A 134859-nucleotide genomic window follows, 5' to 3' on the forward strand; every position below is an offset into this window, starting at 1 on the left:
CGGAGCCCACTTTCTATTAAAAAATTAATTAAACATTAAAAACTAAAAAAATAAAATCATTTAATAATTTTTTTTTGCATGGGGACCCACCCTTTATCACCCTCACCCTTTCTTCCCCATCTACCTATGTCCCCCCTAACCTTCCTTCAAAGCCTAAACTAGAACCCCCCGCCGCCCTCTCTTCCTCCGTCTCCACCTACACACCCCTCCCCCTCCTCCTACACACCCATCACCCTCCCCAAATTAATCCATGTAACCAATTTCAAACAAAATACCTCAATTTCACCCAAACCCTAACCCTAAATTTTGAATTCGTTTGTTTCGGAGAAAGCTTCAAGCTTTGCTTAAGGGTTTGTGGGTTTTGGCTTAGGGGACGAAAGGCAGCTGTGCTTGGGTTCTGGGGTCAAAAGAGAGCGGGTTCGATTGGGTTTTGGTTTGGGTTTTTCAAAGAGATAAAGTAGAGGAAGAGAAAGAGAGAGAGTTCTGAAACTTGACGAAAAGAACAAAGTGAATAAACATATTGAAAAGGGTGATACGAAGTGAATAAAAATACTGAAAATGGTGATGGATGGAGGGGACGCTGGAGAGAACCCGTGGGTTCTAGAGGGTTAGAGTGGCTTTTGTTGAATTTTGGCCAAATTTGTGGCCCTTATGTTTTGGTTCCATGCATTCGGCTGAAGGAAGAGAAAAGGGAGAGAAGAGAAGAGTGGGGGAGTGGGATGAGTGGCTGGAAGATGTTAGCGAAGGTGAGATCTGGGTTTGGGGTGGTTTTGGTTTTGGGTTGAGGGAAGATGAGAGTGTGGAAGAAAGGTGAGGGGGATAAGGGGTGGGTCCCCCATGCAAAAAAAATATTAAATGATTTTATTTTTTTAGTTTTTTATATTTAATTTTTTTTAATTTTTTAATAAAGAGTGGGTCCCGTCTCATGCCACGTCACTATATAACGGAAGAATTGACAGACAAACTAATGGAATGTATGAAATTGTTACAAATTCATAAGATGATGTATGACATTGATATTTTTTAAAGATGGGGTATGAAACTGTAACTTACCAAATAGTTGAGGTAGTTTATGTAATTTACCCTATAATTTTTTAAGACCAACCAACTCCGTCTCATGGTTGTTATCAAACTTGCTTTCAAAAATAATATTTAGACAATCTGACATTCATTTTTCAAAAAGAAAAACTCCTTGCAAAAACATTCGTTGAAAACCGTTGATTAAAATTGCAGCGCACTAAAATGTAACGGAAGCGGCGTTATTCTTTTTAGGGTAAATTTTAAAAAATTACCTCAACTAAGGGTCGAACTATAATCTCATATCTTATGTTTGAAAAATTACAATGTCATACCTCATCTTACGAATTTGTTGCAATGTCAGACCTCTGTCAGTTTTTCTATTAATTCTTTTGTTAAATGCTGACGTAGCTTAAGGTGGGCTTCACTTCCTAGTCCAGCTGGATTAAAAATTAATAAAATATTAAATAATTAAATAATAAATTTATTTAATATTTTTATAAAATAAGTGGGACCCACCCCCTACAAATTCATCACCCATACCAAATTTATCTGTAACCAAACAGCCACAATCTCCATGCCAATTTCAAACAAAAAACCCTAATTCCCCCTAAACCCTAACACTAAATTTCAAATTGTTAGCCCTAATCATCCCTACAACAATGTCTACACCACCACTGCCGTTGCCTACAACCTCCGTTAAGAAACCCCAGCCATTGCCGTGGACCCAACAAGAGACGGTGTAGCTAAAGAAGGGCTAGCAGAACTCGAGTCAGTGGGAAGAGTTAGTGGTGACTGTGGCAACCAAGTGCAGCTACGAGTACGGCGAGCCATCGAAATCCACACGCAGTGCCGCCATAAGATGGAGAAGCTGACACACCCCAACCCAGTATGTCTATTAGGACTCTGAATCGAGCTGTGCTGGCTGACACCTGGAAGGTGACGAAGCCATAAAGTGTAGTGATGTGGAAAATATGAATAAATTTAATCCTAAATGTGCCTAAATATAAGAGTGCGCTGTGAGCGGAAATGAACCCATTTCACACGTGATTACAAACCATAAGTAAAGTACAGTAAGGTAAGATAAGGATTATACCATCATCGGTAGCCACCTATACCGAGGTATGCCAATAATCCTCGTCGATACGGAAGCTTAGCTACTAAAACCTAGAGGGGCAAAAAACAGAAGGGTAAGTGGGCAAAACAAAGCTTTAGAAAACACATTTATCTTTTCTGAAAATAATAACCCCTCACTGTAAAACCCGTATAGTTTCCAGAAAATAATACTACATATGTACGAAAACAAATGCATGAGTGTAGTGAAAATAGAAGCATGCCATGCCATAATATCTCAGCAATAATAAGTGTAAGCTAGGTGTTAAACCAATATAAAATAGTATGCTAGTCGGAGTCACCTAACGTGACTTGTACGATTGGATCTGTAGCTCATCAATCTAGGCTAGCACATGAGTTGGAGTCACTTAGTGTGACCTGTACGACAGACTGGGTATAAATATGTACGCTCAAGTGCTACGATCACGTGAAGGCTGTGCAATAAATCGTGGGTTACCTACGAGTCAGAGCCACCTATTATCGTGAGTGTGCGGTGCAAGATGTGAACAATCACATGAAGGCTAGCCCTAGCCCCGGGCGGGAGCACTAATATCGGGATGCAGTGATTCCTCTTTTATGCCTCCAAACTCAAACTTTCTTTCTCCTTCAGTACAATGCCAAAATAAAATACTTTTATTAAAACATAGTGTAAAAAATAGACGTATAAAAACATAACGCCAAAATATGTATATAGTGAAGTAAAGTTAAAATAGTTGTACTAAAATCAAAACCGAACATAGAAAGATTTCACCTACACTTTCGCAGCATAACATACTCCGAAAATAAGCATGTATTATCTTTGCGTTGAACCCAAGCAATAAATAACTAATTAAATAAGTAAATACAAATGCTAATGTAGAATGACCTACTTGTTTACTTGCTTTACGAACCCAACGAATAAATTATTGATATTACGGTCTGCAGCCCGCAATACCGATAACTCACCTTTGTCTCATAAATTATTGATATTGGGAAATATGCATACATTGTCAATATCATAAAATGTTCTATACACAATCTTGATCATTCAAATACCTATTAGCAATACTATTCTGTAAATCACATACTACATATAAAATATTTATACCACATCTCAAATGATGCCATGCTCATAACTAGAAATGTAACCGCAGTTACACATAACGTAGAATGACCTACTTGTTTACTTGCTTTACGAACCCAATGAATAAGTTATTGATATTATGGTCTGCAGCCTGTAATACCAACAACTCACCGTTGTCTCGATAAGCAAGTAACAATTCCCGAGGGTGTAATATTACCATTATGCCCCCCATTGGGAAATACGCATACATCGTCAATATCATGAAAGTTTCTATACACAATCTCAATTATTCAAATACATGTTCGCAATACTCTTCTGTAAATCACATACTACGCATAAAACACTTATACCACATCTTAAATGATGCCATGCTCATAACTAGGAATGTAACCGCAGTTACACATAACTCTGACAAGGGTAAGTGTCTATCAAAATCATGTACTAAGCGTCAATCTCTATATGTCGGCTCTAATGGTACCATAACTAAACCAAAATTGTAACCGTAGTTACAAGCAACTAAAATAAAGATAATGGTATGTTGCAACCATGCTAATTGTAGGACAAACAAATGCAATACATCCACCAAGGTTTGAGTAACTTGTTTAAGACTAATCATTAGTCTGAGGGTAAATTGTGATACTGAACAAAATCTAGTACTCACAACCTTTAAAAAGACTTCCCAAAACTTGGAAGTGAACCGTGTAGCACGGTGAAATATAAATACGTTAAGATGATAATTTGCTTAGGTTTTTGTTTGCCTGAACTTGAATAGAAGTCCAGAAGTAGCTCTCTCATAATGCCATCATCCTCTGAAAGCAAACAAAGAAGAAATTGTGGTTGTCCAGGAAATTGGAACTGTATATCAACAAATCTCTTCTCAACTCTAACCAAAGGCGGTGCGCGCCAAGAATAAGGATTCTCTTCAAACACATCAAATTGAGCCTCGATTTTAATTCCTTTCATATGTCCACATTTGATCAGATATCGGATGAAGGCTTTTAAATCACAGCATGTGGAAAAGTTAACAACAACCTACTTTTCTATCTTAGTTGGCTTCACAAATGTCTTCTTGTTGAAATTCTAGCGCCCACTTTGAGGAAGAAAGTCATCACCATTACTGACTTTAAGCTTTGGGGTTGGAAGAACACAACCTTCCATTTGAATAAAGCTACCACCAATTGAAACACCACATAAGCGTAGCATTGATTCAACATCATAATTATTGATTTTTATATTTTCTACGTTTACCAAATAGCTCGTACAGGACGTATAACGATATTTCCCCATCTCTATTTGGATATAAGAAGTGATTATAATTACTCGAACAATTCCTTGATGTGTCAGAAATAACGTCAAATCGATGCTCGTGATCTCCAACTGGAATATGATAGGACAAGCTAAGGATGTTCAAGGGTAATTGATGTCTTTTTGCACAACTGGGATGATACATGATAGTGTAATCGTAGATGTTGATTTAATTCTTCCACTGCCGCTGTAAAAAATTTAACCTATTTCAAATAAGGACATATTCGAAAAGTCTAAGATTGGTAAGGATTATGAATACGCTTCTCATATGAGAAATGTCATTTGGCTTTCAAATAAAAGTGATAATTGTTGACTCTAAGTCATGAATAAGACGATTTATTCTGAATGGTTTTATCCATTGGAAAATATAAGCGATTCTCCAACATGCTGCCTCAACACAATCGAAACATCCAAGGAAAACTTCATTGAGGATTTCGAAATGATTAATGTCATCGAAATGTGTAAATCAAAGGTAAGATGAGATAAGATAGACAACAGCTCAGTTGTCAGAACTTTATTCATAATCAACATCACAACTAAATTAACTTTCCTCGATTGTAGGTGAGGAAAACACTATAGTTGAAAGATCTCTTAACAAATTGTTGATAAATCGACAAGATCAAAGATATCTCGAAATTCACAACACTTTGTAAGAATTTTAACCTTCTTCCGCTACAACCTTTTGGGAAAATAAAAGAATATCGTCTACTGAGATCACATCTCCTAAGAGAAATACCAATTTAATTAATATCTTATCTCCTAAGATAAGATAGACAACAGTTCAATTGTCAGAACTTTATTCATAATCAACATCACAACTAAATTAACTTTCCTCGATTGTAAGTGAGGAAAACACTATAGTCGAAAGATCTCTTAACAAATTGTTGATAAATCGACAAGATCAAAGATATCTTAAATTTCACAACACTTTGTAAGAATTTTAACCTTCTTCCGCTATAACCTTTTGGGAAAATAAAAGAATATCGTCTCCTGAGATCATGTCTCCTAAGAGAAATACCAATTTAATTAAGGTTAATAGTTGAGGAATTTGGTATGCAGCTAATTATCGGGGTTTAGAGAATTTGGTCTCGCTACCGAGGTGGATGAGAAGGTCGTCGATAAGACCAATGTGAATGCGTCATGCTATGAAAGAAAACGCAGGTTAAAAAGGTTGGTCGGCTAGACCATCAACTCGAAATGGGGTTTAAACGGTTTTTAATCGTCGCCCAATGAAGTTGCTAAAATCTAGTTACGACCCTAAAGTTCGGCCCTTCACCTTCGCGAATATGTTTGAGGTTTCCTAGATAAGGTGTTTGGTTGGATAAATTACTAATCGGCAAGCTTAGTAACTAAATTTCTCAATGACGTCAGAAACGTTCAATATGAAGCAAGGAAAATTGGTGTAATACTAGGAACTGGGTCAATGATGTACTTCATTTTTGGTGATATCCCAGGTAAAATTTTGGGAAATGCCGCCAAAGGTATTCGTACGCACCATACTACTTCTTTTCTCTACTACCCCTACTAATAGGTCTTCATGACTTTCTCGATACTTAACTTGCTCTTACAGTTGGACATTAACTTGTGCTTCAAATCTAACGCTTGTGGATGGAAATGACCACAAGGATTGATGGTTGAGAATGTTCTGGTTACCTAGATAGGTAAAACAGTTAACATAACTACGAGTTTATTGTCATTCAAAAAGGCTTGCTCTTAAGTTTCCGAGATTTAGTTTCTTCGGCTTAAGTAGTCACTGCTAACCAATCTATCAGTTGTGCCACTAACCATGCATTTTAAATATGTTGATATTGTTCGTTACCCTGAAACTGTGAACCAGCGCTCTGGTATAAAGGCATCACTCCCATATACTAGTACATATGTCTGGTATTAGAAGTCATATCGCCTGCGTACTGGTTGACAGTTCCTAGGTATTGGATAATATCGTCAATTAGTAGTGCCACATTAGGCTGATTACATTTTAGAGCCCACTCAGGTGGATAGTTTCGGACGATTAGTAAGAAATAGGTCCAGTGAGGTGGTTCAATTATTTCTAAAGAGAAATACTTACTACTTCAGGAATTTCTACTGACTGTAGATATAACAACTCGTACACCTGTGCCTAAGCTCGTCGATATGACCAGTACATTACCAAAAGAAAATCTGGAAACTAGTATTGATTGAAATGTCCTAAGACCAGGAAAACATAATTTGCTAACAATCCACCTTAGAATGGACTTAAATGAAAGTCGATCTTCCTCCAGAAGAATTGGAATGATCACTAGTACGTTTGAAAAGATTAAAGCTATCAGGGACCAAAAGTGATTGTCCCAAGATGTTCTTCCGTCAAGTGCTACCACTTTAGCACTACATCATCACATGAGACATTTCTAGAGTCAGGACAAAAGTAGGCTTCGCAGGAATTCTAATAGGTGGTATTCTAACGAATATTGCCAAGGAATCAAAACTATTTCTAATTTCCAGTCTTGAAAGGTTTAATATTGATGGCTGGAGAATAGTAATGGAGTTGATTGATAAAGTCTCCGGTGATACATAATTATTGATACATTAGCCCTGCTTTAGGCTATCAACTTGCCTCAAATCTACATATTTCCTTGGCAAGAAATTTCTTCGCTATAAGTCTAAGGGCATTCGCCAAAGTGATCTTCTAAAATATCGACAAGTCGACAAAACTGCCCAAAACTTAGGAAAAGCTAACACATTTTTTGTATTCGACAAGGTGGCAAGATTCAGAAATTAGGTTCAAGAATCAATAATGCTTACATCACGCATGTGATGAACGCAATACTACCCAACTTGTTACACCCGCCCCTGCTTATAAGGATAATTCTGTAATTCTCCCTAAAAATTTATAGAATTATCACTTTAGTCCTCATTTTGTCACACAATCAAGATCTGAAAATTTAGTCTACTACCCTATCCCTAGGCTGCCACGTGGCAGCACCCCAACCCACTTCCTTTTTTCTCTTTTGTCCCCCCTGCCGTGACCTTCCTTTCTTTCTTCCTTCTTTTTCTTTTTCTTCTTTTTCTTTCTTTTGTCTTGTTTTGTCTGCACCTTTTCCTCTCTCTCTTTCGAAAACTCTCTCATTTCTCTCCCTCTTCTTCCCCGTGAAAGACACACACACACCCACAGCTACACTTACTCGAGCAAATCATCACCATCATCGCCATTCAACTGCATCTCTCTCTCTCCCCTGCTCGCGGCGCCGGGAGGACGCGAGCACCTCCGGCGAATTTAGTTGTTTTCCAGTTGGGTAAGCATGGTTTCTTCCTTTTTAGTCTTGTTAGATGTTGGTTAAATGTGGTTACTGAGTTGGGTTCATGAATTTCCAAGGTTTTGGAGTGTTTTTGGCACGGGTGAAGGCTCACCCAAATTTCCGGCGAGTTGTGTTTTCCGAGGGAATTTCCGGCCACCACAGGTCGTTTCACAGCGAACCCAAGGTATAAAACTACTCCTCTCGGCTAGTGCTTCATTTTGGTACCTAGATCGGGGGCTCGTTTGAGTGTTTGAAGTTGGCCGGAGCTATGGAAGCTCCGGCGTCCCTCTCCGGCGCACCCAGGCCTTCAGGCCATCACCTATACCCACGGGCCTTAGGCCTGTTTGGTCTCTGGCCCAAAACCCTAAACCTTTTCCTTTTTTATTTTATTTTGTTTCATTTTGAAAACCCAAAGGCCTTAGGGCCTTGGTTGCAGCCCAAACCCATTTCCCCTTTTTAATTAGGCCTTGGGCCGTGAGGTTCTAAAACCCAAACCCATTTTCCTTTTTACCCAAACCCAACCCACTGAAAACCTAAACCCAAAACCCTAAAGCCCAAACCCGTGACCCGTTGACCCTGACCCGTTGACTTTGACCCGTTGACCGTTGACTGGGTCAACGGTCAGCGTTGGCTTTTGACTTTGACCAGTCAACGGTCAACGTTGACTTTGACCGTTGACCTTTTTGGGTTTTCGTGCGGGGACCCTCCTAGGCTAATTTCGACGTTCTAAACCCGTTTCCGATGTCCGTTTTCTCAAATTCAATCGTTTAAGTAGAGTTTGACTGAAAGTATCAATTATGTGTTTAGGTGCGATTCTTAGCGGTGATTCCGTTATTCCTGTTTGGTACGGCTTGCACCATCGGTGTACGGTGAGTGGACCCCTTCTGAAAATGCATGTTTTGATAGTAGAAATGCATACATGAAAGCATGACTTTACGATTATGTTTTATGAAACGTTTTGAGATAACATGCTTACTAAGGCTAGTTTGAATTATTACTATTTTTCCTATAACCCATGTTCTTATAGAATATCTGATGGATGACGATATGATATTTAGAACATGTTTAGAACACTTCTTTATAGTATAGATGATGGATGACTTTATACTATGAAGTTGATTTTCAATATATGTATGTTCATTGGTTTTATACTTACCTAGTAGTCATTTCCGCTACGGGACGTAGGGATAGATTCGGTCCGTCCCGGGCGACGGTTTGGTGTTGGCATAGGGCCTGGAGTGTGTTTTCCTCTGAATGTCTGCTTAGAGACGGGGAGCCTGCAAGGGGCCTGAAGTGTATTTTCCTCTGACTGTCTGCTCAGAGACGGGGAGCCGGCATGGGGCCTGAAGTGTTATATCGGACATTTACTAGAGATTATTATTTTATGCGAATTATGATTTGAGACATTGCACGACATGCTAGATTTCGGAAAACCTATGTTTCTCATTATATTTGTGTTTTCATAAAACCTGGGGGTTAGTACGTTGATAACTGTTTTATTATTATTGTATATATAAACTTGGTCCACTCATCTTTGTTTTGCGCCCCCTTCAGGACCTAGGAACGAGGAATACGACTTGAGCTACGAGGCGTTCCCCTACCAGTGATTTGTGTCATATTCGCTCCGCTTCGCCATATATTGTAATAACACTTCTTGATCTTAGTTCTGCTTATACTCTGTATTAGACTTATGCTCTAGACGTGTTGTGTGTTTACCTAATTTCAATATTTAGAAGTTGAACTTTTATTCGTGTTTTTAGCCTTTATTGCGTACTTTAGTTTATTTCTCAGTTTTTGTTTAAATTAAATGGCTTTCGTCACCCTTCGGGTGTCGGCTAGCACGTGACCATCTCGATGTCCCTAGGACCTCGGGGTTGGGGCGTGTCACAACTTATGTTCTGATACCAAATTGACACACCTCAACCCGGTATGTCCATTAGAACTCCGAATCGAGCTGTGCTAGTCGACACCTACAAGGTGACGATGTCAAGCCCCGATCTTGACATACGACCCGAATCGACATGCGACGTCACCAAATACTCGTATGTGTAACATACCCATCTCCGGGATATGGCAAATCACAACTCGAGAATCAAATCTCATAGTAAATTTTTTTTTTGTATACTTTATGACTGCATCTAACCTCCTCATTAGACTGCCTACGTACCCTCATTAGGGATCAAGCCATACGTAGTTCACCTTTGCTATAACTCAACATATAACACAGTTTGTTCAAGCCAAAATGTATAACATTCCTCAATCAAACATTTGGACTTGACAAGCATGAATTATTTGATTCAAACTATATAACAACCCACTAGATAGTCAAGGTTTCTATTTCATCTATCATATAAATCATTATGTTTCAACATAAAATCGCTATTCATATCATGTAATATATCAAAGAATCAATAAAGAACAATAGTATCCTCTAGTCGCATTGATCACTGATCTAATCATTTTAATAACAATCATATTCAACATCCTTCCACAATCATCTCAAGTAACCCATTCCATGATATCAAGGAGGCACGATATTAACATTTAATTATGTTAATCAATCAATCAGATCACATCTCAATGCTCAAAATTAGTAAAGGACTTCTATATAATTCCCTGCCTGGATTTCAAGTAATAACTTGATAATTCTAATTTATATTCACAAGATTTATTGTGGGTAATTCCCATTCACTCGAATCTAGGGTACAAGTCTAACTTATGGAAATGAGCAAGAGTAGGGATTCCGGACCACTCAACTGAATCCAACACTATCAATCGGTTTCTCGCATGTAAAATTAGTGTCATCAATCACAATCTATAAACATCAAATATAGAATCATGCTTTATGAAATCATAATCAAGTCACTGACAACTTCGAAGGAGTCACCCAAACATCCAACGACTTTTCTAATTCAAGGCACAAGATTCTCAAAATCCATCGTTCATATGTACATTAAAAACTAAGGCTAGAGGGACGCAGTTCGCCAAAGCCTACATTTTTGAAGCAATCTCAATCCAAACTCAATGAAACCCAAGGTGGATACGATCCCGGACCATCACTCAACGGAATCACGGAGTATGAGGGATTCCGGACCATCTCTCAACGGAGTCCGAGTGGATACGATTCTGGACCATCACTCAACGGAATCACGAAAGGCCAACAACCATATATATAACGCCTCAAAGAAATGAGACAAGCACAAGTTACTTAATTTACAAAAGTTCAACCAAGGGAAATAAGGCACAAATACTAAATTTATAACGAATCAACGAAACAAGAGGTGAAACCATATCAAAGTAACAAATCCCCATCCCCACGGGTTAACGATCTACCACTAGTCCTCACATTTCATCACAACATGCTAAGCAAACCAATCAAACCATAATCCAATATATACATGTCAAATCTCATTTCATAAACTTAAATCAATGTCTCAGTATTGGAAATAACAATTTAATAGAAACATATTCATAAAACCAATTCATATCCACACCGGATCATAATTATGAAAACATGGGTAATTACCAATATCACATATATTAAAGTCACCCACATTTTATCATATCATACCATCTATGCACATCAACCACCTTTCAAATATGCAAGTCAATTCACATATCACAATCCTCGTCAGTATATAAGCCAAATCATGTTTAATAAACATAGGTCTATGGCTAAATATATAAAATCACATTTCAATAGAAATCATATTCATAAGACCTATTCTTATTCACAATTGGTACCAATAAAAGAAATTAAGATAATAAACATATCTCATATATTCAAGTCGCTAACAAACCAATATAGGCCCACTAGATTTTCACTAGTAATACCCTAAGGTCCGTAAACCATATCTACAATAGCATACTAAAATTTGGTGTCAATTCAAGGTAAGATCATCAATTGTTAGAATATTCAAGTGGCGGACCATAACGAAAATATACTCATCCAATAGCATTTCATAAATCGAATGTATATCGGAAAATTCGACTTTTTCCAAAAATTCTCAAATTTTACAAGAATGAAGATCTCAACAAGTAGAGTAAACTTTGTACCTGCGGCCAAGGCCAATTTGGCCAGAAAAAACCGCAAACTAGCCACAAACCGCTGGAAACCCTAAGGTGGGTGTTCTTCAATTCGACTTCCTCGGTGTTCCAACGCCCCTACAACCTATTGGGTCATGGTCCTGGGTCTAAGGGAAGTTGATTAAGGGTGATGATGCATGGTGATACTCACCGGAATGGCGAATTGCCGTCAAGAACCTCCGAGTTCTTTGGTACGGTTCTACTCGAAATTGGCCTTAAAAACCCTTGAATTTGAGCAAATATGGTAGATGAGAGGTTGTGGAATAAGTTGCAAGTGGAGGAGGGTTAAGAATGGCCTGAAAAAATGGTGGAGATTGGCCGAAATTCGGCCAAGTTGAAGTCGGGTTGTGGTTGCACGGGTTGACCAAATGGAAGGGGGAAAAATCCCTCTTTTCATTTCTTCCTTTAATTTTTTTTTTAACCCCATACCCGGTTCCCTTAACCGCATACCCGGTTCCCTTAACCCCATAATATATTTTGGGCCTTTTACCCTCTAGTGGAAAATAAGCAATTTTCATAACCTAAAGTTTCACAACTTCAAACGTCTGTAACTATACCGTTATAATCCGGACTCACAAACGGCTTTCACCTATGCGCTCGTGACTTCGAGACCTATTCGAAAACGTTACTTGTGACCTCGAAAAGTCAACGAGTAAATAATAATTTTTCAAACTTCACTCTTCGTAACTAGTGTAATTGAAATCTAATTTCAAATAAATTAATTTAAATTCTCGAAAAAAAAAATCTCAATAATACAAATACGTAGATTGTAACAGTGAAATCCGGGAACGGGATTTCACAGACAAAGTCATAAAGTGTAGTGATGTGGAAAATGTGAATAAATTTAATCCTAAAAGTGCCTAAATATAAGAGTGCGCTGTGAGCAGGAATGAACCCATGTCACACGTGATTATAGAGCATAAGTAAAGTATAGTAAGGTAAGATAAGGATTATACCATCGTAGGTAGCCACCTATACCGAGGTATGCCAAAAATCCTCGTTGATACGGAAGCTCAGCTACTAAAACTTGGAGAGGCGAAAAATAGAAGGGTGAGTAGGCAAAACCAAAGCTTTAGAAAACACATTTATCTTTTCTAAAAGTAATAACCCCTCACTGTAAAACGCGTATAGTTTCCAGAAAATAATACTACATAAGTACGAAAGCGCATGCATGAGTGCAGTGAAAATAGAAGCATGCCATGCCATAATATCTCAGCAATAATAAGTGTAAGCTAGGTGTGAATCTAATATAAAATAGTATGCCAGTCAGAGTCACCTAACGTGACCTGTATGACTGGACCTGTAGCTTATCAATCTAGGCTAGCACACGAGTCGGAGTCACCTAGTGTTACCTGTACGACATGCTGGGTATAACTATTTACGCTCAAGTGCTACGATCATGTAAAGGCTGTGCGATAAATCACGAGTCACCTACGAGTCAGAACCACCTATTGTGGTCTATACAACAGGCTGGCACCTGACTTGGATCCAAGATGAGCGTGCGGTGCGGGAGGTCAACAATCACGTGAAGGCTGGCCCTAGCCTCGGGCGAGAGCATTAATACCAGGGTGCAGCCATGATGGCTGCACGAACAGCCACACACCTTCCTCACGAAATCTACAGAATTTGCAGATTTTAGGGCTGATTTCCAGAGCTCATTTCGAGCTCGATCTTCAACCAAATTCAATGATTCAAAAGCCATTTTGAAGTTAGAAATGTCGGTAACAAAACCATACCAAAGTAAGGCCGAATTAAGGTCGGTATAGTGAAGGTGCTCTTAGGAAAGAGAGAAAGTTGCATAAATGAAAGGGTTTGAGAGGAAAAGTCTAAAAGTGAAAGAGAGAGTCTGGAGAAGAGAGAGCTGAGAGACTAGATGAGAAGGTGATGTGGCAGTCACTAGTGGAGAAGGGAGATGGGGAGATTTGAAAAATGAGATAGAAGTTTCCCGAATGAGAGGGAGACAAGGGATTGGGGAAAGGAATGGGCAGTCTCACAGGGATGGGTCCCACCAGACATAAAACTCCCAAAAGAAAATGTTAAAATAACAGAAAGTCAATTACCTAGAATAGAAAAATTACTAAAATTCCTTCAACTTTGTACTCTGGTAAAATCCTCGTCATAACTCCAAATTCAATTCTGCTCTCGCCTACACATTCGTATTGTCGAGCACTATAAGGATACGCTAAAAAAAGGCTCTACATCCCTCTACATCTTTGCCTTTAAGGGCATTTTCGTAAAATCACGCTTTTAAAATTTATAAAAACGTAAAATTAGGAACGGGTTGTCACAGAAGCTCTTGTAAAGACAACACACCGTGAAGAAACGCCTCAGACAGAGAACCAGAACTAGAGAATCAATTCCGGCCAGAGAATCAGAGCGCCTCGGGCCATGCCCATCTCTGCTATGCCCATGGAGGAGATGCCACATCAGCAAGAAGAAGAAGAGATGGAGAGCTTTTTCGAAAATGCCTCGCTTTTGCAGGGATTAGCGGCGACATCAAAATTAAAGAGAGGGAAAGGCAGTGGGGGATGGCAATGGTGTAGAGTGGAGATGAGAAAGGAAACATTGAAGTGTAGAATGGAGATGGAGAAGAAGAGGATTGTAGGGGTGTTTGGTTACAAAGATTAATTTGGTGAGGATGATGAGTTTGTAGGGGTAGGTACCACTTTTTAAATAAAAATATTTAAATAAATTTATGATTTAATTTTTTAATATTTAATTAATTTTTTAATGCGTTTGGACCAGAGAGTGGGGTTCATCTCAAGCCACGTTAGCATTTAATAGAAAAACTAACGGAGGTCTGACATTGAAACGAATTTGTAGGATGAAGTATGACATTGTAATTTTTCAGACATGAGGTATGTGATTGTGGTTGGACCTAAAATTGAGGTAGTTTTTTATATTTTACCCTTTTTTTTTATTTCAAAAACAATGGTAGCAGCCACAGCCTTTTTCCTTTCTTCTTTAAAGGACAAACCATATTCTAATGCATAATTTATATATAAAGTTTGGGTTTTTATCACAAATTATCTCTGAAATTGACTCTCACCATCAAGATGGTCCCTAAAATCAAAAATCAACCGATGTAGTGCTTGAAAATAGGTGTCGTAAATCAATATGGTCATTCCGTCACAATTCTATTAAAAATTTATGGGTTTTTTTTTTATCGCAAATGGTCCCTGAAATTGACTTATACCATCAAGATGGTCCTTGAAATTGGCCCACACCACCAAGATGGTCCCTAAAATTGAAAATCGATGAATGTAGTCCTTGAAAATAAGTGTTGCAAATCAATATGATCATTCCACCACAATTCTGTAAATTTTTTGTTATGTGCTGATGTAGATATAATAATTAATTAAAAAAGTTGTCTAAATACCTTTTTGCACAATATATTTTTTTCTTCTTCTTAAAGTAGGACCTACTCCGAAGAGAGATCCATTCCATAACTTCTCAAAGGCACAAGGCTTATCCAAGGCCTAAGAAGGGGTTTGGAAATAGTTTTTAATCAACAATAGATGCACCTCAGTTATAACCTCATTATCTCCAGGCAGACCTCGCCGTTCTTTGAGTCACCAGACCACCAGGAAAGCACCGAACAAGCTTTCCAAGATTAAAGTTGTGAGGATGTTGATCGCCTAAATGTTAACGATGATGTCCCAGAAGTTGTTGCTAATCAGCCAAGCCGTCACCAAAGGTGATCTCGATCCAGGTTCAATTCGGTAAAGGTGTCGAAGTGTGTAAAGTTGGATGTATTGATTTTTTTTAGAGAATAGACAGGAAATAAGGTATAATGTGGACTGGGATTAGAGGTCATTGTGGGACCGGATTTTTAGGTTCACAATTTTTTATTAACAATTAAATTATTAAACCTATTTGTAAATTTTTTTTAATTTAGTTAGGCTTGTGTGATCCATTTATGTGTCACATCAGCACATAACATAATTTTTGACATAATTGTGACGGAAGGACTATATTGATTTAGGACCCTTATTTGCGGGACTACATTAATCGATTTTCAATTTTAGGGGTCACTTTGATGTCACAGGTCAATTTCAGGGACCATTTTGATGTTGCGGGTCAATTTCAATGACCATTTGTGAGAAAATAGGACTTATGGGACCTATTTATGTGTCACATTAGCACTTAACGAAATTTTTAACAGAATTTTGACGTAATGACTACATTGATTTGCGACACCTATTTTCAAAGACTACATTTATTGATTTTCAATTTCAAGTACCATCTTGATGGTGAAGGTCAATTTCAAAAACCATTTGTGATAAAAACCCAAGTTTATATAAAGTTACAGTTAGATAAGCATGCAAAAACAAAGGCAATAAAAAAGGTGGGTTAATTTAAGATAAATCCTAATCACGAAAACAAATGAGTTATGATATAACCATGTTTATTGATGAGGGTGAAAACCCACTAGATATTATCAATCATGCGGCGAGGACCGATACCGTATATGCTAGGGTTTTTATGCCAACTTAGATCATGGCTTTTTAAATATTAATAAACTAATCCAAATTAGTCCATTAAACACAAACTTAGACTATGTGAATGTATATGCGTGCCAAACTTACCTGAGTGAGTTTTTTTGAAACGCTTACTACTTTTGTGATGGAAAGCGCGAGAGACAAGTTTAGACTAAAATAATTATAATTGAAACAAGCGCTAGTATAAGATGTTATAAACTCGAATCGTTCTATTTAGGAATGGCCAATTTTACTCTAACTTTGAGTCTGTTGACTTGAACAAGAGGGGAGCCAAGGAATCTAATCTCCTTCTGGAAGCCTTTACTTTCCTTTTTCCATTCTTTGGTGATATAATGTAGTGAGCCAACAAAGTCAAAAATGTGTGCTTAATTTGTAATGGCTTCCCCACTTCCACTTCCATCTCCACTTCACTGCTTGTCATATAAACAACCACCTCACAAAATCTATCTTCATCTATGCTTTGAAGTGAGTCAAAATATGAAGATTATGAACTTTTCATACCACATTCTTCTCTGTTTGCTAGTTTTATGCAATTGCAGTGCAGAAGCTCAAGATCCTTTGGGAGATTTCTGCAACAAAGATAGCACTAAAATAAGTAATGGCACTCAAATATCACAAAATATTGATAGCTTGTTGGCTGAATTGGTTCCGAAAACTGCCTCAACCGGCTTTTTGGCTACCACCTATGGGGAAAACCAAGACCAAGTCTATGGCCTGGCTCAGTGCAGAGGTGACGTTGTGGGCACCAAAGACTGCTCAAGTTGCATCCAAGACGCCACGAAGCAAATCCGCCAGCGCTGTCCGAACCAAGCAGACGCGCGAATTTGGTATGACTATTGCTTCTTGAGGTACAGTTACAAGAGCTTCATTGGGGAAGTTGACACATCATATGGTATATTTTACTATAATGTTGACAATGTGACCGACCCCGAGAAGTTTAATGAGGAACTAGGAGCTGTGACAGATAAGATTAGGGCACAAGCTGTTGTGCCGGAGAGTGGAGGGCTCGGGAAAGGTGAGACAAAGCTATCACCATTTGTGACACTATATGCTTTGGTGCAGTGCACAAGGGACTTGTCTAAGCTAGGCTGCTCTCAGTGCCTAGCTATTGCAGTGGGAAATTTCCCAACTTTTTGTAACAACAGAAAGGGATGTAGAGTTTTGTATAGTAGCTGCTACGTTAGATATGAGCTCTATCCATTTTTCTTCCCTCTTGATTCAAACAATACGCTGCATGCCGTGGATGATAATAATGTAATGGCTATAGCTTATCCATAAAATTTGTACGTCTAGTATACAATATTCCGAAAAGAAGATGCACAAAGTGCAGTAAAGAGGGGCACTGAACCATGTTTTATTATCTGTTTGTTAAGTTGTCCTTAAAGCTAATGGAATTCCATATTTTGGTGCCAAATGATTCAAATTTCAAAGAAAGAACGGACAGATTTTTACAAGGCTTGCATCCCAATTACAAACAAATTTACAAGGTTTGCACCCCAATTCCAAATCTCCTTATTCGTTTACATGTATGAAATCATATGTTTTCCATCAATGTATGTATACAATTTTTCACCCATTAGGCCCTTTACATGTTAATTTGTACCCAAAGTAGACTAGTAGTTGGCTTTGCCATGGCTTCTGGGAAAGGGGATGACATCCCTTACATCATTCAGGCCAGTAGCAAACAGAACCATATGATCAAACTCAAGATTGAATCCCGAGTGCTTAACCGTTCCATGCCGGCGAAGATCCAAGTACCATTCATACTGCTGTGCTGCCAATCCCAATTCCTTAATCCTGCAAACAAGAAACACCAAAATTTGAGTTTTATTTATTAGTTTCTATGTTCACAAGAAAGAAATAACAACCTTCTGAGTTTTTGGCTATTATATAAGACTATTAATGCAAGTGAGTACCTTGCAGTTAGAATGTTGATGCGCTCCTCATTTTGGCTACCAGAAAATAATCTCCCAGCCTGAGAAAAATAAGCATTTTTCAGTATCGAAACCAGTTTTCAATTAATTTGCACTTTTGTAGGGATGCGGAAGCTTTGATAAAATGTTTCTCATGGTTTCTTAAAGTGCAAGTATGAGCTTACCTTTGGAACAACCATATCAAATGCTGCAACCGTTTTTCCATCATCGTTCAGCCGGACATAAAATGGCTTGGTTTCTTTTGGATAATTGTATATAATTACAGGCTTCTTGTATATCTCATCAGCCAAATAACTGTAATGCATGAAAAAAAAAATGTTAAGAACCTCAACTGAGATAATGGTTAATTTAGATTATTACCACAATGTTCATTTGCATACCTTAGATCTGCTTCAGTTAGTGCAGCACCCCACTCAATTTTTGTCTCAATTTTCTTGTCTGTAACCTGGCAAGTTAAAATCGATATATTTTCGTAAATAATATAGCTGGAGAAAGAAATGATTGTCAGAATTATACTCAAGGACTATGTTATATAGTCAAACCTTCTTTAATGCATCTAATGCTCCACTGTAGGAAACTCTTTCAAATGAACTTGAAATCATTGACTGAAGGCGATCAATTCCGGTTTTGTAGATTCGTTGAGAAACAAATTTCATATCTTCGGAACAATTTTCCACTACCCATTTGCAGAGGAACTTGAAAAGGTCATCTGCACAATTGATTGCTTCCTGCAAGCTCGAGAAGGTGATTGTTAGATCTGACAAAGAAAGAGATAACAAACTTACTCATGCCAAAAACATAAACTTATACCTCTAATTCTGAAAAGGCCAATTCAACTTCAAGCATCCACATTTCGGCAGCATGTTTTGGGAACTCTCCTTTCTCTGCTCGAAATCTTGGCCCAAATGAGTACACATTTCCAAGGGCGCAAGCGTAGCTCTCCAGATGCATCCGACCAGAAGTGGTTAGATAAGTTGGGCTAGAGAAGTAACCCTCAGAAGATTTAACATTGTCAACCTTCTGAGAAGTTTTCGGTTTTGATTTCTCTCTTGCTTCCAGTTGTGATGCTAACTCATTTGTTTTGTTTAAGTCCTGCATTGCAGCAGCTACTGCTTCCTTATTGCTGTCTGTCCTCTTGAGTTCCTCTAGTAAGTTACTTTTCTCTTTTACTGCAGCCTTGATAGCATCTAGACTAACACCGTCAATTTCAGCAACAGCTTTCTTAGGCTCCTCCTTTTCACCTGCTTCGGTGAAAAGGCTAGTGACATGGAACTTTTCGCTGGATCCCTTGCCGTCTGTAGTTGTTATAATGGGTACTTGCACCGAAAGAAAACCATTGTTTTGACAAAATGTGTGAGCTGCAAACTCCAAGGCATTGCGGATTCGCATAACAGATTGCACCTAAATAATTAAGTAGAATATGTCATATCGTATTAAGGAATCACTGGACATAAAAAACGTAAGCTGTTAGGAAATAAACCAGAGTGTATATCAATCATATGCGCCCTTTGTCATGATCAAAATTTAATTGCATTATGTCAAACACTTACTTTCAGAACAGATATAAAAAAGTCGAAGAAACACAATCAAATAACAATGGGAGATGCAAATTACCGTAGTTGTCCGCGGCCTAATGTGGCAAAATTCCCTTAGTTTATCTAGAGGCACACGTTTTTTGGATAATGGATACGTGCTATATTCTACTATTCCGATGTGATGAACTTGATCCACTTTCAGCTCGATAACATGTTTCCCCTGTAGTACCGAAGGTTTCTGCAGCAAGCCTTCCACTATGACGCAAGTTCCAGTATGCAAGAGCTGGCCTGGGGGAGCCAGGGAGGATTCAACAACAACCTGACAAACATCAAATATAACTTTCATCATTGCCTATAAAAATTCATTTAAAAAGTTGGATAATTACTCCAAGCAACATAATTATTTGTACCATCTCTAAATTTGTGTCGCCAACCAGTCTGGAGAGATGGTACAAAATATCTTCAGTTGAGATGGTACAAATAGTAGTGCTCATATTTACCTGAAGGCTTGCAACGCAAGAACCATCCCCGACTTTCAAGAAGACAGTGGAAGGTGGCGGGGGCTTATGAAGCGCCGCCTCCAACTTGTCCTTAAGAGGATAATTGCCGCCACTTCCTCCTCCCAAAACTTTGACAATTGTTCGTAAAAAAGGTATCCGAGACTGAAGAATTTCGACACAGCTGACCTCTGACCTTGGTTCGGGTTCACCCGGCACATGATCACCATCTATACGTGGCACAGGCCCTTTCCTGACCTCCTTGGAGGACTTCACCCACCCTCCAATCACAACCCTCTCACCAATTAACTCCAAACTACCATCCCTTCTCTCCAAGATGCTTTTCAAGAGCACCCGTTTCGAGTACTTGAAAGGGCTCAATCGGGTGGTACTAGCTGCTGCCGCGGTTTGTTTGGATTCCATTTCGAGATGGAGAAACGAGAGTTGAAAAAGGAAATAAGATTAGATTAATGGTGAAGATGTGATTGGGACATTGTTTGGTGGGTTGATATAAGAGGGTTAAATGCCTTGCTTGGGATAGGAGAGAGTCTGAGATTTTGGGTTTTGGGAGATGTTGGGATGAAGGAAAGGGATTGTTTCTGGGAAGTTTTTGTTCACAAGACATTGGAGAGGCGTGGGAGGCAAGGTTTGGTATTCTTCAAAGCTGGGCATTCGCGGGAATTTTCAAGCCTGATACAACCGACTTTAACCGTTTTTCCAAATTTTTGGTCACTTGTTGGAAAAGGAAACCTATGTTGAAAGGTGTTAAGGATTTTTACCATAGGATAAAAACACCCAAAAATACTTGTAAGAGTACAAAGTTATCGTAGTATAGCAGCTCAAGCAAGGTCGTTTCCATAGGAATTGATTAAATAATTTGTATTTGAACTAATTCTTAATTAACTATTTAAAACAAAGTTTCAAAATTGTTGATTTTATGACCTAGAATATTAAAAACCAATTTTAAATTAAAATAATTAAAGAAACCAATTTGAAAGGGAACAATCTTAGAAAATAATGATAAAAGGACACTAGGTTCCGCCGTCCCCTTAACAGTCTTATGTAGTTTTACCAATTACTTATGAATTACACATGCAACTTTGAAGATTAGGTTTTCCTTATGCATATTCTACTTGTGGCATTTAAGCTAGATCGTATATCAAACATGCAACCGTCTGTGGCATTCAGATCAAACATAAACATGCATGACTCATTACACTTTTGTGAAAACCCTTTGAAAAAACCATGCAACCCCTAAGACGTGGCATTCGCCCAAAGTGAAATTACAACTATCAATCACAAGAAGCAATACTCAATCCTCCAATGGCATTCCGACCGAATTGCATCCGATTACTTATTTAAACATCCTAATGGTAGCTAAACATTAAGATATAGAGACAATTTAAACACAATGATTAATAATCCAAAATATGCATGTATAATATCATAAGTAATTAATGAAGAATACATATTCATACTAAGGCTCAAGGCATTGCCCTAGCAAACGAAAATTAGTTACGAACAACCATAAAACAAAAGGAATTTTATTGAAATAGAAAAATGATAGAAAACACCTTGAAATACAAATCGTCAAAGCCTAGCTAAGTTCTCCAAATTGATGCCCCGAATCTCTCTCTAATGGCTAAAAAGCCTTATTTATACTACTACAAGCTAAAATCCTATCTAGAAAGGTCTTCTAAAAACTAGGAAACATAATAGAATAAGATAACTAGGAAATAAAAGGTTTCCTATTAGAACTGAAATTCAGACTTCTCAGGAAATCAGACTTTTGACTGATCAAATCAACTCCGATTTAATCCCAAAAAGATCTATTTTTTAAAGCTTGAGGCGTCCCCTACAAATCCTCAGAAGGAATTTTCTTCAAAATATGCCACTTTGACCTTCAAAATATCCAAAATGTCCAAAAACGTCAATCTGGGAAAGCTGTGCGCTGGGTCTTTATTTCATCGCCACGGTTAAACGGCTTGATAGAAAAATCTGGAATTTTGCTATAATCATCTTGAAAGACTCAAAAACATCATTCAATTGGAATCACTCCAAAATTCATCTGTTTGATCATTTTTTGCTCTAGAGGAATTCAAATGTCCTACATTAAAATTACATAACAAAGTATCAAAAGTCTACTAAAATAACCAATAAATTATAACTAAGATTAGGGTGAAATATATAGTATAATATCGTCTCATCAAAAGGCACATCTGTTTATTTGATTCCTAATGCCACAAGATTTAACCTAATATCTAAGCTATATGATATTCTCATTATTAATAGTTTCTATTAAGAATTGTCATTCAAGATATTTGAACCCAAGATTTACTTTAATTAAATGAAGACTGAGTGTTGCTAGACCAAATAATCATGTCCTTATTATTGTCATTATTTGAAATTTTCGAAAGTTACATGATATACACCCGAAATAATGAAAGGTCTCATCTTCCAAACGCTATGTAGATATCTACCTCCCATGCATGATGATGCAAAGTGTCTTACATCGTAGCAGAAGCTACCTTACTATCAATTGACCTGCTACATGCATACATGTACTTTGTGGTGTCAATTATACTGTTTTGCAATCTTTTCACGTCAGTAAATTTCCATTTGTCGGGTGCTCAGTTTACAGTGAATAACACACTTTGGTTCGATTCTTCATTGTACTTTGTTTTGACAAGAGAGAGTATTCATACTATTCTCATTTCATTTTTTTTTCCAGACAAGATTCTCTCCTATGCAAAACAGTATACCTATATATTACAGATAATAGATACCACGCTACTTGGTGAATGAACCAACAAACTAGCAAAAATGTGGCTTCTAAAATGGGACAACAAAAAAATAGGGATGTTGTTTTTGATACACAAAATTAATATTAAGGTTGGGTTAAACCACACAATTTATTCAATGATAATTTAGTATCAAACTCATCATTTATATGAGAGTAAACCAAAGAGTTTTCACTTACAAATGACTATTTTTTATTTATGAGAAAAAAAGTTTATGCAAGAAGCAAAATACACAAGCATCATTTGCCAAGTCTGAACCTTTTTATTTATTTATTTATATTTGTGTGGAGGATTTCTAAGGCTGCTGGGACCTGGAAACCCTGATGCTGGTATTGTAGGGCAAATTCTTTTTGTGTAAACCACACAATTTGTGTACACTGCAGAATTGCTCTCTAGGGTGAAGATTTGTCACCACGCTTCTGATTTGCCAACTCAAAATCTCATTCCTGCCCTTTCAAAATATAAAACTGGACCAATGTCTGACAGATAGGATGGCAAAAAGTCCCACGAGTTTGGTTCTTCGCAGATACCTGATAACCACAAGACAGCACCTAATCAACCACGATTGATTTATCACGAGCGTAAAACCCGTTGTAGAAGGTTCAGTTTCACCAGAGACATTCGAAGTCCGTTATAAATAAACTGTTTAATAAAGGGCACAAACTGGCCTGTGGTAGAACAAGTCAAATTAACCACGCGCACGTCAAGTCCGTTGTAGTTGGCCAATACTACCACGAGCCAAGCATGTTATTGCAAGAATTTTAATTGCAGCACGTTTCTAAATCTATTACAGGCTGTAAGTGTTATAGTTGCAATTTAATTTTTAGTTCAACCAGTCGGATCTATATATATAAAACGAGAAGGCGAAAAATAAACTTTCATGATACTCAAATTGCACTTTTCCCATTAAAATTAAAAAAAAAAAAAAAAAAGTTATAAACATATGTAAGGTGATTAGTAAGTTTATTATTTTTCAAAATTTACTTTAATAAAAAAACAATAATATCGAAAATAAATACAATTAAACAATAAAAGAAAAGTCAATTGCTACACACGTAAGCATGTGACAAAAGGTTAGTTTATTCCATAAATATAAAGGGAGAAGGGCAAAAATTAACTGCTCTAGGTTAAAAATTTTGAATTCCCTAAAATGTCCTGCTTATTGAAGATTCACTGAACAATTGATCAAATAATTTGGGACAAATTAATTAAATACCATACCTAATCTAAATTACATGTTAATAGAGCCTTGATTGTCAACCAAAATTTCAAAAAATTAACATTTTAACTCTCTAATCAAAACTGAACAAAAATAAAAATAATGAGCATTTAGTAATTACATAAACCCAAATTTTACTGATTTTTAGGTTAATCTCACTTCTCTTCTCTTCCTCTCTCTGTATCTCTCGTAAAAAAAAAAAAAAAAATCCTCTTTTTTCTTTCTTTATAAATTGTGTTGTAGTTCTGTGGATGTGACGATACTTTTAAAATTAAAAGGTAAATTTGATTGCACATGCATCGCATATGTTCTAGTTACTAGTTAAAATTAAAAATTCTAAATCACAATACCCTTTTCTCCGACTGCAACCCGCGTCAGTGTCATATTGCTAGGGGAAGCTGTGGAGGACGCTATTCTCTATTCAGTTCCAAAAAAGCTGTCAACTCCCGTCATTTACAGTTTCTTAATTTGTAGTGCACAAAGGAGGAGGGCGAGGGAGAAACATGGAGAGCTCTATAAAGAGCCTTAATATGGATCAATCGAAACGTAAAAGCACGTTCTCAGAACTGTTGAACATATCACTACCAACTCATCACTACCAGCTCATTAAAACAGTTGTAAAGGATTAGATGATGTAATAGTTAGTTGAAAGAGTTTGTTACTCAAAGTTTATGAGCTAGTCCTCTAGTAAGCTATATATAGCTATTGTAAACAGATTGTAAAGTTTAGTTCATTGAGTTCAATGCAAAATCTTCATTCATTCTTTCTCACATTTCTCTTCTCTTTGTAAAACTTCATTTCTTGGTTTTATAATTGTTCATCTTTGCTACTTCTCCAATGTAGTTAACATGGTATCAGAGCCAGGTTAAAAGTTTCATTTGAAGGTTATGTTTTCAATCCCTTTTCTCTAATTACTTGAACAATTAGAATGGATCTTTTCTTGGGTTTTCAAGTTTTTTGTTGCTGGTTAAAAATTACGGTTCTACTACTTGATTGTGGCTTGTGTTTCTTTTGGAAGTATATATGTTCAAGATTTGGGTATTCGTATTTCTGTGTGCTCCCAATTTCAAGAATATTGTTGGATAATGGAAAATGGCACTACCAGTTTGAGTTTTCTTTGGGTATTCAACAAGGTGAATTGTGGTGAAATGTGAATGAAAGGTGCGATGGGTTTTGATGGTTTTGAAGATGGGTTTTGATTCTTGTCTCTCTGCTTCACTGAAATTATGCTCTGTTTCTTTTGTTGGGTTTGATTTTTTTCAACTCTTGATATGTTTGGAGAAATGGGTGTGAATTCTTGCATTCTGGCATATACAAGTTTATGGTTTGTACCAAAATGAGAAGTGTAATGTCTGAGAAGATTGTTCAGGAGCTAATTGAGGAGTGGTGCAGTATTTTCCTTATTACAACCTATAATGTCGAGTCTAACCAGCTCAATTGTTAGCATGTATCTACTGTAAGTCCGATTATACGATGAAGTTTGAAGAAGTTGTTAACGGTGAATCCCATGAAAGGTAATTTCGTGATGTGAGTAGGTAAATCCCACGAATGGTAGAAGAAGTTGTTAACGGTAAATCCCACAAAGGGTAATTCCGTGATGTGAGTAGGTAAATCCCACAAAGGGTAATCCTACATAGATGTTGATTTTGTTGTTGTTGAAATTGTGAAAGCCGATGCCATTGTTAAGAGTAGTTGATTTTGGTAAAATCCACAAAAGGCGATCCCGTGGTACTATAGTTAAGGCTGATGCCACACTATAGTTTGTTAATTTTCTGTTTTAAAGGCCTAAGCCAATGTTAAATGAAGTTGTTGATGGTAAATCCCACGAAGGATAACCCGCAAGAAATTGTTATAACAGGCATGAGGGTGTGTTACAACTTTATAAGAGGTTGTTCTTTAATTGAAGCTCCTGCAAGAGATAGAGGAATATTGGATTTGTTGGATGGAAAGATTGTATCTACAAAAGGTGCAAATTTCTATTTGGTTTGCAGTAGCTACAGAGGTGTAGACATCAGTTTGAAGGGTTGAAATTCTTTAGGAAGAACCAATATGAAATTGCACTGTTCTTGAGTATGGATTTAGGTTTTGGATACCTGTCAGTTTAGTGAATTTCTGGGTGGTACCTCTTCAAGCTCATGTAGCTTTCATGTTTGTGGGTTCAATTTTCTAGAACTTCTGTTTTTTAACTATAAGCAAGTAGCATCTATACATTTTATCACCAAGTGTTATCAGTGAGCAAAACTTTGGCCACGAGGTTGGGCTAGGGTCTGACATCTGGGAGACCGCAGTTGAGAAGAAAATGAGGAGCAAAAGCAAGCTCAAATTGCTACAATCTCAGGGCAACAAAACCCTTTTCAATCAAAAAGCATCACCAAAGCTACGATTTCTCTCTTTCTCATATGTTCCTTCCTTACTTCTAGTACCTATGCAAGCATTTAATGGAACAATCTGCAATGAGTCCATTTGTCCATATTTCAGTGTTTGGTATTTGAGATTTTGCTGTGATTTCTCTCTTTCATAGTTCTGCATTTATCAAAGCACTCATTCAATCCCAAACTGAGGTATCCAGTTGAGATTGAGGGGGGATGTTGAATATATCACTACCAATTCATCACTGCCAGCTCATCAAAACAATTGTAAAGGATTGGATGATGTAATAATTAGTTGAAAGAGTTTGATACTCAAAGCTTATGAGTTAGTCATCTAGTCAGCTGTACATAGCTATTGTAAACAGATTGTAAAGTTTAGTTCATTGAGTTCAATACAAAATCTTCATTCATTCTTTCTCACATTTCTCTTCTCTCTGTAAAACTTCACTTCTTGGTTTTATAATTATTCATCTCTGCTACTTCTCCAATGTAGTTAACAAGAACTTCATTCGATGCAAAACTCCAGGAACATCATTTGGTTTTTGATGAGGTAAGGGAAGGAGAATTCATCAATTTCTGAGGCTCAAGCATTTGGGGCATTATTTCAGTCTCAAAGTCTTTTGTTTGGAGGTATCCTCATAAATGTGAAGTCTTTAAGTGAGAGTGTCCTTGTTACTGAAGGCCTATTTGGTACTTGATGGATAATTTGGTATTTCTTAGTATAATTCATTGGTTTTAAATTTGTTGTTAACTTTAATATACAACTTGTGATATTTGAATATGTGATTTTTTATGTGGTTATTATATTATTATAAAATGTGCAATTTTATTGATTATTTTATATATATATATATATATATATATTTTTTTTTTTCTTTTCTTAAATAGTTCCTTTTTATTTGTGGATTTTTTTTTTTTTTTTATGACATGCATTGGTTGACAGCCATGGTCAATTAGTCATCTAAAACAGCCATAGCACGTGGTGTTAGATCTCAATTTATCACGGGCACAATCCATGGTTACATGGTATATAATAATTGGCATTGTTTGTGTTAAAGAAATGAGACTTTTTATCATATCTAGATTCCTAATAGGCACAATGCCTGTGGTAGCTTGCAACCTACCACAGGCATCAAACGTGGTAAATGAGCTTTTGTCTTGTAGTGATACCAACGGGGTAGTTATGGAGGAGTGTAAACGGGTATGGGGTGGGTTTGAGAATTTTTTTTAGGGAGTTTTAACGAAACACTTCCGGTACTGTTCACTTTTAACAAAAAACTATTTTTTTACATTTCCCTAGTACTATTCACTACACCCTTTATTTGTTCTTTTTCTTTAAAACTAAAATTTTTTTAGACTTTTCGTTAGTTTTTTTTTTTTTTTTTTTTTTTTTTTTTTACCCCCAAGGCAGATATGGAGCAGTTATGGTATTACTATCATCCGACCTGATTCGAGGTTTTGATGCTACTACATGGAAGGATAAAAATTCAACGGATTAGAGGTTGCTAAGCTATTACAATTGTGCGAATTTTTTTTTTGCCATATGGAAGTTTTTTAATGTTATTAACTATGAGTTTATTTGGAAGTGCTTTTAAAATAATTAAAGTTTTTGGTGAAAATGTTTTGATACTAATCCTTTAGCAAAAATGCAAGTGATGATCTTGGAAAAGCACTTTTTGCATGAAGCATTTCAAGTGCTTTTAAAGCCCAAAAACAATTTTTTTCTAAAAATACTTTCAATTATTTTAAAAGCATTTCCAAACAAGCCATCTTTTATTAGCTTTTAAAATGGCTAAAGCTTTTGGTGAAAATATTTTTGGTACTAATCCCTAGTAATAATGCAAGTGAATCTTGGAAAAGTATTTGAAGTGCTTATTGCATGAAGTACACAACTGGTACATATTGCATGAAGCATTTCAAGTGCTTTTGGAATTCAAAATCATCTTTTTCAAAAGCACTTTCATTCATTTTAAAAGTACTTCCAAACAAACCTTTTATTAGCTTTTCATGTTACATACTTGTATAATGATTAATTTCTTGTTTTATATATACATATGAGTAGAAAATACACTAATTAAATAAAATTTAAAGATAAGCCGGTTGACCGGTGCAGGTTTGGACATACTAACCCCCGTGGAGGCGGGCAAATTCCAGATTAAAAATGGAGATTTAACAAAATATTTCCGGTATTGTTCACTTTTAACGAAAAACCATATTTTTACCTTTCCCTGGTACTATTCATTATACATTTATTTGTCTTTGTTCATTAAAACTAAGGTTTTTTTGGACTTTCGTTAGTTTTTCTTAAAAAATATGAATATGAACACAATTTGGGGGGTGGTGAATCGCTATCTATCAAAGGCGGGGAATGGATGGGCACCCCCGTCCTTGCCCCGTCCCGTTGCCATCCCTAGCATGACATCATAAGCTATGGGAATTACAGTCAATTCACACCAAAGATTCCCTTATATACTCCCACGGGTTCTGAGCGAAGAGGCATAATTTCTAGGTTATATAATACCCAGGGGTCCTTAACTTGTAGGTGCATGTGTGCCTCCCTCCGAGTCTGAGTACTGCACAGATTTTTGCCACCCTATCTCTTCACTGGTTCAGTAACTTCGCTCAATTCGACACACCTCTCCCTCTCCTTCTCCTTCACTTCTTATCCTTCCAGTATATTGACCACAAATATTTCATCTCTCATTCAAAGGGAAAAGGAAAAAGATGGCCAAATCCACAAGACTTAAACTACTCTTACCATTCTTCACAACACTTTTACTCTTTGCAGCTTATGTTGTACAAGGTTATCCATTGCTAATTAAACTCTTCCCTTCTTTCCCTTTTGTTATCTAAATTCTTTCTTTCATAAAATTAAAATTAAAAATTCTGCCTTTTTCCAAATTGGTTGTTGCCCAATGTTTGACTCAAGCTTCTTGGTTTTTTCAAATATTGTATTTTTATAAAAACGATAGTCTAAACTATTGTAATACGGGAACGAGGATTTCAACTTAGGTACATGGGCGGGCACACTGACCTAGTCACCTGGTCTAAATGGGTGTTAGATGCCCAAAATTCTCCCCCTTTTTTTTCTTCCTTGCTCCCAGCCACCAAATTTCCAAGCATTGATAGCATTACTTCTGCCAAGTTTGTTTTTTGTGTTCATCATTTTGATTTTAAGGTTTCATTGTTGCTGCAGGGTCCAGAACTCAAGTAGCAGAACTTCCACACAATCAAAGGGTCAATGATTTCTCTACATCACAAGGAGAAAAACCAAAGCAGGTGATGAATATAGACAGGCATATAAAACAAATAAATAAATCAAAATAAAAGGAGCATAAATTTTCTGATATATTTTGCTGACAATGATTCTTTATAATTTTGACGATATAGAGAAGCAAGGAAAGGATGAACTATGCAAGGAGACTGATGATTGGATCCACAGCACCAACATGCACTTACAATGAATGCAGAGGGTGCAAGTACAAGTGCAGAGCTGAGCAAGTCCCTGTGGAGGGAAATGACCCCATCCATAGTGCATACCACTACAGATGTGTTTGTCATAGGTAAAATATTAGTACTTCACATTTGTGGGTTTGAGAGATGAGTAGGGACTTTGTTTCAAAGTAGATTCAATCGTCCTTCAGAATCCAAAATTTCCAACCTTTGAAGGAAAAAAATTCCCATTTTTGCTGGTGTAGCAGAATTGAGTTCAATGGGGTTGTCCTAAATTGGCTGTTGTTATCTACTCTGGATTTTTTAATGAAGGAAAGTGCATCAAGTTTTGGTTTACCAAGTCATGTTTTTTCCACTGTATTTTTCTCTTTGTTATTTGCCAAATTCAGAACTCAGAGATGTTGAGTGTGCAGTGGCAAAACCTGAAATTCCACCATGAGGGGTCAACCTTAATTAATATGTAGAAGCTTAAAGTGAAAGAGAAAAAAAATTACGAATTTATAAAATAACACAAAATCATAGTTTGAAAGTTCGTTGATGACGATTTTAAATGTATTTTGTATATTAACTTTTACATTCCTATTGTGACATGATTAGACTTAAATTGTATAATCAGGGTTATGTGATTAGCTAATCATTCATCGTTGACACATTAGAGGAAAAAAAATACAAAATGGTAAATTTCATTCACGAGCTACATCTCTAAGGATACAGGTCAAAGAATCAAATTATCATACTTTTCAATAGATCAGAAGGGTCAAAACCTTAAAAAAAATTGATATAAAAAACCAAATACAAACAATCATGTAACAAAAACTTGGAAGTGAGAAGGGTCAAGTGATCCTCTTGAACTTTCATTGGCTTCGCCAGTGAGAATGTGTACCTTCACGTTAGAAAATTAAAGCTTTAACATGATAAATTAAATAATTTTGCGCATCTCAACTTACTGCCGATTGATTTTGAGTTAAAAACTCACATTCTCATAAAAAGTAGGATGCCAAAAGTATCTAGGAGAATAGGAACACGTAATTTTGCCTTCCATTTCTTAGTTCATAATTTGTGTTTCCCATTTGTTGATGCCACAAGTAAATTTAAATTACTATGTTATATATCACAAAAACTCCCACTTTATATTCTCCTCACTCTATGGGACTTTGAAGTAAAATTTTTTTCTGTTCTTTAAATATAGGCCCTTACAACTTATATTTTTCAGACAAAAATTCACTATGTTTAAACTTTCAACAAAAACTCAAATCTGCTATGCAATTGGATAAAAAGACAATTCACATTTAAAGTTTACGTTGGATTTAGAGTGAGGTAATATGAGTTTAAATAAAATTTCCCAATAAGTAATGTATTTTTCTTTGGAGAATCATTAATATCTCATTTCAAATCCGCATACAATTAACTATTTACATTAAAATTATAACAATATTTTAGACATCCGAAAGATACAAAATGTGTAAAGTCAAATAGAATTAATTAATTTGCTTATGTGGAGTCTAGTGATCACCGAATTTTATTCATGTAAAAAAAAAAATTATGTTGGATTGTTTGTAAAGAAAATGGAGTTTTATGGGCTAAGGTCATATTTTCAAAAGAACATTTTTATTGTTAAGGGGTAGGGAGATCGGTGAGGATCAAACTCACACCAGGGTGCATAAACATGATTATTTTTTGCCACTGAGATAAATTAGCGCCATCGGCTTTAATTTCGACAACTCATACAAATCGTAGCTTCAATGATAGAGTGCTTACCATTATCAATTTAACAACAATTCGACTTTCGGTCTTCCATCTCCTTCCCAAGATACTAGAATGGAAACAAACTAAGAACTTTAGATTTTGAATCCAAGTGACTAAGAACAAGTAGTGAGGCCTTCAACTCTCTGCAAGATAGAAAATGCAGACATGAAATGAAAGTGGAGGGTGGTCCTAGAATTGGGCCATAAGTAAACAAAGGTTCACATGGGCAATCTGGTACGATACCTTTAACCCGCACAAAATAACAAAACTGAAAACAATAAAGGCAGAAAATGAGGACCCATTTTGCAGTTTGTACAAACATGCATGCAACACCTGACGCAATGCACGACGTTAAATATAGTTTTTATATTAAATTTGATTGTTTGTGGCTTTTCATGTTTCAAAGCTATGTTTTATTAGGTTTCTAGTAATTATAATTGTTAGTAATAAGTATTTATCCTACCAATGTTTGTAATCTCTCTATTTAAAGGACTCCATATGTATGTTTAGGAAGACTTAAATGAATTAAAATATATTTTGCTTTGTTCAATTCAAGAGTGATTTCTCCTTCTCCAATCAAGCATTTGACTTGGTCGTGTGAGCGAATCCACGATTAGTAATGTGAGCGAGCTCCGTTGCCCCTGGGTGAGTGAATCCCATGTTATCTATTCCCCTCTCCTCGATATCCTTGGTTCTGTCCTGCATCAAGTGGTATCAAAGCACGTTATCCGCTGCGGTTGAAGACCATGGCTGTGATTTACAATTTGTTTGAAGAGCACACTGACGAAGAAACTAGTTTCATCGATTGGAATTTACCACCAATTTATGATGAGTACATTGATGAAGACAAAGTCAATAATCGTTTTGTGAATGAAGTTGATGAGGATGGTAGTGAGGTAAGCAAGCTATACTCCTCAAGTTTGTATAATTTCTTAGAAGATGATATTGTTATTCACATGATCAATGAGATTCTTGAAGGTAGTTTCTTGAATGTTGAGCACCAAGTAAAGATTGTGGATGTGAAGGAAACTTTACGATTTATGAGCGAGGTGGTAAATTCAGACTTAATTAATACACAACTTCTACATTGGGCAAAAACTACTTACTCTGATATTCATGATTATATGTGGGATAAATTTCTTTATCATGATGATTTGGCTAGAAGAAAGCCTTTGAAGAAGAGAAGCATTGCTTACCATTGGAGTCATGTGCCATTTCGAGCTTATCTATTTGACGAAAGAGTATGGATCAAGATTCCGAACACTCGTAAATTTCTTGTGCTATTGTACCTGTTAGGGAAAAGTTTGAAGGGCCTGCCAAAAGTCACCTAAAAACTCGAGGATGAGTTTTTTTCGAGAAGAGGAGTATGATGCAATGCACGACATTAAATATAGTTTTTATATTAAATTTGATTGTTTGTGGCTTTTCATATTTCAAAGCTATGTTTTATTAGGTTTCTAGTAACTATAATCGTTAGTAATAAGTATTTATCCTACCAATGTTTGTGATCTCTCTATTTAAAGGACTCCATATGTATGTTTAGGAAGACTTGAATAAATTAAAATATATTTTGCTTTGTGCAATTGAAGTGAGTGATTTCTCCTTCTTCAATCAAGCATTTGACTTGGTCGTGTGAACGAATCTAAGATTAGTGACGTAAGTGAGCTCCCTTGTCCCTGATTGAGTGAATCCCAGATTATCTATTCCTCTCTCCTCAATACCCTTGATTCTGTCCTGCATCAACACCAGGCTAAAAGCTTTTCATGCACTTGGCCTTCTTACTCTTACTGCAGTTTCTTCTTTATTTAGCATGTTTCCATCAAATTCCCTTTTTCGCGTCTTTTCATGCACTTGGCCTTCTTACTCTTACTGCAGTTGCTTTTTTCCTTTTTTGGCATGTTTCCATCAAATTCCCTTTTTCGCTTGCTGTTCGGCTAAAATATTGTATGCGCATGGACAGCGGAGGAATTTTACAAGTGTGCAATTATATGATGTTGCTAATCCACGCATTAGAACCTGAGTGAATGACAATGTTGGCGCTTCATGGATCTCAGGTGGTACAGAATTAATGAACAGACACATGCTAGGGTTTAGCCCTTGTTGAAATTTCAAAGATTAAAATGTCATTACTTTGAGCCTAGTTTAAAAATCATCACTTCAGGCTTTAGGCTTTAGAATGTGTATTGGACCCTTTCTTACATAAAAGAGGGGGTCCGATGCAGTTGATTGGGCCAAGAATGGATAATTATTTGTAGGATGGTAATTTCACATTTTCGTTATATTGGTGCACCCATGCCTTTGTTTATATTATCGATTCACTTTTGTTTTATTCAGTACAAGTGTTCAATACAATTGTAAGAGTAATAATGTCACTCAGTACTATGGTTTGTGGTATTCCTCTTTACTTGTAAATGAGAGGTTTTATGTTCGAATATCGTCGATGACGAATTTGATACCAAATTAAGTTGCCCATGGTGTAACTTAATCGAACTTCTCCCTTCCCTTAATGTAAAATATATTATTGTACTAAAAAAAAATTTGTAAGAGTAGAAAGGAAGTAGTGCCGGGGAAGAAAGTGGAGTCTGGAAATTACTTCCCGAATTTGCAAATATCCAGATGACGTTAGCCTTTTAATCGACTTTTAATTGATCATACAGTACACACAATGAAATCTTATCGGTTTTAATTGATCATACAGTACACACAATGAAATCTTATCGGTCAACAATTAACAATCATTTAAAAAGACTGAGCAACGATTCCTTCTATCTTGTAAGATAAAAATGTCAATTAGTCGACGAGAAAAGGTTAGACAAAAAAAAATCTTAGCTGCATGATCACAAATTCACATGTACCCTCCGGACAATTTTAGTAGTCTTACTACTGTGGCTTCACAAGTGTCCACCTAAAAGTCCGTGACGGTCAAAGTCTCCTTTGTAACTGCTACTTTGTTACAAAGCAGAAAAATTGGCTACACCAAATTCCAATCCTAATCTTTGAAAACTTGTGATGATGATAACACAATTCGGTTAAAAGATATTTGCTTTCGGTCCATGGCAATTTTTTGTCCATCTAAAATTTGGATGGTGACACAAAGTTTTATATTTTGCCCTAAAGACTACGACTATGACTGAAAAAAAACCCCAGATTTTGTGGAAAGCTATAGGGAGTGAAGAGAGACCAGTAATTTGTCAAAAGGGCTCTATATAATTAGGGTTTTTGAGGTATCTTCTTATCTTTCATGAGCATGTGAATAATCCTTCTCTCTCCATAATATATTCACTTTTTTATACCCAAAAAAATCCCTTATCTGTGTGTGTATATTCAAATCTAACATGAATGCATGATTGATCTGTTGCTTTTGGGAGTATGATCACTTTGACTCTCACTGGTTCTGAGAAGCTTCCCGTGCCCATGAAACCAGGAATCTATGAACATAAACAAATGGGAGGTAACTGGGATGAGTGTCAGACAAGTATGGTCCCCGGACCTTTTCTATTCACTTTCTTTTTTTGATTGGTTGATCTTCTATTAACTTTCTACTAGTATCACGATATAACAACTCGACAACTTCTTCACTTGCATCTCTTGCATAAGAAAAAAAATGAAGGTAATCGGTAACGTTAATTAGTTAGGTCATTAACTCGTTTGAAACTGCTTATTTAAACATAATTTATGTTTAGAAGTATTTTCAGTAAAAATGCTTTTACACAGCATGTGTTTCTTCAAAAGAAACACTTCAAGCACTTCCAACTTTTATACCAAACATGATAAAAAATGTGTACATGATATATTTAAAAGTCCTTTCAATTACTGAACAGTGAATTCAATACTCGACTCACCCGATACTACCTCATAACCACCGTACCTCACCATTGCACCTCCTGCTTCTCTTCTTATCGTTGTTTTGTTTTAATAGAATTATTTATGGTCAATTTATGTTTTCATATGATTCTTTATGAGATGAGGATGTAGGTTTAACACGTAAAAGTAAATTTTGGAAAATGTCATAAAAACATATAACACTAACAAAATTTCCATCCTGGAAAAATTAACTTAAAAGTTCAGCCTACTCCATTTTGTATCATGTGTCCGTGCCTACATCATAGTGATTTCATTTCTAAGGTGAGGAATATATAGCAAGTTAGCAACATGAAAAGATTACCATTGGCCTGGTAGCTGGGGATGGACATGGATTGGTGTGTTTATAGTGCTGTAATAGAGCCTTTACTCCACTTTGTTACCAAGAAAAGATGATCATTGCCTCTAAGTGGTGCTTAGCGTGCCTAATACGCGTGGGCTAATTTGATTAATGATCCCCAGAAACAGATAGAGAGAGAGAGAGATCAGATTACATGCAACCCAATTGGTCTTGAGAGTTTGGTGAAAATGACACTTTGTGTGCCTAACTAGCTATCCTCGTTTTTTAGTGTTTAGTCGTAATTGGAACCAGCATATGAGATTATAATATAGTCTCATTTGAAACGCGATTCCATGTTTTATTCTGAAGAGTGGAAGACTGTTTTAAACCACAAATGACAGTTACATAGTCTCATACGATAATACAGATGGTACATTACGTGTTTTTATGTAAGTGGTGGAAAATTTTATTTTTTGAGTTATTAATTTTCTAACACACAAATCCCATCATTTATATAGTGACATGTGGTGTACCACCTCGTGTGACGGTCACTTTGAAAAATCTCTCCTAACTCAGATAGAGAAAAATATATTATACACTATTACTAGTTGGTACACAATTCGATTTTTAATCTCCCATTTTTTCTGAACACAAAACGTAAGATATAAGATATTAATGCGTTGCCTTATTTCCCAGGTCTCTCTCACCCCACACAGAAACTATAAAACTGCTGCATAATATTCTAAAGCAAAACATTACCATACATATCTAAAATATTCTAGTGTTATATATATATATATATATATATATTATAATATATGTGAGGTGCATATATATATGAATATTACCCATATAATATATTCTAGCTAGGGTTTATATATATTCTTATGATGAGGATAGACAATCTAAAGTATTCTAATAAAGATCTGCTTACATGATCTGTAGATTTAGTTGCGACTAAATTAGATATGCACTTTGCTGCCTCTCTCACCATATAAACATCCTCAGGAATACTAGACCACAATGATTATTGTTTTAGTGATGTAATTGTCTTTCAATTTTCTTTTCCCCTTTTTTGACTGTTTTTGGGTATGGCGGGTTCGAATCATATACAGAACATTGTATATTGGTTCAGTGAATGTCACGAGAGGTCTCACACACAATACTTTTGTATGTAGTAGAGCTAATGGTAAATCTTTTAGCTTTTGATTTCTCTTGCAATTAACCAAATAATAGCTCAAGCAACATGACATAAAGATCCAACGATCGAATGAAGAAAAATGTGCATGCATATGTAACTTGCAACGTCAAATCAGCATGTCAAGTAGTTTTATTGTCTTATACATTAACTCATTGGTTAAGGTAATTTGTTATTTCTCAGTTTTGACTACAATTGCACCTATCATTGCTTGCACGTCACGTAGTTTTATTGTCTTATACAATAAGGTAACTTGTTATTTCTCAGTTTTGACTACAATTGCACCTATCATTGCTTGCCTAATCTTCATGTACACATGCACTCAAACCTTTGGGCGTGTATCTTGCCTAACGTTTTTGTACAAGGAAAGGTGTGTGGAATGAAGTTCCATGCGAGCCATTCGTCAAAGTCAAGCCTAGAGAGATTCGTGTTTCTATTCCTTCACATGCATTTTCTTTTAATTTTCGCATGCAACAAATATGTGCTTGAGTCGCATCACATTTGTCTTCAGGTTTGGTGACTTCACATCTTACCTATGAGCCCAACTTCAATGGTGTTCTAAATGCCAAATTTTCCTCCAAATTCCCCCCCAAACACTCTCCAACCTAAGCTAAAACATTGGGTTAAAAGCCAAATCATAAAGCTGGGCCAAATTCCCCCCTGTGTGAGTGGACTCGTTGGCAATTGGGCCAGTCTCGGCCTGTCCACGCTCCAACGCGCCACACGCGTGCGCCTGCAAGGGTTTCCCGACAAGGTGGGCCCCTCTGTCAGGCTATGTATCGGCCACCCACTTGGGCTCCCAATGGCTATAATTACATCCAAGGGCTGTGATTTAAGGACCGTTGGTTAATCCAACAGTCTAGATTCAAATTTCATTTTTTTATAATATGTTATTTTAAAATACATTGAATTCAACGGCTAAGATCGAATATAATCAAATCTAATGGTAAAAAAAAAGATCTAACGGCCCAAATTTAAATCCAACGGCTAAAATAATTAAAAAAATTATTTAACTCAAAATTCACCCAAAAACTCTATAAATACGTATGTATTTGTTCAAATATCCACACAAAACTCAATTTTCTCCTACAATTCTTCCAATTTATCTTTCTACCATTTCTTTCAATTTCCAAATTGTTCAACATGGCAAGAGAGCATATTAGAGGTCGTACTTGGACCTGTGAGGAAGATGTGGCTTTATACTTGGCATGGGTTTGAAGTTAATTTGATGATGGAGGACCTCAATAAATACACTCTAGAGAGGAAGAAGTTCTTACCTGGTAAGCAAAAAGAAATTTTGCGAAAGTCTGCCTCAAAGAGTATGTTTCAAGATGATGAATCCTCTGAACCCTATATCCCAATTCAATCGCGAAGTCCATCATCAAGTGAAGATGGTGGATATGATTATTAAGTTTATGTAGTGTATAAATTATGTGCTCTATTAATTAAGTTTATTAATTGTTGTTTGTATTAAGTTTATGTAGTTTATTAATTATGTGGTTTATGAATTATCAGTTGCATTAAGTTAAAGACTTGCTTTGTGGAAAATTTAGTAATTTTTCAATATTTATTGGAATTTAAATATTTTTAGATAAAAATATTCATAAAATTAATTTACGATAGTCTACATATTTATTTATTTATTAAAATTTAATTTAAGAAAAAAAAATAGCCTAAATTCATTCTTTAATAATCTCGAGCTAAAATTTTAAGCCAGAAGGGTTGGAACAGAAAAGCTAAATTTTCTGGGCTAAAAATTTGGCTTTTAGCCCAACCATTGGAGTTGGTTTGAGAGATTTTTCAGTGTGACCGGTATACGGGGTGGTACATCACATGTCACTATACAAATGATGAGATATGTTTGTTAAAAAGTTAATAACTTAAAAAATAAAATTTTCACCACTTACGTAAAAACACGTGATGTACCACCATCCGTGTTCCCGTCACAATAAAAATTCTTACATATGAGCTTTTGAAAAAATGAGTCAAAGTTACACATTTTGATTGGGACATCACAAGACATACATTAATATGAAATCCACATCAACAAGACTCAACACAATTTGCTCATGAAAAGATTCAAGCAACACTCGTCTAAATGCTGAATCATAAATTCCATTAACTTGTTAACTTTTTACGTCATCTCCGATCTCTATCAGCATATTGGTTGAGTATTTGAAAAATGTTGTTGGTTTATCAAAATTTGATACCAAAAGTTAAACTCTAGATAATTTACCCAATTTCTTTTCTTTAAGAAATCAAAGTGATACAGTATTGAATCTTTAACGAATCGTGATAGTTGCTGATCCGTATTGTTTTAACTACTCTAACATCGACTCAATGCATTTTTCCTACTCGTTCTCAACCTCAAAAACCCAAACACAATACTTTCGTATATAACCAGATTTTGGTTCACGTAGGGTACACAAATTTCTGCCTTGAATTGAAAATTCAAAACTGGCCCTTGAATATACAAAGTCTCTCTGGTACTGTGCTGGACTTGTAGATTGATACTCAAACTCTTGAAGGGTGACATGGCAGGCTCAGAAGTCTCATGCACCAACAGTTGGACACTGTGTGAGAACCATTTTCTCCCATATATGAGGGGATCGGGTCAATTTCCAATGAGAGTTCGAAGATGCAGAACACATGGGTCCCTACAGAGCACACGTGGCTCACCACGTACCAAGCCGAGGGAATGGGATCCTCTAAGGTTCTTTTCTATCAAATTTATTTAATCAATCAATCTAGATTTTTTAAATTTGATCTAATGACTAAAGTTATTATAACTTTTAAAGGGGTTCTCTGTTTCTAACTATTAGATCAAATTTTAAGGATCCAGATTGCTTGATTTGGTGGATTTGGTGAAAATGATCCAGAGATCCCTTTCCCGAGCAGAGAATCATGCCAACCGACACGTGTCCATTTCGTACAACACAATTGCCAGTAGCCGGTGCCCATTATAAACAACGACTTCTCTATTTCTTTATCAATTTTTCGCGTGGGCGAAAACAGTTATGTAACAGGTGACGTCACTATAACACCAATGAAACTTTATTCCATTAAATAGGTAAATCAAGTTACCATTTCACTCCAATATTAACAATTCATGGCTACTCAAATAATGAGTAGAAACTCATATTTAAAATTATTTGTTGTTACTTTATAGAATTTTGGTTTTGTAATAAGAACCGTTTATATTATAAATCATCATGTAAAGATTTTATCTATAAAAAATCAATTAAAAATAAGATCGTTTAGTCATCGAACTGTATAGAAAATAAATGAACGGAATTGGTAAAAGTAATATGAACAATCTATGTATTTACTAGAATAGATTGACTAAACGATCTTAATTTTAATTGATTTTTTGTGGAGATGATCTTTGCAATGTGATTGATAATATGAATGATTTTGATCATAAACACAAAGTTCTGTAATTCAAATACTAATAGTTTTGAGTAAATTTTTTTACTAATATACTTTATAATTAGAGATTAACTTACATATCACTCGTACAATGAACTTACATATCACTTGTACAACGATTGTGTCGTACGTGCTCATAAACTTACATGTCAACTTTTATCTACATAATATTTGTATTAATGAATGCATTTTTGCTTATCATCATTTAGTGTGGTGTATGCACACTACCCTATTTATCACTATTATATGAGTTTGAATTTTGAGATTTGTTCATATCCACTACATGAATCTCGAAATTCAAACTCATCTAATGATAATAAATAAAATGATGAGTATACACCACATTAAATAATGATGAGCAAAAATACACTCTGTTTTAACATCCGAAAATATTACAATGACAGTGTATTTGTGTCGACCGCTTGCTTTTACGGGAAAGAGGGAGATGCCACGTAATTTGCTCCCACCACCGATAAAAATTTCTTATCCCCCCCTTCCAAAGTAACGCCTTATTTTCCCAAGTATGTGTTGTTTTTTGTTGTTAATGTAAAGAAGAGGGAAGAAGAAGGATTTATACCCATGTTGTTCAGCCACATAGAGGATCTAAAAACTTGAGGTTTTGTGTTTGAAATTTGTTGCTGGTGTAAAAATCAGACTTGTGGTCAAGAAGATGCTGAAATGCCTCTGCGAGTCTTCCGACTTCCAAAAAGAGTGAATAACAGTAGCTTATTACCAGTTGTCATTTTTTTAAAATAAAATAAAATAAAATAAAATACCTTAACTAAATGAGTTTGTTCGGCTATTTTAACAAAAAGTTTAGCAAAAACTCACCAAATTCAAATTCAATATTTAGTTACACATTACATTTTCTATAACTAAAATTCTTTTATTTTATTTTCATACCTAAAGTTTTATTTTTGTGTCACTTTCATTCTGCCCTCAACACTTTTGTCAATTATTCTATCCTTAACATTTTTGTCAATTGTTCAATTAACGTGGGAAGATGACCCGCCAACTTTGTGCATCGCGACTTATTGATCTGGCCATATTATGCCAAGTAGACTCAATTAAATAATAAAATATAATTAATAAATAAAGTGGTGGACGTTACTATCACTTAAAAGTAATAAGAAAACTCTAATAATTAATTGTTTTATATGTTCATATAGGCCTATAGTGCCACTTTTTTGCATAATCTTTGTCTAGTAGCATGCCACACCATCAATTAACTGAATTCTAAACAAAAATAAAAGAATAAAAATATCTCAAAATTTAAATCTTAAACATTAAAATGAAATAAAAAAACTTTAAATAAGAAAGTTAAAAATTTACGAAACTGAACAGTAGTAAGTTGAGAATTACTCTAAAAACAAACAGCGGTATATAGGAGAATCCCAAAAAGAAAATGTAAATATTTTCTCATCATGAACTCAATATATTAAATAGATTGCTTAAGGGGAGGGATTTCCATTTTTTTAAAAAAATAGAACCACGCTTCTCATCGTTAGATTGGTTTTAATGAAATTATGAGGTTAGGATTAAAACACAGACCACACAATCTCAACCACATAATTTCATTAAAATTAAATCTAACGATAAAAAATGTGTTCCCATTTTTTTTTAGAAAAATAGGGATCCCTCCTTTAGCAATCTGATATATTAAAATACCGTGAGTCGCCTGACGAGGAGTAATTGCAGAGAGGGCAGAGAGCTTAGCTGTCTCGCTCTCCGTCTTATCTTTCCTGCTCCCTCCCTCTTTAAATTCCTTCCCTTTCCGTGTAATCACTCTCCATATTTCCCTTTGTTTCTAGAGAGAGAGAGAGAGAGAGAGAGAGAGAATATGACTGGCTTTGCAGAAGGAGAAAATGTCACCCTTGATCTTCTCAAGAACAAAATGGCTGAGTTTGCCAAAGCGAGAAACTGGGATCAGTTCCACAGCCCCAGAAACCTTCTCCTAGCTCTGGTTTGTTCATCTTTCCAACCCCATAAATATTTCTTCTGCTTTTTTTTTGGTTGATAATTTCTAATGCCATTTTTCATGTCCATGAACTATTTGATATGTGTTTGTTTAATAATTCGGGTAATCCATGAAATGGGGAGAAACCAAATTAATAAAAATTTGATTGCTTTGCTATTTTTTTTTCATTTTTTCATATTTTTGCTTTCACTTTCATCAATGGATTGTGAAATATTTGACCAAATTTAACCACAGCTGACTTACTGTATTTTGGTTTTTGCATATTTGATAATAAACAAATTGGGGTTTTGTGGTTTCCGGCTTCTTTTTTCTATTTTGCACGCGCTTCTTGCCTTCAAGTGGGTTCTTATTTTTGTTTGTTCCCAATTCCTTTTCACTCTCTTAACAAAACCCAAATTGAGTTTTTCTTTAAGTTTGTGACACCCAAATTAAGTTTTTTCTTAAAGTTTGTGACTTTGCTCGTATTCGAGCAATATTCTAATTAATCTAATCAATCTAATCACTTGGGAGAGAGCAAATTCGAACTTGTTAAGCGGTGAGTGAAATGTTCAAATTTGACTTTCTATGCAATTTGGAAAGAGATGTTTTCTATTTTTCGTTTTTGTCATGTCAAAATCTTCAAGTGCCCCACTTTTCTATGTTTTACCCTTTTCCCAGAAGTGCTTATTGGCTTGTACTTTTTGTCCAAACAACCAGAAGGATGTTATTCATAAATTGATGCAAAGGTCTGGCCTTTTTGATGAAATCTCAGGTGTGCGAAGTGGGAGAGCTGTCTGAGATATTTCAATGGAAAGGGGAGGTTCCAAAGGGGCTGCCAGATTGGAAAGAGGAGGAAAAGCAGCACCTAGGGGAAGAGCTTTCCGATGTGCTGCTTTATCTGGTCAGGCTCTCTGACATTTGTGGTGTTGATCTTGGCAAAGCTGCCCTGCGCAAGGTTGAACTCAATGGCATTAAGTATCCTGTTTCACAAAAGCAGCTCCAAACAACCACAACCACCGCCACTGCCACCAATGAGGAAATTGCACAGATGGGTTAATTTTCTGAGTGAAATTTTCTTGGCTTCCAAATACCAACTAAAAGTTTTACTTTTGCCGAGCTGTCAATACTATATTTGGTGTGTTTTGGGGGGTCTGTGTAGGGATGGTTTCCAGCCTTTCGTTGCATGAGTCAGAGATTTTGTGTATCGATTCTCAGATATTTTCTTACTGTTTTGGCTGTACTGATTCACTGAATGGAATCTCTCTGACAAATCTGAGATATGGGTTTGACGGTTTTGTGTATATTTTCCTTCATAACATATACTAGAATTTCCCATTTATCCGTCTTTTTTCCTTCTGGACACTCTTTGTCTATTTGATTTTGTTTGTATTTATTCAATTTGAAGACGATAGGTGAATAGTTAAAAAAGAAAATGAATTAACGTGCGAAAATCACTTTTCACGGCAAGTGCAATGGTCAAATCTATTGATAGGATTTTACCTACTTTTTAAATAGTTCCATGCGTTAGAGACTGGAAGTTGTTCACAAGTTACGTGGTATTTTCTTCGATAAGATCTCTTTGACGAGGATTTGAAAAAAAATTTAATTGTATTTATTCATGGTATATCGAACGATTATTTTTTATTAAATATTGTTTGTATTTAATTTTAAATAAAAATATTTAAAATAATTTTTAATCATACAATTTACATGATCGAAATGAATCATAGACATCTTCACAAAGAGAATCCGGATCGTATTTCCTGATGATGACAGGGCAATAAGTCGTCAAAATTCTGATTAACTTTATGTCCATCCAATCAAACAATTCAACAGCACAGTAACTCGAATTTGAAACATTCATCGAATTGATTCCTCTTTGAATGTGTTATTGGTATCTACAATTTTGTATTACGTTGCTGTACAATTCGGCAAGAACGGGATGGTGTATCGTGATCAATCGAACTAGGTGAACTAGGAATACGAAGTATGCTATTATAATTAACTTGACTAAACTTAGTTCGAAACAACAACGAAAACGTGAATCAATTAGAAAAATAAAAGACTTCACAAACAGTGAAAGTGCAGCATAGATAGCTGAGAGCGTGATGATACACGTCGTATAAGGATATAGACATACGGTAAAGCTTAAGCTGAAAGAGGCAGCTCAAGTGAAGTGAATGTTGCTCAACGCAAGAAATCAACGAGGTTTTTAATGCAGGATAAGGTCGGTTTGTGCTTATATGCATTGTGACGTTAAATGTACCTACAGACACTTATAGCTAGCGCTTATTTGGCCACTAGATTTGATCCAATGTAAACTATCACTCAAGTTTAAGCATTTAGTTAAATTTAGCGATCAAATGTATCGCTATTGAGTGTACGTAAGTACTTAAGATAAATTGGACCAAACTTTGGCACCTGCTTTCCCTTTCGCTGACGGTGTTATCACAATCACAGGTGCTTCAACCTCAAGGTAGTTGGGCGTATGGAAATTATTGGTCAACATTCACAAAAGAAGAGTGACTGTATGGCATACATCACACATCCAGCAGCGAAACGTGGGTTAGAGTAATTGTGCATCATAAATCGTTGTCACGGTCCTAGAGTCAATATTGGTAAAGGTACGAAAAATGGATCTTTTGGAGAAAATTTTAAAGCAATTATTCAGAACAACAAATCACATGTTGGGAGTGTAAAATATTGTATATAAGTGGGTAGTTGTATAAAATAATTGTGCGCGTTTTTTTTTTCTTTTTTTCTTTTACTCAACAAAGGAAAGATCGACTTTAGACATCTTTCAATATTGAGCATGTCCAAGGGAGTTAGCAAATTATCTTCTAAAAGTGTCCTTTGTTTACCAATGTGACACTTATATGCTACTCTAAATTTTTTTTACTCCAACTCGCTCTTCAACCAACTCTTCAAATCTTATTCTTCATCTTAAAATATAATCTAAAGCATGCCTTATTTTTGTGGGGTTCAGTTTTATTTTTCTAATACTTTATTAAACAATACTTTCGATTAAAATATACCATGTGACTCGATTTGTTATGTTGAAAAAGTAGCAATTGACCTTGTAAATACACAAAATCAATTGTTACTTAATTTGCTAATTAAATTGCTACCTCCATTGAAGATGCGTTTTTCCTACTTGGAGCAGCGAATTAATTTTTCTACTCAATTGCTACCACCCAAAAAATTGCTCCTAGAAAAGAAAGTATCGTAATCTAAGAGCTAGACCATTAGAATTGTCCATTTCCATTGGTGAATCCTAAGGGGATATGGGCTTCAAGTTATGCTTTACTTCTTTAGGACCATGCCCATAATTTATTCCACACAGCTCCAAAATATTTGGATTGGGCTTTCCGGCTAAATGAGCTTTTGGACTACTTTTTGTAAATCAAGAGCATATCCTAGACTGATCTGTTGTATGAGCAAGGGTATGTGAACTTGCAACGGAACAGACACGCTGTCTTAGCCAGTCGAATTAAACACTTTTTTATGTTTGAAAGTGGACACATTGAATTGTTCCTTCCTATGTAAATTTACAAGAAAAAGAAAAAGAACCAACTTGACACAAAAATTTCACAACACAGATATTCTAGCCTCTTTTTGAACGCGAGGACGATTCTTTTCCCCCAAGTGTCTGAATTATAGCTTCCAAAAGTTTGATTTCCTTATCACGCTTGGCGATCTCTTCTTGTTTGGCACGCAACTCTTCCAGGTGCAGCTCAAATACCTTTGAGGTGTTCTCGAGCTCTTTTGTAACTTCTTGCGCATGCAACTCAGCAGCCTTTTCTGCTGCCTCAGCCTGTCGTTTTTCTGCCCGAGCACGAGCAGCAGCTGTAACGGCAGCATCAAGTTCTCTTTCCAAACTTTCTACCCTTTGTTCAAGAACCTTGATGGTTCGAGCTTGTTCAGAACAAAGTGAGGCTTTGGCAAAGGTCTCTTCTTCAACAAAGACAGCCTTTTTAAGAAGTAGCTTCTGGAGAGACTCCAAATTGAAAGCCATTTCTGTCAAATTGCCTATGGCTCCGTTCCATCTTTCGCTCCCTTTGCCCTTGTCCTCCATTTTCTTTCGTTTCCACTGCTTGAAGATGATCACAGTATCCTACTGAATCATGCAAAAGCAATTTAAAATCAGAAAAAATGTATTTCAAAATAAGAAGCTGAAAAATCAACACAAAGGAAAAAGAACTAAGAGCAAAAAGGATCTTCAGTAAAAGCAAAATCACAGTGGCACGAATACACCACACCGATTACACACTATATTCCTAAGCTGAATTTTTCCTATAAATTTTCAGCATTTCTGGGAAGTTAGCCTCCTAAGTTTTGGAATTTGCTTCAATGAGCCTTCGTGTCTGTTGACTCAAATACAATAACCAAATGAAGTTTCAAGACATAAGATCCGAACAAAAATTTCAGAGACGACATGACACACCTTCTTAGTCTTTTGGACAGAGGCTGTCACCATTAGAATCAAAACATGCACATTCTGAATATATCAAGCATGACGCATCAACTTAAGCACAACCAACAAATAAAACCGTAACCTTGGGCCAAAAATTCTAGTTTGACAGAGCAATCAAATTTCATAAATTCCATAAATAAATAGATAAAATGCATCCCACACAACCCATAATACCATACTACCATTCCTACTCTTATTCATCCACCTCATTCCAACGGTTGGTCTACGCAAGGTTAGGGCTCTCCTCTTGCCTCAGAACAGAGAAAAGATGAGCAGGTACGAGAGAAGGACCACTTTTTTTGTATTGGTGGGGTATTAAACCGACTGTTAAACCCGCGCTCTATTGCGTGGCTTTGTTCTTTGACTTCTCTAATGAATAAAGAATAGTTCGACACAACATAATTTTGTTTAGCAGATACTGGATAAATCATACTGCTTTTGAGAACCAAAAGTAACAAATTACCAGAAGCTATGTTAACAAAAAAATGGCCATCCGCTTCTGCTGCCATACCCATATATATTGTAGGCACAAAACTACAGAATGCTCAAGAGCATTTGGATTTAGCACCAAACTAAACATCAAAACTGAATAATCTGCGATTCGAGGATCGAAAATTACCTACCAGCTAAACAGCCAGCTCCTCTCCAGTTTGTACATTTACACCAAACACTTACCACCACATGAATTTCATTAGAACTTTTTTGGGGCAAAAACATTTTCCCATAAAGTAGCAACCACTATTCCTACTCTTATTCACAAATTCAGCTTCCAAACCCAACACAAATCACACACAATCACAAAAATGAGATATGGGTACTTGAGAGGAAACAAATCAACCTAAAGGCAAGAAACAAAATCGCAAAATTATCATATAAATTGGGGTTCTGATCGGGAATTTGATTTGATTTGATCCAGTAGGATTCAAACGCTGTTGAGTCATCATCAAAATTCAATACCGTGAAAAAGAATCGCAGAATTACAAAATTGAGAGATGGGTTACGTTAGAAGAACTCACGCGGAAGAAGATGTTCTCCTTGAGAGGCTGGAATCAGAGTCGACGAAATACAGGATTCTCCTCCTCGTTGAGTAAGGGGAAAGGGTGAGTTTGGGAGTTTTGAGATCCAAGGGGGCGGAATTCACTTTTGGTCCCACTAATTTACTTCAGATTCCACTTTAGTCCACGTCGTTTCTGTTGTCTCTTATTTTATCCCATTAATTTACTAATGATTCTTAATTTATTTATAGATTTCTCTGTTTATGATTAAAATTATTCATTTTATAAGTCACTTAAAGATATATCTTAAAATTAAATCTTTTAGTTAATCAACTATAGTAAATAAATAGACGGTTCATAATACGTCGTTTTTAAGGACTATTTTTGCTATGTCTTGAAAATGAACAAAAAGTGAGGTTGCCCTTAAATTTGCCAACCTTTACCCATCCCATGAGATTGGTTTTTTTATTTATTTTTGTTAGTGTATTGTTGTGGCATGCAATTTTAGTTTTGGACAGTTGTGTTTGGGTTTTATACTATTCTATTATGTTATGAATAACATCTCTTTTTCATTGAAAGAAAAAAAAAATGTAAACTGTATGCACCTTATATCTGTATAAAATAGTCTGTAAAAGAGAAATATAAAATCTCCAAAATCGAGCGAGTTTTGGAATAAATCAACCAATCAACTAGTTATAACCAGATATTAAACTCGTTATTCACGAAAATCAAATTTAAAACATCATATTTACAAATAAAGAAAATTCACTCAATCATAATACTAATGGAAATTCCCAAGTATTTAGAACATCCTTGTGTGCAAAGAAAAACATGTACCGATCCCTCTCAGGCGCATGCCACATAAAGCTAATTACAACTACCGGCCTGCATGTTGTACTCAAATCAAATCATTGATCAAAGCCATTTTTCTGATCAAGAAATTTCGGAACATTTTCATGCCGCATGTCGAAGCGGCGGACAGATCAATTATCTAGTTAATTAAAGTTGCCTTCATAAACTTAAAACCAGAGATGTGAAGGGTAGATTTGTGAGCAAAAAAGATGTTTAATCTCCATCTCGACGAGTGAAACTTACTTGCAACGTGTTTATACGTGATAAGTAAGACATGAACAATTGGACTACAAACTTGTGACGTCCCATTAGTAACACATCTCACTACAAGTTCACTAAAAGGGATTGCCTTTTGATCATAAGCTGACTGTCTTTTGATCAGAAAGTGTTCCTCTGATCATGCTTACCATAACCCTAAACATAACTAGAATAAAGTTCCTTCTGAGGTACACTTGTTTATTCCACACTGGCATCAGGCCATCAAAAATCATGATTGCTGCCATTATGATTAATCATCATTGTTAACACCATCATTTCATCTTTAATCCACACTATATATGTAATTAGGAATGAGCATCACAAAATCACCAAGCTTAAAATTACATAACAACAATAGGGATGTTGAGGAGAGGTAGTGTCACCATATCTCTGTTGTCAAATGCCACTGTGTTGGTCGGCTGGTGCCAACCACGGAGGCGGCTGAGAAGACGGAGAGGCTGCACTGTGTGGCTAGGGAACAAGCGCCGCCGGTTCAGCCCAGGGTCGTGGCCCGTTTTACAACTGGGGGATATGGCCGGCTCTATTTGGATGTTCATGAAGATGGTGCCTAATGAAAGGTGGATTGATGCTTACAATTGGTCTCTGCCGATTTTACGTCCCCAAATGTTTCCTCTTTGTTAGTTCTGCAACTTCTTTTGGCTTGTTTTTCATTTCTTGTTGAAATCTGTAAGGAGGTTTGTAACAAAACCTCTCGATTGAAAAAAAAAAGGGATCTAAATCGAATCAGGCTTTTAACATTAAGCGAAATCGAGCAGATGTTACATGGAGATCTTCAAGTTTACAAGAAACTTTGCAAAAACCAACTGCAGAGAGACCAACATGCTAAATCTCTGATTTCAGTAAACCAGAAATTAAAATACAAGATTACAGATACAACACAAAGGATAACTATCTTGCCTAGCCAAAACAGAGGAGGGACACCAAGCAAACGACGATGTTAGGCTGATGAAGCAGAAACGAATTTGTACAACACAAAATTATCAACCTGTGTCCATAGACGAATGGAGCATGTTCTAACGATATCTGAAGTTCACTGCATGCACAACTAGCTTTTACCAAAGTACGAAAATAGGGTAGGTTGCTTGTCTAGAGAACTCTTTGGGTTAACTTTCTTCTTTGCCAGACTAGCAGATTTCTTATTCGTTACATAAGCAACTGGCTTAGAATCAGCTGAAAATTCTTCGTAGTCTCGCTTTGCTCGGCCCTTAGATACACCTTCTTGAGAGAATGTAGACACATTACATTTTGATTCATCTTCACATTGTTCAGTAGAGTACGGCTGTTCTGTGTCCTCTTCGCTTTCAGGTTCTTCTTTCACCATTTTTGACAAATCTTTCTTCGCAGACGTGTCATCAGAACTTGTATCCTTTGGGTTTAATTCTTCTATTTTGGTTCCCTTCGCTGAGAAAAACTTTGTGATGGAATTATTCCCCTCGGTCTTCAACTGTATCTGCAGAAAATAATACAATCCGTAACCAGTCCTCTTAAACCTTGATGAAAACAGGATTCCAATTTCCTAAGTGGAAACCAAGACACAATCACCAAACCATGAGAACTCGATAATTAAGAACATAGTTACCCCAGAGAAAGCAGCGTCACTGTTTTGTCTATCAAATCATGCAACACATGGTATGCGGGGGAAAATGTAATGGAAAAGCCGGTCTTTAAACCTTGGGTGTGGAATGCTACATCATGATTCTCTTGTTAGGCAAATTGTCCATGAGACCACCACCTGAACACCTTTATCTTGTCACTTCTACAAAGTTTACCTTCTATCGGAACACCAGCTAAAGGATTACACAAGTGCAAGAATCATTTTGTCTGATTCAAGCTGGCAGTGTTTCTCTAAAAGAAAAAAACTAGCAGTCAAAATTTCCAATTTTGCTGTGTTGTAGAGATCAAAGTGAAGATTATGGCCTTTAAGTCCCCCTCCATATTTTTCAAATATAAGCATCATGTGCATAAAAGAAAACATGAAACTGCCTCACCTCATTGATGCACTCTGGCCCATCAAAAGACACCTTACCCATTGCTGGTGTCACCGGGTACCATACCTGGTGAATAAAAATTTTAGCAGTCAATAAATTGTACTTTCAACGTTTCATACCCAGATCTTTGAATAGTAAATGTTATGTTTCTCCCTTGTAAATTCAACAACCACTTACCAAATCTGGACCTTCATATGGTTTAAGTAATGAATCAAAATTGGACGATGAAGAACCATCTAGCCATGTGTCAGTTGATTCTTTATCACCCAAGATAACAGGCATCCTGTCTATAATGATAAATTAACCAAAATAGTAGAGAAATGCTACTCAACTTTGGCAAAGAGTGCCACAGCAAGAATCGCTGCGACAATTAACTAGTGGGAGTAAAAGGAAGGTACTTCACACAACAAGGACTAAATAGTAAATACAGAGCTGAGCCAAGAAACAGTAACTAGAAAATTACAAAGTGTATATGTATATGTAGTAAAAATAAGAAATCACTCCAAGTTAGTCACATCAGCATAAGCTAAATAGTCACGCAGTAATTCATAACTTAGGAACCATGCACACATATTATGGTATTTGAAATGTAGTAAAAATCAACAAACATGAGCAGGACTCACCATGCAGCCACCCTAAAGCTGATGATGAAGAAGTTGTTATGATAGTGAATGTGTAAAGTTTCTCTCCTGCAGGATAACATACATTGGAGATATCAGCACCTAGAAACAAACTTACTTTAAACTTGACAACTACTGACAAAGAAATTTCAGATAAAGTCGGTTTTGAAAACAAATTATCATCACCTAGACCAAAACAAACACAGACATAATAGCAAAACAAATTAACAAAGGCGGTGGTCAAGGGGAGGGGATTTTTCGAACAAAACGGTTGTCATCAACTACCTTCAGAGTTCTCCCAAGAATCATAAAGAGCAGCAAACAGAAGAGGCTTGCCATCCTTGAAATGGACATAGTAAGGCTGCTTTTTAGAACCATCTTTTTTCCATTCATAAAAACTGAAGGATGCAAATTAAAACATGAAATAAGAAACCACTATATGATACTAATCAAACAGCATTTATGAAAGGGAAAGACACATGGAGTCCCTCCAATACAACCAACATAACATTGAAAAAAATGTCACAAACGATTAAAAAGCATAGTAAATTGAATCATACATACCCTTCAACCGCAACAATGCAGCGGCTTTTAGGAACCAAACGACGAAAAGAAGCCTTTTCACAAATGGACTCGGACCGAGCATTAAACTGCAAAGTTTAGCACAAACCAAATCATGTAATCATCCAACAAAAACTGTTTAACTTTACCACTCATACCATAAAAAACCAAGCTTTCTCGTGTCAGTCATGAAAAATTGAAACTTGAGACACATCACATAGATTGAAGTTTAAATTATTACTCATTTCCATAACATCATTGCAAATATCATTAAATTAATATAAATAATCTATTAATCAAAACAGTGGCTGTTAATGATAATCCTAAAGCTATTACCATCCTGTAGAAATCGGGCTTTTCGGTTTTCTTGGTGAAACTAGGAATCAGCCCCCATTTCATACATTGAAGAACGACGCCGTCGCCATCCGCCCCGTCTTCTCTCCGAACAACAGGCAAATTCGATCCAGGCGACACATTGTACGACGGACGATACCTAATTCATATTATACACAAAAAAATTCGTCTCAATCAGTAAGAGCAAGTAATTAAAGAGACCATAAGACCTGTTTGGTTGCTAGGAAAACGAGAGAAAATTACAAAAAAAAAAAAAAATCAAAAAAGAGGGGAAAGAGTTTTTCGTTGACGTTTGCTCACCGGTCCATGTTAACGGCGCGGACGGGGGCGTGGGTGCGGTGGCAAGCCCTAGTGACGTCATCGGCTCTGAGAGTACAGCGAGCCCTTCCACACATCTCGATACAAGAATCGAAGCAACTGAACAAAGGGCGGGAAGCGAGCGAATGCGGTGGGACTTTCTGCCCGTACAGAACTATTGGTGACCGTTTGATTCAACTGGATTGAGATTTTTTTTTTTTTTTTTTTTGGAGATTTGACGAAAAGATTGAACTGTTTATTTTAACAAAAAAAAATTATATTTTTATAGTAAAAAATCAATCATAGTATTATTTACTTTATAATTTATTTTGACATTTTCTTTAAAAATCAAAGTTTTCAAATCTTTTTCATTAGTTTTCCTTTTTTTTTTTTGGTAAACACTGGCTTGAGACTCGAGTCTGTCCATCTTGTGACCAAAATCATATGATCAAGTGATCCAGACCTTTGAGATTTCATTCAACAATTAAAAATTATTATAACTTTTAAAGGATCAAAACAAGTTGATCATTGGAAAAAATTTTAAAGACCCGAATCACTTCATCTAGTGACATTGGTAGAAGAGATCTGACTATCTATCTCGTGGTAGCTTTCTCAATTATCCAGTGACAATGATGGAAGAGATCCGGCTTTCCATCCTGCCGTAGTTTCCTCTATTTCCAGATGTCAACGTCCTGATTCGGACACGTATACGGAACAAAAACAAAATAAGAAACAAATGCAACCGCTTCGAACCGGTTAAGCCCTCGATAAACTTGGCGGGTCTTCTAGCGGTAGCAAAATCCCCACAGCACACTCTACTGCACCAACTCGGAACGCTGCTTCCCAAATGCTGTCCCTCGCAAAACGACTCAAGAACTCGCCGTCATGCTTCCAGGCTAGTGCGGCCGCCGCCACCCCAACTTCGCTGGGCCAGGACCGAGTCCGGGCCATCTCGGCGCCGCCACAAGTCTCCCGCCATGGCCATGCGGAAGCAAGAGCAGAAGTCCGAGTGGTGGACCGTCGACGGCGAAATCCACGAGATCGGCGATCACGTGCCTCCACGTGAGCGGTTCGTCATTCCCAGGGACAACATCCCCAACAAGCGCCGTAAGCAGCTCAGAGACCAGTTCATGCGCCGCACTCGCCTGGTCCTCAAGGAAACGGTTCGTTTTTGCCAATTCTGTGGGTTTGTATTAATGTGATTGTACTTTAATTTGTTGACAGGAACACGAGCCTTGGTGCAAAAGATACATGGAGCTTTATCAGGAGCTTAGGGAAAATTGGGAGAGACTGTATTGGGACGAGGGTTATTCCAAAAAAATTGCTCAGGATCATGCGAATTATGAATCTGCTGAGGACGATGATCACGATTTCTCACCGTATAGGTGTGTCATGTTGATTAATCTCTGCAAATTGTTTTCTGTACAGCAAAAATTCGACGTGGGCGGTTATTTAATTTTGAAATTTCGTTGCACGCTTATATAAAAGATGGAAACTTAATTAAATTCTGGACTTGTTAATGTATACGAATGTAATTATTACTCGGTGTTCGCAAGTAGTGCAAAATATCACTGTTCATTGTATATCTAATGATATTCGGATGCTGATTTTGCTCCGGTTGTTTGTGTTTCAGGAACAAGCGGTTCCATCCTGAGCCATATAAGGTACAAATTTGATGCAATTAATTGGACTAGGTCGAATATGTTGTAGCTTTGCAGATGTATATATGGTGCACATGGCGCCTATACCTTGCAAATGATACGTTAGGAATCATGAGCTCTCTCCAATGATTTTATAACCGAAGTAAATTGGATTTTGTCATCAAGCTTTTGATATGACACCCTGAATGTTTTAATAGTGTAAGATGCGATAACTCTGTATTCATAGGACCTGCTATACACTGAACGGGCTTTATTTTGTTGCAGGACAATGGTTTCAGAAGTAGGCAAGGGGATACCTGGGAAAAGGTCAACCAGATTCGGGATAAATTTGAGTATGACGGAGAAAGGAGAATGAGAGAGAAAGGTTAGTTGAATGTATATTGAGAAGTTTGATGTTGTGAACTTCTGCTTTTGTGATTTGGTTTCTGAATTCTGGAATAATGGCCCCTCGTACACCATTAGGTGAAGAATATTCTTCTACCAATATCTTTGATTGTAGATTGAGCGGTGTTTTGACTATTTGGTGTTCATTTGTTGGGTAGCCCAAGGTTGTTGCTCACTTCTTTTGTAGATTCCTAGATTTGATTGGCTATAGAACTTCCAAAATTCTGTGGACTGATGATTAAGCGCGCTACTGTTCCCATAGATTGACTTTGATTCGTCGTGTTATTGTTGCCGCTAGAGAGCTGGCCTCATATTACAAAGCCCCGAGTGATTCTGAAATATCTTTTTCTTGCAAATTGAAGAAGATCCTCAGACAAACAAACTTGCACTTACGGGGCAAAAACATCTAAGAATTCAGTAAAACATTATTAATAAGGAAAACTAATGAAATGGGCTTGAAAACTTTGAGTTTTAATGATAAGGACAAAATAAAGGGTAAAGTGAATAGTACCAGAATTGATTTTTTAGTGTAAAAATATGGTTTTTCGTTAAGGTGAACAGTACCGTGGGCTTTTCATTAAAACTCCCTTATTAATATCTTCGTCCGCAAAGTGTTTAATAGGATGGTCGTTTTTGAAATTGTCATCTGCATATGTGCTAGTTAAGTTAATTTTGTTTCGTATGCACAGTTTTCTGTTCCTGATAAATTATTGTCAGTAGAAAAATTGTCTCAAGTGTGTATTTCTCATTAGTTTTATGTATTCGAGCTGCAGCATTTGCAGCCATGTCTGGAGAAGCTCCTTCTAACTTCCATGATATGAATTCCCCGAAGCAGCCTGACTTCCATGATATGAACTCCCGGAGACAGCCTAACGTCCATGATATGAACTCCCGGAGACAGCCATTTGATGCCCAGAGATACTTCTCGGATTCTGAAAAAGAGTGAAGAAGAACTACTAATGGTCTATGTACTGATATATGTACACGACAAGAGGCTTGGAAAGGCGCAGCATTTCCTTTTCATCTCATCCTCGACTGTCACTGTGATGACTTCTGGTATCTATACTACTACCTACAACAGGCAGCTTATTCTTGTAGCGGTTGGCAGATTTGAATCGATTGATATTGTTCTTTGAAAATGCATAGGAGTTTTGAGATGGGATTAATCCCATCAGAATCCCATCAGAATTGCATATTGTATACATATTATCCAAATTATGATTTATGCAGTTTTTGTTGTTACTAATTACTATTTGTTATTCTTGAATAAATGGTGACAAATCAAACTAAATGAACTAAAGTGCAAATCTACTACAACTACAAGAGTAAAATAGAAGGGATAGCTCAATTGGTTGACATTACTCCTACCCATAAACTACAAGGAACAAAATTGCAATTTGGCCCCAAATTGGGTTTAACCAAATTTTGTACTTCAAGTCCTGAGTTTGAATCTTCATACTTTTCTCCTAGAATCACTTGAACCAAAAACTACATGAGCAAAATCATAACCTGACGACAAACTCCAAGTGTACCAATAATAGTATGCTCTTACCTTTGCATCCAAATGATTCGTAACGGTCTCAAAACTTAAAAAGTACATTTGATTATATTGGAGTAGCATTGTGATCAATATTGACAGAAAAATTACAACTATAGGTATGAAAACTTAACCAACTTGATCCATTAATGTTTATTTTAAACCAGAATTTGCGAAAACCAATTTATGTATCATTTTAACTTTATTTAGTAAGGTTTTAACTCCAAAGATTGGTCTAGTGTAAAGTGAGTAAAGATTTAATGTAAATTTGAACTTTTTAAAATCATCAACTTTGCTTTAACGTACCATTTAACTAGAAGCCAAATGTATCTTGTTGACTCGTGTGCTATCAAGACTGCGATACCACCCATATTAAAAAATAAAAAATAAATAAAAAAGAAAAGAAAAGAAGAAGCCGGCTTTAGCTAGCCGGCGGTTTAAACTTTCGAGCCATTTGAAAACGATAGCGCGCCAGAAGGCCCCGAACTCGGCAAAAATATCCTCTATCCGAAGAGAAAAGGACAAGAATGTCCTCAATGTACAACTAACCGAAGCATGGAAAAAAAATAGACGACGTCGATTTGTTAAGGCCGGCGCCAAAACGGCCCAAAAATTCACTCTACACAATCGCTGGCAAATATTTGAAATTGAAAGCTGAAAAATCGCAAGATCTGATCCCGAGGCACCGCCGTTCAAGACGGAGCAAGAGAAGGGAGACAAGAAAACGACCGGGGAATGAGCCGGGCGACGCTGTGCACTCTGTTGGGTGAACTAGGGTACGAAGGGGCGGACGCATTGGACCCTGACAGCTTCGAATGGCCCTTCCAATACGACGACGCTCGACCCATCCTGGACTGGATCTGCTCCAGCCTCCGCCCCTCCAACGTCCTCTCTCTTGCCGTACTCTCCCCGTACTTTTTACATTCTTTTATACTCTTTTAGTTATTTTTCCTCTAGTGAGGCATTAGTTCATCCATATTTTTGAGTTCTGGCCTGTACATGAAGATCGAGAAGAGATTTTGGCAGCATAGCAAATTTCTTGGTGTGGGTATCGCTTATTTGATACGTTTGTTTCATTCTCCTTGCGGTAAATCATGGCGAGAAGGGAGGATGTTAATGAAGGGATAATGTACAGAAATAGGTGGAGTACTAGCATGCCTATAAATTCTGAGTAGTTTGGATAACGAAAAGCTATGCTTGGTAATTGCATATTCGAGCTACTTGGTGATGTATTGTGGACTTCTTTTCTTCCCTATGAATGCAACTTTGGCCTATAATGCTGAAGCTTTACAGTTGCAGAGACAGCTCGGGCATCTGCATTCCCAATTCGACATGCTTACTGAATACTGATCAGGCGTCTACTCTGATCCAAGGGAGACGGGCACGAGTTGCTGCAACATCTACTGTCAATGGACATCTTACAACTATAGACGATAGCCTCTCCGCCAGAAATTTGCAGCTATATTAGTAAAAAGAACGCTCCCTTACTAGAATAGCTACAATCACTGAAATATATTCTGGGCATTGGTGATCAATTTTGAAATGGATTTAGTCATTTTCTTGACTAAGTTGAAAATCAATTTCTCAGACCTTGGTGGTGTAGCAAATTGAGGACAATGATAATTAATAAGTTTGATCCATTTAGGTTTTTTGTATTAGTAATATATTTGATTGGGTTTGGTCTTCCATATAATATGTATACTATGTTGTCTGCAACCATGTGAATGAGCATTTGGATACTCAGTGACTTGTCTGCAAACAACTATGTGTATAGGGTTCTTGATTGATTTTTTAACAAGAAAAGTACTTTTGGAAGTTTATTTCTACTTAAAATTTCATAAGATTCGTAATGTTTTCATTGTAATCTAGATGAATGCAGTTCTTGGAAGGATGGCTTCCACAGCACAAGAGTTGACCCATTATCATTCTGGGGATGGTATTATACTCTTTTACCTTTCAGTACTTTTGTTGACTATTTAGACATTTTACAACTATCTTTGTTATTTAATGGCCGGTATACGTTCTGCATTTTAATATGAGAATTATAATGTGATATGTGCACAACTGATGGAGGAATGCGAGATCACTTTTCTGCTTACGAATTCAACAATCAGGCTCACTATTTCTGCTTTTCATATTTATGAATTTTTAGCACTACTTAACTTGCAGGGGATGGCATCCATTTAGCTTACTCAGACTTTCATCCGTACTTAATTGGAGATTCATCTTGTATAAAGGAGCTAAATCAGTGGTTTGCCAAGCAGTTAGACACGGTATGTAGATAATAGAGCCCCCCACCCCCTCTCCTCCTCCTCCTCCTCCTCCTTCTCCCCCTCTCAGCATTGTTAATCTTATTTATTTACTGATTGTGTATGAACGATCATCCTTTTCTTTTCCAGTTTTAATATTGCTAATTTAATTGGTCGTGCATCAGTGCATCAGTGTAGCTGCAACTTACTTATCAGAAATCCATCAAAACTTTGTGGCAGGCTGCCAGCTTTTATTTCTAGATCCTCTGCATTGAAAGTAAATTGTAATACTCTGTTCCAATTGTTTTTTTTTTTTGGGAATAATTTCAAGATCGCTATTTATCAAAAGAAAAATTTAGCAAAATTCAGATTTCTAGTATTCATATTTCACAAGTTCATCTCAGGGAATTCTATCTTGTTAGTATTGAAATCTTCTGGAAAAGTTCTTGAAATCATGTTTTTCCTCTCGTCTCTTGTAAATTTCTTGTGGACCGATCTAATCCACTGTATCTTTTTTGCTTCTTGCCAGTTTCTCTATTGTGTACTTCATGTACTAGAGTTGCATCTTTTAAGAATTTACTGGGTTATTAAAAGGAAAATGAAGGCCTTACTAAGTCATATGAACAGGGTCCTTTTCGTTTAGTTGTTGAAGAGGGCAAATCTAAGTGTTCACGGGTGAGTCTTGAAGACATCTCAAACATTATAGTACGAGGTAACCCGTCCTATGGCTTTTATTGCATATTTTTCACTCTTGTATTTTCCTCTCTCCCCCCATTATCTCCTGTTTGTTTTTGCTTTTCCAATATGTTGCTTATCCACTTTGTTGGTGTAATAGAGTCAAGATTACATGTGCATGCTGGAGTGACATGCACAGCTTTAGTCATGTACAGAAGCATAATATGCCTGCCACAAATAATTTCTTCTTGTGTTCTGCCCATAATTTTCTTCTTATTTGCATATCTTAAGTTGTTTCAACTTATGTAGAGTAGCAAATATTGACGCCTTTTACTTGGTCTTTTGATTGCAGCAGATATAGAAAATCTCATCATCAGCGTGTCTCTGAGTTGCAACCACTTCGTTCAAAACAAATATAAAAAATAATAGAATCATAATATTTGTTCACTGAATTTGCTACTAAACAACGTGATACGTGTCAGTATCTTTTCTGTTAATGATAAATGAGGTTCATAGCGGGTCAAAATTTGAATAAATAAAGCATATTTGGGACTACTAGAAATTCCAAAAACATTTTATGACAACCAAAATCTCTTCTAGCCAAGTTTGGCAGAAAAAATTAAGATTGGAAATCCGGTGGGCGGATCTTCCAAATTGAATTACTACAGTTGTTGATCGTTCTGCTGACCACGTTGACCGATGGTTGACTTTTGGTCAACATCTTCCTAATCGTTCTTAAATACTAAATTAATATTACTAAAGACTAGGTTGAGCATAGTGGGCCTATCTTTGTCAGCAAGCTATACCAATTGATGTATATCTCGGGTTGCAAGCAAGTGGTACCTTATCAAAATTTATATGATGTGTGATATGTGTTTTGATTGTACCATGTAGCAGTGATGCATTGGGGACCATACATGTTCTAAGGGTGAATTCGCATTGGAGAATCATCGTCTACCTGGTTACATTATTTACATAGGTAGTTTCGCATGGTTAATCTGCATTGGGAAACCACACTATTGGAGGCATGTCCATAGTCCCGCTTGGTTAAGTCGCCTTTGGGGACCACACGTACGCTAAAGGGTGTGGCTTCACCTAGTTAATTCGTATTGGGGAACCACACGCATTCTAGGGGTGACTCCGCCTAGTTAATTTGCACTGAGGGGTCACTGACTTCTTGGTCACATTATTATCCATAGGTAGTCCTGCCCGGTTAATCCACATTGAGGGACCACGCTAGCAGATGGATGCTTATGGTTCTGCCTGATTAATTCGCATTGGGGAACCATACGCATTCTTGAGCGGGGTTCCGTTGAGTTGTCTAGAATCCCTCTTTACATTCGATTCCATTGAGTTGTTCTGGTACTAGAACTCTAGAAATCATTATGGTTCATCTGTATCGCTCTAACTCTAATTTTTGGCATGTTTATAAATGAAAGAATTGAGAATCTTTGTGAATCAATTTAGAAAGGACGATGGATATCTGGGTGCTTACTTTGAGATTTTCAGTTAGTTTATTTATAATGGTGTTGATTGGTTGGTTGATTAATAAGGTTAAAGATAATCACAAAGAAAAGTGAGAGGGTTTGAAGCTTAGAAGAAAAAAGGAAAGGAAAATTGGAGCAACTAGAAATGGCCCTTGGAGGGTTGATCCTTGAATAAAAAATTGTTAGGCATCTGAAATTGTTATAACGTTGAGAAATAATATTTTTGGCTAATTTTGTTAGAATTTTCATCCAAAATAAATGACTTAATGGGGGAGAATGATGAAAATTCTAACAGAATTACCCAAAAAATCATTGCTCCGTACACTACAAAGTAATCCCTTGTTAGATGAAAACAAATTTATCAGCTCAAATGTGTAGTCATCACCTAAACGTGTAGTCGACGAAACAAAGTCATCGCTCTAAGTTTTACTCAACGAAACAAAGTCATTGAGTAAATGAGCGTTGACAGCCTGTACCTAAAGAATTATTCTTGCTCAACGACAAATTTTCGTTGAATTTCTGAAAATAAAGTAGTTTAAAAAATGTAGCCAAATATGAAAATAAGTTTGGCCGATGAAATCTCACAATTAAAACATTATTTAATTTAAATTAGTGGGTAAACATGGAAAGGGATCATTTTCCTGAGCCACAAATCCGAACCTTTGAAATTTAATTCTACGGCTAAAAACAGGGCCCCTTTAAAAGTTATAATAACTTTAGACGTTGAATCAAATTTAAAGGATTTGGATTTGTGGCTTAGTCGGCTTAGGTGGAAGGGATGCGGAGAGGATCCCTTGGTAAACATGACATGATTGGTCGGTTGGTTACCCTTCTTTAGATGAGGAGAGAGGATCCTCGCCAGATCCTCTTTGTGAGAATCCTAAGAATCCTCCAATCACATCCGTTCATCGTACATTAAATTTTTGTTGGGTACTGTTTATATTCGATTTTCATTCTTTCCCTTTCCTCAATTTTTTGTTAGGTATTGTTTATATTCGATTTTCATTCTTTCCCTTTTCTCAATTTCTAGGTCAACAGTAGTGGTATATCGTCCCCCGGTCGACGTTGTTTTGGATTCCGACACCCTTTCCCTCCTCCCTTTTGTGAAACGGGTGGTTCTTCGCCGTTGATCGATCCGCAAGGCAAGCTCTCTAATCGCGCGCTCTCTCTTTCTCGTCTGAAGACTTACTATGGCCGGTGTAGAGGAATTCAAATTCAAGGGATACGAATTCGAAGAGACTCCGCCTCCCAGAGGCCGACGACTAACATGGCTGGAGATCATGCTGTGGCCAGTTCCGCTGGCAATCGTATTTTTGTCAGTCCTTTGGGCCGTCATTTGGGCCACGTTGCAGACAAGGACACGTGGCCCCGAGTTCCGAGTCCAATCGGCCATCATGTCTCAACTCAACGCGACTCAGTCGCAGTTGACGGCCACCTGGGACCTGTCCGTGGTGGTCACAAACCCCAACCCCGGTGAAGGTCACGACCTCTGCGTCGAGAGACTGGTGGCCTACATCTTCTACGGGGACAAAGAGAGGATGATGATGCTGGCAGTGAAGCCGGTGCGCCTACAACCGCGTGTCTTGTTGTCAAGCAAGAGGAACGAGGCCACGGCCAGTTTCCGACTCCAAGCGGTGGAGATGTACGTGGGACAAAATGTGTCCAAGGAAATACTGCAAGGGCTTAGCGCTCCTGGCTCTGCATCTGGCTCTCTGGTGAAATTTGGACTGAAGCTCAAGGCTTGGTACAAGGGTATCGGCGACGAGTCGGGGTTTTCACCGCTCTTCTGCGACCGGGTGGTTGATTTTGGGGTTTCCCAGATCGATTACCTTAACGGTGGGACTGGGATTTCGACAATTAAGGAGGGTCAGCCAAGGGAATGCTATTTTTACGCGGCAAAGGATTATTATTATTGAGCTGTGGGATTTTTAGTAGGTATCACTAGTCCGGAGTTGCTTTGTGTGACTTGAACTGGAAATGTTAGCTCCTGTTTGTTTGTTGTTCTTTTGTTGAATGACTAGCTTTTATTTATTTGTTTGTTTATTTCCGTTTGACCTTTTTATTACGATGGCTACGCAACCAATCGAGGGAACAATTGCGTCCAAGGATTATGGACGATTTGTGTCTTTACATTGCTACTGGTGTTTTTCCTAGCCAAGAAGCACTGTAAATAGACACTTAAACAATTGATCATGTTCATAATATTGCATCTGCCATTCAGTCATACGGATGAAAACAACACACCGGCATCTGGGGTTCGTTTTCTTTAAAGTTGAAAATATTTTTAATTTATAGCCTTTGTAGTTTAGGTTTATGGTTTTCCTTGACATAATTGGTCATGACTGCGCTTGCATGAGGCTGTGAGTGTGGACTCATACTCCTAGGCCGTTTGCTTTCTGCTTGGCCTCTTATTATAGAACCTGCATCGCCTCTATGCATTCTGGTTACTTGTTTTGCTCTAATTACTTCACTTGGCAATAAAATTCCCCCTATGAAATCAACGTCCGGTTTCAAAGTTTCATCATATCTTTGCATACGTACATTAAGAGGGGGGTGGAAGATTCTCAACAACAAAATAGGCATCGCTTGCTTTCAATAACCACTGTAACTTGATATCATAGTCTGGTAACAAAAAGCAAACCATGCATATCCATACTGCAGCTGATGCTCAACTTCAAGGTTGAATTCAAAGTGTGCGCCGTTCATCTTGTTGGGCAACCCAAAAATCTCTCAACTTGAAGCAGAAACCGCTTCTTCCGAGTCTACTTTCACCTGAAAACAACACACCGGCAATGGTATTGGCCAATTCGTACACATCAGCAAGGACGGAGCTAGTGTAGGCCTGGGGGGTGGGGGTGGGGAGGATGCTCCCACTCATTAAAAAAAAGTATGGTTGCGTTCCAATTCTCAATAACTAGCCCTAAACTAGTCTACCATTTTGGATCCCAAATGCCATACCTGATGACAATTTAATTAACAATTAATTTAATTGTGCCTCCCTGTTTTTCTAACCCTAGGTCGTTAATCCACACAAAACTCATCCCACCATGTACGGCAAAGCAATTCCAATCCTCAACTTCTCCAGATTTTTCCTCCCCTTTCATTCAACCAAAACTCAATTGAATTTGGAGTGATATAGACAGCTGGAGTTCAAGTAATCAATTATCAAAATTCAACCCAAGAATTTTACTCCACAAGGTATTTTATACGACTTTACTTCATTAATTTGTTTTTGGCATTTCAATTTAGAATTTAGCTTTCTAATTTAGAGTTCAATGGATGAATGATAAAATGATTATTTTTATATAAAGAGATATTTAATGGAATTGGTAATGATATTGTTATGCAACGCTTTCAAAACATGAAAACGATTCGAGGAATATTGTAATATGTTGTATGAAAAACTTTATGGATTAATATATTAGTGTTTTGTTTAATAAATTCTTGGGATTTTTAAGTATGACTTTATTGTTTAAGGATGCCCCCGCTCATACAAATCTCTGGCTTCATCCCTGCACATCAGCAATGTTAAAAGTTTGTCCCCGAACTAGCTGTAGATTGCAAATATGGCTTTACCAGTTCGAGATGGCTCAGCAAAGCTCCACGTAATAAATTCTTCAGCTTGTTACATTCATCTACCGTGTGGCCCATACCGATCAATTCCTCAAGTTGGGCAAAAATCGACATGAACCAAGAAGGCGTACCTACGATACTAATGACACGAAATTAATATAATTTTCGCTACTTGACTCAAGTTACTAACAAGCTGCCGGTTGTTAGGTAGTGTAGATATCAGAAGACGTCACAGTGACGGTCGAGAAGCCTGTCGTAGTAAAGATATATAAGACATAGACCATTAGCAGTTTCTCCTTCACTCTCTTTCAGAATCCGACAAGCATCTCTGAGCGATAAATGGCTGTCTCCGGAAGTTCATATCATGGAAGTTAGAAGGAGCTCCTCCAGACAAAAGGGTGCAAACACTGGAGATCAAATACATAAAACCATCGCCATTTTTTTTTCAATAAGATACTGAAGTGGATGACTGACTCATTCCATACTAGAAATAATGAGGAATGCACACTCAAGACAAGTTTCCAACTCAAAATAATTGAACAGAAAAGGAAATTTGCTATATGAAACAAACGGCTAACTTAACTATGCCATAAGCAGCTTAACAATGAACATATTAATGGACTGTCAACTGTTCCAATTTGCTAGATGTTGCTGCCCTGTAAATGCAAGTTTGTTCGTACGAGGATCTTTCTCAAAATTGCAAGCCATGGACATTTCAGAATTACTCCGGGCATTGCAAATATGAGGTCACCTCTCTAGCGGCAACAATAACAGGACAAATCAAAGTCGGTCTATGGCAACTGCAGCTAACTCAATCATCAATTCACAGAAATTTGGAAGTTCTATAGCCGATAACATTAGGAATCAACAAAAGACGTGAGCAACGACGTGGAGTAGCCAACTAACGAGCACCAAATAATCTACCATCAAAGATATTGGTTGAAGAACCTTCTTCAACAAAATGGAGTGTTGATCTGACCGAAAACCAAATCCCAAAAAGCAGAAGTTCATAACATAAAACTTGTCAAAATACTTTCCATTAACGGCTCGGTCATACTCAAATTTATCTCGAATCTGGTTGACCTTCCCAGGTATGACCTTGCCAGCTCCCCAAACCATTGTCTTGTCCTGCAACAAAATCAAGTCAATCGAGTGTATCTGACACTTCAATAACAACCGGACCAAAGTAGTCAGATAGATCCAAAGCAAAGGTAGCACAAGCAACACTCGTATAGCGGATAACATGAATACGGGGTTTCACATCTTACACTACAAAAAAAATCTGGGTGTCAGATCATTAATGAAGGGCATGACAATAAATCTTGAGAACCATGACAAGATTAAGTGCAAGAGTTAATAGGCAACTAGCCGACTGTCAAATTAGCCGGACTGGGTTGTGAGAAAATTTGATGACAATATTCTATTTACTTTGGTTATAAAGTTTGCTTGGAGTGACTTCATTTACCACACCTGGACAGACAGGAATAATCACATAAACCATAACAGGAAAGAGCTCAGGAGCAGCTACGTGAAATGTGCAGAACTCTTCCGATAATGGCCAAATACGTGAAATGTGGCCAACTACGTGAAATGTGGTGCTGTCTACTAATTATTCCAAAGGAGTAATTAATCAGGCATTGGGGATGAGAGAACACATGTTTTGTCTGCATCATACATACACATAAGGCACTATATCATCTACCACTAAAATTCAAAGGACTGGCATTTTCTTCAAACATCTAAAATCAGTCAATTCCTTTATACACATCGTTTTTGTTTGGTTCAGTTTGGTGTTGCCAGCGTTTTTGCTTTACCCCCAAAAGCTAAAAGTGATATCAAACAAATATAAATCTGGAGAATTCAGAACAAGAACGCAATCACTAGATTACTAAATTACTTAATCGGTTTAATGAGCCAAACCCTGCGTTTCCCAACTACAATGTATGTAATACCCAATCACACATCAGATAAGAAAAGACATCACTGGATTAATTTGGAATTAATTAGACTCAATTTACATAACACCAGTTGCAAGCAAACTACATTTACCAACACATTTACACATTTAATAAAGAGTCAAATGATGTTCCTGCTACGGGTAGAAACGGGCTTGCACAGCCCCATGCTCTTGGGGCAGGAGAGCCGCAACACACGCAATCTGTCAGTCTCCCCATCATCAATCTCCCCAGTCGTGGGCAAAAGCTGATACCGAGCTGTCACTATCAGGCGGACTTGAACTATCCGTTGCGAGATTTCCTCGCTCAGCAAACTGAAAATATAACTAAAAATCTCAACTTTCTCAGAAAACTGTTAGCATCTATTGTTGATATCATGGCATCATATGAATGGGGGCCCGGGAGAAGTAGAAATTATCTAATTTAGGTACTCATATTTTTTATAGAACAATGAATTGTAGGCAAAATGTACCTTGCCCTGCTGCAGAGTAAACATATTCAGCTCCAATCGCCTGAAAACACCAAAAAACAGAGGAGTAAACATAAATTCATCAAAACTCCCTACTCAAGGATAAGCTAAAAATGAAAAATATTCACACTCCAGAAACAGTTTGGTAAGATCCAAGAAATTCTCAGATTGCATGGACAGCCTTTTTTGTTTTGGTAAGATCCAAGAAATTCTATAGCAGCTGTAAATTTTCATTTTGAACCTTAACTCATGCCAATTTAAATGTGACATTCATGCTTAATCTGTAAATGGTGTGAAAGAGAAATGATAACTGTATTGGTAGAATGAAAAGGATGTCTACTCTAAACCATATCCTTTCACTAATAACATCTTACTTATTTTTTTCAAAAAAAGTAAACAGATATTTTAGAATGAGTTGGAACTCATTTTGTATATTGAGGATAAATGACTGTCTATTTGATATTAGAGTATCTCATTGGCATGCCTTGGCCTTGTGGACTGGTCTCTCGCTTGAGTCATCTTTTATATCAACAATTGAAGTTATGGCTTCTGTATTCAAGTTGTTGAATATAAGTAAACTTAATAGTTTGATTGTTTCATTTTGAAAGGTGGAAAATAAAAATAGATGTCTTACTTTTCTCAATAGTGAATCTATTGTTTTTGGGAATCTCTGCAACTGTGACAACTGTGGTAATAGCTGCAGTGGTACAAAGAGATATTAATCCTTTCATCAGCTATAATACTAAACGAATCAAATCTAGAACGAAGAACGATAATATGCATGATAAAAAAAAAATTCTATTCTAAATGTTGGAAAAAATGGAATTAGAAAGTTGCATTTGGCTGGATTCATAATGCCCTTGTGAGGGGAGTTGGTATCATGAGACATCATCTGATAATTTAAATTTTTCAAAAAATGGACCGATGTAATCGTCAACTTACAATTTAAGAAATGTAATAGTTTATAACATTCGAGGCTTGAAAATAAAGAGGAATTACTCTAAGTTGAATAGAGAGGAATCAACATTTAGAGATAGGAAAAGGTTGAGTTTTTAACCTGCTAGTCTAGTAATATCAAGCAAAACTACAACTTCTATTCTAAGGTCAATTCTTTTTTGTAATAAAAAATTGTATGTTACACAAATTTATATCAAACTAATGACATTAAAGCGAAAATTTAAAATTAATGCACAAAATGGATTTGAGAGGCTAAAAAAATTTAAAATGTCGAGATGTTTTGTTATATTAAAGCCCTTGGATAACTTGAAAATCTTACCCTTATTCATTCTTCACTCTCGCTCTATTTTGCTACACATTAACACAACAAAATATAATTAGTCGCATAATTATCAATCTACGAAAGAATAAGAAATTAATATAAATCAAAGGATGACAAACCTATATTGCAAATACCTGATAATTCCCATCACCAGAAACTCCTACTTCATATAAGCCATATGTATGTAACCTGCAAGAAAGTAATAAGAAATTAACTAAACTATCACTCAAGAAGAAGTTAGACAGAAGTGTGGAGAATACAAAACAGATATCTACTTTTAATCAATCAAGATGTTAAGATTGCATCAGCTTCAATGCCTAAACGAAGAGTAGAAATAAATTCATCCACGAAATAAGATTTTATTTTTAAGTATCGTAACACAAATGTAATGCGTGTACAACCATCAACCCACACCCAACGGTAAACTACCCATCCTGGCATAACTCTAAGACCGCAAGAAACAGGTTACTAAAATATTAGTCCCAATACATCATATTTGCTACTGTCATTTTCAGGAGTCATGTTGTTTTCCAAGAATTGTAAAGCATGTATGTACAAAGTGAGGTTTGCCAATACCTCCAGCAATTTCCAAGTGTGCGCTAATGTGTTTTTTCCCTTGAAACATGCAGTTTTTTTTTTTTTTTTACCTGTAGTATTCTCACCATTAACTAAAAAGGAAGGAAATTTTGACAAAAGAAGCTATCTTAATACCTTTCAGGAAAATTGTCAACCACAAAGTAAGCACTGCATTTGAGCCTATGAAAAGAAGAATAACCCAAAATCCATTCACGATTATTACCTGAAGCTTTCTAGCTTTCTCTAAAACTTTCTGCTTTGTCAATTCCTTTTCTCTTGCCTGCCTAAATATAAAAAAATTTAAATCAATTTCTTTCGAAAATTCAATAATTCACATAATTATGTAAAAGAGCATCTGATTATTTTCAAATTAAGCATATCAAAGTTAATAAGTTTTAAGAGGGGTGAAAAAAACTTAAGCTACTAACAAGCTGCCTGTTGTTAGATAGTGTAGATATCATAAGACGTCACAGTGACGGTCGAGGAAGCCTGTGCACACCATTCCAGGCCTCTCGTCATAGAGATATATAAGACATAGACCATTAGCACCTCTCCTTCGCTCTCTTTCAGAATCCGACAAGCATCTCTGAGCAATAAATGGCTGCCTCCGGGATTTCATATCATGGAAGTTAGAAGGAGCTCCTCCAGACAAGGCTGCAAACACTGGAGATCAAATACATAAAACTATCGACAATTTTTTTCAATAAGATACTAAAGTGGATGATTGACTCATTCCATACTAGAAATAATGAGGAATGCACACTCGAGACAATTTTCCAACTCAAAATAATTGAACGGAAAAGGAAATTTGCTATATGAAACAAACGGCTAACTTAACTGTGCCATTAACAAAAGTAGTTTCCGAAGGGACCATCCTTTTAAGCAGCTTAACAATGAACATATTAATGGACTCTCAACTGTTCCAATTTGCTAGATGTTGCTGCCCTGTAAATGCAAGTTTGTTCGTATGTGGATCTTTCTCAAAATTGCTAGCAATGGACATTTCAGAATCACTCTGGGCATTGCGAATATGAGGTCACCTCTCTAGCGGCAACAATAACAGGACAAATCAAAGTCAGTCTATGGCAACTGCAGCTAACTCAATCATCAATGCACAGAAATTTGGAAGTTCTATAGCCGATGACATTAGGAATCAACAAAAGACGTGAGCAACGACGTGGAGTAGCCAACTAATGAGCACCAAATAATCTACTATCAAAGATATTGGTCGAAGAACCTTCTTTAACAAAATGGAGTGTTGATCTGGCCGGAAACCAAATCCCAAAAAGCAACCGGACCAAAGTAGTCAGATAGATCCAAAGCAAAGGTAGCACAAGCAACACTCTCGTCTAGCGGATACCATGAATAAGGGGTTTCACATCTTACACTACAAAAACAATGTGGGTGTCAGATCATTAATGAAGAGCATGACAATAAATCTTGAGAACCATGACAAGATGAAGTGCAAGAGTTAATAGGCAACTAGCGGACTAATCAAATTAGCCGGACTGGGTTGTGAGAAAATTTGATGACAATATTCTATCTACTTTGGTTATAAAGTTTGCTTGGAGTGACTTCATTTACCACACCTGGACAGACAGGAATAATCACATAAACCATAACAGGAAAGAGCTCAGGAGCAGCTTTTGAAGATTATACAAGACGTGTTCGGTGTAGGATTGCTGAGTACAGAAATGTGCAGAACTCTTCCGATAATGGCCAACTATGTGAAATGTGGTGCTGTCTACTAATTATTCCAAAGGAGTAATTAATCAGGCATTGGGGATGAGAGAACACATGTTTTGTCTGCATCATACATACACATAAGGCACTATATCATCTACCACTAAAATTCAAAGGACTGGCATTTTCTTCAAACATCTAAAATCAGTCAATTCCTTTATACATCGTTCTTGTTTGGTTCAGTTTGGTGTTGCCAGCGTTTTTGCTTTACCCACAAAAGCTAAAAGCGATATCAAAACAAATATAAATCTGGAGAATTCAGAACAAGAACGCAATCACTAGATTACTAAATTACTTAATCGGTTTAATGAGCCCAACCCTGCATTTCCCAACTACAATGTATGTAATACCCAATCACACATCAGATAAGAAAAGACATCACTGGATTAATTTGGAATTAATTAGACTCAATTTACATAACACCCAGTCTGTCTAATTTAATAAAGAGTCAAATGATGTTCCTGCTACGGGTAGAAACGGGCTCGCACAGCCCCATGCTCTTGGGGCAGGAGAGCCGCAACACATGCAATCTGTCAGTCTCCCCATCATCAATCTCCCCAGTCGTGGGCAAAAGCCGATACCGAGTCGTCACTATCAGGCGGACTTGAACTATCCGTTGCGAGATTTCCTCGCTCAGCACTTCACCTAAGTAGGCACTGTCAATTTGCATTTTGAAACTCAAAGTGTGGCTGGTCTCGTTGGTTAAAGGTGGCAAGGGAGGAGGTAATGACTTAGTAGCCAGCATGAAGCTGCCGTCAAACCAGCGGTCGTACAAGAAGAGCGTGGCCTGCAGATGTTAAAATGCTTGAAATAAACATGTTGAAATAATGGTAGGCTAGTCAATTTTCTTGTTCAAAGTTAGGCAAGTTAGGTTAGTCAAGCAAGTTAGGTAAGTTAGGCAAAATTAGGCTTATGTTCTTTTTCTTCCCTATATATATGTTTCATCTTGTAATTGTTTACATCAAGGAAATATACATCAAATTTCAATATGGTATCAGAGCCAAGTCGGTCAAGGATCGTTCTTGGTAGAGCATTGGTTGTAAAGTCTCTTGAAATTTCGAGTATGCTCTGTGGTTGCAGTTTTGACTGATCTTCCACATCAGAAAAGATTTCTTGAGATTATTGCTGGTGCAATCTTCCACGAGGTCAACCATTCTAGGCATGGCCTCTCATTCAAAATGGGAAAATCCCAACCACCCGCTCTATCTCCACCACTCGGATCAACCTGGTGCAATCCTCGTACCACAACCATTGGTGGAAGACAACTACAACACATGGGTTCAATCCATGAGTATGGCCTTAACGGTCAAGAACAAACTTGGTTTTGTTGATGGGACGATCAACAAACCAAGTGAGGATAAGTTTGAGGAGCTGCAGCAATGGAATCGCTGCAACAACTTGGTCAAGACATGGCTACTAGGCTCCATGTCAAAGGAGATTTCAGGGAGTGTCATCAACTACAAGGATGCTCGACAAATGTGGACCGATCTGCAGGAGAGGTTCTCACATGTGAATATAGTTCAGCTATTCCATGTTGAGAACGAGATCCATGATTGCGTCCAAAGCAATATGAGTGTAAGTTCTTACTTCACTAAACTCAAAAGTTTATGGGATGAACGTGATACTTTGTGTTCCATTCCAGCATGCAGTTGTGGAACAAAGAATGAGATGAACTCATATGTTGAAACTCAGAAAACCATGAAGTTCCTTATGGGACTGAACGAATCGTATGCTACGGTTCGAAGCAATACTCTTCTTCTCGAACCACTGCCTACGGTGAACAAGGCATATGCATTGGTCCTTCGACATGAACGCCAGGCAGAGGTTTCCAATGGGAAAAGCACACAACTAGAAACTGCTGTCTTTGCAGTGAAGAATCTGTCGCGAGAACCTACACCTGAAGACAAGGAGATGCGATGTGGAAAGTGCAATAAAACCAATCACATCACCAAAAATTGTCATGCACATCTCAAGTGCACTTTTTGCGGATGGAAAGGCCACACCTTCGATTTCTGTCGAAAACGGAAAGCAGCCACAGAGACCGAATCCAATCGTCTCTTTTCTTCAAAGGGCAATCAAGTTTCACAAAGTAACAAGCAAGAGACAGTGCCTAATTTCCCGTTCTCTCAGGAGGACTGCAAGCAAATCCTTCAGATGTTGAACAAGAACAAATCATCATTTGCCAATCAAGTCAGTAATCCTCCTAGTCATGAAGAACTTTCAGGTAAAGCCTTCTCTTTTCCATGTAAAGGAACCAAAAGTATTTGGATCCTGGACAGTGGTGCCACGGATCACATAGTTTGCAGTCCTAGTCTCCTTACACACTCACGAACTGTTGAAAATCATACAGTTGAACTGCCAGATGGTTCCATTGCCAAAGTCACTCACATTGGACAAGTTGTTTTCTCTCATAATCTTATCCTTGAAAATGTCCTATGTGTGCCGTTCTTTAGGTTGAATTTAATATCTATCAGTAAACTAGCCTATGATTCCTTATATGTCACCATTTTCTTCACCCAATTTTGTGTCATTCAGGACCTTCGCTCGGGGAAGATGATTGGGACAGGAACTGAAAGGGATGGACTTTACTACCTCAACCCATCAAAGAAAGGAACATGCAACAATATTCAAACCGTCTCACCAAAGCTTTGGCACCAACGCCTAGGACACCCATCTCATAAAGCCACTTCGTTATTACCTTTATTTAACAATAAGGCTTGTGATTTGGAAAAATGTTTAATTTGCCCATTGGCCAAACAAACAAGATCACCCTTTCCTTTGAGCTCTATTTCTACCAAATCATGTTTTGAATTATTGCATATTGATATTTGGGGTGGTTATCAAGTTGCTTCTATTTCAGGTGCCAAGTATTTCCTTACCATCGTAGATGACTACACTAGAAGCACTTGGGTTTATTTGATGAAACATAAATCTGACACAAAAGACATTTTAGTGGGATTCATTCAAATGATTGAGACTCAATTCAATACCAGAGTTCAAATCATACGAAGTGACAATGGCCCTGAGTTTAAGCTTGAGCAATTTTATGCTCTCAAAGGCATCATACATCAATCTAGTTGTGTCAACACACCACAACAAAATGGTGTTGCCGAACGTAAACACCGACATTTGCTCAATGTTGCTCGGGCTTTGCTCTTTCAAGCTTGTTTGCCAAAACGTTTTTGGGGGGATGCAATCTTAACCTCAGCTTACCTCATCAATAGAACACCCACTCCACTTCTCCAAGGTAAAACACCTTACGAAAAACTGTTTCACAAAGCACCTAACTATTCACATTTAAAGGTTTTTGGTAGTTTATGTTTTGCTTCTACACACGCCCAAAGGCCCTCTAAATTCGACCCCCGTGCAATCCAATGCATTTTTCTTGGGTATCCTTATGGTCAAAAGGGTTATAAATTGTTTGATATAAAACACAATAAGACTTTTGTTTCTAGGGATGTTGTTTTTTTTGAAAATCATTTTCCATTCCAAAATCATACCACTTCCGCTGCCCCGTCTCCATCAAACATTACACCCTCATCCATCACGTTTGACTTGACCTCTCCCATTGAGTCGCACTCAAGCCTTGCACCCGAAGACATAAACACCACCTCTCCCACACTTACCGACATCACACCACCCTCATCTCCTTTACCTACTACAACTCCACCACCAGATACCTTATCAACACCTTCACCACTCTTCCCCACCTCCACATACCCTACACATAATCTACACTCTTCACCACCTCCAACCACTCCATCACCAGACCCACCACCTCCACTCCGTCGTAGCACTCGACCGACCAAAACTTCCACATTTTTGCAGGACTTTCATGTTGAGGTGGCCCTCCCTTCCCGTGTTGCTCCCACATCTTCCACAAGCTTGGTCCAGTCATCAAGTACATCTCACCCCATATCTCATTATTTATCTTATGACCATGTATCCCCCACTCACAAAACCTTTCTCACCACCCTCACCATTATCAAAGAACCTACCAGTTTTTCGCAGGCTGTTCAGGATCCAAAATGGCGTGACGCCATGCAAAAAGAGATTGTTGCCCTTCATGACAATCGCACTTGGACTCTTGTGCCCTTACCACCTCACAAACATCCCATCGGTTGCAAATGGATATATAAGGTGAAGCTTAAACCTGACGGCAGTGTTGAACGCTACAAAGCTCGTCTCGTTGCTAAAGGCTACAGTCAAATTGAGGGGCTTGATTATCGGGAAACTTTTGCTCCAGTTGCCAAGCTCACCACCGTCCGCGTCCTCCTGAGTATTGCCTCCATACGAGGCTGGCATCTTCATCAACTTGATGTGAACAACGCATTCTTGCATGGTGACTTATACGAGGAGGTTTATATGTCCCTGCCTCCTGGGTTCGGACGAAAGGGGGAGACACGAGTATGCAAATTACACAAATCCATTTATGGTTTAAAACAGGCCTCGAGACAATGGTTTATCAAGCTGTCTAGTGCTCTCAAGACTGCTGGCTTTCATCAATCATGGTCAGATTACTCATTGTTCGTCCGAAACCGTCAAGGCAGTTTCATGGCATTACTTGTGTATGTTGATGATGTGATACTTGCAGGTAACAATTTGAGAGAAATTGAAGAGACTAAACTCTTCCTTTCCCAACATTTTAAACTAAAGGATTTGGGAAAACTCAAATACTTTTTGGGGATAGAAGTTGCAAGATCTAAACAAGGGATTGCCTTGTGCCAACGCAAATATGCGTTGGAAATATTGGAAGATGCTGGGTTCCTTGGTGCGAAGCCCTCACGATTACCAATGGAACCAAACCTGTCCCTTACACAAACTGATGGGACGCTCCTACATGATCCTTCTTCATACAGGCGACTCGTAGGGAGGCTGATTTACTTAACCATCACGAGACCTGACCTGACTTATGTGGTTAATATGTTGAGCCAATTTATGGACAAGCCACGACAACCACACCTTGAAGCGGTGCATAAGGTTCTCAGGTACATCAAACAATCTCCTGGACAGGGAATTCTTTTGCCTTCTACAGGTTCACTACAACTACAAGCCTTTTGTGATGCTGATTGGGCTCGATGTAAAGACACTAGAAGGTCAATAACCGGTTATTGTATCTTCCTTGGACAAGCACCGATATCTTGGAAAACGAAGAAACAAAACACAATATCTCGTTCCAGTGCAGAGGCAGAATACCGTTCTATGGCTACTACTTGTTGTGAAGTTATATGGCTAAGAAACATTTTGAAGGACTTGCAAGTAAATCATGCACAACCAGTCACAATGTTTTGTGATAATCAAGCTGCCATGCACATTGCTTCGAACCCAGTGTTTCATGAACGAACGAAGCATATAGAGATAGACTGTCACTTAATACGTGAGAAGATTCAAATGGGAATGGTGCAAACAGCTTACATACGGACCTCGAATCAACCTGCAGACTTGTTCACCAAACCACTAAGCTCGGCACAATTTGAGGTCTTAATTAGCAAGTTGGGTGTCATCGACATTCACACTCCAACTTGAGGGGGAGTGTTAAAATGCTTGAAATAAACATGTTGAAATAATGGTAGGCTAGTCAATTTTCTTGTTCAAAGTTAGGCAAGTTAGGTTAGTCAAGCAAGTTAGGTAAGTTAGGCAAAATTAGGCTTATGTTCTTTTTCTTCCCTATATATATGTTTCATCTTGTAATTGTTTACATCAAGGAAATATACATCAAATTTCAACATTTTGAAACTCAAAGTGTGGCTGGTCTCGTTGGTTAAAGGTGGCAAGGGAGGAGGTAATGACTTAGTAGCCAGCATGAAGCTGCCGTCAAACCAGCGGTCGTACAAGAAGAGCGTGGCCTGCAGACGATCTTCAAAGTAGAGGTCCTGGCCGCCGTTGGGGTTTGTGACTACGAGCTTCATCTCCCATTCGGCGGTACACTCGGACCCGGCAGCGCTGAGTCGGGAAATGGTAATCGACTCGACACTTACTTGCAATGGGTCCAGGAAGGGCGAGTAAACCAAAAACGACGGGATGAGGACGAAGACCACAAAGCACACAATAAGAAATGCAACAACGCTCGTCGGGGGGAATGACTGTTCTACCTTAACAGGTACAGGCCTGTAATATTTCATATGGACAGGGCGGTGGCTATTGGATGTCCTCATTGTTGATGAATTATTTGAGAACGAAAACGGATGAGCTAGGTAGATCTATCAATGGCAGTGGGAGAAAAGATGAACAAGACCGCTGAGGGAATGATAATGTTAGGGTTTCTATCGTTGGTACTTGGTAGAAATAGAAAAGGGCTGGGCACGGGTCCAATTTTGAAGGGACCGGACCGGGTTTAAAAGAAAAAGATCTTTTGATATGGGTCCAATTTTATAAATATTTTTTTAATGGAATCCATTAATATTACATAAGCATAAGTGGAGACTAGTAAGTAGAACAATCATCCATGTTAACAATTAAAATGCACATAATTTACGAACAAAATTACAACAATTGCCATTAAATGGTTTATCAGGTCTCTTGCAGATGAATTACAATCCAAATTAATCTCATTGTTTATTCAAAACCTTATCCTCCTATCTTTCAAATTGCTTTGTGTTTCCAGCGGAATCCAAATTTTGAATTCTAAATCCGTATGAAGATATAAAAGTTATAAATTTTCTCCCAGTATATGATGAAAACAGAATAGGCGAATATTTGATTCGGGTTTCCTGGTATACCTAGAGAACATGTATTGCAACTTCTCGGAAGATTTCAGTTTCATACATGATCTTTTGGTTTTGTTTTTCTATTTTTTTGGTTTGGTGATTTGGGCTTTGTTTTTGCAATGTTCGTTACCTAGATAACAAGTATTACACTCCTTCGATTTCAATACCAGTATTTCATAACAGGTGCTACCATATACTTTGCTCTAAATTTTTTTTTTTTTTTTACTTGAATTGTTCAAGATTTTAGAGTTTGACGACGGGCATGAATTGGTGGCCAGAACAATGAAGGGATGGACACAACATGTATAAGGTTATAAAACAATACTTTTTCATATATTACTGTTTGGGACCCTATTAAACTACCTAACATGGAGCAAAATTAACAAAATGATCAATTTTGTTAACATATATGGATAAACATTTAAACTACCCATCAATGTGGGAAAAAAAGAATATTAGCTTTCATGCAACCTATAATATAAGTAGATGTCTAAATCATACCTTGATTACCATTTTTCCCAATGGCTACCAACAAATGACCTTTATACTTGTTTTTTTATAAAAGTTCCATCGAGGCACAAGAAAGGTTTGCAGAATTTGAACCCGTCAATACTAGCATTATATGAAATGAATAAACGCTCGAACCGACATGAACTATCATTGTATTCAAGCTAGACTTGGGAGCCTGGGTTGGCTGCTAGCATTGCTTTTGCATACCATAATAGTTTTCTGTATCACCATGGACCTTCATCTTTGCTAACTCTTTACCATACCAAGCATTATGGTAAGATATAGCTATACCATAGTTTTTCTTGAGATCTCTAACAATATTGATTGATCTTACAATTGGATTGGTTTGAACCTCGTCAACAAGGACCAACGCCACAATTTTGGAACCCATCTTGATTCTTTCTTTTTTTTTATCATGAAACCTAGCTTTACATGTATGTACATTATTCAAAATTTTAATGTAGAATAACATGCTAGGACGATTCAAAATGGCATGCACACGCCAAACGCAACCCTCATCATCTTTATTGAAGCATTCAGCAGTAACACTTTCACTATCATTTCTTGCATAGACATACCTGAAACCCTTTTCAACTGCATACTTCATCAATCTTTCTTTGAACTCCTTGACACCACCTGGTAATTCTTGACCAACATGGCTAATGTAGTTTCTCCACGCATGGGACAAATATGTCTTCCCATGAGGAATGGCAAACTTCCCTAAATTTGCACGATCATCTGAGGGTTTTATGCCTTCATATGTAAAAATCTGTTTATCATGTGGGGAAGAAATGGGATCAAGTTGCTCAACTAGTTCAACCATGGAAACACTGACAGGAATAAATGCTATGTTTTCAGCACAACATGAAAATTTCATTACACTCACATCCATGTCAGAGTGCAGCAAAAAAGATTGGTGTTCTCCTAGAGAGTACGTCGACTCTATGACTTCAGGACTTAATCCCACAAATCGAGAACAAATTTGTTCAGCAATGTCCTTGAACTTATTATGATTAAATACTGGAATTAACAGGGTCTTGCTCTCAAAAGTGCACTTCGCAATGATAGCTCCTTCCATAACTAAACAATTATAAAACACAGGAAAACAACATAATTTACAAAGAAAAGAAAGGGGTCCAATTTTGAAGGGACCGGGTTTAAAAGAAAGGGATCTTTTGATATGGGTCCAATTTTATAAGCCTGTTTTGAATGGAATCCACTAATATTACATAAGTATAAGTAGGGGGCTAGTAAGTACAACAATCATCCATGTCAGTAATTAAAATGCACATAATTTACAAACAAAATTACAACAATTGCCATCAATTTCCACCCCTAGGTAGAACCATCAGAACCAGATCAAACTATTTTTTATTATTTATTTATAAATATCTAGTTCACTTAGCCCATTTTATATATAGACCCAAATGAAATTTAATAAGTCCTAAGCCTAAAAGCGATAAGTAAACCCTAATGTTTAAAGCTGGCATTATTTGTTTTTTTTTCCCATCTCTTCCTCTCTTCTTCTTTTGTGCCTCACCACTTTTCCATTTTCTTCCGTTCTCTTCATTTTTTTTTCTTCAGTTCTCGTCATCCATTATTCCAACAGGTATCCTCCATCTCATAATACCCAAATCATAGGTTTTCTTTCTTGTAACCTATGATTGATGTGTACTACTGGTTTATTTAAGAGTGTTGCAGGAAGTAGTATTGTTAGCCATTAGTTGAATTTATATTTATTGCTGGCACATATTTGTGTATGTATGGCATGCTCTAGCTCGGTGTTGGGGTGGAGTAAAACCAGCTAGGAGTGGGCATAAAAACCGAGGAAGTAGAAGATTCGAAAAAAATATATATAGTTTTGATCAGAACTGTAAATCGGTATGAACCGAACTATACCGATTTAATAATAAATTTGAGCGAAATCGCACAGAACCGAACCGTTGATATTTTTCGATTCCGATTGAGAGGATCGAACCAGACAGTGCCCACCTCTATACTGGAGGGCATTTACATCGGAAATGGATAGTAATTTAATTTACAATCATCTACATATTTTATGCTTGTGTTTATTAGAATTTTATCGCTAAACGGTTTTTTGTGCCAACCTTCGAATGATTTTTCGTCGTTGAAGAAGTTGTTCATATCTTTAACAACTGTTTTTGGACATCTACCTAACCTTTATTGGGAAAATGACAGAAAGCTCGTTGAAAAGTTCAAGAGTGACTGTTCGGCGTTGTCAAGTTTTAGTTCCGAGTTTGGAGGAACGAAAGGTATGGTTGTGATCAGGGGATTGAGGTGAGGTTGGGCCAGTGGCGGATGTAGGAAAAATATTTTCGGGGGATCACATGTAAAAGTTTACAAACATTTTTTAGACATATAATAAATTTAAATATTAAACCAAAGTTCCATCATTGATAACTTATAGAACAAATAACAATACAAGTTACAATAGTCTGTTAGAACCAACCAAACGTCAAGTGTTTATTATATAACAATTTGCACAGTTTTATTTCGAATGTAAAAGCTCAACGACAAACACAATATATTAGAACATAAACACTTAATGAGATTATATATAAACACACAAATCACTGACTTGTTTCTTGCAGATAGAGGCTTGCAGAAGCAATCTTCTAAGACAGAAATTCGTCCCTACACCAGTGCAGCAGTCGTTGGACGTCTATCTTGCAGGATACAACTATCTAATCCAAGTTCTTGCACTAGAACTCGGATTCTTGGCGAATTGGTTGTGTTTTTCTCAGAGGAAAATTGAGGAATGATTATATGAATTGATTTATGTTTCTGTAATGCAAACCATATATATAATGGCATCATTTGAACTTCCCAACCGTTCATGCTTATCAGTTTTTGTTAAAAAGAAAACTGAATGCAACTGTTCATTCAAATTAAAAACTGAATGAAACTGTTTCGGGAAAACTGAATCCAAAAAATCAAAAACGTAACTTGTGTTTTTCGTCCATCCGAGCCCAAGAGCCCCAAGGCCCAAGGCCCATCTTTGACATTTAATATATACACCCAAACTCTCCAAGTCTAAGGCCCAAGGTCCATGGCTTTGGCCCAATTCAATTCAAACTATAAGTGAGTGAACTCACTTATAAAGAGTTGTTGTAGATGGTGTATGGGCAATGTGGGACTGGCAGTCCCACATAACACAGGTAGGTAACACAGGTTTCCAACAATACCCCACATTTTCTATTCAAACTCTAGCAATACCCCACATTTGAATTGAAAATAAGATACTAGCTACATTAGTAGTAATGTACTTCCAGAGAACTTAGATATGATACGCATCGGGATAGGTGTCTTTTGGACTTGAACCTTCTCTAGTGAGTACTTATCGGTTTTACCTAATGAAGCAGTGAATTTACTATCTTGAACTGATCATTCTAATAGTAAAATCGAAACAATAAGTACCACACATATCACATCTGAACACACGTCAATTCATACGGTTGAGTTCATTTTGGTCCTGAACATATCCTGATTTCATGAGACCTTTAGAGAATTGTAGCCATACCAATTCTCAAAGATGCGACCCCACATCAATCTCATATAGGTAATGCTAATAAAGAATATCCTGTTCTATTCATCTTAATCATAAGATATTAGCATTATTAAGAATAGTTATTCACCCTTTTCGTCTAACAGGCAACACACTGTTTTCCATCATAAGAATGAGTAAAGATTGTGTGTATCTTACTTTGAGTTTCCCTCAACTAGTTTGCCTATTGAACCTAGACCATGGGATCTCCAATCAGCTAGGTTAGGTTTCCGTCAAGTTATAACTCATTGAGTTGGCTTTAAACCCATGGCTTTAAACCCAAGGCCCAAGGCCCATCTTTGACATTTAATATATACACCTAAACTCTCCAAGTCTAAGGCCCAAGGTCCATGGCTTTGGCCCAATTCAATTCAAACTATAAGTGAGTGAACTCACTTATAAAGAGTTGTTGTAGATGGTGTATGGGCAATGTGGGACTGGCAGTCCCACATAACACAAGTAGGTAACACAGGTTTCCAACATAGTCCCCAACGCATTTTCATATTTTGAAAACATTTCATTGTCAATGGAAGAAAAAACAGTGCTCTCTATATAAACCATCATGCTATCACTCAACCATTGATCTCCCATTCGATTACGCAATGGAGTCTTCACAATATTCATAGCGGAAAAAGCTCTCTCCACTGAAGTAGTAGTGATTGGTAGAACCAAAGCCAATGTAATTAGCAAATACACATGATTAAATACTCTATTCCTCCCCGTCTCCACCAATTTTTTTATTTTTTTTATTTTTTTGCAAGGCTACCAATTCCTTTAAATTGAGAAAATTCACTACTTGAACGCATATCAATAATATAATGACCAACTTGATCTTCAAGTGTCAAGAGTTGACAAGTAGCAAATTCATTCAGATAAAATGAGCAAAACAAATAAATGGCTGCCTCTGGGATTCCATATCATGGAATTTAGAAGGAGCTCCTCCAGACAAGGCTGCAAACACTGGAGATCAAATACATAAAACTATCGACAATTTTTTTCAATAAGATACTAAAGTGGATGATTGACTGATTCCATAATAGAAATAATGAGGAATGCACACTCGAGACAATTTTCCAACTCAAAATAATTGAACGGAAAAGGAAATTTGCTATATGAAACAAACGGCTAACTTAACTGTGCCATTAACAAAAGTAGTTTCCGAAGGGACCATCCTTTTAAGCAGCTTAACAATGAACATATTAATGGACTCTCAACTGTTCCAATTTGCTAGATGTTGCTGCCCTGTAAATGCAAGTTTGTTCGTATGTGGATCTTTCTCAAAATTGCAAGCAATGGACATTTCAGAATCACTCTGGGCATTGCGAATATGAGGTCACCTCTCTAGCGGCAACAATAACAGGACAAATCAAAGTCAGTCTATGGCAACTGCAGCTAACTCAATCATCAATGCACAGAAATTTGGAAGTTCTATAGCCGATGACATTAGGAATCAACAAAAGACGTGAGCAACGACGTGGAGTAGCCAACTAATGAGCACCAAATAATCTAATATCAAAGATATTGGTCGAAGAACCTTCTTTAACAAAATGGAGTGTTGATCTGGCCGGAAACCAAATCCCAAAAAGCAACCGGACCAAAGTAGTCAGATAGATCCAAAGCAAAGGTAGCACAAGCAACACTCTCGTCTAGCAGATACCATGAATAAGGGGTTTCACATCTTACACTACAAAAACAATGTGGGTGTCAGATCATTAATGAAGAGCATGACAATAAATCTTGAGAACCATGACAAGATGAAGTGCAAGAGTTAATAGGTAACTAGCCGACTAATCAAATTAGCCGGACTGGGTTGTTAGAAAATTGGATGACAATATTCTATGTACTTTGGTTATAAAGTTTGCTTGGAGTGACTTCATTTACCACACCTGGACAGACAGGAATAATCACATAAACCATAACAGGAAAGAGCTCAGGAGCAGCTTTTGAAGATTATACAAGACGTGTTCGGTGTAGGATTGCTGAGTATAGAAATGTGCAGAACTCTTCCGATAATGGCCAACTATGTGAAATGTGCTGCTGTCTACTAATTATTCCAAAGGAGTAATTAATCAGGCATTGGGGATGAGAGAACACATGTATTGTCTGCATCATACATACACATAAGGCACTATATCAATCTGTGAAATTGAATTAGAATTACTTTTTTTTTTTTTTTTTTTTTTGGGAAACCTCTATGGTACAAGGGTAATTTTATTGATAACGAAAAAAATAAGTTACACCTAGATAGGGGGCGAGGGGACATAAACCTTCCGTTAAGTATAGAAATGTGCAGAACTCTTCCGATAATGGCCAACTATGTGAAATGTGGTGCTGTCTACTAATTATTCCAAAGGAGTAATTAATCAGGCATTGGGGATGAGAGAACACATGTTTTGTCTGCATCATACATACACATAAGGCACTATATCAATCTGTGAAATTGAATTAGAATTACTTCTTTTTTTTTCTTTTTTTTTTGGGAAACCTCTATGGTACAAGGGTAATTTTATTGATAACGAAAAAATAAGTTACACCTAGATAGGGGGAGAGGGGACATAAACCTTACCCCTAAAAAAACAGAGACAATAAAAAGGAATACACGAAAAAGAAAGGGGGGGAACATAAACCTTATCCTTCTAGAAACAAAAAATGAGAATGATACAAAGAAATGAGAGAGGGGGGGGGGGTGGCGGGGAGGGGGACATGAAACCTAACTCTTCTAAAACCAATCTAAAGGTCTAAACTTGCAAAACAAGTCAAACAACCCCATAAAGTTAGGAGAGAACAAAAAAACAAAAAAAATGTGAGACAAATCTGGATGCCGACATACACATTAATTTGAGAAGCAGTAACCAGGCAAGCCAACATAATCTGAAAATAGAGCAGCACAAACCACCATCGGAGGAGAATCATGCCAAGTTAAAGATGGAGAAGACAATCCCATGTTAGCAAAATTGTCCGCAACAAGATTTCCTACGCGATATATGTGAGATGCGTAGAAAGTTATTTTTCGAATGCGATCCAAACAAATAGACCATTGCGTATGAAGAGGCCAAGGAGGATCAAAATCAGACGATTGAAGAGCAGAAATAACACTAGAACTATCACTTTCCATCCAAAGACAATACCAACCCTATTGATATGCAAACTCAATACCAATAATAATTGTTGATAACTCTGCAAAAAAAAAAGTTGCAATGACCAATCCATTGACAGAAACCTCCAAGAAAATGACCATGGCGATTCCTGATCTTGTAGTAATTTCTTTGTAACTGAATCTGAATTATGTGATATTTTTCAGGAATGAACACAGATCACGTGGTCTTCTGTTGACTTCATCAATGGCTGATGTGCCTGTTCATGGTTCACCAGATGTGGGTTCTGCAAATGAACAATTTAAGGGAATCAGTCACTGGGGAACTCTTCAGCTTTACCTTGTATGTATATTCGGCGTCGTCAATCTTTTTGAGCTTCTTAACCATCTATGTGCTTTTATCAAATATTAGAAGGAAACATTTTAAATATGATTTATGGAAGAAGGAATAGATTCCATGTTTACATTATTGAATAAGAAAAAATAGTCTCTAGATTTAGGATTTTGAGGGTTTTAAGAGATAATTGGTACCGCCCATATTTAATTTTAGACAGCCTAGTGTTATTTCTCTTAAGGTTTCAAATGAGAAGGAACAGGAAATAAATTGTTTGAAAGTACTATTGAGGTTTTGTTCAACTAAGGAAGCAACTGCATATATGGAAGCTTTGCCTGAATATTTGAATACTACAAAATTATTTTGAATGGCTCTGTTTCGTATGAATATCTCGAAGAATTAAGTACCTATTTACGTTCATAATCCTTTACTATAATCCTATGCTGAATCTGGTCAAGTGCCTCAGATCTTATCTTTTTTTATTTTGAATTTGTTTAATACAAGTATGCTGTTCACTGAAAAAAAAATCACAAGTATGCAATATTTTTTTTTTTAAATTTTAAAACGAGTAATTTATTGATGATAGACTACGTCGAAGTATATTTTAACTGAGCTTTTGGGTTGCCCCATGTCGGTGGTGAGCGTTGCTGGGGAAACGGGTTAGGAATAGGCCAGGTAAATAGAAGTTTATTGTAATTAGGATTCTGATATATAAGAAGATTTGGTTCCTACTGTGTTTAGTGATCTAGCTTCCTAAATTAAGTGTTTTATCTTCCTATAATTCTAATAGTTCTGTTTAAATTCTCTTAGGCTATCAAATTTTGATTAATTCATTTCATTCTCTTTATAATTTATCAACACGAATGTAGGTGAGGCAGCCTTTGCTGGTGCTTCTACCTTTTTCGTAGTCAAATATGTTCTTATACGTATGTTTAAGGAAGTCAGGAGTATGTGTACTCGTAATTTACAAGGCACCATGCCCATCCTCTGTCTCTTTGCTCCATTTAAGCATTTTCATTTTATCCTTCCCTTTTGATGTATTCAAAATATGCAGGACAAGTATAAAGTGTTCCATGCCAGTTTACCACTAATTGTTGCTGAAACTCTTCTTCGTACGGATCCTCAAATTGATTTGCCTCTTTGGCTGGTAAAGATGTTCATGGTAAATCTCTAGGTGGTTTGTAAATAAAAGAGGAAGCCACGTTTTACAGCATCTATATTTTTGTGTAATTGAACAAATCATCTCTCTCTCTCTCTCTCGCTCTCTCTCTCTCTCCCCCATCTTATTAGTTTATCCTTCTTCGTTAATGATGCATCTGATATCCTATGTCACTTAGTTTATCCTTTTCTGTACAAAAAAACAACAACCAAGCCTTAGGGTTTTGACAGGATGGTAGAAAGGACAAGACTTGGGGCATGACAGGCCAAGTATCAAATCCGGCATTATTATTCCAACTATATGTTGATTACGGTCGATACAGAGAAGCTACAAATTTTTTGCTCGAGTACATATTGGATTGTTTGCATCAATGGTAAATTGCAGAAATTGCAGCTTGTTCTTTTCTATCTTAAGCTTCTGCTGCTTTGGCTAAAGGTTGCCCATGATATTAACTTTGCATTATAAAAGTTCATGCCATTTTGTGTTTTCTATGGCGGAGTTTGGTTTAATATCAAAGTTTCATATGGACTTAATAAGATGGTGAGTTTATGGTGGAGTTTGGTTTGAATGTGGAGGTGTGGGCGATGAGGGAGGAGGGAATGGGGTTGGAGTGATGGGAGCCATGGAATCAGGGGGATGGGCGGGGCTTCATAGAGGGGTAGAAATGTAGTAGAATGGTTATTGATGAGATAGTGGGGGGACGTTTTGTCTCCAAAACACAGTAGTTGGCGATATTTTTATTTTATTTTATGTATTGTTGTCCCTTTTAGATTATTTTGATCAAAATGACGGATGACGGATGTAAGGAAGACCCTTTTTAGACTACTTTGATTGAGTCTGAATAGCATTCCTCTTTAATGTAATAGTGCTTCCGTAATCATAATGTAAGTGCCTCTCGTGCTTAATACTGGAATTTTTGGAACATTAGAATTAATGATTCATGTATAGGGAGGTTAAATAAAATAGTCGGGTTGTTGATGTACCTTAGATGAAAAATGGGACAAACGAACTGATGCAAAAGCAGTGTATCTTAATTTCGTGTCATTAGTATTGTAGGGACGGTACGCTTTCTCATATCATGTTGATTTCTGCTCTGCTGGTTGTTTAACTTAACATGTTCTCTTCCACAGAGGCCGGCTGACATAATCAAGCGTAAAAGACCACTTGGGGTCTGGTTTCCATACACAGGAATTCAGTGTCAGTGGTGCCAACTTGAGGAATTGATCAGTTCGGGCCACATGGTAGATGAATGTAACAAGCTCAAGAATTTATTACGTGGAGCTTTGCTGAGCCATCTCGAACTGGTAAGCCATATTTGCAATCTACAGCTAGTACGGGGACAAACTTCTAACATTGCTGATGTGTACGTAGTGCCCAATACCATTGCCGGTGTGTTGTTTTCAGGTGACAGTAGATAGGAAGATGCGGTTTCTGCTTTAAGTTGAGAGATTTTCGATTGCCCAACAAGATGGATGGACACACTTTGAATTCAACCTTGAAGTTGAGCATCAGCTGCAGTATGATATGCATGATTTGTTACCAGACAATGCTATCAAGTTACAGTGGTTATTGAAAGTGAGCGCTGACTATTTTGTGGTTAAGAATCGTCCGCCCCCCTCTCTTAATGTACGCATACAAGACATGATGAAATATGAAACCGGGTATTGATTTCGTACGGGTAATTTTGTTGCCAAGTGAAGTAATTAGAGCAAAACAATTAACTAGAATGCATAGAGGCGATGCAAGTTCTCTACTAAGAAGCCAAGCAGAAAGCAAACGGGCATACTGATAATAACATAAATATGTGTCTACACACACAGCCTCATCTGTGTCTGGCAACCATGGCAGGAGTCATGATTAATTATGTCAACGAAAACCCTAAACCCAAACTAAAAAGGCTTTAAGTAAACATTTCAACTTTAAAGAAAACGAATTGAAAAATCACATTCCAATTCTTTTTCGTTTGACATAAATCTTCATGTATATCTGCATAGTAACTCGCACAATTAAAAGCAAAGTGAAATGGGCTGGAAGGGCAAAACCATTGCTTGTTTGGCTTGATTATTTGCAGCACTAACAATTCCTTGAACAATTCTGACTTACATATCAACAGAAGATGAAAAGAACAACAAACGCACACAAAACTAGTGAAACCTACTCATTCAACAAAAGAACAAGCCGCAGCATTGCAATGCCAACGTTTCCAATTCAACCCATAGATATCAAACTCCATACGAGATTAGTAATTGCTAGTTTATTAACAAACCAACCATCTCCAACTTATTTCTCAGTAATAAAAATTCTTTGCCTTGTAATAATAGCATTCCATTGACTGGCCCTTTTTAATTGTCGAAATCTCAGTCCCACCGCTAACATAATTGAATGGAGAAACCCCAAAATTGACCACCTGGTCGCAGAAGCGCCTGGAAAAATCCGACTTTATGCCTGATACCTTTATACCCAACCTTCAGCTTGAGTCCAAATCTCGCCAGGCCAGAGGCAGAGCCAGAGGTGCTAAGCCCGATCATGTTGCTTGTATTTATACTTTCATTTATCTTCTGGGGTTCTCTCTTTTAATTTGTTTTTCTCGGGGGTGGCGCATACATTGATACTCTTACAAGATTTTTCTGTATGCTTATTTCTGCCTTCAAAACACTTTCCTATCCTTGATTTAGTTTGAGTTATAGTGTTTGACGTACTGTGTATTCCTTTCTCAGACTATTCCGGGTCTTTGTTGGGAGCTGGCTCAACTCTAAGACACAGACATATTGCAAGGTATTATTAGTAACTAAACCAACTGTAAGATGAAACAACATCAGATTATTTGCCTTGCATGGCTCAAAAAGTTTGTAGCTAATGTGATCTGAATTATCAATTTGTAGGTGATTATGACTTAAAGATCATGCGACAAGAATATTACATTAACCGGCAGAAAGCGGTATTGTTAGCTACTAATTGTCTAATTATCAATCGAAAGAGCAATGAGTTCATATCACAAAGATTCCTGATCTTCTGGTCTAACATTTTCTTATTCAATTGTCTTGACAGTTTATAAATCATCTTGTTAATCAGCTTGCAAGGCATCAGTTCTTAAAAATGGCTTGTCAGTTGGAAAAGAAAACATGCTCGGATCATACTCCTTGCTTAAAGTTATTGAATCAGAGGTGCATGCCTACCTATCGGCAACAAAAGGCCGTGTGGTATCTCTCTCTCTCTCTCTCTCTCTCTGTAGACATCTAAAATCCATTTCTCCTTCACCTCCATTATTCTCTCTTACTGTTGGATGATTCTAAATGTATTCAAAACTTGAAGTCATAACACCACATTGTAATACTATTATGCTCAGTTGCTCAGAACTGGGTAGTATTATGCTCCAGATTATTTGGGAAACCTTGCTTACAGTTGCATGCTTAAACCCTTAATTCTCTTTTTTCCTTTCGTCCACTATCATGGCCTGTTGATGTTCCTTTGTAATCATTATAGGGTCGTTGCCCGGCATTAATTCAAGCGACATCTGATTTAAGGAGGAGTGGATGATCAGGATCACTTTTTGCATGGTGTTAGTGTTGGAGAGTAATAAGCTTAGGATTTGGACTCGGCCCATTAGAATTAGGTTTTGTTAGAGATTAGGGTTTAGTTTATTATAAATAGGATGCATGTTATTTAGTTTAGAACAAACGTGTCACAATGTAGTCTATCAACATATGTATCAGCTCCGGGTATTGTGCAGCAGAGATCTAGTCTTAATTCAGACTTGATGACCCTTCAGTCTGATCTTGAGAACTCACTTCCAGATCCGGGTATTGTAAATGGGTTGTGAGTTACTCTTCTATTTCTTATTCATTGAGGTTATCCCTTATTAGGCTAACAACTTTTTACTTGGCCTATAAATAGCCGTGTGCAAATTATGTAATATACCTTGTGCATGTTGGTTAATTATTGCAATCATGCAAGTTAGTACTCTTAGTTTTTTTTTCCTACTCATTGCAATGACAGGATTTCAACGTACGACTAATTAGTTAATGAAATTACAGCCCAGAATTAAAGAATATACATTGCTTACTTCATATATTCTATTGATGGGATACTGACCCTATTGATGATCGTTGTAGCCATCATCACATAGTAACTGCCTTGCTCTGCATGGTATTCTCTTTTTCATCCATATGGACAACGATGACACGTAGTCATAAGGCATTTTGCCTGCGTTTTGATATCTTTCTGCCCATTCACTTTGAAAATTCGATGGCTGAATGGATCCACATCCATGTTACACTAAATATGTCAGAAAATCAGTCCTGCTGGAACACTGATAGCCTTATATGACAACTAATTCTATACAATATGACGTTCAGAACCTCAATGAAACCAACTAATTATCTAATGTTTTGCATCTGTTCCTGTATTTCTGGTGAAAATGTAAAATATGAATGGTTGATGGTAGAATTTGATGTAATTTGGCATCATAGGCCTCTCTGGTATTGGGTAGCTTTATGGTAGTGGTCTAGCATGCGTTGCCTTCTCAATAACACTGATTTGGTCATCTCTTCTGCATAAAAGTGTCTACACTGATTTGGTCCTAATAACACTGATTGTATCAGGTGCACTTTAATTCAAAGTTTGCAGCAATTGTTATTTGCGTCTTCGACAACCGCACAACCTATACTGACCCCACGGGTATGACCTCACTATTAAACCTTCATTTCTTGTTGCTTCGTTTGTTTCCATTTTTACTGGTATTCCTTTTTCCTTTGTGTGGTATTCTATGCATCATGTGCACGTTAAAGTCACAAAGTAGAACATCTGAACATGGAGAATCGTGTCTTGTTTAGATCTTTTTTCAACCTTGAAGAATTTTATGTTTTAACTTGCTTTGTAATTGATGTTTTTCGTGTGGGATAAGTTTGATATCTAAATTTGGTTGAAAGACAGAATACAAGAAGTAGCAATAAACTCACGGTGGGTTAACATTTTATGTTTCATTTTAAAATGATAGTTATACGAACAACTAAAAGAAGGAAAAAACCTTTAGTTGTCCTAATGTGTCCTAGCGTTGAAATCATAGTTTCATGTTTTACTTTTCTTTTCTTCTAGATTTTCTGATCGGCTATTGACCATTTGAACACAAAGTTATTGCAGCTTGTTGCGGTAATTTTTGAGTACTTTCTCGCCTCTGTTCCTGTACAAATTGATTTTATCTTTGCCTTTGTTTGGCAGCCATTGATGAAAGAGCTTGATGAAATGGAGAAAATAAATGCAAAACTCTCTGCTGCAGTTGAAGAGGTGACACTGGAGCATCGTAAGAAAAATGAGGTAACTGCTTTCTGGCGCATATATTGGTTTAGTTAACTACTTTCTGGACCTTAATCGTGTGATAAATATTGGAAATATGCAGATTGTAAAACATCATGCCAAGGAAATTGAGCTTCAATGAGGTGTCTTTGTTGAGTTCTTTTGTAATCCTGATCGTCTGAGGAGTCAAGTTCGGGAGCTAACTTGCGTGTCAGAGCTTTGCAGGTTTCATATAGCGTGCATATATTTGTCCCTACTTATTTGTGTGTGTAGTGGAGAGAGATAGATTCTTGTTTAGAAATTCTAAGCCGTTGAATTCTTGGCCCCTAAACAAAACTAATTAATGAATGATTGGCCACTAAATAAAACTAAGTAATGAATTCTTGGCTAGAAAACAAAACTAATTGGCCACTAAACAAAAAGCAATGATATGAATATGGAGAATTTAGTTGACAACTACATCTTCTTGGTTCTCGGGTCTTACCTCCTTCATTGAATCAAACACAAGAAAAAAAAAATTAAATTCCTAAAGGGTAAATGTATTATAATAAATTGTTGTAAACTACTTGAAGCAGATGGATGATGTCGTTAATTAGCGGTATTTAATTCCTGAAGAGAATAAATGATGCTCGAGTGTTAATGAAGAATTGAAGCCAATCTTTTAGTCGTCCTATTGCATTCTGAATTCATTAGCAACATTCTCTAATTCCCTTTCGGAGTTTTCTACCAATAATCACTCTTTGTCTTCCCTTTGTAGTCATTTCATGAGCTCTCTCCGATCCCAAAGTGGTTCTTGTATAATATTATTACTTAGTTGACTTTAAGCTACATAAATACTAAAATTTACTTATAACACAAACAAAAATGGATAACATGAAATATATGCTCTCATAAAATTAATTAATTATCTGATCCTCCAGTGTTGCCATGAGCTATTCAAGAAGTTGATATAGCAAGCCACGTGATGAACATAGAATGAAGCGAAAACTGGACATTTGGAGTACATGAAAGAAAAATCACCATAGCCAACGATCATTACAGTGATTATATTAAAATACCACATCTAAATTGTGGAACTTCTTACCCTCAAATATAGGTATTAATGAAATAACTAAGCCTATCAACAATAAAAGCAACATAATTGTTGCAAAAACAATATGAATATAGTTAGTCCTATGGTTCAGCCCCATCCATTGAGTTGCTTGAAATAGAAGCCAACCAATGGCTACATTGATGGCAGTTGTAGCCCTAGACACAAAAAAAATATATTAAGTAGTGATGTGATCAACATTGAAATACCCATTTTGGAAATGTGAAATTCAAAAATTCGACAAAGCCGTCAGATCCTTTTGCGATACTCTCCCCATCGTTCATCGTTTGCTTGGTTGATGGGTTTCAGTCAATAAAGCTTGCTAATGAATAGTTGAGAATCTTGGGATGGTCAATTTTATGAGCATTGGGTGATTTTGGGTTTGCTACTTTCCTTTATGATTTATATTATGAGTTAAAGTTGGATTTTTTTTATTATTTATTTTTGGAGTTTGATTGTTCATGTTTGGATCAATGATATATTATGTCTTATTGTGATGTACTTGTTAGATATATCACCTCTTGGTTATTTAACAAGTGCATCACAGTAGAACAGAATATATTAGGTCCAAACTTGAACAATCAAACTCCAAAAATAAAATAAAAAAGCATCCAACTTTGAGCTCATAATATAAATCTTTAAGGAAAGTAACCCACTTTAAGTAAACAATTACATAAATTTGTTCATTAAGTAGTGCATATGGCAAACCTAATGCTCATAAAATTGACCATCCCAAGATTCTCAACTATTCATTAGCAAGCAAACGATGAACGACGAGGAGAGTATTGCAAAGGGATCCGATGGCTTAGTCGAATCTTTTAATTTCACAATCCCAAACATGGGTATTTCAATGTTGATCACATCGCTACTTACAATTTTTTTGGCGCAGCTGCCATTGGTTGGCTTTTATTTCAAGCAACTCAATGGACGAGATTCAACCATAGGACTAGCTATATTCAGATTGTTTCTACAGCAATTATGTTGCTTTTATTGCTGACAGGCTCAATTATTTCATTAATACCTATATTGGAGGGTAAGAAGTTCCACAATTTAGATGTATGATACTTTAATATAATCACTGTAATGAACGTTGACTACGGCGATTTTTCTTTCACATCCCCCGATGGTCAAATTTTCGCTTCATTCTATGTGTTTATCGCATTGCGTGGCTCGCTATATCAATTTCTTAAATAGCTCGTGACAACACTGGAAGATCAGGTAATTAATTAATTTTATGAGCATATATATTTCATGTTATCTATTTTTGTTTGTCTTATAAGTGAATTTTATTATTTTGGTTTGTCTTATAGTGAATTTTATTATTTAAGCAGCCTAAACTTGACTGAACAATAATATAATACAAGAACAACTTTGGGATTAGAGAAAACTCATGAAATGACTACAGAGAGAAGACAATGATTATTGGTGAAAAACTCCGAAACAGAATTAGAGAATGTTGCTAATGAAATTTAGAATGCAATAGGACAACTACAAGATTGGCTTCAAGTCTTCAATAACACTCGAGCGTTATTCACTCTCTTCAGGAATGAAATATCGCTAATTAACCACATCATCCATTCGCTTCAGGTTGTTTACAACAATTTTTTGTAATACATTTACCATTTAAGATTTTTTTTTTTTCCTTATGTTTGATTCAATGAAGGAGTCAAGATTAGAGAACCAAGAAAGTGCAGCTGTCAACTAAATTCTTTAGAATCATATCGTTGTTTTGTAGTGGCTAATTAATTTTGTTTTCTAGCTAAGAATTCATTAATTAGTTTTGTTTAGTGGCTAAGAATTCATTAATTAGTTTTGTTTCGTGGTCGAGAATTCAATAGATTAGAATTTCTAAACAAAAATCTGTCAACTTTTAAGTCATTTTATTTGTATGACTGAGTTCTATTAGCTTCAGAGATTCTTCATGTATTTTTAACTACTGATCTCTTTAGAAAATAAGTAATACTAATTTTTCTAACTAATATGAACGAGAGGAAAGGTAAAATTTGAACAAACAATACGGATAAAAAAATCATGAAAACGTGATCACATTCATTGAGATTGAACTTGTGAATTTGAGTACAGAGTCATTGGGACCATCCATGGCTTCCATCAAACGAGTCACGTGACACGCACAGAAATTCAAAATCAAAGGGCAAATAGGAGAAATTAAATGACAAAATTATAAATGATCACTCAACTCTAACCTAATTAAAAAAAAAGGTCTCTCAAACTTACTTTATGCAATAATGGAGAAAAAAGCAGAGTAAGACATTGAGTTATCGGACGACAAGAAACGATACAATAAGATATGCAAATTTGATATTAGGGCCTAAATCAATAGAACTGAGGACAGTACTGAAAAAGGATGCTAAGGCTTCATAGAGGAAATCTATTTCACCGTTGTTATCATAACAATAGCAATCTGAAGATTGCTTTCCCAACACGAGTGACTCAAAATAATTCAAGATAATACCTGTAAGGCTCTTTGCAAATCCAATTGTGTTCAAAATGCTCCAGCTGGATTACCGCCTCCATGGTTATCCATAAAAAGCCTAGTAAGCACATCATGAAAGAACAGAATGCTCAAACACCAAAAGAAAAGGTTCGTCTCTTTTTCGGTTGAAAATAATGAAGCAATTCCTCCCTGGGCGTCCTACACCGCCTACATGGTGCGGTGGATGTGGAGGTGTGTCTGCCAAGCAAAAGCTTTTTCGCCCTCACACAGTGCCTTACTTCCAGTATTCTATATTTAATTATAAATTTAAAAAATTAAAAAATTAAAAAACCGGGTTTCTAAATTAGGGATGAAATTTTGTGCTGGGTCTCTGACTTACACACCCATAAATAAATTGAGAAGATATTCAATTAAACTCAAAAAGATAGAAAAAGGGTAGTTTCTTTTTGGTAGAAATTAATATAGCTTTTCCTTCCTTGGCGACTAGGCGGTCTCCACCGCCTGCATTGGTGTGGTGGATGTGGAGCTGCGAAATAAAAGCTTTTTTGGCCGACACATATGGAAAGGGATCCTCTTTGGATTCCTTCCATCAAATTCACTAAATTCATCAATTTGAACTCTTAAAATTTGATCCAAGAGCTATGAATAGAGCCAATTTAAAATTATAATAACTGTAACCATTTGATTAAATTTTAAAGGTCTGGATTTAGGAACTTAATGAATTTAGTGGAAGGATCCGGAGAGGATCCCTTTCCGACACATACTGCCTTGTCTCTGTACAGTTTCCAACTTATGTACTTAATTAAAATTACAAAATTTAAAATATTGATAACTATAAAATTAAAAACAGAAAACAAAAAAAACAAAAGAGTTTTTGAGTTTGGAATGAACTTTGGTGTTGGGTCTCTAACTTACACTCATAAATAAATAGAGATCATATTCAATCAAACACCAAATGATGAGAAAAAGAATACAACTTGAGTTCGTAAATCAGTGGGAGCATCCAACTGATGAGTAAAAATGTTTGAATAAAGCATTACATAATTTTGATCATCTAGAAGTAATGCATATGGCAAACCCACAATTACCCAAAGCCCATAAAACCAATCATCCCAACCATACATTAACAAAGCAAATGATGAATGAGAAACAATAAACACATTTACTATGTACCTGAGGAGTCGAAAATGGAGACAGAGATGGTGGTGGCTGCCGTTTGTCTTAGTAAAACCTTGAAAAAAAAAAGTACATGAGTATGGGTTCTAAAGGTAAGCAAGCAACTTTTTAAGTTAAAAACGAAGAGAAAGGCAAAGCCTTTGTACCTGAGGTCGGGGAAGGTCACCAAGAAGTAAGGCAAATGAGGAGAGAGTTTATTAATATGCTAGCTGTAGATATAAGATACTGATGGAGTGATGGAGGAGCTTGCTTATTTATAGAAGTCCGGACAATGCTCATTTCAAAGGCAGACATAGAAGGATCCGGACAAAGTTATGACATGACAAACAATAAGCTGCTGCCTAGTACCTGCACTATCATCATCCAAGGACAAACTACTCTCTGCAAAAATGGAAAACAATTGATGATTTTCCACATTCGTATGGACCGGCGGTCCTTTGGTGTCCTCCATGCATGAACCTTCCTCGACCACACAAAGGAAGGTTGGTTGCCTGTAATTGTTGTGCAACTTAAGTGTATTTATGTCACTTTGATACATGGTGAAATTTAAAAAAAATAAAATAAATAAAAATAAATAAATAAAATAAAAAAGGGCAAGAAAATGCTATTTAGCATGATGAATTAATGTGATAGCACCAAGGACAATCAAATATCAAATGTGTAAGACCAAGATTGAGCATTCTCTTCTTTCTTTTTTTTTATTCTTTTTTGTTTCTTCTTCCTTCAATCTATGATTGAATTTGAATACACACAGTATGTAAATTTTTCTATTTAACGGTTCTTCATTTATCTCCATTTTTATTTAAAATTTTAAATTAAGCACAAAACAACGACGATTTTCTCGAAAATTATATTGTGCTCAAGTGTAAACATGACATAGCATGTAGCTGACATGGGTTATTTTTGCCTCAAAGTTTTGAAATGCTTTTTTTGTGTGTATATATACATATATATATATATATATATATATATTTTTTTTTTTTTATTTGGCTTATGAACAAAAACTCCAGACTAAGTTAAAATTATTATGGATACCTTTGTTTTTTATTATTGAGAAAAGACAAAACAACGGTAAAAGTCCTCCTACCCTCTGCCCCTGCTGCTGCCCCCCCCCCCCCCCCCCCCCCCCCCCCCCCCCCCCCCCCCATCACAGAAAACGCTTTCTAGCTGCCCTTTCTCCCAAACAAAAATGATCAAGAAATTTGCAAGTTTCTACTGCTTTTATCACATGAAGGTGAAGGCAGCTGTAAAGAGGATCAATTTTAACTGGAAAAATAATTTAAAGAATCAAATGACAGTTTACCTTCTGGCTTCTACATAGGAGGTATCAAATATTCAATCAATTGCATTAGTGGTGGTCCACACTGGTGGAGGAAGGAACTACTTTGATCTTCTGCAACGCCTTAAAAGTAGAAGATCTTCTCATACAACTAAATTTTAAATCTTGCCAGGCGTTAATGGCCCTGCCACCTCTACCAACTCTCCTCAACATCTTTTCAGAGCATTCAAGTATAACTTCAAATTTTAAAATGTGATTTTAAAACTAATATTTTTTCGTTTAATTTTATTTGAAACTCTAATCAAACTCTACGATACACTAAGATCCATAATTTCTTACTCTAACTATACTCTATATTTCAAATTCTAAAACAAATAAAATATTCTATTCGACAAATTAAACCAGGTTTGTGAAAACAAACAAGCAGGCATGCCAGAATCTGCTGTACATCTATTTTAGTTGTGCCACTGGGCACGATCCATCGCTTTTAGTTGTATTAGGCACATTCTCTCTCTATAAGTTGTGCTTCCATTTTCCTAACTGCTTCAACAACAACGCTTAACAGCCTTAACTGTGCTTAAGCACTTTGCTTGCTTTCCTATGTGCATACATACCCATGGGATCTTGTCATTTTAATAACTCGTGCGATCAGCCCTTTGTGTTGTTGTCATTGCAAAAGCTCTCTCCATAGCCAGGGCAACCATTGTTCAATGCACGCGTTCATCAATAGGCGTTCTACATACAAAGGGAAGAGAAGTTACAAACTTCTAAGACAGCCACAAAACATGAGATAGATGTGCAGAAAATAAATAACCCGATCCTCCAATGTTACCAAGAGAAATTTATAAATATTCCACAACGAAAATTGATGAGGTGAGTAGATGAAAATATATAGAAGCTTAAGCTCTTCCGCCCCTACGGACTTGAAACTAAATAATCGTCCTAATCCACAGTCATTAGTGAGATGATGTTAAGAGTAGAAAATATCATTGTCCTCATTTTCTCTTGGGTAATGCATCAGGTTTCCTCAAATATAGAGTGGGGGCGTCATCTATATTGTCGATAATGTATTGATTTTATGTCAGTACCCTTTTTTTCTTAGCCTCAGTGATTTCTACTGATTATGTACTTCGTTATATACTTTTTTTCAGCAAAATATTTGAATATTATGTTTCCTGTAATCAATGGCGAAGCTAGAAATTCTAGGGGGAAGGGGCGAAATTTAAAAAATTTAGGGTCCCGAAAAAATGTGAACATTCATTCGAAGTCTAAGTCCAGGATTTGCAAGAAGATTATTTGAACTACTGTTAATATTCATAGAAGAATTTGCACTAACCGAATTCAAAAGAGGAAATTTTTTTTTTGTCAAAATTCAAAAGAGGATTTGGACTACTCAAAATAGTCGATTTAGCAGCGTTTCTTGTTGTATCGTCCTATTACTTAACTATAGAATTAGCAAAGTTTTAAAGGATGCTAAGCTCTAGTTGGGCAATGGACATGACTTTATACTTAGGCGAGGACCTAGGCTAATTTGAATAAATTTATTATATAATGTATAAATAATTGTCTATTTATTATATAGTTTATAATATCCAAAAAACAGATAATATATAAAAATATTGACAAATTTTCTTTATTGCTTTGTTGAATTTAATGGTAAGAGAAAAAAAACAAATAATTACGAGTTCGTAATATTTTACAAATTATTTTTTGAAGCTCATATAAATTTATAGTGAATTTTAAGCTAAATAACTTGCAAAGCACTGCTCATTTTGTCCAAGAATACAAAAAATATGAATTATGCTACTCCACGGATTGTTATACATCTGCATGACTAACCAATATTAAATAAACATGACATAATGGATTAGAAAACTCTGGTGCATTATAGAAAAGCCCTCGAGTTTCCACATTGGGTTTGAAGATCAGTCATTCGTATTGATGGCACACCATTTAATTTGTAAATTTTGTCTCCGTAGCATTACCTTTTTTGATAAATATATAGATACGATAAACTACTTTAATTAGCAACTAGGACGAGTTCAAACTTGAGTGCAAGAAAATAAAGATACATCGTCTCGATCAATTAGTCGTAGTTCACATGTGTCATTTTTGGCTCCTTAAAACTTTTGAAATGCCTCTTTGTATATATATAGAGATATATATTTGGCTTATGAACAAAAAGTCTACCAACTAAATTATCATGGATACCCTTGTTTTTTATTATTAGAGAAAGACAAAACAACGGTACACATCCTCCCCTTGTGCTGCCTTCTTCTGCAGCTGCCCATCACAGAAGAAGGAAAAACAGAAAACGCTTTCTAGCTTCCCTTTCTCCCAAACAAAAATTATCAACAAATTAGCAAGCTTTTGCTGCTTTTCACGTGAAGGTGAAGGCAGCTTTAAATTTCATATTTTTACATGGCTTTGATAAATACAGCTTAAACTATCTATAGTACAAGAGTTCCAAAACCTGCAAAGCTCCGACTTAGCTCCCGCAACTTGACTCCTAAGACAACCAGGATAACAGAAGAACTCACCAAATGCACCACCGTGTTTTACAACCTCCAAACCCTAGTACTGTGTTATACCATTACCACATTAATACATGCCTAGGTGTTGGACAGAGATTGGCAAATCTCTATATTTTCTTTTTGCAACGTTTAACAGTTGCACACTAATTCGGTTGGTATTACCTGTCTGATGAGTGGATACGAAGCAACTAGCTAGAAATATAATTTGGTTAGCTAATATGTCAAAACTAATTAGCTTAGTTCTAACCGTATCCACCACCTATGTTTTCACAACCTCTAATGGATAAACCTCAATCTCTAAATTTGTTTCTTCAATGTATATATAATTTGGTTAGCTGCGTCATTCGGTTGTGTGCGGGACGTGCCAACTCGTCGGCCGAGTTCGGCCGGGGAGTAAAATATGTTGATGTCGCGTTGGGCACGTTGTTGACTTCTTGATCTTGCGACTACGGCCGAGGAAGGAACACGTCTCGGCCTTCGGGTTCTAGAGCTTGAAGACAAGGCTGCTACTTCTGCGAAGTTCAATATCGAATTAGGCTTTCAATGTGCTGAATATAGTAACTTGTAATACCTCACTTCGCCAAAAAGGTTAATGAGATGACCTCTGCCAATAAAGATACCACGATTACCGAAATAACCTGCATGCATGGTTCGGTTCCGAGCAAAGTCGGCCCTTATCCACCTTTGACATCTTTATCTCCATTTCCAACTGCTAATTATCTTATGCATGAAACGCATAGAAAATAGTCTCCTAACCCACCACGTTAGCTTTCAAACCAATCATCATGTAAGTGTAGCAATTCGAATTGGAATTGATCTCCTTTGCTTCCAAAAATATATTTCATAAGATAATTACTACGAAAATCCAATAGTAATATCTACAAAAATATGAAATCCAGCCGTCTTGAACCCGCTCATTCAATGGTCTTGATTGCTTTGGCCAATATTGTAAAATTGGGTTCAAACAATTATAAAACAACGATTTAAGATTTAAATCTCAACCAATCCGACGATCCACATAATTTTAAAGTTGTAATTTTAAAATTAAGTACATATAATATATATGTGTGAGACCGAAGTAATCCATTTGGTAAAGAGAGAAACGGGTGGAAGAGATAAGTGTGTGGGGGTGTGGGTGGTTTAAGAGGGGGAGAGAGAGAGTGTGCGGTGGGTGGGAGAAACGGGTGAAGAGAGGTGTGTGGTGGTGTGGGTGTGGGTGGTTTAAAGGGTAGAGAGAGAGTGTGTGGTGGGTGGGAGAAACGGGTGAAGAGAGAAGTGTGTGGGGGTGTGGGTGGTTTAAGGGGGGAGCGAGAGAGTGTGTCTGGTGGGAGGGTTAAGGGAAGAGAGAGAGAGAGAGAGAGAGAGAGAGAGAGAGAGAGAGAATTGGCTGTGGATTGGTTTAAGGGAACAGAGATAGGGTGTGTGGGGGCGTTGGTGGAAAAAGGAGGGGGAGAAAGTAAGGTGTGAGTCATAAATCTTTGAAAAAAATAATATAAAAAAATTAATTGTGTCTTTTGAAGTAATATATAGACACCAATAAATTTATGAAAAAATTTAAAATAGGTTCAATTTTATAGATTACTTTTTAAAATATGTTCAATTTTATAGATTACTTTTTAAAATAGATTTCATTTTTAGTGATTTTTGACTTTTGAAATAGGTTCAATTTTTAATTATTTTGAACCTATTTCAAAAAACGCCATAATCTATTTGAATCCATTGTTTTGAAAAAGTTGAGAGAGAAAAATATTTGTGCCAACTTTGTAGAGAATGGGCACATACATTAGTTGGTGCCCTTATAGAAAAGGAAACAAGTACAATTTTTTTGTGTGTAAAATTTGTTCTATACCTACAGAATAAATAATTGTGCCCTTAATTTTGTATCTAAAGGCCCTTTTTTTGTAGCGTGTGTTATTGGTTTTAAGTTTCCTATGTTTTACCTGCCTATTATCCAAATTTCAATATTCTTCTGTAGAAAAAAAAAAGTTAGAATTCTAATTGTAGTCATAGAGAGGACTCACGTGAGAAAATGATGATGGACATGCTACCTCCTAATCAGGTTGCTTGAATTGGTTTTCTTTTATTTATTCCCTGGAGCTTATGAACCTCACATTTTATACATTGAAGAAATAAATTTATAGATTGAGGTTATCTATTAGAGGTTGTGGAAACATAGATGGTGGACCCGGTTAGAACTAAGTCAATTTGTTTTGACATATTAGCTAACCAAATTATATTTCTAGTTGCTCCCTATCCAATCATCAGATAGGTAATACCAACCGAATTGGTGTGCCACTGTTAAACGTTGCAAAAAGAAAAATATAAGGATTGGTCTATCTCTGTTAAACACGGAGGCATGAATAAATGTGGTAATAGTATCACACAGTTCTCGCATGTAATTAAATAATCGGGGCATGCAGATTGTAAAAACACGGTGCCAAGGAAATTGGGCTTCAATTAATCGGGTGTATTTGGTGGGTTCTTCTGTTATCCTGGTTATCTTAGGAGTCAAGTTGAGGGAGCTAAGTCGGAGCTTTGCAGGTTTTGGAACTCATGCATATCGTCTCTACTTATGTGTGCGTGTGTTGATCATAAAAACTACTTAGTCTATGTGGCGCGCATGCCGAATAGCTAATAAGTTAACTACGTCATTCATTCGAATGTGAGGCGTGCCAACTCGTCTGCCGAGCTCTGCTGGGGAGTAAAATGAATATTGATGTGGCGTTGGACACGCTGCTAACTTCTTGATCTTGCGACTACGGCCGAGAAAGGAACACGGCTCGGCCTTTGGGTTCTAGAACCTGAAGACAAGGTTGCTAGTTTTGTGAAGTTCAATATCAAATTCAACTTTTAGTGTGCCGAATATTAAGTAATTTGGTAACACCTCACTTCGCCGAGAAGACTAATGAGATGACCTCTTCCAATAAGGACTCGGAAATCCTTGTTGACTAAAACTTGGATAGATAACAAATCGGTCTCAAAGCAGTGTTGTTTATCCAAACTGAAGCACCTTGGTCAGCTAATTCTTTCCAGTGCTGTTTCTCCAAACTAAAGATGTTGCGGTTGCCACCACAATGCTGTTTATTCAAACTGAAGATGTGTTGAGGCGAAAAATGAAAATAAAAATCTCAAGATGTTTGAGAGGTTCTACGTAGAGCGAGAGTTTGCGTAAGGCAGTTTTGTGTGTTGATTGGAGGGGCTTGAATGATGCACACCCATCTCTATTTATAGTAGCAATTTCCTCATGGCCAAGGTAGAGTTCTATTCGGACTAGAATTCTTCAACCAAATCCGAATAGGTCTCGACCAATCCTGGTTCATGTAGGGCTTCGAATCAAGCTCTTTTATCACCTAGATTCAATCCTTAAATCTCTCAGCATCTTTTCTTATTCGAAACAGAATTAGCCTCTGAGGATTCCTTCCTTGTTATACTAGGATTTGGCCATTCTTCCTTATCTAAATGAAACCACTTCTTATGCTCCTACATTTGACACTTCAAATATGTCTAGAATTGATGTTACTATTACTACTTTCATTTTTACAGAAGGAAGGGTTTTTCATTCTTCATTTCTTGCTATATTATATTGGGTTGTGCAAACTATTCTTTATAGGAAACCCCTTCATATATATTAGTTAATTCTTGCTAATATTTGTGCAAACTGTTTGTGTTATGTTGAAGTTGAAACCTTTTTTTAAGGGTTGTAAATAGATTTCACATGTATGTAAATAGTATAGATACACATTATAATTTTTTACATATTTTATATGATTTTAAAACTTGCAACATCGGGTACTTTTGCTAGTATATACAAAAAGGCATTTCAAAAGTTTATGGAGCCAAAAATGACACGTGGACTTCGACTAATTGATCGAGACGATATATCTTTGTTCTCTCGCACTAAAGTTTGAACTCATTCTGGTTGCTAATTAAACTAGTTTATAGTATCTATAAATTTATCAAAAAGGGTAATGCTAGGAGACAGAATTTGTAAACTAAATGATATGTTACCAATAGGAATAATCAAGATCCTGAAACCCAATGTGAAAACTCGGGGGCTTGTCTATAATGCACCAGAGTTTTCGAGTGTCCAAATTGCAAAAATAAAATAGAAGAATGTCTTTGACCCTCAATATTGTATGTCCGCTTCATACCATGCTCATATCGGAGCATGATAGAATTTTTAAAAAAGTCGTCATTGCTTTGTACTTGAAGGCTTAAACCAAAATGGAGATAAACGGACGAATTCGGTGATTGTGTGCATTCAATCGTATCATGGATGAATTAGCAACGAATCCTCCATGTTGGTCTTACACATTTGGGATTCGATCGTCCTTGGTGCTATCACATTCATTCATCGAAGCTAAATAACATTTTCTTTCCCTCTTCTTTCCTTTTTTATTTTTTTGAATTTCACCACATATCAGATTGACATATATACCCTTAAAGTTGCACTACAATTGCAAGCAACCAACCCTTCTTTTGTGTGGTTAATAAAGGTCCATGCATGGATGACACAGAAGAACCGCCGGTTCATACGAACGTGGAAAAACATCAGTTGTTTTTCATTTTTGTAGAGAGGAGTTTGGCCTTGGATGGTGAGAGCAACCCCATACAAAAAATCGCGATGACACTCAGTTCAAAGAATCCACTTAAATCAATAGTCTCAAGAAATAATAATTAACCAAATGCATTTTCACTTTTATAAAATACGCTGATATAAAATCTATTTAATTTGTATTAAAAAATATATATATTTATTTATAAAATAAGAAAAAAAAAGTTTTAATTTCAATTTTTAATTAATATTGTCATACCACGTATCATTATCCGAAAGTACCATTTTGTGAATAGATTTACGATAAGATTTTCAACCAATTCCGACGTGCCATGTGTCACTATCTATTTACAATCTTTTAATCAAGATTTCGATAAGATTTTTAATCAATTTTGTCACGCCACGTGTCATTATCCAAAAACACTAATTTGTAAATTGATTTATGATAAGATTTTCAGCCAATCCTGACTCACCATGTGTCACTATCTATTTACAATCTTTTAACCAAGATTTCGATAAGATTTTCAACCAATCTTGTCACTCCACGTGTCATTATCCGAAAATACTAATTTGTAGATAGATTTTCGATAAGATTTTCAACCAATCCTGACAAGCCATAACTTTCCATCTGTTTATAATTATGGAAAAGCATCAGTTTTTTTTCATTATAGTGTCGGTTCTAGCTAGGTAGTGTAGCTTAAAATTTGTCTTGTTATAATTTTGTCCAGACTCAATAGGCAACCTCCTCTCCTCAGTATCTCACATATTAAGCTCTCTCTTCTCTCTCTATCGACGAACGCACTCACTTCACCTTAAGCCATACAAAGGCAAAAGCCTTCTCCCCGTTTTTTAGCTCAAAGTTGTTTGCTTAACTTTAAAACACGTACACATTTATCTTTTTTGTTTCAAGGTTTTACTTTCACAAACGGCAGCCACCACCATCTCCGATTCCGTCTTCGACTCCTCAGGTACATAGTAAATCTGTTTATTGTTTCTCGTTCATCGTTTGTTTGCTTGATTGGTTTTTTTAAGTCAATCTTTCGCTTGCTTAATGGATGGTTTGGATGGCCGGTTTTATAAGCTTTGAGTGATTTTGAGTTTGCAATATGGATGCACTACTTCAAAATGAACAAAATTATTTAATGGTTTTCTCAAACTTGTTTACTTTCCTTAATGAATAATATTACGAACACAGATTTGGATGCTTTTTATTTTTTTTTCTTTTCTTTTTTTCGAGTTATGTTTGGGTCCAATGATTTATAATATCAACACAAAATACTGTAATGGTTTACTCAAACTTGTTTTCTGGGTGCAAGTGACCCTTCACTATAGTAGTGGGAAAGTGTTTTGTCATTGTATAGCGACGTGGATTTGAACTCCGTTGGTGGTTAATCTAACATTTAACTTATTAACGTTATAGTTTCATTCAAAAAAACAAAAAAAAAAAAAAAAAACTTGTTTTCTGGGTTTTGGGTAGTCGGCGTCTACGGCCATTTCAGCGTTATATATATATATATAGAGAGGTTAGATGCTCATCCATTTTTTTGCTATGATTAAAATCTCTTTTTTTTTCAATTTTTTTTATAAAGGTCTTTAAGTTTTAATAAACGTCTTTAATTATTAAAATATTTTTTTATTTCTAAATATATATTGTTAGAAATATTACATAGGGTATATTTATATTTATTGTTAAATTTTTAAGGAATTGTTATTAACACTTCAAAAATTTTAATATACATTCCTTACAAATGTATTTTTATTTTTAATTATAAAAAGTTTGAAGTGTCAAATAAAATTTTTGAAATACTAATAACAATTCTCAAATTTTAATCATATATTTTCATTTTTACTCATTTTTAATTTGCAATTCTTTTTTAATTTATACCAATTTTATTTTAGTTTTAAGTTTTACTCATATATTAATTTCTTTTTATGCTCATATTTTTTAAACTTTTATTTGTATTTGTACCTATATTTTTTATTTTCTTTGTACCTATTTTTAATTTTTCTAAATTTATATGTATTTATTTTATGTTTTAAAATATATTAATAGTTATTTTTAAAAATATGTTAATAATTATGTGGATACATTATTTTTTTGCTATAATTTAGTGAAGAACAATACTACTCTATTATTGATTTTTAAGTATTTATTATATTTTCAAAATATTATTTGAATTTGAGGGTACATTATTTTTTAGCTATAATTTTGTGAAGAACAATATTTGTGACATCTTGTTACGAGATTTATCGTATTTTATTTTTTGTAGTAGTAAAATTTTCAAAATGCCCTTAAGATGCCATGTAGACCTCAATTTTCTTTTCACCTTTTCAGTTTTATTTTACTATTCTTGAATGATACTTATTTTTACGAATACGTAGATGCAAACGGAATCGACTTTGGAGTATATTTGATCTAGTAACATTTTCTTTTATAACAAATTAATTCAAACTTTTACATTTCCTGCCCTATTTTTTTAAGTAAGCTACGAGATCCATACTCATACTCATTTACCCTTTTTTTATTTTTTCAAGGTTTTACCTTCACAAACGGTGGCCACGTCCATGATAAATATGCTTAATTGTTTCTCGTTCATCGTTTTCTTTACTTTATGGGGTTTTTTTTGTCAATCTATTGCTTTGCTTAATGGATGGTTGGGATGATGAGTTTTATGAGGTTTGGATGACTTTGGGTTTACCATATGCACTACTTCAAGATAAACAAAATTATGTAATGGTTTATTCAAAGTTATTTACTTTCCACAATGATCTATGAAAATCAAAGTTGGTTTGAACCCAATGATTTATGGGTTGCTATTAGTCTTAACTTGTTTTCTGGGTTTTGGGTCCCCAGGGCTTTCGAGTTATACTTATACATAGACAGGGTTCTGAAGTTGATAGATTTAATGTAACTTTTCTTTCTGTATTATGAGTTGAAAAGTAATTTAAAACTCGTCACACCAATATAAAATGAGTTAAAGTCAATATAAAACTTGTTCTACTCAATGAATTTTTTTTTAAATCATTTTTGTTTAGAAATGATAACCGTTGAATTTTTATCCACTGAACAACATAAAACTACTGAATTCTTAGCCACTAAACAAAATTGCTCATTTTCTTTGACAGGCGCACCTGCGGCCACCTTCTTCGACTTCCCAGGTACAAAGACTCATTTACCTTTTTTTTTTAAAGATTTTAGCTTCACAAACGGTAGCAACCACCATCTCCGACTCTGTCTTCAATTCTTGAGGTAAATGATAAATGTGTTTATTGTTTCTTGTGTTCTTTCTTTATGGGTTTTTCAGTCAATCTTTGGCTTTGCTTAATGGATGGTTAGGATGGTGAGTTTTATAAGCTTTGCAGTGAGACGTAGGAGTGCTTACTGTTAACGAGTTCTATCTTGAATCCAAGAAGTTCACCGAAAGCATTTGTGCTTTGTGTATAAAAATATAGGTTAAACACAGTATCTCCTATCCGTATGACTGAAAGTCAGATGCAATAGTATGAACATGATCAACTATTCAATAGTCTATTAACAGTGCTTCCTGGCTAGGACAACACTAGTAACAATGTAAAGACACAAGTTGTTCCTAATCCTTGGACGCAGATGGTCCCTTGATTGACAAAAGTAGTCATTTGACAAAAGAACAACAACCAGGATAGCAAAGCAACATTTCCAATTCAAGTCACACGAAGCAACTCCCATACAAGACTAGTAAAACCTACTCATTCAACAAAAGAACAACAAACCGCAGCATTGCAATGCCAACACTTCCAAAACAACCCACAGAAAGAGTTGGACATCATTCTCAATTAGATCACTTTTAGTTCCAGAAAGAGCTGTCGTTTAGTTCCTGAATCTGATCGACTTATTTTCTGGAGAAAAGTCGAATGGAAATAAACAAATAAAAATAAATAAAAACTAGTCATTCAACAAAAGAACAACAAACAGGATTGCAATGCAACATTTCCAATTCAGTCACACACAACTCCCATTCGAGATAATTGAAACCTACTCATTCAACAAAAGAACTACAAACCGCAGCATTGCAATGCCAACATTTCCAATTCAACCTACAGAAATCAACTTCCATACGAGACTAGTAATTGCTAGTTTGATAACAAAAAAATAACAAACATGTAAAAGTGAAAGGCAGAAGGCAGTGTGTAGGCGAAAAATGCTTTTGTTTCTCAGCCACACCTCCACATGCATCCACCACACTCCGGTAGAGGCTGACCTTTGGAGGAAAAGAAACAACCCTTTTTTCTTTTGGTTTTTGATCATTCTGTTGTATCGTTATGTCTTACTAGGTTTTTCATGGATAACTAAGGATGCGGTAATTTGGCAGCAGATGCCACAACTGAAATGTGGTGTATGGGCGCGGTGTGTGCTATGGTATTGGTTCTTGCATTCATATTTGGGACGAGTGTTCACCTTAATCAGGCTGAGGGTAGTGTTTAAGAAGGGATTCAAGGGTTTCGTAGAGGCTCTGTATTTTATGGTTGTTACTATAACAACTGTAAGATATGAAGACTACGTTCCCAACACGGGTACATCGAAGTGGTTCATAGTATTAGTCATAGTGGTTCTGGCAAATCCAAGTATGTGTACAATCGATAAAATAATAAGTAAGCTCATATCTTGGATTGTTTCCAAGAGTAGATTTTATTAGAGGCCTACGCATCATCAAATCAGTTCGGCAACATTTTGTATGTTTCTCCTCGTGATAATCATAGGGCCTGCAGTAACACGCCTATTAGAGGCGAAGCAGACAATTGTGGATACCAAGAATACAAAAAATATGAATTATGCAGACGTATATTTCTTTAACGTTATATCGTTGATGACGGTTGGGTATAGCAATTTTGTGTTCAAGTCTACCAGTGGACAACTTTTTACTTCGTTTCATCTGCTAATTGGACCAATGCTGGTAGTCAGATATTTGGACTTCCTAGTTGGCTCTTTTCTTGGATAGTGGACAGGGTAATTAAATTTACTTTATGTACATATACCTTATGTTTTTGTGACTTTTTGAAGTAAAGTTTATAATTTTTCTTGACATGCAGACCAAACTTAGAACATCAGTTATACGACGCCAGGGAAGAGCTTGATCAATTGCTATAGCTGCCCTGGCATCATATAATTGTTGTTCTAAATTTGGTCTGCATATCAAGAAAAATTATAAACTTTACTTCAAAGAGTCAAACATAACATAAGGTATACGAAAATAAAGTAAATTTAATTACCCTATCCACTGTTGGAGAAAAGAGCCAACTACGAAGTCCAAATATCAGACGACCAGCAGTGGTCCAATTATCAGATAAATCGAAGCGAAAAGCTGTTCACCGGTAGACTTGAACGCAAAATCGTTGTACCCTATTGTCATCAACGATATAACGTTAAAGTAATATACCTCTGCATAATTCATATTTTTTGTATTGTTGTTATCCGAAGTCGTCTGCTTCGCCTCCCATGGGCGTATTACTGCAAGCCCTATGATTACCACCAGGAAAAACATAAAAAATGTTGCCGAACCGATCTGATGCTGCCTAGGCCTCTATAAAATCTGCTCTTGGAAACAATCTAAGATATGAGCTTACCTATGATTGTATCGATGATACACATACTTGGATTTGCCAGAACCATTGTGACTAATACTGTGAACCACTTCGAGGTACCCGTATTGTGAACATAGTCTCTGTTTTTAAGTTACAACAATAAAATATAGACACTATGCAATCCTAGTATCCCTTCTTAATAGCACCCTCAGCCTTATTAAAGTGAGCAATCAGCCCAAATGTGAATGCAAGAAACAGTACGACATCACGCACCGAGCCCATCTACCATCGTTCGACTGTGACATCGGCTGTCGGATTACCGTGTCCTTGGTTATCCATGAAATACCTAGCAAGTAGATACAATAGAGAATGATCAAAAAGAAAAATGGGTTGTTTCTTTTCCTCCCTAGGTCGGCCTCCACCGCCTACAGGGTGTCGTGGATGCGTGTGGCTGAGAAACAAAAACATTTTTTGCCTACACACCACCTTGCACTTTATATATTTAACTTAAAATTACAAGCCTACGGACTGTCTTCTGCCTCTCACTTTTATATATTTAATTAAAACATAACAAACGAAAAAAACATGTACTAATAATTTTTTTTTTAAATAAAGAGTTTTTGGATTTGGGAATGAACTTTTGTTCCGAGTCTCTAACTTACACACCCATAAATAAATTGAGAAAATATTCAATCAAACTCATCCATATATATATATATATATATAAAGGCCGAAGATGCCGAGGACCCAGAAAAGAAGTTTGAGTAAACCATTACATGATTTTGTGTTGATAATATAAATCATTGGGTCCAAACATAAAGAATCAAACGATGAACAAAAAACACATTTACTATGTACCTGAGGAGTGGAAGACGGAATCATAGATGGTGGTGGCTGCCGTGTGTGAAAGTAAAACCTTGAAAAAAAAAAAAAAACAGATAAATGAATACGTGTTTTAAAGGTAAAGCAAGCAACTTAGAGCTAAACGGAGAGAAAGGCTTTGCCTTTGTCCCTGAGGAGTCGGAGAAGGTGGTGGCCTTAGATCTGGTGAGTGCATTCGTCAATAGAGAGAGGGGGAGAAAGACGGAGAGGGCTTAATATGCCAGATACTGAGGAGAGGAGGTTGTCTATTGAGTCTGGACATAATTATAACAAGACAAATTTTAAGCTACACTACCTTAGTACCCATACTATGGAAAGGGATCCTCCGGATCCCTCCCACCTAATCCTACTCATCAAACAATCCGGTTTCATGAAATTTGATCCAATGGCTACAAACAGGAGTTCACTCTAAAAGTTATAATAATTTTAGCTATTGGATTAAATTTCAAAGGTCTGGATTGTTTGATGATGAGGATTGGGTGGAAGGAATCTGGAGAGGATCCCTTTCCCTATACTATAACCATCCAAGGCCAAACTCCTCCCTGCAAAAATGAAAAACAACTGATGTTTTTCCACGTTCGTATGAACCGGCGGTCCTTTCGTGTCCTCCATGCATGGACCTTCATTGACCACACAAAAGAAAGGTTGGTTGCTTATAATTATAGTGCAACTTTAAGGGTATATATGTCACTCACTATGATGTGTGGAGAAATTCGACAAGAAGAAAAGAAGAAAAGAAGAGGGAAATAAAATGTTGGAAAAACTAGGGTCTAATTGTTATATCAAATAACACATAAAAACAAACAATAATTCATGCAATTATATATCAAAGTAATGCATGCACATGACTAACCAATAATAAATAAAAATGACATAATGGATTAGAAAACTCTGGTGCATTATAGAAAAGTCCCTGAGTTTCCACGTTGGGTTTTAAGATCACAGTCATTCGTATTGGTGGCATATCATTTAATTTGTAACTTTTGTCTCTCTAGCATTACCATTTTTGATAAATATATAGATATGATAAACTACTTTAATTAGCAACTAGGACAAGTTCGAACTTGAGTGCAAGAGAATAAAGATACATCGTCTCGATCAATTAGTTGTAGTTCACATGTGTCATTTTTGGCTCCTTAAAACTTTTGAAATGCCTTTTGTATGTATATATATGTGTGTGTGTGTGTGTGTGTATTTGGCTTATGAACAAAAAGTCTACCAACTAAATTATCATGGATACCTTTGTGTTTTATTATTAGAGAAAGACAAAACAACGGTACAAGTCTTCCCCTTGTGCTGCCTTCTCCTTCTGCAGCTGCCCATTACAGAAGAAGGAAAAACAGAAAACGCTTTCTAGCTTCCCTTTCACCCAAACAAAAATTATCAAGAAATTAGCAAGTTTTTGCTGCTTTTCACGTGAAGGTGAAGGCAGCTTTAAAATTCATATTTTTACATGGCTTTGATAAATACAGCTTAAACTATCTCTAGTACAAGAGTTCCAAAACCTGCAAAGGCTTTTAACTCAACTAGGTTGGGTTTCCACTATGACTACTCTAATTACGGGCTTTTAACTCATTTCCCTCGATGATACAACTTACTCTCTAGTCAAATCTTAATAATTAGATGTACTAGGTTGACTATCTCTTTAATGTATGGCCATCACAAATTTCATCCATGCATGAAAATTGATTTTGTTTGCGAGTAGTTGTTTTCTTACGTTTAAGTCCACCAAACATATATATCCGGAAGTAGTTTACTAACCCTTTGGTAAACTCCCCCACCCTTAAGGTATTTGCCAGAAGATCTCTAACCTTTCAATATCTTAAAATTTACCATTGTAAAAGATAATCTTTATCTCTTTTCAGAAGCAAATTATTTTTTTATTTGTTTAATGCCATTATATACTATTTCATCATACTTAGAAATAGGAAAACCACACATTGTAATTTCTGAAACACACACACACACACACACACACATATATATATATCAAGCCATCTTTCACCAATAGATGCTAAACAAACCGAGTGTCTCCAGTGATGACTCTACCATTTGCTTCCATGAAATGAAAGTATCAATATTTGCATGCAGAAAACTAAGCATTGTGCACGGCTTGGTCTTTCCAGGCAAGGAATGTTACTTTCCATATAGAAACCGTTTTCTTCTTTGTTTGGATATCACCTTTTCATGAAGGGTCGCAACTCTTCATGAGGTTTGCAGAGGGTTGTACAAAATATAACTAATTTTCTCAGAAAAGAAGTTAATTCTTTACAACAGAAAAACAAATCACATCTCATATGCATTCACGAGAATTATAAACTTTTCAACCAATGTAAGTAGAGGCAAGTAGCCCTTTACCACAGTGGTGAAAATGAGTTGAGCCTTTGTATAAAGGTGCGGGTTCAAACTTCATCGGTGACTAATCTAATACAAAAAAACCAATGTAAGTAAAGAAAACATCATATTACAAAAATGACAGATTATAGCCATCAGTGTTCGTTCTCAATATTTATTCAACAATGAGGATAGATTATAGCCAGCAGCCCGTCCTAGTCGTGAGCAGTGTAGCTACTTTTATTGTGAGTATTGTGGTTTTCATCCTCGTTTGATATATGGCTTACTTGCCTTTTTCGGAACCATTGGAAGTAAGTGTCGAGTCAGTTACTGTTTCCCGACTCAGAGCGGTCGAGCCCGAGTGTACCGTCAAATGGGAGCTAAAGCTCGTAGTCACAAACTCCAACAGCAAGCACGGCTTCGATCTTTACATTGGAGATCATCTGCAGGTCACGCTCTTCTTGTACGATTGCTAGCTTGGCGGCAACTTTATGGTGACTACCAAGTCATTGCCTCCTCCCTTGCTTTTAACCAGCGAGACCAACCAGACATGCACCTTGAGTTTCAAAATGCAAATTGATAATGCCTATTTCGGTGAAGAACTCATTGAGGAAATCGCTAGAGGGATAATCCAAGTCCACCTGAATGTGATGGCTCGATTTCAACTTATGCCCACGACTTCGAAGCTTGAGGGATTCCATGTGTTGCAGCACTCCTGCCCCAATATGGGGTTGTGAGAGTTCAATTCTACCCGTAGTATGGAAATCGTTTAACTCTTTTTTAAATGTGTTGGTAAATGTAATTGCTTGCAGTAGACAGATTGGTGTTATGTAATTGGAGATAAATTGATTCTACTTAATTCCAAATTAATCCAGTGATGTCTTTTCTTATCGAATTTGATTGCGCATTACATACATTGTTGTTGGGAAATGCAGGGTTTGGGCTCATTAAACTGATTACCTAATTTAATGGTTTTATCTCATTAAACTGATTACGTAATCGGTTTAATGAGATAAAATCATTAAATTAAGTAGTTAGTTTAATGAGCCCAAACCCTGAATTTCCCAACAGCAATGTATGTAATGCGCAATCAAATCCGATAAGTAAAGACATCACTTCATTAATTTGGAATTAAGTAGAATCAATTTATCTCCAATTACATAACATCAGTCTGTCTATTGCAAGCAACTACATGTACCAACACATTTAATAAAGAGTCGAACGATTTCCGTGCTACGGGTAGAATCGAACTAGCACAGCCCCATGCCAGGGCAGGATAGCCACACCACACAAAATCCCTTAAGCTTCGAAGTGGTGGGCATGAGCCGATATCAAGCCATCACATTCAGATGGACTTGGATTATCCTTCTGGAGATATCCTCGATGAGCTCTTCACCTAAGTAGGCATGATCAGTTTGCATTTTGAAACTTAAGGTGGCCGTCTGGTTGGTCTTGCTGGTTAAAAGCAAGGGAGGATGTAATGACTTGGTAGTCACCATAAAGCCAGCAATCGTACACGAAGAGCGTGGTCTGTAGATAATCTCCAATGTAGAAATCGAAGTTGTGCTTGTTGTTGGGGTTTGTGACTATGAGCTTCAGCTCCCATTTGACGGTACACTCGGGCCCAGCCGCGCTGAGTCGGGAAACGGTAACTGACTCGACACTTGCTTCCAATGGTTCCGGAAAAGGCGAGTAAGCCCTATATCAGATGAGGATGAAGACCACAATAAGAGCAGCTACACTGCCCACGACTAGGAGGGGTTGCCGGTTATAATGTCCTCATTGTTGAATAAATATTGAGAACGAACACTGATGACTTCATGACGATGAGCTATGTGGATCGATCAATGGCAGTGGGAGAAAAGTTGAACAATAAGGGCCATGGGACAGATAATGTTAGGTCATGTCGAAGGTTAAAAGCTAGAAAATAGTCTAATTTGCTCAAAAATTCATCTCCAAAGGGGCATCAGGCTAGCCAAATGTGGTTTTCTTCTTAACCTTTTTTGAGATCCAACTATTTAATTGCAATAATTGATTTGAAACTAAATTGTTAGATTTGAAAATATCCAAAAGTAGTTTAATTAAATTAACTATAAATTTAAAGTATAAACATAAAACTAATAAATTATTGAGGGACTATGTTTAGCGCCTTCGGTTGATTGAAGATGGTATATGAGTATGGTTTGATGCTGTTTGTTTAAAAAAAAAATTTTACAGGATTATATTTACCCCTTTCGGTTAAAAATGGGCTCAAGTGTCTATGGTTGGTACTTAGAGAGTAATATCCTATTCTTTGGGCCATTCATAGTAAGCTCAATAGGCGCCCCATTTCTAAGAGCATTGTTGGAACTTTTAATATTATTATATTAAATTAAATAGAAATTAGAAGTTGTGTATTTTGTTGGAAATATACGTTTAACATAATGAATAATAACTTCTAACTCTTGATAAATGGTCACATGTTTTTCAAAAAAATATCTCAAATCTATAATAGGGAAACCTCCTATAATCATAAAATCAATATTCATATTCATACATATAGTGCATGAAAAATTAGATAGTATCATTGAGTCTATATGAGAGTGTTTTCAAGACAATCATGATTCATTCGAGCCTTATGATTTGGAGTGCTACTATTACAAGGAGGTGGTCGTTGTATCCCGAGTAACAAGCGTTAACCAACCGTGAACACCGTGGTGGGGCGTAAACTTATCTTAAGGACAGAGTGTTCAACACTTGTCTTGATTGTATTTCTAGGTTTTTCTAATCTATTATGTCATGTTTGTTTAACATTGGTTAATCATGTGCATGCATTACTTTGATATATAATTGCATAAATTATTTCTTAATTTTTTATGTGATTTAATATAGTAATTAGACCCTATTGTTCCAACCACCTGAAGACAAGTTTAGATTTGGTTGCTATAATTTTGTCATCAGTTCCAAATTGGCATTACATAAGTGGTAATTCATAATTACTTCTTGTCACACCCCGATCCTAAGATAGGTCTAGGATCCACACGTGACGTCATCACATACCCTTTCACCCGAATCATTGTGTCAATTGTAGTAATTTTTCTTTTATCATATGGCTGCATCTAACCTCTGTGTTAGACTGTCTACGTACCCTAAGACGAGATCTAGCCATTCGTAGTTCCCTAACATATCTCGCGTTATTGCGAAGTCTGATAAGAATTCTATCTCATATCAAAGCAAGCCATAATCACACCAATGGACATCCAACAAAAGCCTTAATTCGATTGCCATTCATGCGATCCAATTATGTACACAAGTAATCAACCAATGAGATAAATAATAAGATAACATTCCACGAAGTTTAGTATAATCAAACTCCGAAAATGTCTATTGTATTTCCTCTACATGGATTCCTAAGCGTTGCTCTCAGTTACTAATACAAGGATCCACCAACTTGGCCAAATCCATTTTCACAATATAAGACATTACTAAATGCATGAGATGAACTTTAATCCTAGTCAAAGTACTTGGAATACTAATTTAACAGTCCCCAATTCAAATGCCATTTTGGTTGAATAGCTTCATCACTGCCAATACGTTTGAATGGAAATAATTCTGGACTGTAAGTGATTATGTGTTTCAATAGGCATAAGTGCACCAATACATTAAGTCACTGAGATTATAATTGTATCAGAAAATGGTTCTTTGAAACCCAATACATAACCATATAAAGTGATTTAATAAACTCAATATCGATAAGTAAATTAGAATTAAAATTTAGAGAAGAAAGAACATTGCAAAGCAGCAACCTCTTCTCCACAAAAGCTGTAGAAAAGCAGTTTAAGTCAACCAAGATTAACCTAATTTTGAACACTCATACCTATACCGGATGCAAACTTACATGGGTTTCGAAGCTTGTTTTGTGTACTTCAAAAGCATAAAAGATTTGTAGAAAACGGGATTCTAAGTTGAAAGTTATGCAAGTTACAAAATAGAGTCCCCAAAGTGGAAACCCAGTATTTGCTGCTGTCTGGCAGCTTCGGGACTCAAGTTTGAATATGACTTTGACATATCAATACTCAATGGAATTAAGTGAAATCAGATGGGTATTGATCATGGACATGTCTAGTTTTAAACCACATAATATTGGCTCAAAAGGAATCCATAAAGACATAGAAATTAAGAGCCAAAATAGGCTACTTGAAATGTAGTTTTTGTGAAGAATCAATAAATTTCCTGCAATTTAGAACCTATACTCTTATAATCCAATTTACATTTTCAGAATGCTTCCACACATTTCAGAATTCATGTTTATAACTTCAATTTCAATTATATTCAACAATTAACAAGACTTGACCTTTTAATCCAAACCCCAGAACCAGATATTTGATTACAACACCCAAAGTATAAAATTGAAAATAATACGAAAGATTGGTACAAAGCAGCTATGGAAGGAATAAAGAGAGATGGGAGTGGTTACCTATGCTGCAGTCGGCAAAAGCAATCACATTTCTGTTATGGTTCAAACGCATGTTGTACACCTTTTCTCTCAATTTCTAGTAAACATTTTAATTCCTTATTTTCTCTTTCCTTCTCCTGGTGTCTTCTATATTTCCTTCGACTTCTCTCAAAGATTCATAGTTTCTATCCTTGTCCCCCTTTTCTTTTTTCCGCTCTCTCCCCCCTTTTCTGATTCATCTCCCCTCCACACCCCCCCCCCCCCCCCCCAAAAAAAAAAAATCCATTGGCCAACGCCATCTCCCCCCTTTTTAGCTTCTCTCTTCCTCCCCCTTCCAGATGCCTCCTTTTTTCCCCCTTTGCTTTACTTTAGTTAAGACTAGAATTTGCACCCGCGCGTTGTTGCGGGATTGAAAATTATATGAAAGATTATGCACCTGCAATCTTTATAAACAATGTTCGAGTCAAAAACTGAGTTACAAATGCAAATGCAATTTATACACAACCTCATCATGAATGAAACAAATTTAAACATCTAAAGAGAATTCTATTTCTTCAAAGCAGAAACGGGAAAATAATTGTTTCCTTAACTATTGAGGGAATACCCGCCAAATAAAGCTTACTACATTCTTAGACTTTTCATGTGCTACATGCAACGAACGTAAAGCTTGGATACCAGACTTGCTCCCAGTTTGAGTTGTATCCAAAGAAGGGATAACTGACATTATTTTGCAATAAATTGCAGAAAGTGCCTTGTACAGCTCTCCATGCTGCAGAAGAAAACAAAGACAGTAGTGAACTAATGATGTACGATGATAAAACCATAAACTACATTAATTAAAAAAATAACCCAATTACGTTGTATTAATCTGTAAATACAATTAAAGGTCCACCAGAAAATTATATAACTCAAAATTAAACAACACCAAGATGAATTTAAGCAAAACCTAGATCAGATTCTAAAAGGGTTTATCAAAAATAATAATTTTATCAGAAATTAACACTAAAAATAAATAAAAAACCAAAAAAATTGCAATTTTATCGTTTCTTTTCACCTTTTAAGTTCCTGAGAGTGCTGGAAAGCTCTCGCTTTGCCATATTAGCTTTCTGGGCTTCTACTCTGGAATCTAAGTGAGAACTGAAGGCCCTGCGGGAGCAGAAGAGAAAGCAACCTCTAGCAACAGAGAAAGCAGTGAAGGTTTTTTAGCAAGAAAGTGCGGTTGGTAATTTGTGAGACAAAGATCGCACGGTGGAAGAGGGAGAGAAGGTAGCCTTGGAGAGCGAAAGGAATCGAGGTTCAAGAGCGACAGAAGCAGGGAATTGTGAGAGAGAAAAGTGGAACGGAGGGAAAAGTAGAGAAGAAAGGTCGAGAAGTAGTCGATGTGGAGCGATGAGCGACGCGTGGACAAACGGCATAATGGAGAAGAAACAGAGGGCATTTATGCCATTGAAAATGACAGAAGCTGAGGAGTGATCGACAGGTGGAGATGAAAGGCAAAGTCGTATTTTTACTGTTAAAAAAAAGGAAAAAATGGGCAGATAACAAATGAATTGGAGGGCACTTTCGTCCGCTTACTGTTAATGAACAGTAATTTTATCTTGTTGAGTATTAGTATATACACACATGTATATTTCTCTGCCACTTTGCATTTATTATCCTTTTTTCGAGGAATGGGTCTTCGTTGCTACCACCAGACAATGGCAATGGCAATGGCATCCCCCTTTTCCTCTTGCCTCTTTCTCAAATGGAAAAGAAACAGTGAGAGAGAAATAAAATAATAACATGCATAAAAAAGAAAACCCACTTTCAGAGAGAGCTGCAACAGTCGGTGGGGGAGTTCTTGAGAAAAACAATTATATATATATAATAAACAAAACAATCACCAATTGTTTTACCCCGTGGATAAACACATTGGTTTTTGGACAAAAAAATGATAAACAAATAGACTGCAGGACAAAACAAATGATTATAGTTGTCAGGAGTTAAATCCAGCCCCATAGTTTGTGGCGCCAAAAAGGAAAAAAATTATAAAAATATTGTTTGGATTTTTAAAAGCAAAGAACCGCAGATGATGGAGAACGGCACCAGAAAGCGGAAAGGACAAAGTGGCCAACTCACTGCACAATTCCAGAAAAGGACAAAAAATTGCTCAGCAGGCGAGGGACAAAACCGGGTGGGCACTGTTAATGAACAGTGCCAATCCGCTGAGCTTTAGTATATATAGAATTTTATATTATTATTAGTTTTACTCTTCAAATTTAGAATTACAAGAATGCCCTTAACATTTGTGTTTCGTAAAATCTTCATTCTAGCTCTAATTTCCTCTCCACTTGCACTCGTGCGCTCATATCGATGATTACCACGAACATGTACTAAGACATACGTGTCATGAGTTTAATGGTCAACAAAAGTCAACACTTTCTCCTCTAGAAGTATTTTGGACATTTCACAATTTTCAGAAAATAAAATATAGTAACTTACAGATGGGTTGTAACACTTTGGGGACGTTGCTGTTATATTTTGGGTACGTTTTCTGTCCTTCTGCTTTTTTTTCAGTTTGGGGATGCACTGATAATTGTTAGATTAAAATGGATTTGTATTTTTTAGGAAGAAATGAGAGGAGTCGTTGGAATTTTAGAAAGCTTTGTGTTTATGCCTTTTATGTGATAGAGGGAATACGAACAGGGAGAGGAAGAGAGAAAACATTAGTTTAGATTGCAATTTTAAAAGTTTTTATGTTGTTAGTGCTGGAACCTATGTATTTTGTTGGGAAATTGATAATATGTAAAGTTATTGGGATTTTGGAAAGCTTTGTCTTTCTCAGTTATATCTGCCGGAGGGAACACAACTCTTACATATATGATTTCAAGTTTTCCCTTTAGAAATTCAAGCTCTGTTGAATAAGTGAGGTGTAAGAAACTGTTTGGGATATTTTCAAGTTTTTATGATTCCTGGAAAAAAAAGCATGCTTAAGGGTAATTATATTTTAATTTTTATTGAATTCAGGTAACCATCTTTAGGTTTTTTGCTTTGATTTGAAGAATTTCTTACCCACGAAAGCCAGGGCTTCCTGATGAGTTCTCTGGGTTCCATATTTGGCGTCTTTGTTTAATTTGGGGCGTTTATGATTTGGGATTTATATACTCTCTTATCAACTCTTAATGTTGAATTAGGCAGCTACTAATGTTGGATTAATGAAAGTTGGGCATCAGTTCATATGTTTTTCAATGTTTCTATTCCGATTTAATAACGTGATTTGGTAGTGCGATGCTGATTTAGGCTATGAATTCAGAGGCTTTTGAATAGCCAAGTTTGCAACACGGATTTCAGAGGTTGTTGTATCATTAGCTGAAATATGTAATCCTTAGACATCATTTTTCACTTTGATTAAGATGTGCGCCTACCTTCTCAGTTTTCAGCATTGTAGATGCGGGTGGTATAAATTTTTACTTTAAAAATTGAGCTCGAAATGAAAACCCAGGTGAAAAAGCATGGAAACAACTCTTGCGTAGAAATGATTTCTGGGAATGAATTTTCTTGAGATTTAATCCCAGCTATTTGATAAGAGTCAGGTTTTATAACTCAAACCATTTCCAATAACTATTTGGTAATAGGATGAATAATTAATCTTAAAAAGTGAGTTCATACATATGAAATCATGTTTAAGCTTACGTTTTCCCTTATGAATATTTCTTAATCTGATAGGCTGATGCTTGGGTTATTGAGAATTTTGCCTCGGTAGCAAAATATGTCTGCCCAAATTATGGGATACAGGTGTAGTTCTTATTTTGATAATTTCTTCTTCTCTCTTTGATACTTTTCATGTGTATTCACTCGGGAAAAATACTTGAGTCTTCATTAATGCTGCAGGATATATTTTCTTCTGCAGCCATAAAATCTGTTACAGATTTCCAACTGTACAAGGAGGTTGCTGGGTTGAATTCGGTTACACAGATAACGCTGCAGTATACCATACAAAGGTTTCTTTTCTTTCCTTTTGCCCCTTTTTGGGATATTGGTTACAAAATCTGTTTTGAGCATGGGTGTGAAATTCACAGTAGGGGTTAGTAAGTTAATTTCATTCTCAATGTACACAAATGTTGTTCCTGCATTAATTCATTTTTTTTTTTATTGAAATTGAATAAATCTAATTCTCCTTGATATCCACTTATTCTACTAAGATATGCAATACAAATATCTACCATCTCCTACCTGTAAACGTATGAACCTAAAATCATTTCATTGACAAACTGTGCCCATGGTCTTGATTTATTTTTGAAAAGTTGTATCTAATTTTAGTTCTTAAAGTCAGTAATCAATTCTGCTTAGATTTTTTGGTAGCGTAAGTACGTCTACACACATCCCTAATCTTGCACACACAGTGCATCTATGACACATTGGTGAACTATGGTATTGTTTATTTTAATTAAGAGCCACCGAACTAGATATATCTGATCCATCTTTTTTCGCGTATCATATCACTTTTAGACCTGTTTGATTGAATTCTGCCATTTACACCAAAATACCTAAACAATGACATCAAATTTTGAACTCAAAAATCTAATAACTTTACTACATTTTCAGTTTCATTCAATGACACTTCCTTTTCAATTACTTTAATTTTAACATATTTCACTTTCTTTAGAATCAACCAATACTTTTTCTTACGTCACCAAACAATTTTACCTTATTATATCCAATTTGTATTTATGTTGTTTTTGTCATGCTCTATCACAATATATCAGTTACTTTAATAAATTTAGTTCTAAACGTTTTCAACATAGATGATCTTACAAAACTCACTGATGTACTTATCTAATTTTTAAGTTTTCAGTATTTTTAATGAATAGTTTGGTATTTAGGCAGCTTTGATCTTTGATTTCAAATATGTGATTTTGTCTAATTCCTTCTGATCCTCAATTTCTATTGTCGTAATGGACATTCTTGAATCACATTGGTTAACACCAAACAAATGGTATGTGTCATATTTCTCTTTTTCTATTCCTTTACCTTCATATAGAGTTTTGTTTGAATGCCATCATTTTCACAAGCCCTTGTACACCCTTGATTCAAACTTCATCATTCTTTAAATATCTGTTTGTATTATGCTCCCACATTTTGTAATCCCCCATCAACGTGTGGACACTATTTCTAGTTTGGCTTCTATATGTTAGTCTTCCCATGTCATGTTTGTTAGATATATGTCAACAATCTGTGATAAAATTATATATGCTAATAAATGATAAATGCAAATAGGAAATTAACAGAGCATAAACAATGAAATAATATTGAACAGAAATATTGAAGATTGAGGCTTGCGTACTGTAATGTCCTTGAAACAGAAATTTTATCCCTACTCAGTGCTTGTAGTTCGACGGACATCTGCTTCATCAGGATTCAACGATCAAGTCAGAATTCTAGCATCGGAAAAATTGATTTCTGGCGAATTTCTATGTGGTTCTCTCAGTAAGGATGTTTTGAATTATAAAAGAAAAATTATTTGTTTTGTATTCTAAATGCCATGCAGAGAAATGTATATATAATATGATTATAACTGTTCGTAGCAAGTACGAGGAAGGGATGCATCTGTTGGGAGACATCTTCTTAGAGGGGTGTTTTCTTTTTGCGTTTTTTCACACTTCAAACTTCATCTAAAAAGATGAGCCTGATGGTAAAAAAATAATTACTTAAATCCGAAATTAATTAATTAATTTAATTATTGGGGCTCTTGGGCTCTAATAAATATGATTACTGGAAATTTGCATTTTAGTTTTTACTTTTGATAAATAGCGATCTCGAAATTATTCCCGAAAGAACAGAAAACTGGAACAGGGTTGCAGAAGATCTAGAAATGAAAGCTGGCACGAAGTATTGATGGATATCTGAAAAGAAATTTGCAGCAACGCTGGCTAAAGCTCCGACCTAAGTGAAAGCAACACTGGCTGACACACTGATTAGCATAAAAAAATAGATCAGCAACAAATTAGATTAGCATAAAATTAGATCAGCAACAAATTGGCAACTTTTAAACTGGAAAAGTAAAGGATGTGCATTCATACCCGATCAGTAATTAAGATTAACAATGCTTAGAGAGAGGGAGAATTATCTACACACCGTGTCCAACTAATTAGGAAACCACTGATCTAGCTCCTTGATACAAGATGAATATCCAATTATTTATGGATGCAAGGCTGAGAAAGCTAAATAGATGCCATACCCTGCAAGCTAAGTAGTGCTAAAACTCACAAATATGAGAACGCAGAAAGACAAAAAAGTGAGCTTGAATCCCAAAGCAGAAAAGTGATCTTTCATTCCTCCTTCAGTTGTGCACAAATCACACCATTATTCTCATATTAAAGTGCGGAACTCAACACTGGGCATCGAATAACAAAGATAAAATTCAAATAGTCAACAAAATTACATAAAGCAGGTCAAAGAAAATTTACCATCCCCTGAACGATAACGGGCCAACTCTTGGGCTGTAGAAACCATCCTTCGAAGAACTGCATTCATCTAGATTACAATGAAAGAACTACAAATCTTCTGAAACTTTAAGTAGCAATAAACTTCTCAAAGTACTATTCTCGTTAAAAAAAAAAATGATCAAACTCCGTATTCACACACTGGCTCTTTGTACACACAGAGGCAGGTTCAACAGCAAACCTCTGTTCGCAAACAAGTCACTAATCATTCGAACGCTCATTCAAATGCTTGCAAATGGACATTCACATATGAACGCTTCTACATATGTATATACATAAACTATGAGCAAATGTCTGAAAAACCAAACCCAATCAAGCATATTACAAATACCAAAAGAACTAAATGCGCCAAACTTATCAATAGTCGTTGTCTCAATTTTCCTCGCCAAAAATACCTAATAAAGGGCTTTTCCAACTTAGTCAAGAAAATGATGAAATCCACTTCAACATTTGTCACAAATGCGCAGTTTGGTTCAACGATTGTGGCTATTCTAGAAAGGGAGCCTTATTTTTTTACTAGTATACCTGCAAAGTATACCTGCAAAACTCTTGCAGAAAGGCTATCGTCTATAGTTGTAAGATGCCTCCTGACAGTAGATGCTGCAGGAACTCGAGCCCGTTCCCCTTGGATCAAAGCAGAAGCCTGACGAGTAAGCATATCAAATTGCGAATGCAGATGTCTAAGCTGTGTCTGCGAACCGAAAAGCTTCTGCTTTATAGGCCAAAGTTGCATCCTTAAGGAAGAAAAGAAGTCCATAAGTAGCGGGAGCAGGATACTGCAAGCATCATCACTAGGCAAAAAAATGATTATGATTCTGTAATCCAATAATGGTACGTCTAAAGATACAAAATGTCCATATCATACTGAACCTAAAACTATGTTTACTAGATAAAGTGAAGTTAGAAGTTAGAACCAACTCGATATGCTGTTAAATTAGGAACGAGGGTAAACTGCAAATCTAACACATGCAATGTTTTAAAAGGCTCGTCTCAGGGCACGCCTAGGTGCCCTGTGAGGTTGGGCTTGAGGGTTGCCTCCTTTGTTTTGAGGGACTGGGTGTAAGGCGTCGTCGGAGCCGCCTAGGTGGCGGAAGGTGCGCCTCAGGGGTTTTTTTTTTTTTTTTTTTCTTTTAACTCCCAAACCGAAATTTTGGATAGGATTTTAATTGCCTTATATCTCTTCCTTACACTTTCGTCTCTCTGTCTTTTTCTGATTTTTATTTTTTATATAATGGATGTGTGTGTTGTCTGCATGCATTGTTATATATGTGCTCATTGTACTTTTCATCCTCTATTTTATACATATATAATATAATATATGTATATATAAGTGTGTATATATATTTATAATTTATGTATGTGCTCAAGATGATTATTGATTAATAATCTTCTTTTTTATTAATATAATATATGTGTATGTTCAGTCTATATATTAAAAAATTTAGGTTCCGAGGAACTTCGCCTCACGCCTAGGCTGGGCTTCCCCTCGGACGCCTCACCCACGCCTCATGCTTACCGTTTGGTACGTGGGACGGGACGGAACAGAGTGGGACAAGGCGTTCCGTCCCACGTTTGGTGCGCCTAAAACAGGTGGAACGAGCTGTTCCACGGGACGAGTTTTGGGTGAATTTTCGTTCCACCTCACCCCCCTGGAACGATTCGTTCCACATCCGTAGAACACAAAATTATAACCACTCCGTCTCCTTCTTCTTCCTCCTTGTTTCCATCCGAGGGCATCTTTGCTCCCGCTCCGTTCCATTCCGTCCTGTCCCGTCCCGTCCCGTCCCATCCCATTCCGTCCCGTCCCGTCCCATCCCATTCCGTCCCGTCCCGTCTGCATACCAAACGATACCTAATACACTGAACACATGAAAGAAGCTTTACTGAGACCTATTTCGCAGTCATCATTGTAACTGCCAGTCATATCTTATACTAGAAACAACGTGTCACAAAATCCTTACTCTGGCTGATTCCATCAAGTACAAACAAGAACTTAGCTAGTACCAAACAACAAGCATAAAACTGAACTCAACCACATCCAAAACTCTTTCACGCTCTACTTACCCTCAATATCTATTCATCTTCAATGTAAAATAACGCGACACCCAGAAGCTACTTTCACCAAATAGAAGTAGCCGTAATATGCAAAAGACCAAGCATAGATTTTTCGTTATACCGACTACTAAGAATTTTGTAGGCATGCTAGTTCTCTGCATGTACGTTTATCCCTTCCTTAAAACTCCTCCCTTCTCGCTATGATATACCCGCAGGAAAAACGAAAGAAATGAATCAAATAAATGATACCCAGACCAAGGAATTTTTTATGCTGCCAAAAGATTTAGCAAAAACGAAAGAAATGAATCAAATAAATGATATCCAGACCAAGGAATTTTGTATACTGCCAAAAGATTTAGCAGTAACAGGGTCAGCAGGGATCCAAACACTTAGCAGTTGACAAGAAAGAAACTGCTCCCACCCATTGTCCTCACTTCCTTGTATATTTTCTTAAAGGAAATAAACGGATTTAAGTAAATAATAACAACAATTGGAATAATGGATTTACCTATCTTTCGATTTAGTACGAAGGATGGTAAAATGAGCAACTCTCTAATGGGACACCGAACTCAACCGAGTTTCTACAGGGATATCTTATTCCAATTCTGTTTCTATGATTACTAATCTAATTGTACAAGAAAACGGGTGCGGTTTACAACGCTACCTCTAATTAAGGGCTCCTATTCTATATGGGATAGGAAAGTACACATGTATTCTTATTCCAATTCTGCTTTTAAGATTCCTAATCTAACTGTATAGAAAACGGAGGTGAATTGTCTGCCCTCCTATTTCTATATTCTCTTCATGCTTTCCTGTGATGTGTGGTCACGGTTAAGTCACGTCAATATTTTATATTAATTTTTTATAAAAATAATAAAACAAAAAGTAATAGGAATATAAAATGTTGACGTGGTTTAACCGTGATCACACAAACACAAACATGAGAGCATGGGAAGAGTATGGAAATGAGAGGGCAGACAATCCACCTCTATAGAAAAGATAATTATTTCCTAATGCTAGTAGGACAAGAATCTGTGCACCTTTGGTTTACAGGAGCAAATTAAAGAGCTTAACGCATCAAACTTTTCAATAATCGTTGTCCTCGATTTGCCACACCACCAATGTCTAATAAATTGATTTTCCAACTTAATCAAGAAAATGACGCAATCCATTTCTAACTTATATCTTCACACACGATTCACATACAAGGGAAGAGAGGAAATGTTAATGGATGGTCGGTGCCTGGTTTTGGTGCGATTAGTTACTTGATAAGTTTCGGATTTCTCCTGACCAAGTGAAACAAAAACGAAGAAAAAACTCAACACACAAAGCGACAGATGCGGTGGCAGTAATAGAAAGGAAGATGGAGAAAACAAATTTAACAAAAACCAAGGTCGTAATTTCTGAGACTAACATAATTCATGAGTCATGACTACTTATGCCAACGTAAAATGGGCTGGAAGGGCAAAACCACTCCTTGTTTGGCTTGATTATTTGCAGCATTAACAATTCCTTGAGCAAATTCTGACATGCATATTATCAATACATTCATACATATATATATATATATATATATATATATATATTAGACGAAGTAAATAAGTTGTCAGCAAATCATAGAAATATGATCCAAAACGGCTACTTCATCAAGTGTATATAGCATGTGACCTCTTTCAACATCGGTAGAAATATCCATGATAAGATCCTCAAGAAATATAATATGTCTACCTTCTAGATTCAGTTATCGCCTCCTCTTACTGTCAGAGTTAGACATCATTCTCAATTAGACTTTTAGTTTCAGAAAGAGCTGTCATTGAGTTGAAAACAAAATACCTTTCCAACTGTGGATTTCAATGGAGCCGTTGATAGGCAGTGCAGAGGGATTACAAACTTTGTTCAGCTAACGCAGTTCACCAGCAAAGAAAGAATAAAGCTGAGGTATAGTGAGACACAGGAGGGCTTACTGTTAACGAGCTCTATCTTGAATCCAAGAAGTTCACCGAAGCAACTGTGCTTTGTGTATAAAAATCTAGGTTAAACACAGTATCCTCGTATCTGTACGACTGAAAGTCAGATGCAATAGTATGAACATGATCAACTGATCAAGAGTCTATTAACAGTGCTTCCTGGCTAGGACAACACTAGTGGCAATGTAAAGACACAAATTGTTCCTAATCCTTGGACGCAGTTGGTCCCTTGATTGACAAAAGAACAACAAACATGATAGCAAAGCAACATTTCACGAGACTAGTAAAACCTACTCATTCAACAAAAGAACAACAAATCGCAGCATTGCAATGCCAACACTTCCAATTCAACCCACAGAAAGAGTTAGACATCATTCTCAATCAGATCACTTTTAGTTCCAGAAAGAGCTGTCATTTAGTTCCTGAAGCTGATCGACTTATTTTCTGCAGAAAAATCGAACGGAAGTAAACAAAAATAAATAAATAAAAACTAGTCATTCAACAAAAGAACAACAAACAGGATTGCAATGCAACATTTCCAATTCCAGTCACACACAGCAACTCCCATACGACACTAGTGAAACCTACTCATTCAACAAAAGAACAACAAACCGCAGCATTGCAATGCTAACATTTCCAATTCAACCTACAGAAATCAACTTCCTCCATACGAGACTAGTAACTGCTAGTTTGTTAACAAAAAAAAAAACGTCTACAAGTTATTTCTTAGTAATAAAAATCCTTTGCCTCGTAATAATAGCATTCCGTCGACTGGCCCTCCTTAACTGTCGAAATCCCAGTCCCATGATTAACATAATTGACCGGAGAAACCCCAAAATCGACCACTCCGTCGCAGAAGAGCGCTCTAAAATCCGACACAATGCCGACACCCTTATACCAAACCTCGAGCTTGAGACCAAATCTCACCAGAGCGCCAGAGGCAGAGCCAGGGGCGCTAAGCCCTTGCAATATTTCCTGGGACACATTTTGTCCCACGTACATCTCCACCGCTTGGAGTTGGAAACTGGCTGTGGCCTGGTTCCTCTTGCTTGACAACAAGAGACGCGGCCGTATCCCCACCGGCTTCACTGCCAGCATCATCATCCTCTCTTTGTCCCCGTAGAAGATGTACGCCATCAGTCTATTGATGTACATGTCCTGAACTTCGCCGGGGTTGCGGTTTGTGGCCACCAGGGATAGGTCCCAGGTGGCGGTTAACTGGGACTGAGTCGCGTTGAGTTGGGAGACGATGGCCGATTGGACTCGGAAATCGGGACCATACGTTTCTGTCCGCCATGCGACCAAAAGAACTATTAGAACGCAGATCGCCACCAACAATGGCCACAGCAGCCAATTTGGCCACAGCAGGCAATTTAGTGGTAGGCCTCTAGGAGGCTGAGCCGCAGTTGCTTTGATTTTTTCTTCCTCTTCACCGGCCATACCGGCCATAGTACTTGTAAAATTAAAAATAAATAAATAAAAACCCTTAAATTGTTCAATAAACATTGTAAATTTTTACCAAATTAACATATGTATATGTAAATGGTATTAAATGATCTGTTGCTTTTTGATATTGAAAACCCGAAACCTCCATTAAATTTTTTTTGAGAGAAAGACCTATTAAAATTTTTACGTATTAAAAGTTAACGAAAGTCTATTAAAAAAAAAAAAAAAAAAAACAAATGATATACACTAGCCCTGCTGTCCAGTTGTGTTTTGGATTAGGATTGTGGGCGCAAATCGGAAATCGAAGGAAGAAGAAGAACAACTTGTGGTTAGGTTTATCGGTTTGAAGATATTGAATGGAATGCATTTTCCATCTTGAGGCTACTGTTTGGTTTTAAACTATTATTTCAATTTTCAGAATGGTAAAAGATTTAAAGATTGAGATACCGGAATGCATTTTATATGTTTCTATAACAGTGTTGAATTGTCAAAAAATTATGACAAATTTCTTTTTGTTGCAGTCCTATTAGATTAGGAATGTGATTGTGTAAATCCTAGAAGATATGAGAATGTATCTTATATTCCTATTAGGAGTTGATTACCTATTAAATATTATAAATATTTTTACCTATCCTACTACTATAAATAAAGGCACAATTAGGTGGAATAGAACACACCTCACAATTATACATATCTCTCTTCTTATCTCTCTATGCCGCACCCTCTCTCCAAGAGCTCAAAGAATTGAAAAAAAATTAGAAGCAAATCTAGGGTTTGTATAACCCTACCTATGTCCAAAAAAAGAAAGAAAAAGAGGTTTTTGGCACTGTGCGGCACCACCGCCGAAACACCCACCATGACCCGCATGGACCACCGCTAGCCTGAAGCCTAGTCGAGTGGATCACACGGTAGCATCCTTTGGATTTGCTGCACTGACCCAGACAACCAAGGCCTTCGGCCTACTTAGCTCTCTAGGGCCCGAAGTCCCTTAACCCCAACCAAAAAAAAAAAAAAGCAAAAATAAACCTGCAGATTTCTTTTTCTTTTTGACCCGTTGTCTAATACCTGCCCGAAGAAGTGTGTAGCCCATTGGGCTATGTCACATGCCCCGGTCCACTTCCCGCATCACAAGTCGCCAGCCCGTGCGGCTGGGCTCCCATGCGAACCCACAGGCCAGCAAACATGCTAAAGCCAGAACCCGTGCCACCCCTTTCAAGCTAGCCTTTAACGGCTGGGCCTACCCCCGAGCACCCTTTTTGCTCACAGCACCCAACCCAAATATTTTTGGACTATGTTTTTGACCGATAATATTATTCTAATATTATTTTTGCTTCTACGATTGAATGGTCCCGATCTATTGAATTAATTAAAAGTGACATGCAATCCATTAATCTGATAATGAATCCAAAATTATTGACCTAAATATCAGTTTTGGACATTAACGATTCATTAATTTATTTCTCTTCTTTGAACAGTTGATTGACATTCGTAGTCCCGAAGCGCTCACACTTGAGTTCCCGAAGAAACTCAAATCCACTACACTTAGTTGTATATTGCATTCTGTATTCTTGCAGGGACCTATTTTTTATGAACTAAACGTTTATAAACTAAATTGAACCTGTAGTTTCAAATTTAGTGCCTTTGAAATCCGAAGTTTTCATAAAAAAATACATCCATGAAAATCCAATGTTTTTCATAAAACCATGTCTTAGAACTCGAATGTTCTAACTTTGATGCTTATGGATGATTCATTCTCATAGCACTAATCACAATCTTGTTTCCTCCAATTCAATGGATTGTCGAACCGTCACAAGTTTAATTTTCTTGATTTGGACGTTTTCTATTAGAAACCACTTTATGTGGGATACAAGACGTGAATCTCCCCCATTGACTATTAAAGTAGCTGAGAAACCATTGCAGCCAACAATGGCATGGAAGAGCTGAATAAGCCTCTGCCATGATCTTTATTCGAAGACTTATGCCCCAAGCATTACAAACAGAAGTACCTCCTAAACGAGATCATATACCAGTTGCAAACATACATGCAAGGATAGACGTACTTGACGGACGTCGAGTTAACATCCTTGGAGGGTGTGCCGCCCCTGTTGGACAGTCTGGTACACCGACGGATAGCCAATCAATCTGTCTTGGCCTGGAGCCTGGTATATCATTCGATTCGTAGGATTCACTTCCCTAGAAGAGGAAGACACGACACAACAATGAATCCATACTTGATCGCTGTCTCAAATCATTTCCATCTCATGAGATTAATCCGGATTTCTCCCGAGACTTAAAGTTCTTGGTCCAGTATACTAGTTTGGATGAGCTAAATGGAATTGAAATGAGATTAGCATCGAAGATGTTTTCACTTATATGGTAGCTACCGACATAAATGAAAAGCAAAGATATCGAACCGTGTTCCATTGATTAAGTGACAACGTAGAACTAATTGGACAACCGAAATAACAATCTGGGTCAAATTCCTTACCAAAGTGTGTTTGGACCTCTCATTCCTACACTGCCAAAGGTAAAACTATTATGTTACAAGTGGGAAAGAAGCGTTATGAGATGAATGAAATAATGCGATATGATGCACGCCTTACGGCGCAAGGTTTTTCTTAAACGTCCTGTGATTGATAGCAACATTATGAAATGCGATTAGTGTTTTCTCCATGGGGATATAGATACGGAGATTTACATGTAAGTTCCCGAAGAATTACATGGATTGGTTCAAATAGTTCCAAACTACGGAGCACCCTCTTAACTTGTTTGAGGCGTTCACTTACAATCTGACGGATGTGGTATACCCGCCTAAGTGATTATTTGATCAGTCAGGGATATGAATTATGCCCTTACGTGTCAAACTATGAAGTCTTATTCCGAATTGCTAGAGTTACAGTTTATGTCGTTGACACGAATCTCACTAAGACTTTAGTAGAGCTTGAGAAAATTGCCTCGCACTTGAAGATGGAATTTGAGATGAAAGATCTTAGGAAAACTCGTTTATGCCTTGACCTGAAGTTCAAGCGTTGTTCTGACGGTACCTTGGTCTACCAGTCAAACTACACCCCGAAAGTGTCACTTTTGAGTATACTTTTGATCATCCATACGTTATATGCAAATGAGACCCTTGAAGAGGTTATGGAATTCAAAATTCCATATCTAAAGTTCAACTTTGTGCTTCGTTGTACTTAGCTTATTGTATTTAGACAGGACATCTCCTACATAAGCTAAAACTGCACAAGGCATTAAATGCTCCAATGGCTCAAAGTCCTCGCCTGCATGAACTAAAACTGCATAAGGCACCAATCGCTCCAATGGCTTAAAGTCTTCGCCCGCACGAGCTAAAACTGCACAAGGCATTAAATGCTCCAATGGCTCAAAGTCCTCGCCCGCATGAACTAAAATTGCATAAGGCACCAATCGCTCCAATGGCTTAAAGTCCTCGCTCGCACGAGCTAAACTGCATAAGGCACCAATCGCTCCAATGGTTTAAAGTCCTCGCCCGCACGAGCTAAATCTGCACAAGGCATCAAATGCTCCAATGGCTTCAAGTCCTCGCCCGCATGAGCTAAAACTGCACAAGGCATTAAATGCTCCTTGCCTGCACGAGCTAAAACTGCACAAGGTATCAAACCCCAACAAACACATAAGGAACTACGAGCGACTTGATCCCTCAACGAGGGTACGTAGGCAATCTAGGGCTCTACCTAGATGCAGTCACAAAATCAAATAAACACCCAAATCCCCAAGTTACAATTTATTCATATTAGAATCAAAGGGTATTCCTTTCCCAAAAGAAGGGTTGTAATTAATAGGCGCGTAGCCTAGAATGGGTCGAACTCAATTTAATAAAACCCTTTTAAAAAATGAATGAGGGTGAAATCGAGTGAATTATTGGTTTACATATTGTGTACAATTTTTGCTCAACACATTTATTAGTTAAAAATAAGGGTAAAAAATGAAGATTTCTGCACCTAATAGTAAGAAGGGACGGATATTAAATTTGCACTTAAAAAAGGCGTTGCTATTGATAAATAAAGACGAAAGGGTACATATTTCTGCCGCTAATAGTTATTATGCCATGTAGGCAAGTGTGATATGTTGAAAGTTTTAGGGACGATTATTAAGGCCCCTACTTTAATATTTGTATTTAATTGAGTTTCTATTTGTCATACTGCATTTTGGAAATTGTCTTAATTGAGAAACGATTTCCATTCCATCATTAACTATTTAATACGTCACATTTTCAAAGTCAAGTATATTTATAATTCTTTCAGTTCTTCGAAAATTATTATTCAAAACTAATATCATCACCAACCTAGATGAAGAAACAAGAGCTATTGCCAACAAATTAATATTAAAGTTACATTCTTCAATTGATTAGATACAAATGTTACATGATAGGAGTACGATGAATACATACAAATCCACCCCAGTACATAAGGTTCTCTAAAAGTTCGCTCCAAATCTAAATCTAATCAAAGACTTAATCCCTTGATTCAAACACATAATATGATTAAAAGTCTGTCTTCAATCTCCCCTTGATGCATATGAAAAGTATGTGTTCCATCTTTCCTGTAAACACAAAACACAAGATCATAATAATTGTTACAAATTTTCCCAAAAATAAAAATACGCACTCGAATACTGCCTCCCTTTCCAAATCGAATACCAAACAAAACCAACAAAACATAGAAAAACAAAAGAGAGAGCTCAAATTCAAATAGAACCAAGTTGGGTTCATAACGTAATCGCACAAAATATATACAAAACTCAAAATCAAAATAACTGGGTAAAGAAAAATAATGAAAATTATTACCTGTATGAACATTGCAGAAAAAGAGAAAAGAAAGAATAATAACCTTAAGAAATCAATCAAAGTTTTAAACTAAAGAATAATAACCTTAAGAAATCAATCAAAGTTTTAAACTCTCTCAACCCCTAATGATCTCTTTATCTTGATTTCAATCCACAAATGACAAGCATTAAGAAATAAAGACAAAGGGAGAATGAAAAATGACGGGAAAGAACAAAGAGAATGAGAAGAGAGAATGCTATTGATACTTGACATCGCATGAGAGAAGAACGGTTAATATAGGAAGAGATAATGCATATATGACCCACGGTTAGGTGTTGATACTTTTAAACGATAGAAATTAAAATAAAACCAAAAATAAACAGTTAGAGAAAGTGGCGATGGATAAGGTAATAGTGGGGATTAGGATTAGGGTATTGAATAATTAAATCTTATTGACAATAGGGGCGGTTGTTTCCCTACTTGTTAATAAAATTAACAGC

The 134859-nt window shown here is 36.6% G+C and overlaps 10 protein-coding genes, 3 long non-coding RNA genes and 3 pseudogenes across 17 annotated transcripts; 10 read left to right on the forward strand and 6 right to left on the reverse strand.

The window, feature by feature from the left end:
• The first annotated feature begins 16779 nt into the window (after positions 1–16779).
• Positions 16780–17775, forward strand: LOC137724442 (cysteine-rich repeat secretory protein 55 pseudogene; annotated as a pseudogene).
• Positions 17763–20823, reverse strand: LOC137720995 (asparagine--tRNA ligase, cytoplasmic 2). Its single transcript, XM_068460128.2, has 8 exons — positions 20331–20823; positions 19910–20149; positions 19106–19696; positions 18838–19023; positions 18676–18740; positions 18460–18589; positions 18278–18336; positions 17763–18158 (listed from the first exon to the last, which is right to left on the reverse strand). Exons 1-8 carry the CDS (start codon positions 20748–20750, stop codon positions 17975–17977), a joined length of 1875 nt encoding a protein of 624 aa, XP_068316229.2. The 5' UTR covers positions 20751–20823; the 3' UTR covers positions 17763–17974.
• Positions 20824–29300: 8477 nt separating this feature from the next.
• On the forward strand, positions 29301–30505 carry LOC137726828 (uncharacterized). The gene is made up of 3 exons (XM_068465783.2): positions 29301–29519; positions 29913–29995; positions 30107–30505. The coding sequence occupies exons 1-3, from the start codon at positions 29441–29443 to the stop codon at positions 30281–30283; spliced, it is 339 nt and encodes a 112-aa protein (XP_068321884.1). The 5' UTR covers positions 29301–29440; the 3' UTR covers positions 30284–30505.
• Positions 30506–42371: 11866 nt separating this feature from the next.
• On the forward strand, positions 42372–43979 carry LOC137726170 (uncharacterized). Its single transcript, XM_068465050.2, has 2 exons — positions 42372–42646; positions 43413–43979. The coding sequence occupies exons 1-2, from the start codon at positions 42524–42526 to the stop codon at positions 43695–43697; spliced, it is 408 nt and encodes a 135-aa protein (XP_068321151.2). The 5' UTR covers positions 42372–42523; the 3' UTR covers positions 43698–43979.
• Positions 43980–46117: 2138 nt separating this feature from the next.
• On the reverse strand, positions 46118–48290 carry LOC137726805 (uncharacterized). Of its 3 annotated transcripts, XM_088694438.1 has the most exons (3): positions 48131–48258; positions 47734–47952; positions 46118–46757 (listed from the first exon to the last, which is right to left on the reverse strand). In XM_088694438.1, the coding sequence occupies exon 3, from the start codon at positions 46713–46715 to the stop codon at positions 46245–46247; it is 471 nt and encodes a 156-aa protein (XP_088550564.1). In that variant the 5' UTR covers positions 46716–46757; positions 47734–47952; positions 48131–48258; the 3' UTR covers positions 46118–46244. The 3 variants fall into 3 exon arrangements, with proteins under 3 accessions (XP_088550564.1, XP_068321867.2, XP_068321868.2); XM_068465766.2 differs by lacking the exon at positions 47734–47952 and having other exon boundaries at positions 48131–48290; XM_068465767.2 differs by lacking the exons at positions 47734–47952; positions 48131–48258 and adding an exon at positions 47578–47719.
• A 1256-nt stretch (positions 48291–49546) lies between these two features.
• LOC148696807 (uncharacterized) lies at positions 49547–49981 on the forward strand. Its single transcript, XM_088694443.1, has one exon. It carries the CDS (start codon positions 49580–49582, stop codon positions 49859–49861), a length of 282 nt encoding a protein of 93 aa, XP_088550569.1. The 5' UTR covers positions 49547–49579; the 3' UTR covers positions 49862–49981.
• On the reverse strand, positions 49955–53819 carry LOC137726779 (uncharacterized). Of its 2 annotated transcripts, none has more exons than XM_088694440.1 (8): positions 53064–53819; positions 52746–52902; positions 52413–52498; positions 52134–52246; positions 51852–51917; positions 51406–51515; positions 51229–51294; positions 49955–50684 (listed from the first exon to the last, which is right to left on the reverse strand). In XM_088694440.1, exons 1-8 carry the CDS (start codon positions 53156–53158, stop codon positions 50286–50288), a joined length of 1092 nt encoding a protein of 363 aa, XP_088550566.1. In that variant the 5' UTR covers positions 53159–53819; the 3' UTR covers positions 49955–50285. The 2 variants fall into 2 exon arrangements, with proteins under 2 accessions (XP_088550566.1, XP_068321839.2); XM_068465738.2 differs by having other exon boundaries at positions 49955–50690.
• Positions 53820–53907: 88 nt separating this feature from the next.
• On the forward strand, positions 53908–56351 carry LOC137724807 (uncharacterized; annotated as a pseudogene). The gene is made up of 5 exons (XR_015962747.1): positions 53908–54223; positions 54285–54445; positions 54694–54724; positions 54986–55085; positions 55879–56351. The product of XR_015962747.1 is annotated as an uncharacterized LOC137724807 (transcript).
• Positions 56352–57229: 878 nt separating this feature from the next.
• LOC148696808 (AUGMIN subunit 3-like) lies at positions 57230–60147 on the forward strand. The gene is made up of 4 exons (XM_088694442.1): positions 57230–57542; positions 58512–58578; positions 58812–59603; positions 59919–60147. The coding sequence occupies exons 1-3, from the start codon at positions 57378–57380 to the stop codon at positions 58925–58927; spliced, it is 348 nt and encodes a 115-aa protein (XP_088550568.1). The 5' UTR covers positions 57230–57377; the 3' UTR covers positions 58928–59603; positions 59919–60147.
• Positions 60148–62054: 1907 nt separating this feature from the next.
• Positions 62055–63179, forward strand: LOC148696809 (uncharacterized). The gene has a single exon (XM_088694441.1). The coding sequence runs from the start codon at positions 62244–62246 to the stop codon at positions 62967–62969; it is 726 nt and encodes a 241-aa protein (XP_088550567.1). The 5' UTR covers positions 62055–62243; the 3' UTR covers positions 62970–63179.
• An 8452-nt stretch (positions 63180–71631) lies between these two features.
• Positions 71632–73492, forward strand: LOC137742988 (uncharacterized). Its single transcript, XM_088694439.1, has 2 exons — positions 71632–72872; positions 73184–73492. Exons 1-2 carry the CDS (start codon positions 71810–71812, stop codon positions 73219–73221), a joined length of 1101 nt encoding a protein of 366 aa, XP_088550565.1. The 5' UTR covers positions 71632–71809; the 3' UTR covers positions 73222–73492.
• Positions 73493–78052: 4560 nt separating this feature from the next.
• On the reverse strand, positions 78053–78943 carry LOC148696810 (uncharacterized). Its single transcript, XM_088693382.1, has one exon. It carries the CDS (start codon positions 78941–78943, stop codon positions 78053–78055), a length of 891 nt encoding a protein of 296 aa, XP_088549508.1.
• A 6189-nt stretch (positions 78944–85132) lies between these two features.
• On the forward strand, positions 85133–87692 carry LOC148696811 (uncharacterized). Its single transcript, XR_015962748.1, has 2 exons — positions 85133–86390; positions 87148–87692. It is a non-coding gene; the product is annotated as an uncharacterized LOC148696811 (long non-coding RNA).
• Positions 87693–89774: 2082 nt separating this feature from the next.
• LOC148696812 (AUGMIN subunit 3-like) lies at positions 89775–91905 on the forward strand (annotated as a pseudogene).
• Positions 91906–94420: 2515 nt separating this feature from the next.
• On the reverse strand, positions 94421–96493 carry LOC148696813 (uncharacterized). Its single transcript, XR_015962025.1, has 3 exons — positions 96177–96493; positions 96028–96085; positions 94421–94951 (listed from the first exon to the last, which is right to left on the reverse strand). It is a non-coding gene; the product is annotated as an uncharacterized LOC148696813 (long non-coding RNA).
• Positions 96494–107894: 11401 nt separating this feature from the next.
• Positions 107895–117841, reverse strand: LOC148696814 (uncharacterized). Its single transcript, XR_015962749.1, has 3 exons — positions 117630–117841; positions 110816–110873; positions 107895–108274 (listed from the first exon to the last, which is right to left on the reverse strand). It is a non-coding gene; the product is annotated as an uncharacterized LOC148696814 (long non-coding RNA).
• Between the last annotated feature and the right edge of the window lie 17018 nt (positions 117842–134859).

This window comes from Pyrus communis, chromosome 5 (genome assembly GCF_041283825.1).
Source record: "Pyrus communis isolate YQ-2024b chromosome 5, ASM4128382v1, whole genome shotgun sequence".
In the NCBI taxonomy this organism is placed as follows: domain Eukaryota; kingdom Viridiplantae; phylum Streptophyta; class Magnoliopsida; order Rosales; family Rosaceae; genus Pyrus; species Pyrus communis.

Excerpts from the sequence above, each read along its gene's own strand:
- LOC137720995 (XM_068460128.2), bottom strand. The coding sequence starts at position 20,750 with ATGGAATCCAAACAAACCGCGGCAGCAGCTAGTACCACCCGATTGAGC. Across the intron at positions 19,024-19,105 it reads TGGCCTTTTCAGAATTAGAG|GAAGCAATCAATTGTGCAGA; the intron begins GTATAAGTTTAT and ends TCGAGCTTGCAG. Across the intron at positions 18,159-18,277 it reads ATCAACATTCTAACTGCAAG|GATTAAGGAATTGGGATTGG; the intron begins GTACTCACTTGC and ends TCTTGTTTGCAG.
- LOC137726828 (XM_068465783.2), top strand. The coding sequence starts at position 29,441 with ATGGCCAAATCCACAAGACTTAAACTACTCTTACCATTCTTCACAACA. Across the intron at positions 29,520-29,912 it reads TGCAGCTTATGTTGTACAAG|GGTCCAGAACTCAAGTAGCA; the intron begins GTTATCCATTGC and ends TTGTTGCTGCAG. Across the intron at positions 29,996-30,106 it reads AAGGAGAAAAACCAAAGCAG|AGAAGCAAGGAAAGGATGAA; the intron begins GTGATGAATATA and ends TTGACGATATAG.
- LOC137726170 (XM_068465050.2), top strand. The coding sequence starts at position 42,524 with ATGACTGGCTTTGCAGAAGGAGAAAATGTCACCCTTGATCTTCTCAAG. Across the intron at positions 42,647-43,412 it reads GAAACCTTCTCCTAGCTCTG|GTGTGCGAAGTGGGAGAGCT; the intron begins GTTTGTTCATCT and ends ATGAAATCTCAG.
- LOC137726805 (XM_068465766.2), bottom strand. The coding sequence starts at position 46,715 with ATGGAGGACAAGGGCAAAGGGAGCGAAAGATGGAACGGAGCCATAGGC.
- LOC148696807 (XM_088694443.1), top strand. The coding sequence starts at position 49,580 with ATGTTGAGGAGAGGTAGTGTCACCATATCTCTGTTGTCAAATGCCACT.
- LOC137726779 (XM_068465738.2), bottom strand. The coding sequence starts at position 53,158 with ATGTGTGGAAGGGCTCGCTGTACTCTCAGAGCCGATGACGTCACTAGG. Across the intron at positions 51,295-51,405 it reads CATATGAAGGTCCAGATTTG|GTATGGTACCCGGTGACACC; the intron begins GTAAGTGGTTGT and ends TTTATTCACCAG. Across the intron at positions 50,691-51,228 it reads GGCCAGAGTGCATCAATGAG|ATACAGTTGAAGACCGAGGG; the intron begins GTGAGGCAGTTT and ends TATTTTCTGCAG.
- LOC148696808 (XM_088694442.1), top strand. The coding sequence starts at position 57,378 with ATGAGCCGGGCGACGCTGTGCACTCTGTTGGGTGAACTAGGGTACGAA. Across the intron at positions 57,543-58,511 it reads CCAACGTCCTCTCTCTTGCC|ATGAATGCAGTTCTTGGAAG; the intron begins GTACTCTCCCCG and ends ATTGTAATCTAG. Across the intron at positions 58,579-58,811 it reads CCATTATCATTCTGGGGATG|GGGATGGCATCCATTTAGCT; the intron begins GTATTATACTCT and ends CTTAACTTGCAG.
- LOC148696809 (XM_088694441.1), top strand. The coding sequence starts at position 62,244 with ATGGCCGGTGTAGAGGAATTCAAATTCAAGGGATACGAATTCGAAGAG.
- LOC137742988 (XM_088694439.1), top strand. The coding sequence starts at position 71,810 with ATGGCCTCTCATTCAAAATGGGAAAATCCCAACCACCCGCTCTATCTC. Across the intron at positions 72,873-73,183 it reads TAGTCATGAAGAACTTTCAG|GACCTTCGCTCGGGGAAGAT; the intron begins GTAAAGCCTTCT and ends TGTGTCATTCAG.
- LOC148696810 (XM_088693382.1), bottom strand. The coding sequence starts at position 78,943 with ATGGAAGGAGCTATCATTGCGAAGTGCACTTTTGAGAGCAAGACCCTG.